Here is a 144,179-nt window from a genome sequence, read left to right as displayed (position 1 = left end):
ATTAGTGAAAATAATAGTTTGAAACTTTGAATAGATAGAGTTGAAAAATATTTTAGGGATATTTTGGGTAGATGTAGTATGTGGGTTGAGAATGTATTGAAAGTTAAGGGTATTTTGGGTTTTTTAAAGATAGAAAGTTAAAAAGGAGGGGTAGTTTGTTTTATAAAGGAGTATAGATATAGGGGTGGCTTAAATTGAAAAACACCCCTTTCAAAAGACCAATTCTCAACCATACATTTTCTTTCCTTTCTCCCCTTTCACTTAGACATGTGTAATAAACACGGTAGCATTTTCGTAAATATTGACTCCTTTTATTTACTTTCACATGTGTTACACATGTGAATGTAAATAAAAAGTGTCACTATTTACGAAGATGCCACCGCGTCACATGTATAAGTGAAACGGGAGAAAATGATGACATGTAGAAAAATTAAAGGATAAGATTAGCAAAGATATTCAGTGAAGTCCACATGTCATCATCTTGTTGTTTTAGGAGGAATTTTAGGCTAATCTTAGGAGACTTTATCATAAAACTATCATATTTAAATTTTATTCCTTGTTAATGAGTCAACTGAGATTTTTATAACGATGACTAAAAATCAAATACTAAATAGTTAACATCAATGTGGAGGTTTAACAAAGAAATGTAATAGGAAATATGGTAATTTGTATAGCATCTCGTAATAGGAAATCAGTGAAGAAAAAAAAACTACTCTTTTGAAATCACATATGGTGAACACCAAGTTTGTCACCTATAAAATAGGTCAATTTGTTTGGATCTATTTCCAACCCCACCCTGTTTTCAAAACTTACCTTGCAAAAGCTTAACAAAACAACTTCACAAATCAGAACATCAACCACAAAAAGAATTCTGATTAGTAGAAGTTGGAAATTAACGTTTTGGCATGAAGACAGGTTCCATAACCGAAACGAACCAATAATTTTAACCATCATGAAGTAATCCAAGAAATCACCATTCTAAAATATAAATATAAAATACTCAAGAAAGTCTTGTTTTCAAAAATTCAAGTTGAGGAAATCCATGTTATAGCTTTATTTGACTCAAAAGGGAAAGATGTAATTCTTGACAAGAAGCTACCTGTCCTGTAAGAGATTTTATCACATCTTTTGCAGCTTTACATTTAGCAGATTCGTCAGCAGCTGATACCATTGCTTCCTGAGCTTGCTTTCTTGATTTTTTTAGCTCTGCTTCTTGAACTTCACATTGATGTCTGAGGCTTTCAACCTGAATAAGATCCGCATAAAAATCTTCATCACTTATAGACAATAGCATCTCAAAACAAAACCTTATACAACATAACAGGTCACAATTTCTGGTCATTCACTTATACATATGTCGATTTGAGTATATTTGATGTCTAACGGGCCAAACGGATGATTTGAAAAATATCACCTTATCAAAAAGGCCCAACAGGTTGAAAATTTCAAAGTGTATTTATTAAAAAAAGATCAAAAACATATTTTATTCAAATATTAGATTAATAGTAAAATAATAGCTTTTTAGATCACACTTTATACATCAAAAATTATCATTATCATTATTTGGCACAGAAAACATTTGGCAAAAAAGTGTGGTCAATCAACCAGCTTTGAGCAAAACTCATATTGACCCGTTACCCAAACTGCCCAACTTGCCACCCTAATGAAACCTAAGTTTTGGGATCTACCTGATCACGTAATTTAAGAATTTCTCGATTCAATAGATCATTGGTTTTCTTTAAGCTGTCAGCAACATTTTTGGAGAAAGAAAGTCCTGACGTTGTAGGAATGGGTGTTGCCGAACGTGGAGGGCTTGATTTCCTCGAGTAAGGCGATACTGACCTGGAACTAACAACAGACTGGGTGACAATCGGTTTTGGAACCATGTAACGGAAATCGCCACCAGTAGCCAACACAACATCTTTGAGTTGTAACAGCGAAGTAGCTTGAGAAGAGCGCCCTATACTAAATGCATCACCTTTCTTCCCTTGTCTAGCAGCTTTATTGTCCAACAACTTTATTAAATCCTGATTGGATGGTAACCCCGACTTTGCTAACCTCATTTCGGATTTATCTAATCTATCTTTGTTTTCACCAGAAAGACGAGGCATCACGTTCCGTCTGTTACTAACGCCAGCTTCTGCTAACTTATTCAATTTAACAAAACAGGAATCACACACACGGTGTAGTTTATTAGGATTTGGGGCTAATGCAGCCCGTAATGCTTTTCTTGAACTGCAGGAATGGCAGTGCACAAGCCCACAGTTGTAACAGTTGTGCCTTTTTCTAGTGAACCCAAAAGCCTGTCTACAAGATGCGCACTGAGACTGCTCGGTACCTGAAACCCATTTGTGAAGACATATTGCTGATGTATAATTTGACCCACAAGATATAAATTTAACATGTCGATCTTTTAAAGCTTCAACTAAAGTTGGTGCTTTACGGTCTTCGATATCTCCATGGCCTAATCTTCCATTAGCACCTTTCCCCCATGTGTAAACCTCATTTCTTGATGTCAAAACCGCCACATGGTATGCACCACAAGAAATTTCTTCAACTGGCTCACCAGATAATTTATCTTCTACTAAACATGGTAATTTTCCATCACATTGAGGGTTTCCAAGTTGACCGTAAACAGTGCTGCCCATGGTAAAAACATGTCGTGTTGTGGTCAAGCCTACAGTCAAACTGTGCCCACAAGCGACTTTGTGAAAATTGTAATCGATAAGTGATGGGACGCATGTAGGTTTGAGTCGAGGCTCTCTGTCTCCATGACCCAGACGGTTTTTGTCCCCGTCACCCCAAGTGAATAATTTTCCTGAAGAAACACCCGAACTGGAACGTGTTACAATTACTTCCACTACAGCAGCTGTATGCCACACACCACATGCAACAGCAATCGTCCTTAAGCCTAACAAAGATTCTACCTCCCTTGGGCACGAGACATTTTCCCGATCACCGTGACCCAAAACACCAAATGTCCCATCACCAAATGTAAAGAGCTGACCTGTTGATGTTATTAAAGCTGTATGCCATGGCCCACACGTGACTGATGCAACTTTTAGTCCCTCGAGTGGGTCAACGATTCTTTTAGGTATCCAGTGACTCACATTTGTACCATGCCCAAGCAGCCCAGCATTGTGGGTCCCATCTCCCCATGTGTAGAGCTCTCCAGACATCGTGACAGCACATGTGTGGAACTCGCCACAGGCAACAAAATCTACATTGCAAACGGCTAAAGACTCAACTAGACGAGGTTGGGTCACATCTTTTTCAAACCCATGACCGAGCCGGCCTCCTGATTCCTCACCCCAGGTGAATACTTCTCCTTGTTTAGTCACAAGTGCAGCGTGTCTCACTCCACATGCTATATGATTGACATCCAAAACGACATTGGATTCTAATGGTCTCGGTAGAAGCACATCAGCTCTCGTGATAAGAGGATTAGCGGTTCGGTCGGGGCCCAATTTGACAATATTATCACAGATTACCTCACCCCATATGTACACATCACCTAAAGCATCATAATCATCTTGGGCTGACCCGTGACTGGAAGTGCTAGGTTGGCTAGAGACACTAACCCGAAAAGCATCGGAACCAAATCCCTTCACTTGCATATTCGTTTGGTCAAAAGCTGCATTTGACTTTTCAAAACTAGTAGAACTTTCTGGACGGTAATTCATGGGAGACGTGTTTGAGGTTGAGCTGATAGAAGCGTCTGGGGAGCTGAGATCTGGTGGAGCACCAACGGAGCTATCACTTGCACTGTTTGATGTTAAATCTTTATTATCCTGGTAGCAATTGGTCAACACAACATAATGAGAATAAAAATGCAATAATTTTTAATAATGCCATATAAGAATGTGATATCCAATAACAAGTGATAATGTCAATTCTACTAGTTCTCTCAAACTTATTTATCGAGCTTTTGTTTCTACAAACAAGGACAACACCTATTCTAAACAGCAAATTTCAATTTAACATGATGGCATAACCAAAATCATTTACCAATCCGTCAAGGCATCAATAAATGGAGCGGTACCCATTACCAATGCAACTTGGGCCCACGTGTGAAGTTGAGAGACTTGGGTTCGATTCTTAGGGATTTCCAAATCATGTAGTATTAAGTGAAGACATTTCACCGGCATCAAAAACCTTGGGGAGGTCATGATGGGATTCCAATGTGGTTCCAGCAACACGGTGCCCTCCTTTACCTTTTTTTTTCAAAACCTAAGTCATTTAATATTTACCAGCAATAGTGACTACTATTGTAATAAACAGTATTATTTGTTACCAGCAATGTAACATAACCATTTTCCAATAGTTTGTAAAGTTGAAACACGGAAACATAAAAAGCTTAGATTAGGGTCTTAGACTTCTCCCAACAAATATATTTTTTTTTTTTGAACAGCAAATTCTTACATCTAATTTAATTTACTCTAAATCTCCAAATAATGCTCCGAAGGAGGCTCGAACCTCCGTGTACTCCAAAGAAGACTAAGCTTCTTACCACCCCACCAAAGTGGTGGTGGCTCCCAATAAACAATTTATATATTAAAAATGAGCTGCCATAAAAAAACAAAAATTTGCATGATTTAAACTTACTTCAACGTAGAGGCCTCCTTCACTCCACCCATCAATTTTGGAACGCCCTCCGTGTCCAGAGGAAATCAGTGCTTTGAGGCCTGCTATCCACACTTCAGCCTCAACTTTATCCTTGCAAATCTAGCACACAACAAACCATTTACAGAAAGAAAATGATGAGAACCTAATTGTGTTGAAAAAGCAGAGAGTGAAATAATAACTACTCACCAAATCAAGAGATCGTTTACCGTTGTTATATATCAGAGAAAATGAAAGATAATCCTTTTCAGGACGTAGATAACGCCGAAAGACAGCCTAGCAACAAATATCAAAGCTAATCATTATGTAAAAGATTTTATGGGAAATAAAACATGCATGAATGCCGCCATGCATAGAATTTAACGAAAATTTAGTAACATTCGGGATACTTAAGGATTCATATTATGAATACTTACGGTTCTTTGTCCAGGCACGATTCTAGAAACCAAGGCTAACTTCAGGCTACGTTCACCACTGCTGGAAATCCAAATTAAAGAAGATTCATCCTGCATAGATTTAGACATAAAGTCGTTAATAATCAACTTTCTAAATTGTCCCGTCAACTAGGAACAATAAATTACTTTGCGCCTTTGTGATTTGTCATATGGTAAGCTCGATGGATAGTTTGCTTACATACAACTGTGTAATCATGAACATTTTGCTTCTGAAACTGATTATGGTGAAGATATGTTATGCAAATTTACAAGTGCCTACTTGCTGATTGTATCCGAGTTATGTAGACATGTACATCAGTACAAAAAGTATAACCGCACCCAATGCAGAACATTCTAATATCATTAGCTTTTCATGCAAGTATGTTCCAAATATGATTATTGGCACAACAGTGAGTGGTTTGTAATAATATATACTTTTAGCAGGTGATGAACACGTTTTTCTTTACCGTACTCTTTTACCCAGAAAGAGGACACTATCTCAAGTTACAAGAAGCAAAACAAGAGAAGAAAGTGAAAACAGAACATATTCATGCCCGACTTAATTTAATACAAATTTGATAACTCACATGAGAAAGTCTAAATGGACAAAACTTGGGCTTCCCCTTGCGACCATATTTAAGTAACTGAGCGCCCTTCTTCAGAGCAATTAATGCCTGCAAATGACAAGCCCATTTAACAATTCAAATGATGGTTGCGATATCACATTATCATATAAACCATCCATCGAGTACAACAAACATTAAATTTCCCAGACTTGTAATGTCATTAGAATATTTACCGCATCATCACCTACATATGATTAGACGTATCACACACACACATTAAATATTTAGTATATATCTCATATGCAAAAGTTCCCAACAAAAAAAAGTTTAAAATCTAATGGACCTACAGAATTCCGCCTCATCCCAGTCCAAAAAACCATTCATCCAAAAAGTTAGTTATTTAACTATTGACTGGTAGTTAAATTAGGAACTCAAGTTTTGTGAAGTGGCCAGACCAACATACTTTCCTAAATCTCTTTCTATACAGAGTAACTTTTGTAACCTATACATACGCACAAGTTATATGGTAAGTTATTAATGAGATATAAGTTCCCACACCTCAAATATCTATTGTCCACTGACAGTTTCATGACGACTACTTCGCATATTCAATTATAGGCCAAAGCAATATCCATGACCGCGATTCTCTTGAATCTCAAAAAAATTGTGCATTTACTAATATATATAGGTATCTCAAGATGCATTATTTGTGAGTAATCGGGTTTGAAGATCGACCCTCAGGAAAGATCCTTGGATGAGCTGAATACACTACCTGCTTCAAGTGGAAACCTTGCTTTATATTCAGGATAATGCGGATAACTGGAAGTGACTAGTCTAGTCAATTCAAGTGGAACTTTGCTTTATATTCAGGCATACTTGTCTTGCTCAAGTTAAAATTTTAGTATATGATCATCTCATATTACAGTTTCCAGGAAATTCATGGCCTCTAGATACCCAGAAAGGTGATTATATGAGTGCGGAGGGCTGCTCGACTGCTTGTGACATGTTACCAACTCAAACAATCTCGAAGCCCAGAGTGTTACTGTTCCATCCTTAAACTGTGTTCTGACAGATTGTGATAATGTCTATCCTCTTTTGAGAAAGGTTTGAGCTTGGTGGAACTTGCTGTCTCCTTCCTCATTTTCTATCTCAGATATTCATCCAAGTCTAAAAAAACGCCACCCACCCCCCTCGAAAAACAACAGCTTTTCGACAATTGGGATTGATAGTATATTACTGGAGTCGAACCTACAAACTAATTTTTTTTTAAATGACCAAACTAATCTACATATATAACACATACATATACATATATACATATATATATATTTCCTTCCACATACTGTCCTTGGTGCTCATATCATACAGTAAAAGATCTCATCTTTATCCTGATATAAATAATTATAGATACAGATATAGATATATATATATATATATATATATATATATACCTGTTCAGTGTCGCGATTGGTATTATTGTAGCTAACAAGATCTGCCATTCCATGTGAGAGATTCACCGGACCACCACCAAACTTTGAAACAACGATAATTTCCGGTCATCATCCACAGCTTTCCGGTGATACACAACCATCAACCTACACCACTCAGATCTGTTTACAATCCTCCTTACAGTTCCTTTTTTATTATTATTATTTTCTGTTTAAGTTAACTTTTAAATATTTTCAGTTGTTGTCTAAATGAAGTATCTTTCCGGTGAGAAATGACAGCGGCTCTGCCGTGTGCGGGGAGAAAAGATGCCGGAATTAAGGGGGGGTGAAGTAAAAGAGAGTCAAAGGATGGGGATGAATGGGAGAATGTGTTGAATGAAAGAATTTTCAGTTTCTTTGTTTGTGTTTGGCGGAGTAAATGAATGTTATTACAACTGTATTTAATTTAGTTTTTAACTTTTTTAAACTATATTTTTATTCTTTAACTTTAATTTTAATATATTTAACTAGTTTCCCATCACATCCGATAAACGGGTAGATTTGGGTAGATTTAAAACATATGTTTTGTAATTTCATTTAATATGTTTTGGGATTTTATGATAAATTATATAACTTTATCAAATTATAAAGATAACATATGTAATGATTATATAATAGTATGTTCAATAAGAATAAATTTATTTTAGCTGATTTTTATACAAATATAATATTGATAATATTTTTTCGGATTTAAAATAATTAAAGAACTAAACGATATAAAAAAGAGTTTCAGTGTTAACAAAGTTAATAAAGATATTTAATAAGATGTTGCATGTATAAGAAAGTTATTTAAAATGTTTGAAGTAAATCATAGATTTATAAAATAAATGCAAATAAATTGTTACAATTTATGTATCAAATATACGAAATTAGACAAATAGATATGTAAATGATGTATTCATGTAAACATATAGGGACGAGCAAAAACCGAACCGAAAACCAAAAAAACCATGAAAACCGAAAAATCCGAGCCGAGAAAAACCGAAAACCAAAAAAACCAATGACTTTTGGTTTTGGTAATCTAAAACCGAAAGTTATGGTACGATTTTGGTTTCTAATGAAAAACCGAACCATAAAAACCGAACCAAACGAAAAATATATATTGTTTACTCTATTTTATACTTATATGATTTTATTACTAACTTTTGGTAAATAAGTTAATATATTTATATTTTTAGGTTTATACAATAATATCATTTATATTGTTTTGAAGACTAGTTGAAAATTATATGGTGTAATCATAAAGTATAAACTTATAAACTTTTCAAGCTCAAGTTGCCCCAAACCATAAGTGGTTAAAAACCGACTTAAACCGAACCGAAATAGACCAAAACCGAAAAAACCAAAACCAAAAAAGTCAAAACCCAATGGTTTTAGTTTTCAAAAACCGAATTATAACAGTTCAGTTTTCGGGTTTTAGTCAAAAAACCGATCCAAACAAAACTATACTCACCCCTAAATACATATATGTTTCTATATGTATAGTCATACATTAAAATCCGGTTCGGTGTAGTTAACCGCGTAAATAAAAATTAAAAATTATAACTGAAGTGTTTTGCCTTGGTTTTTAGGTTTTTGGTGTTTTCCGAATGTTAATAAAAATACCCACTAATATATTGTTACCCAACAACTAGTGGTCACAGTAAATCAGTAATCACCGAAAACCTTTATCATAAAGAGTTTAATCCCATGTAATGATAAATCTTTAAAAATTTAAACAATCAGTGTAATAAAAATGGATAAAGATCCTATAAAATTGAAAAACAACTTTATTAATAAAGTTAGAGATATTTTAACCTTTCGATTAAAATCAAAGGTCATAATTTAAAGATGACTTTTTGATCAATAGATTAAAATTATCAATTTTATTAGTGAGTTGTTGTTTACAACTTTAAAAGATCTTATAATCCAATAAAAACTCATGTTATAATCAAAGAACTTGGCATTTTAGATTAAACAGTATTAAAAAAAGGATTATATTAAGTAAGTACGTGGCATTGTGGCATTTTATATTAAGTACGGCGATCATTCATGGGTTTTGGGGCAGTTTTCCTCGATATGTGCATCAATGAAACAAAAGAATAAAGAAAGCAAAAGTGAAAGAAAAAGTTGTCTCCTTTGGTGTGGGTAACTGGCTCAGAATTTTGGGAAGGCGAGCTACGAAGATTTTGTAGGTGAGCGACCATTGTATGAGTGATGCATGTGCAGGGCCCCATTTGTATTTAGATAAAGGTTTATTGGGTGTATGTGTAACACTTGCACATAGGATGTTCAACGAACATCAAAGTCACCAATTAACTAAGCTATATATATTTTTTATTTTTTTTTGCACAAAAAGATTTATAAATAAACAATTGATACATTTTCTGTATAAGTGTGTTTACCAAAAGAAATACTAATAAAGAATAGTAAAATAAAATTATTAAAAAAATTAGCATTTATTTAGTTTTGTTATAATATCACTGTTAAATTTTAAACCCGTATCCAATGATGGATACAATATGCCATATCCAATGACTGTTAAATTTTAAATCCGTATCCAATGATGGATACAATATGTCATATCCAATGACGGATACAATATGTATGTACCAGGGGTATGGCCCCCCAATGCTTCCTAAAGATATTCTAATAACCTTATATTTTATTACATAATTAGTTCTATTTTACAAGCCTTATATTAAGATTGCCCCCGCTTAAATATTCATGCTCTTGATTAATATAAACATATCTTGCGAAAAAGCTAAAAATTAGTTGAGGCATAAGCTTGCCAAGTGTTGTATATATAGGAGATGCTAGTTATAAATTTGTTTTGTTATCCGATGTGGGATAACTTTTTCAATACTACTTCGAATGCTACTATTACTACTAATTTGAAAGATTTTCAATTTTTTTTCCTACACTCATATACAATAGTTGCAAATGTTAAACATACATGTTCACTCATGACTTGATTTTCGGTTATGCTTCCTTTATCTATACTTCATATTAAACCAAACTGCATATTTTTTTCAACTAATCTACCTTTGAAATACCTATTATACCCTCCTACAAACAACTATCTCTTTCACTCTTTTAAGTGATTTTTCTGTACTACCTTTCCATCTATTTCCCAATGTCTGTCCCTAATCCCCACTCTCTTGTTCTTGCCGAAAGCCTAGTATAAAAGTTAGTTTCATCTTGACGTCAATCACCATCAACCTAGAAAAATGATTGGTTTCATCTCTCCCTTGCTCTGTCTGTTTAACTACACCACCACCATCACCACCATCCACAAATCACCATTCCTTACGAGCTCTCCAATCGGTTAGGTGAATAAAAAAAATGTATAACTTGAAGTTACCCATATCAAATGAAAAATTGTAGACTACATCAGCCAAGGGTTAGTCTAATTTATTTTATTTTGACCCAACTAAAAAGAACTGTAAAGCACAAATAACATTTATATTTCTCACGTAAACCATTTTCTCTCTATATAATTAAGAGAGGATAGTTTTAGACTTATTTGACATTAATTTTTGATTTCCACATCATACTTTTTCTTATTTGTCACATTCTCCTTTTTTTTTTACAAGATTTTTAATGATTTAATTAATATAATAATTGATTTAGGAATTATACCGTGTTGATTTTTGATTTTTGTCCTATATTTATGGATAGTTGTGTTTAATCTAATTAAACGTTTTAACTTTTTAGGTTTAATTAACTACATTTATCAATTTTTATTTTATAATTAGAATAGTTTCCTTTTAAAACTCCTTGATTATTCCATCTAAACACATTTTTTAGAATAGCTCTGTTTTTAAAATTAACATTTTTTCTCTTCAGTTTACAAACGATAACGACAAAGGAATTAATTGGTGGATACAAAATATTAAAGATAAATTGATTATTTTAGATAACATTTTCTTATGACACATTGTTCATGTAACTTGAACGGGTCTTTATTTATTTGTTTGGTTTTATTTGATTTTTCATTCTGTCGATCTAACAATGGTGTATTTGGTAGTTTGAGGGTGCAACCATTTATATGATCCAGAGTTGGTTAATATTAGACATGGACATGTGAAATGCAATGATAGTGATGTCAAAATAAGAAAGGATATATATGAGCTTATGTCGCACTCTCATTTAGTTAACAAATAAGCTTTTTGCTTATATGTCAATGTCAGATAAACAATTTTTATTTAAGTGTTATTTGTATGTAACACTTATTTTATCTTACTTGGCATTTTTTAGGATAATTTTTTTTTCTAAGTGTCATTTTTAGTTTTTTGTCACATAGGATTTTAAACGAGCTGTCAGTTTTCTATTTAAATTATAATATTTATATTGTCATGTATGATCCCAATCATCAAATCTAATTATAATCCTAATCATTAAAATTTATTTTTCTTTTTTTTGTATGAGTACAAAAATGTTTATATATATTATACTATGTTTGTTTTTAAATGAATTCAATGATAATTAATTTTTTATAAAATGAGATTGTTTATCATATTATGTTTATTTTTTTTTTGAAAAGTATCTATTTTTTATGATTTATAAATATTTATGTTTATTAGTTATGCTTTAACATATTTGACGTATATCATAAATTCATAAATCATAACTTTATTGTTTGAATCAGTTGTAATCTGATAGTTTTTTTATATTATCATAAATTATTATGAATAATAATATAACTATCAATTATTGTATTTTTTTATGTTTTCAGTTAGCCTCATACAACGTGCGAGTTTAATCTAATATATATACATATATATAAATGGTAGAATATTAAACCAACTGGGTTGGATCAGTGGTTGGAGCTCATGCCTCTGGAAACAGAGGTCATGGGTTCGATCCTCATGCCCAGCAAGGTTGGAGGTCCTTTTCTACCTATGGTAGAACCTAGAAGCAGCCTCTCTACCTTTGGTAGGGGTAAGGCTGTCTACATATCAACCTCCCCTATACACCGTCGAAGACGGTACTGGGACCCAAAACCCGTGGAAGACGGCATTGGGAGTTACTTTACTTTATAAATGGTAGAATATTATATGAAACGGAAAGCACGTAACAACAACAAACAAATACGTGGTGATTAACCAGCGAATTATGTTTAGAAGTTAATTCGACTCGGCCTATTTTGACATACTAAAATTTGGTTTGATCAACTGGTTATCCAACCTTCCTTAGTACTTGGTAGTACTTGGCCCCAGTGATAGTTTTTCCTAGATTTGTCACTGTCCGTGTCCAATAAGATTTATGACGTTATCAATTATTTGTCCAACCGCCTTCTTCCATCTGTTCGTCAAATAGAAAAGAGATAATTCCTCTATAAAAAAATAAAGTTTGGTCTAGCAAGAGTCATAGGGGAAGAGACGATCATCAGGAGAAAAAGAGGTTCTAGCAAGGTGTTATAAATTCTGTCCAAATCTTTAAAGTTAAGAGGTATATATTCTGAACTAATCCGAATGACGATTGTATTAACTGGTTTACTATCGATAATTAACGATACAGTAAAACGTTAGTGATATTAGACTTACTAATTTATGTAATTGTTGATCCAATCTTAGCCAGAGTCAAAATTGTCAAGAATGGGTCAGTGAAACTGGTATGGTACGATGCGGGTAATGAAGTTGATTACATGTTACATCCTTGAGTATTGTTTTTGTAAAGCATATTACATACAACTAAACAATTTCCAAAAGTCAATAGTATGAATGTATGATCAATGTTGACCCCGATTGTCACTTAATCTTTACTTTATGAATATACTTGTATATAGCTGCAAGATATGGTTTTTAATCAAAAGATGGGTCGGTCTAATGAGTCTTGGTTGTATGTAACTTACTGATATTTTTGTGCACCTGCAAAATAGATTTTTATACTAAAGAAAGGTTTTGACAAGTCTTGCGATATATTTGTAACACACCAGATTGGCTTGGCTGATGACTACGAAAAGGAATAATCATAATAAATATTAAAAGAAAACTAGCACGGTACCCGCGCTATGCGCGGTGGTCGTGGCGGCGACGGTGTGATGGTTGGACGACTGTTGGTGGTGGAGTGGCGGTGAGTTGTGTATATAGTTGATGTAAAAGGTTAATGGACATATTTTAAATGATAAATGACTGGCAGTGTAATTTAATCATTAATGTTAAGAAGATAGTGTATATGAAAGTATTTTAAGGGGTGTTAAGTGAAAATATTACATATTTTCAACATTACCAAAAATAAAAAGGATATTCTTTTTATAATATAGTATATATACTTGGAAACTGAGATAGAGGATATCAGAAAATAATAAGTAGGTCAGTTAGAACTGTTAACGAAACAAGTAAATGTTTTAAAGGGTTTTCTTTTATTGATCGATCGATAAACATCGATAATTACAATTGAGGATTAATCCTCTATTTATACATGAAATATATGAGCTTACATGAGAAACAAAATCAATTGTGATCTGCTGGTTGTCTTGATGCCTAAGTTGTCTTGCTGCATAAGTCGAGATCTCCTAAATAAGGAAATGATGATCTTCTATTCTGATCCTTTATTCCAACACCCCCCTCAAGTTGAATAGTGAGTTTTCCAATATTCAACTTGCGTTTGTTTTTAATTTTTGGTTTTGGTTTTGAGTTTGACTTGAGCTACCGCCTTCAGACTTGGTAGCCTTTGCGTTGATTTGGTTGTTGAGCTACCGCCTTCCGACATAGCAGCCTTTGATTTGAGCTACCGCCTTCAGACATGGCAGCCCTTTTGGGTCTAGCTACCGCCTTCAGACATGAAAGTCTCACGGTTTATTTTGTGAGACTCCGCCATCAGACTTGGTAATTTTTTATTTGATCTATTGCCTTCTTTAGACATGGTAGATTTTGGTTTGAACTACCGCCTTTTTCAGACATGGTAGTTTTTGATTTGAGCTACCGCCTTTTCAGACATGGTAGATTTTGATTTTTGCTACCGCCTTCTTTAGACATGGTAGTCTTGGTTTGAGATACCGTCTTCAACAGACTTGGTATCTTTTGGTTTGAGCTGCCGCCTTTACTTCTTTATATACCTATATTCTCTCTCTAAAAAAATACAGGTATATTTCTTACTTTTCTAATACTCCCCCTCAAGTTGGAGTGTTTGTTTTTCTTGCGGATTCAAATCAGAACCAGGCTTTTTTTTTCTTGCGAGTTCAAATTCTTGAACCCGACTTTTTTCTTTCTCACGGGTTTTGATAATTTAACAAAATAAGACATTTCATACGCCATCATGTCAGTTGCTCCATCATCAAAAATCCATGACCCATCTAAAGTTTTGTCATTTGATTGGGCTGTATTCACTGCTCCTTTAATTCTAGTTGGGCTTACACCCATTCTAACCGACCCACTCATTCTATTTAATCCATTTGATTCATAAATAAGTCCATCCCCCCATTTTTTTATTCCCAGCCGATCGGTCAACAAAAGCACTCCCTCATTTGTTATTCTTATCACACATACATATATTTTTAAAATGATAGTGTGCGTGTGTGAGAGAAGTAGGTTTACTGCCTACTCTCTTTCTACCTTCAACCACCGAAAAGCTGCTTTCTCCTCCTTCCGGCCGCCGCAACCCCACCAAAAACTTTTTCCGATCGACGGCTATCACTGTTACTTTTTTTTTTGGGTGGTGGCAAACGACGGTTTAGAATTAAGGTTTTCAATCAATCGATTAAGTTGTCTTGCTGCATAAGTCGAGATATCCTAAATAAGGAAATGATGATCTTCTATTCTAATCCTTTATTCCAACAAGATCGATATGCTAAATTTAGTTACATAATTCGATGTAGATTTTTTTGAGGACCGTTGTGGAGTTTGAACATTGCTAGTTTAAGACACCTGTCCTACGGATGTCCGTACTTCTTTTTTAGCGTTACTCTAATATGATTCTTTGATACATCTTTGCTATTTCTGCGACTCCTCTATTTGATCGTCTTTCACTTGAGCTAAAATGTTATTTTGGAATTCATAAATTTCGGAACCTTGACATGAGATAAAACCATTGTTGAATTATTCTACTCTGATATGTGTCATTTGAGCTTATGCATTGTGAAAATACGTTGGAGACAAGAGTTAGGAATAACGAGTTAACTACCTGTGGATTAGTCCACAACGTCTCCACCTTTGTTATATGATATGTGATATGTGATTATGCTCGTGGGAGAGCCTTTATGATTATTTGTGGAGGCATATGGATGCATCCTAGGCTATTATGATATGATATGATTATTGTACAGATGTGTGATGTAGTGTTATACATACCTTTCGGGTTAAATACATTTAGAGGTGCACATCTAGTGTATTAACTTTGATTTGTGATTTTATTTATTTGGGCACTGGGATTGTGTTATTGGATATTTGATATGTAGGGATACTCGGTATAAAACAACCCAAAAGCCTTTTCTTTGCTTAAGCCTTAAATTATTTTTATTCTGGTGTAAAGGGTGGTATGTAAAAGAGACTTTTGGTATTAAAAATAAATTGATTTTACCTTCCTCTTAATTCATTATTATTATTTATTGTTATTAACATCGGCGCACTGAGCAATTGGCTCAGCCACATTTTCTTTTTCCACGCGACAGGTAATCAGGGACGATATGAGACGAGTGAGGGTGACCCAAGACCTTGGAGCTTATTAGATTTTATGCTTTATTCTTTATTAGCATCTTTAGACTTTTATTATTATTCGAGGAATCTACGTTTGACGATAAGAATCTCCAGTTGCAATCTAGAACGTATTTTTATTTATCATAATTGGAGACTTTTTAATGAATTATTGTTCTTTTAGCATTTTGTGTAATCTCATATTCCATATTTTGGATTCGGTGTTACAGATATATTACCTTATTTTTAGATAAGTATATTCTTAATATTTCAATTATAGTATGACAATGTTTCATATAAAGATAACAGTTTAACATGTTTTATTTTTCTTATCTGTGTCATGATAATTATTTTAAAAGACTTAAAAAAAGGATAATAGTACAATTAACCCGTAAGCACATTTCCAACGCTTGCATATAATTTTTGGAATATATATATTTGTTAGTATTCGAGACATCTCATTTACATCAAATTGAGTAAAAATCTTTTAAAATAAAACGAATAAATAATTATCTGTTAGATAGATATTTTCAAAAAGTACAAATTTTAAAGAATTGTTAATTAATAATGAAGTTCAAATTAGGTTGAAACTCCTAATCTCAAGTAAACATAAATTCCTAATAATAAGCACCATTATTTTAACCAAATGGGAATTTGGTATGGGAAGTATTGTATATAATTCTTCACATAATATGATGACGATTAACAGGAAGTTAAGCATATAATGCATAACATAAAAGATTTATCAATATAATAGCCTAAAATTAAAAATTCCTCTTATTAAAAATAATCTAAAAACTCTTCTAACCATAAAATGATAACATACAGAAAAATCAAGCTAGGGATAAAAGAAAGAGATTTATCATCTTATGCTTTTGAAAAAAAAAATTTAAGCTAATTTTTAAAGCATCTATCATTTTCCACATCAAAAAGTAGGATACGGTTATCAAATTTACAAATGATGATAGATATACTTTGAGAGTTCCAGGCTTCCAGCATAAAGAAATTCTTTCCGGACGCATGTGATGTGGCCCAACTACCACATGGGCTTTATTTCAAAATTCCACATCAAAATGGCTGGGTAAACATTCGGCTTAATACATTTTGAGTTTTGATCTTCATGTTTCAAAGACTCATCTAGTCGGCCCACCACATTGGATTTATCGCTACGAATATTTTTTGTTTTTTATAATTTTTTTCCTTTTTTTAAAGCCCAAGTTAGAAATTGTTTTTTGGTTTGATACACTTTTTTTAATTACCATATAGTTTTTTTCTGAAATTAATTTTCCGATTAAACCTTTAGCAATGTTAAAGATAATAATTACTTATTGTGTTATGGATTTTGTAGTATTTTCCATCTTCGATATGATCAATATAGTGGTTTAGAAAAATATTGAGTGATTTGGTGTTGTTTAAAATAACATCCCAACTCGGAAAAAATGTTCAAATCTAGGATGATGACAATCATGCCTTCATGTTTAATACAGTAATACATTATACATGCCCAGCTAATAATAATTTTTGGTACATCATTTCATGTCTTTCTTATATCTTATCATGTTTAACTAATAAAAATTACGCACCTCTCAAGCCTTACCACCCCTCACTATTTCCCACTAATCATACTCTCTCTATTCTATCCCTCTTCCCAATCCCTAGACAAACACACTCTCCCTTCCATGCCAATAATTGCCGCTTGGCATAGTCCTAGGCGGCGGCGTTGTCGCTAGGCATGGGGCATGTGTAGCTCATGCCGTGTCTTATTGCCATCAACCTTAGTCTTAGTCCGTTCCAAACATGCAAGGTCATCTTAACCTTTTTATCACTACACATATTAGCTTTTATCTCTCAAAGACATACTTAAAAACTCTCCTCTTAATATGATGTTTTTTCACCTCATCCTTTACATATGACATATTAAAATATACATATACATATACATTATATACATATAAACGAGATTGGGCTCACACGAGCTCGTCTTGCTTCTTCTTGAAATGAATGAGCCATTAAGAAAAGAGGGTCGACAAGCTTTATGCCAATAGAGGAAGAAGTGAAATTCACAAAGAGGTCAAAGCTCCTCTTATTGGAACAACCTTATGCCACAAGTGAACCAACACCTTTAATAAATATGGGAAACTTTATGTAATTAAAATGATGTGAACATATGTTCATAATCATCTTTATATACTCTCAAAACAAATTACTTGAATAGTAGATAGCTCAGGAAGGTTCAGAGTATAATAAATTTTAGCCTAAAGTAAAAAGGAAATTCATAGAGCATTTATATCGGCAAAAAGATTCATAATAGAAAATGAAAGGAAAAAAAATCACAAAATGATGGAATGAGTTGAAAGTTTAAAAAAGTAAGGAATACACACACATATATATGGTAAAGTTATTTTGAAAACCTTTTTTTTTTTGCGAGAACCTTTGAGAACTTTTCAAATCAAGCCCAACCGATGATTGTTCTTTACATGAAAACTGTTTTTTGATAGTTTTCTGAACAACTTATGTGTAATTTTGAAGTTTATAATTGTGTGGAGCATGAATTATCATCCGTTATACAATTATGTGGAAATATGGATTCTCGATCACATGTGCACGAATATTGTTATGATCACATATATGCAAGTCGATCACATGTAATCATAGCAATATTCGTGCACATGTGATCAAGAATCCAAATCTTCACATCATTGTATAACAGATGATAATCCATGCCTCCACACAATTATAAACTTCAAAATTAACATAAGTAATTCGGAAAAGAATTAGAAAACAATTTTCATGTAAAGAATAATCATTGGTTAGGGCTTAATTTGAAAAGTTCTCAAAGGTTCTCACAAAAAAAAGGGTTCGCAAAATAACTTTTCACTATATATATATTTATCTATATACATAATAAAACAATAGTTATCCTGACTTTTTAAAGCCATCCACCTCAAATTAAAATTATCTCTAAACATGCCACATAGGATTTATCCTACGTGGCGCCTCCATATTTTTTTTTCACACTAATAGATTTTCATTAAATAATATAATATAATTATACATATATTTTAAATATGACATATAAAAAAGCATATATATATAAAATTTATATTTATATAAATCAAACATATATAAAATATCACGACTAACATTGCATGACATTTTTTAAACTTTTTTATTTTAACTATAAACACTTCATAATTCATGACTCATAATCCATGATATTTTATTACCTTTTTTTTTTTTCATTTTCTATTTACTATATACACTTCATAACCAAACTATATATATTACGTTCAACACGTACACCTCAAATTACATAGCCCTTTATAATAATCTATCTATACATATATTATGTTTCACAGTTTTCTTCATTGTTAATTTATCATAATCATGAAGTATTTTTCAATTGGTTTTTAATTTTTAAAGTTATTCTTAATAATCTTTTGATACATATATTATTCGTCATAGTTTTCTTCGTTGTTGATTTATCATAATCATGAAGTATTGTTCAATTGGTTTTTAATTTATAAAGTTATTCTTCTGCTGTATACCAATTAATCTATCTATCTATATATATATATATATATATATATATATATATATATATATATATATTAAAACAATAAAAATCCTAGCCTTTTAAACCCTTCTTTCAACCTAAAGCTAGCTTTAAACATTGACACATAGGATTGTATGCTACGTGACATCTCTATACTTTTTTTACAATGCTTATGTTATAACCTCTATTTATTTTCAAACCAATGTAATTTATTTTGTTAAATATAACATAAAATATTAAATCAAAACTATATACACAAAATTAAAAAAAAAAAATCAAAACCCATATTAAGATATAAGAAGACGTCCAATACATCTATTAATTTGGCAATGATATTTGACATAAATAATATTATTTATTAAAATATATACAACTTTGAAGACTATATCAAAATTTAAAATTTATTTAAAAATATTATTAGGTTATACACGACCAAACAATTTTGTTGTTTCTCCTTCGTTCTCTTGGCCGAAACCTTAACCAAAATTGGTTATTCTAGCCACAAAAAATGTCTATTTTATAATGATAATAGTAGTTATTTTGAGTTTACGAATGAATTTCTTGATTGTTGGAGATAAAATACTTTATTTCCTAATTGTGTTTAGGATTATTTTTTCCCGTCACTACATAAGGTATTTTCTCCATCTTTTCAGCATAACTGAAAGCAAAAACTATACTGATTTTCTCTTATTTCTCTTATTATTTTTTTACTTATTCGTATTGTATTTATGTGTATTTTATATGACTATATGTTTGTCATGTTTAGTTTTTTTACTTTGTATATATTATTTCGTTTGATGAATATATAGATATCATGCCATTATCGATTTACGTTTGATTTGTTAATGATATCAAAATATCTTATGTTAAATGTTGGTGTGTAATCACTATAGTAGGTTTAGTGACTGTGATATCGATATGTCAGAAAAGATAAAAGATGACCAGAGTAATCCGGGAATTAATCATTAACTATAACATAATCAAATTCAACATAATAAGCCTATAGAATAGCTATTTATTAATGCATAAAATAAACTTTTTAACTAACCGCGCATCGCGCGGGGTAAAATATCTAGTATATAATATATATATATATATATATATATATATATATATATATATATATATATATATAGGGTAGGGTTAATGTGAGAACCACAAATATTGAAAGAACCGTGAGAACCACTAGTTTCCCCCCCTCTTTCTTCTTTTTTGTGTGGTTTTTTATTTTTTTAATTTTAATTTTTAATTTTTTGAAACCTTTTTTTTTTATTTTCTTTAACAAAAACCTATTCCAAAAAAAATTAAAAAAAATAAAAATTTTTTGTAAAAAATCATATGGGTTACGTGTTAAGAAAACGAATGGATACGGTACGGGCGTTACCCTACATCCGTTCTAAAGGGGTTGTCACCGGGCGTATATGGGAATGGTATGGATTTGATGGACGACGATCCAAGAGATGATGACTGTTGTTACAGTACGGGTGTATCCCTTAATTCTAAGGGCAAAACCCTTTTGATTTTTCAATGGTTTTCACTGTTCTCACCATATATGTTGGTTCTCACTTGATCCCTTCACTATATATATATATATATATAGTTTCCTTATTTTGAGAACCATTTTTTTTGTAAGAACTCTTAAATTATATATTTGTTCACATATTTTTTTGTTCATTCACACGTGAAATAATATAAAAATGTATGTTGTAAAACAAACTTTTTTAAGAAACCTTCAAAGTAGCCTTTTATGAACATGTGAATGAAACTGTTCACGTTTTTTGTTCATATGTAACAAACGACTATATATAAAGTTTTGGAAAAAAATTTCTTCTACAACATATATTTTTATAACGTTTCACATGTGAATAAATGGACAAAAAAAAAGTGTGATCCAATATGAAATTTAAAAATTCTCATGGTTCTTAAAAAAAAATGGGTTTTCAAAATAAGGGTCCCATATACATATATATAGGGGCAAGTTATTTAGAATCCAACTTATTTTGAGTCCAAAAAGGGTCCAGATAACATACACATGTGTAAGTCGTGGATGCGGTGGTCGCCGTCGCCGGAAAATTATGGTAGTGGTCGAAGATGATGGTGGTGGTGCTTACACATGTGTAAGGTAAGTTGTGGTGGCGGTGGTCGCCGTCGCCGAAAAATCATGGTGGTGGTCGGAGATGATGGTGGTGGTGGTAGGAGGTGGTTGGGTTTTGAGAAGATGAAAAAAAATCAATGGACCCTTTTTGGACTTAAAATAAGGTGGACTCAAAATAACTTTTCCATATATATATATATATATATATATATAGGAGAGAGATCAAATAAGAAGGTGTCTTAAGGAGAGAAGGGAGAGAAGGTCTTATGAACCAATCACAACGCGACATGTGGATTTAAAAAAAAAACGCGGTGGCATTTTTGTAAATAAATCAAACTTTTATCAGCCTGGTTTTGGGTCAGCTTGGGTCTGGGTCAGCTTGGTTGGGTCAGCTTGATCAGCCTGGGTTCTAGGTCAGCTTGGTTGGCCAGCTTGGTTTTAGGTCAGCTTGGGATCTGATCAGCCTGGGTTCTAGCCTAAGCTAACCCAAACCCAACCTGACTCATCCCAAGCTGACCCAACCGAACCCCAAACTGACCCAACCGAACCCCAAGCTGACCCAAACCCGTAATCTACATTTGTGTAGATTGTGTGTAAATTGTGTCAAGCTAACCCAACCCCAAGCTGACCAAAACCTGAACCAAGCTGACCCGCTGACCCAAAACCCATAAGCTACATTTGTGTAGATTATGTGTAAATTGTGTCAAGCTAACCCAACCCCAAGCTGACCAGACCCTAAACTAACCCAACCTGACCAGACCCCAAGCTGACCCAAACCTGACCCAAGCTGACCCAAAACTCATAATCTACATTTGTGTAGATTATGTGTAATTGGGTCAAGCTAACCCAACCCCAAGCTGACCCAACCTGACCTGACCCCAAACTGACCCAAACCTGACCGAACCCAGAACCCATAATCTATATTTGTGTAGATGTGTAGATTATGTGTAAATTGTGTCAAACTGACCCGAACCAGGCCCCAAGCTGACCCAACCATGACCAAAGATGACCCAGGCCCCAAACTGACCCAACCACAAGCTGACCCAAGCTGGCCTAAACCTGACAAGACCCCAAGCTGACCTAGACAAACTGACCCAGACCCAAGCTGACTGACCAAACCAAGCTGATCCAACTCAAGCTGACCCATCCCAAGCTGACCCAACCCACTGAGATCCCAAGCTGACCAAGCTTCACAAAACTTTCATTTATTTACAAAATTGCCACCGCACTTTTTTTTTTAATTTTGCCACATGTCGCGTTCTGATTAGCTAATAGGACCTTCTCTCCCTTCTCTCCTTAAGACACCTTCTTCCAGGATCCTCACCCTATATATATATATATATATATATATATTTATTTATTTATAGGAGAAAGTTATTTTTAGTACTAACCTAAAAAAAAATACAAGGGGACAATTTAATTAAATAAAATAAGAATTATGGAAATGTCGAGAAACGCGGGAAACCTTTTAAGTAAGGGTAATTTTGTAATTAAATACTTACATAAAATTAAATACTAATTTAATTAAATGAATCCTTAAATATCTCTATAAATAAATCATTTTTTTTTATGATTACAAAATTGATCAACCACTTTTCTACGTATGGTGTATTCGCCACTTTGAAACCTTTTTTTAAATATAACTTAGTAAAGTAAATTTCAAAAGATTTGATTGATTAAGTTATAATATTTGTGGTAATAAAAATAATGTTTACTCTTATTGTAAAATGGTATATAGAATGTTAAAAATAAAATTGACAGGTTAAAAGTAAAATTGACAGTTTGACACTTTATGTCCCCATATCAATAGTTTTAATAGTTTAAACAAACCGTTTAATAAAAATTTATTTTATAAAGTTTGTGACATGTGTAAAGTTTTAAATTTGAATCACATTACTCGTTTATTAAATCATGTAATAGTAATAGTAATATATATTATATATATATATATATATATATATATATATATATATATATATATATATATAAAAGTTGTTACCTTCATGATGTGCGGTTGTTATAAAGTCATTCACTAACTATTTGATACAAACATTTTTAACTACAAATTCTTTTTAGTTACTATTATATTTTTTTTATATATATTTTAAGGGAAAAGTGAATATAAGGTTGTTTCATACCCAAACTTAGGTATGAAACCTCTTTGGTAATAATATTTTAATATTTATTGTATAATTAATAAAACACATGGTCCACATGATATTTATGGTTTTAAAAAAATGGTATGTAAGGGGTTCCATAACTAAACTTGACTTAAGCTTAGGTATGAGACAATTTTATACTCCCTTCCCCCTTATTTTAATATATGGAAAAAAACAAAGACAAAATGTGTAATGTATTGAGCAAAAATCTATTATTTAATGCATAGAAAAAAGCTAAATGCACCTTTCCGAGCTATCTATTATTTAATGCATATCAAAAATCTACTTCTGAATTTTTATATAATAAGTATATAACTAATTAATGCATCTTAAGTACAGTTCTTAAAAATGTATTTTGCAAAACTCATAATTATCTACTACTCCTTTATAATGATTATTCACCCCTTATTTTAGGAAAGGGTTATAAAATAGTTAGATGAGAAATTACTAGATTGCCCTTAATAAACAACCCTTAAGGAAAGAATTATTAGATATTACAAAAATTACTCTTAATGAATTAATTTACACATCAAACCCTTATCTTCTAAAATATCACTATCATCATTGTATCAACTTACACGGTTAGACCACTCGACACCAATTGTCGATGTCATCGATCACCACCCGTCACCGACATCACTAAACCACTGCCGCCGTCACCGCCGCCGCATTGCGCAGGTACAATGCTAGTAAGTGGGAAAAAAAATTTAATACTTAGGAGAAACAAACAATTGGGTTGAAAATTGCCATAATTGAAGGTTACTTTAATAAGGCTAACAACAATTTGGTTGCAAATTTGCCACATTTATGGGATTTGAGATTTGATATGATATGCCTAATATTTGACAAGTAAACTTTCAAGATTTTTTATAATATCTTTGCCTAAAAAAATTGCCATGAAATTTATGAATTTGAGATTTTGTATGTCTAGAACAAAATAATGTGGTTATCATGAAATTTACGGCTTAAAACGTTCCCAATATTTTTTTTAAATGTCCGTTCGATATAGTTTTAAATTGGGGATATTTTAAAAAACTTGGTTAACATTGTTTTATTAAGTGCGGAGTATATGATATCAATACTTTTACTTATAAAAAAAATAACTTTTTTATTTGTGTAAATGTTGAAAGTTACTCTATGCAATATGACAAAAATATTTATTTATTTTTTATTTTTAAATTATTCTTTTTTTTTGAACGGCTAAAAGAGACTTTATTAATGAAAACGACCAACTAGGAAGATGCTAGATGTCGAAAAATACATTGTCTAGAGAAAGAAATAACCATACAACCACCTTCCGAATTAAAAACACGTATGTACTCAAAGTACTCCTAGAGTCATAAAAGAATGCGGCAACCATCAATCTAGACCAAAGCAAGAGGGTTAACCAACCAATCATCCCAACGGGTAACATTCTTCTTATCACGAATTTTTATCCAGAGAAAAGAAACTGAAACCAAAGAGTTAAAAACATCCTCACTTGGCACCTTAGCGTTGGAATGACGAGTATCATTCCGACTTTTCCAAATGAGCCACCACCAACTCATTAATAGGGCCTGTAACCTGTAACGAGCTTTACTTGAAATATGCAGCTCCGAGCACCACTTAAGCATTTCTTCAGGAGGCAAATCGGGGATTTGGAGGTGTATCCACGGGCTAAAAAGATTTCTAATTTCTGAAGCAAAGTGGCATAACTGAAAAATATGTTTCGTATCTTAAAATATGTTTCTAATTTCTAATTTAATTATCTCCATTAATATACTTAAAATACCTTTAATGAAATAAATTAAATCATCATTCCCTCAACTCTTAGAATAACTACACTAAGGCCTTGTTTCATATTTCTTTAATGAACTTAATAGTTAAGAACTTAATCATTCAGTCAATTTTTATGTTTTTTTTTACTTAATAAACAAAATAACCGTCAAATACTTATATGAAATTCTTAATGCATTCAGTCACTTAATACACTCAACACTTAATGACTAAAAAAAGAAACGGACCCTAACTATTATATTAATTATATTCACATCAATAGCTTACACTAAACGTCCTCACCACCATCAATTGCTGCCGCCACTATCACCACCATATTGCTGTCACCGTATTGCGCGGACACCATGTTAGTATATATATATATATATATATATATATATTTTAAAATTAAATCTATAGCTTAATTGGTAAAGTTATAATGTAATATCCAATTTGTCCAGAAAAAAGAACAATTCATTTTGACATTTTTTTTAACGACAATATATATTAAAAGGGGGACATCTTGCAAACTCTTAGATGCTGAAAGTTATACAATTACAATATTAAGGAACGACAAACTCATTCATAGATACTTTCCGAGATATGAGCTAGGAGGTCTGCATAAAGAATAAAAAACTCGTGCCAATCATAATTCATTTTGAAGTTATTTCATTTTTTTTTTATCTATAATAACTATGGGAAAATGATCCGTACTGCAGACTTTACCTAAGCTTGGATACTGTCACATTAAAAAAGTTACATATTAAACCTTTTAATTTAATAAACATACATAACCCCCCTGAATTTTACATAAACTCCCCCTGAATTTTACATAATCATCCCCTATTTTACCTAAGATAGGTACTGTATGCTTTACCTAACCTTTCCCTAATAACAATTCATATTGACTTTCTAAAGTTATTCTTTTTCTTTATCTATAATATCTTTGTTCGTTTTACGTAATAGTTTATAAAAACTTTTAACTAAACAGAAATTGATAAAAACTACACTATAACTAGAGGTGTAAATACCAGTTAATCGGTTCCGGTTATTTTTTTTAGTAACCCATTCCGGTTATTTTTTTAAAAAAAAAACCCGATTACAGTTAACCGGTACCGGTTAATAACCGGCTTGGGTTTAAAAAAACTATAACCGGTGTAATCGGTTTCGGTTAATAATAACCGGTTAACCTAATAGGTTATTTTTTTTAACCGCCCACTATCAATAATATATAAGCCAAAAGAGATTTTCTTTTTCAACATAAAACAAGTTGTTCCGTCCGGATCTACCCACAAACACCACTGATAACACCACTTCTCTTCATCATCATCTACACCTCATGGCCGCCACATATATCGATGTATATATATATATGACTGAGCGGTTAGTGGAACACACATACACACACAGGCACACAGCTACACAGTACGTAATATTTTTGATGATCTTGAAGAGGTGATTCAGTGGAGGATCTTGAAGAGGTGGTCAGTTGGTTCTTTCTCCGGTCTCCGATGTTTTTTTCTTTCTTTCCAGATGTATATGACTTCATTTTTCTTTTTATATCTCGATGTATATATATATATATATCACCTAGTAAGTGGTGAGTGGTAAGTATAAAATAGAAAATAATCCCAATTATGTATAATTAATCGATTAACCGATTAAAACTAAAAATAAAAACCGATTATCTGTTAACCGATTAGGAATCAGTTTTTGGTTTTGAAAGTGCAAATCGATTACTTACCGACGGTTTTTCCTAACCTATAATTGGTTTGTACTGTATCGGTTACTAACCGGTTACGATTATAGGTTAACTTTCGAATCGGTTCGGTTAACCGGTTTTTTTTTTTTTACATCTAACTACAATGAAAATACACATTTAAACTCAATTTATTTATAATAACCTCTTTGATCGGTCAAAAATAGGGTATTTTTGAGAGGGATCATATCGTCGTTACTCAGATCCATCTACCGAAGAATATTTCGGAATGAAAGTCATACTATGCCGAAATCGATGTGGACGCGAGTAATAGTACGTGGTCATTTTCTTAAGATGTTTTTGTCGTCTGTCTATCATCAACAGTCAACACCAACTACTAAAACCTTGCTGGATAACACTACTTAATTAGTAAAAAACAACACATCATGTGTCAATATATATTAATATATTGTACTATTATTTTCTCATTTTCCACGTCTCCTCTCCATGTTCAAGTCAACACATATCATGTCACAATTTATTATTATACAATTATTTTCTTCATTTTCCTCGTCCCATCCTTCATCAATCATATGCATGCAGAGATACTACGTCTTTTTGTGATTGTCAATTACACTACTGTTTTCTCTCTTTCACACAATATCACATATGCATTATTTTAAGTAAGAGGGTAACATCACTAAGCAAAAGTCAATCCGATCAAAGTATTAGCGGCGACGTCGTCGCTAATACTCTGACACTGACATGAGGCCCGCTAATTTCTCGTTCAAATTTACTATTACAAACATGGGGCCCCGCAGTATTAGCGGCGACGTCGCCGCTAATACCGTCTATGGTGGGGTTACACATTTTCCCTGATGTGGGTGGACACATCCCGTACTTTAAAAAAGAACTATATATTAGGGGTAGAGGTGTAGTCGGCAAAAAACATCGGCAAGTGGTTTTGGCTAGTTTTGGTAAATTGGCAAACTATAGCACATGTTTTGGCAAGTAGCATTGACAAGTTCCATCGGCTAGTTTTAGCTGATGCTAGTGAACGTTGAGAGCTTCTTTCACACTAACATTGGCAAGTTTTTTTTTTCTCTTTCCTTTTGGCAAGAATTGGTAAAAGTTGGCTAGTTTTGTTACTACACCATGATTTTTGGCAAGAATTAGTAATTGTTGGCAAAAAATTGGCAATTACATATGGCATGCTCCTATAGGCTCAAAACTTGCCAAATTGTCAAAAGTTTGGCACTACACCTCTCCCCCTTAGTCTTTAATTTAATTAGATCATTACATAAGGTTGTAGTATTATACGTATCATGTAGTTGTGTAATTTGGTAGATTAGTTTGATGTTTTTTTTTTTTTTTTTTTTTGTTTTTTTAGGTTGTATTTTTCGATTTTTTTTTTCTCACCTTTTTCACTCTTTTTGTAGTTATGAATTAAATTCTCTTTTATATACGATACCCTTTTATAGATAGCTTACCGACTACAATAGAAAATTTTCATTTTTTATTTTTATTTTTTTTATAAAAATGAGTTTATTAGAATAAGAATAAAAAAAATATTAAAAAAAGAAAAATAATAAAAAAGACAAATTGTAAAATAAATTAAAAAACGAACATTATTTAACTTCTTTCCATAAGAACATTATTTTAGGATCCCTATTATATATATATATAATCCTAATACCCATACGATGTAAGGTAGCTAAATAGATTGTATTATAAAGGAATTCGAATATATCTCATACATGATTTGTGAGTATGAAATAAATTGTGGTTAAAGTAATCGAAGCTAGGTTATAATAAACAGTAATGATAAATATAATATATGTTTAGTTAAAATTTTGGATTTACCTTAAATTTTTAAAATCACATCAAAATTGGAACTTGTAGGCATAGAGGATGATGGCAAATAGTCTTGTGATTTCAGATCGTAAACTCAAATTTTTGAAGTCTTCATGTTATTAACTTATCACAAGTAATATAAGTTATAGGAGTTGAAAAATTGAGAAAGAAAAAGAGACAATTTTATTAGTAAGAAAACAATCAATAAAATAAGGTTATAATGTATTTTGTATCTTTAAGCTAAGAGTTAAAGTTTAATTCAAAGTCTAATAAGGAATTTGAATTTATATATAATTTAAAAAGTTAATTTAATAAAATAAATAGATTAAAATGACACGTGTCGATTAAGGATTACGCCACGTGTTGTTTCAAGAACATCTCAATCCTATTTTCGTTTATTGGTAGATATTATATATATATATATATATATATATATATATGGGTGAGTTAAACAGAGTACAAGTAATCCAAAAAATACAAGGAGATCAATCTCCACCTTTGGATCAAGCATCTTCTTCCTTATTCTCTGGCGAGATTGCCGCCACCAACCACCATCTTCTTCTCCGGCGACTGTCACCACCTCCTCCGTCATTTTTCTCCGGCGAGACAACCACCACCACACCACCTCCGGTGAAATCTCTGGCAATCATCAGTTTCGTTTTTGGATGGATACGGTACGGGCGTTGCCCTTATCCGTTCTAAACTGGTTCTCACCGGACGCATATGGGAATCATATGGAATTAATGAGAGACAATCCAAGAGATGGTGCCAGTTTGATACGGTACGAGTGAAGCCCTTGTTGCTGGCGCATGGGGTGGTCGGAGATGATGGTGGTGGCGGTGGTTGTCCCGTCGGAGAAAAAGAAGGTGACACAAGAGTCGGTGTAGGAGGAAGAAAGAGGGGGAAGGCTTGATCATCTGAGCCCTTGATCAGACGGCCAGGATTGATTCCCTTGTACTTTTTGGATTGCTTGTACTCTAACTATCTTTTCGATATATTATGTATACATATATATAATTCATATTTTTATGAAGAAATGCAAAAGAAATGCAAGAATCTATCAAAAGCAACTAGTTCTAACATATTTTGCAACAAAACTTGAAATTTTATAATTCAATCAATAAAAGGTTATAAATGAAAAACATTTTTTTAAAGGTGAATTTCGCTAGAAACTTCGTGTCGCAATTCGATAACGGGAAGTCTAGTCCAACTTGTTAGTTAGTATGTATCTAATCACAAGTACGCAATAGAAGAATCAACACAAATATGCAATCAAATTAATTAACAAAGAATAAAATTGAGACGTGTACCTTATGCAAATATTCTAAATAATAATGATATTATTATTATTATGATGATTTAGGGTTTAAAGTAAAATCCCTCTACAATCGCACACTAGACACCCCGTATATTTTATGCTAGTACCCGAATTACAAACCAAACAACCATTTGTTTAAAACCCCCTAAGCTAAAACGAAAACCCTTTTTCTTATGCCTAAAAATTGAAAAACCAAAGCCCTTTAGAGAAGGGGTTTCGACCGAGAGAGAGAGGGAGAGAAATTTGCAAAACCCTTTAAATTAGCCCTCTATTTTTATGCTAGTATGTAAGGGTTTTTACCTTGGTGAACAAGCAATACTAAGGGTTCTAGAACCCCTAGAATTTTCGGCCCCCTATGGATGGAATTAGAAAACAACTCTAATTCCTAATTTCAATCCAACACCTTCTCTTTAATTAACTAAATATAATTAACCCTTTAATTAGTTTAATTAATCATTTGTGAGTATATTTAATTAATATATTACTTTAATATACTAATTAATAATATAGAGTTACCGTGTCATTTCGTGTGACCCCGTAGACTTAAATTATTTTCGGATATACGTTTTATAATTAACATGATCACACTCCAACAGCTCCTACTTGAGCAAGCTATTTATAAAAGTAATCATTGGTTAGTGTCTAGCAACACGCCAATGCTCCCAGAAATATTTAAGAATAATTTCTTAAATTTGACAATTTGAAATGATTTAATCTTTAATATACCTTTGTTCAGATACCCTTGTTAATTATGAATATGGATCAATGTCATTTCATAAATTAACGATTATGTTTCTCATTTTTGTAATTAATCAAGATTACCAAATTAGTCATGACATCCTCTTGAGTTCATTTGGGTGTGGCCACACAAACATCTTAAATTAATTAATGAGGGCGCTAAATGGTATCATGCTTCAGTTGCAAATTGAAGGAACAAATCCTGTATTGACTACAAGTGTTTGGCCATGTCGTTTCTTAACATTTCTGAAAATAGCCCTTTATTACTACCTTATTCAGGACAGTTAGGAACTATATCTAAAAATTCAATCCACACAAGCATAACTCACTTGTATCTCAAGTATAAGGATAAATAAAGTAACCATTTCACAAATCTCATTTAATGAAGTCGATCCATAAAATGATAATCCGTTATGTGGAGTAAGTCTAATATTCCTTTTGAATATCATGTGAGTTTGGTACGAAATCCACCATCTCCAAAATATTCCCTTAAATATTTTCACCAATTTCTCACAATTGTCTTACTTTAATTATATTCCCATATAATTAATCGACAATAGACATTTCAGAATATTTTAAATATTCATGGATCTAAACATGAAAATATAGGACACAATTATTATAAAATGAAACCACTTATACCGAGTATAAAATTTCATTTATTGAAAATAACAATTGTTTTAACATCCAATTATCCAAATACCAATCACGGATTTACATGACATAACTAGTAATATCTAAGTCCAATGCCCTCGGCATGCTTAGTGAGTTTTCCTTTTGACAATGCCTTTACAAACGGATCCGCTAAGTTATAATCTGTGTGAACTTTGAGTAATTTGATTTCACGCTATTCATTTTACTTACGAACATAGTGATATCTTTTTAGGTAATGTCTGGTACCTTTTTGAACCCCAGGTTCATTGGCAATGATAATTGCTCCCGATTTATCACAAAATAAATCCATTGGAGTGTTATTTGATGGCATTACATCAAGCCCAGAAATAAACAATCTGATCCAGACAGCTTCCATGTCGTCTTCTCTGAGACAGAAATATACTCAGTCTGTTACATACATAGCAACTGTGATTTGCTATTAGCTCATAGCATTCCACCGTGTCTTCATTTAAAATGAAGACGTATCCTGACTGATATTTTTGAATCATCTTTATCTGAAATCCAACATCACAATATCTATTACCATTGAATATTTGATCGGGATTTCAACCATACACCAAGAATAATCCTTTAGTAGCCCACATATACTTAAGAATATTTTCACAGCAGTTCACTGATCCACTCCGGGATTTTGCTGATATCGGCTAACAAAATTTTGAGCGAACACAACTTCAGGTCTAGTGCATCTTACCGCATACATGATAGATCCCACCGCCGAAACATAAGGAATTATTTTCATATGTTCCACCTCTTTAGGTGTAGAAGCACCGTTCTTGCTAGATAAATTAAGTCCCTCTTGCATAGGCAAGTTCCCGCGCTTAGAATTCTCCATCTTGAATCTCTTCAAGATCTTATCTATATAAGCACTTTGACTTAATCCAATCAGCCGGTTACTTCTATCTCTATAGATCTTGATTCCAAGTATAAATGCCGCTTCACCCAAGTCTTTCAACATTGGAATGTGATTTCCTATTATCAATATGTCATCTACACACAAGACAAGGAAAGTGACATTACTCCCACTAGCTTTGTGATATACACATGGCTCATCAGGATTTTGAGCAAAATCAAACCTTTTGATTTCCTCATCAAATCTCTTATTCCAACTTCTTGATGCTTGCTTCAATCCATAAATGAACCTTTGAAGTTTGCATACTTTGTTGGGATGTTCTGGATTGACAAAACCTTCCAGTTGTACCATATAGACTTCCTCGTCTAAAATACCATTCAAGAAAGCGGTTTTGACATCCATTTGCCATATCTCATAGTAATATTACGCTGCTATGGCTAAGATGATCCTAATAGCTCTAATGTCTGCAACGGGAGAAAAGGTTTCTTCATAATCAAATCCAAAAAGTTGAGTATAACCTTTCGCCACAAGATGAGCTTTATAGGTGTGTACATTTCCATCCATGTCGGTTTTCTTCTTGAAGATCCATTTACACCCAACGTTTCTACCATTTGGTGGAAGATCAACCAAGCTCCAGACTTGATTATCTTTCATGGATTTCATTTTCACATTCGCAGCTTCAAGCTATTTGTCAGATTCCGGATCTGATAATGCTGCATTGAAATCAGGAGGTTCATTCAAATCTTCTACTACGTGTTCTTCAGATTCAATCATAAGATTTAATCTTTCACAAGCACGTATTGTCCTTGAGGACCTACGAAGTGGAATCGCTTCATCTTCAACTTGATATTCATCTAGAGATTCATCTCTTTGAACATTCCCCCCCAAGTTGAAGATTCCTAGTGCTTTCAGAAGTTGACACATCTTTTTGATGCTCATCAAGTTCGACAATCCTCCCACTGTCCTTTTGAGATATGAGTTGCTATTCAAAAAACTCAGCAAATCTATATACCTTGACAGTGTTTTCCTTAGGAAAGTAGAAGTAGTAACCCATAGTTTCCTTTGGGTATCCTACAAAATGCACTTAACAGATCTAGATTCAAGTTTGTCAGGGGTATCTCGTTTCATGAGTGCCTCACATCCCCAAACCTTCAACTAAGACAATTTGGGAACACTCCCATGCCACAATTCATGCGGTGTCTTGTCAACCTTCTTTGTTGGAACCATATTCAGAATGCGAACAACAGTCTCAAAGGCATAATCCCAAAACGAAAAAGGAAGAGTTGTATGATTCATCATTGATTGAACCATTTCCAACAAGGTTCGATTCCTCCTCTCCGAAACACCATTATGTTGAGGAGTATATGGAGGAGTAAGTTGTTGAACTATTCCACAAGCTTTAAGATAATCTTTAAACTCTTGACTTGAATCACAACCGTACATTTCAATTTCATAAATACCATCACAATCAATAGCATTAAAATTACGAGAAACTGAAATTCCATAATCATTAAAAACATTAATGAATCTGTTGTTTTTCAACAAAGAAACTGAAATGACATCTCTAGTAATAGAAGGTGCATAATGAAAATTGGCTAAATAATTATTAAACCACTAGGTAAAACCAAATGATATTCGCCAGTTTCTTCTGCAGCTGCCGGTAGGCTATTTCCCACGAACAGTTGTAAAGATCCCGACTTCAGTTTCGTTCTTCTTCTAAGCCCATGTAAAGAATTATAGATATGAGTACCACACCCGGTGTCGTAAACCCATGAATTCCGCTTAGAAAATGAATATAATTCAATAGTGAAGATACCTGAAATACTGGCTGAACCAGTTTGCTTCTTCTTCAACTCAGCTAGATACTTAGGGCAATTCCGTTTCCAATGTCCCACTTTATCGCAGTGATAACAAGATTGGTCCTTAACAGAATTTTCCTTTTTCGCCGGAAGGGTCCTTTTAGATTTAGGAGTAGCAACTTGGTTCCCTTTATCCTTGTTGCCCTTTCCCTTCGGTCGTTTCCCTTTGTGGACCTTTCCCCCTTGATCGTGAGAACTTGGGGTGTAGTAGACTTCTTTAGAAGCTTCTTTTCATACTCATTCACCATGGCATGAAGTTCAGCAATGGTTGTGTCCATGCTATGCATATTATGATTGCGCACAAATTCCTCAAAGTCCTTGGATAAAGACTTGAGAATTATGCCAATTATAAAAGGCTGTGGATAAGCATAATTCAACCTTTCCAATTGCTCAAAATACCTCTTCATCTTGAGGATATGAGGACTAACCGGTGCTCCTTGCTCATGATGCAAGCTATGAAGTATTTTATTCAGTTCAAATACTTCAGATTCAGCTTGTTTCCCATAGATATATTTAAGTTTAATGAGTATGTCATACAAACCAATGACCTCATTATATCTATCATACTGAGCAATGCATGCTTCCAACTCTCTAGTTGCAGCATTAATACCTGGAGCAACGAGTGTCTGCTCTTTAATGACTTGAAACCAGTCATTGAAATTTGGTCTAGAAAGGTTTTCCCTTTCTAGCATCGACCTAAAAGCCGATTGATGTATGTTTTGAGTAGGATTTGTTGCCATCTACAAAACAGACAAAAAAGTTCAATTATCGGTATTTTCGATAATTATCCATAAGAAATGTAATTTACCATTGTTAAATTCATCTAACAAATTACTTTCACTAAGGCTAGGATCCAACTTGACATACAGTCGATTCATCGGTTGATCAGCTAGAAACGACGATATTCAAAAGGTAATCGTGAAAACGATAATTGCATTCATGCAACTCCTAGAGTTATGAGACTTACAACAACACTTTAAAGGGGTATTAAGTGTTTTGTAAACATGTTTTGTCCCATCTTATGCCACGGGTCAAGGATCTCACCTCTTAACTCATTTTAAATCGCCCAATTAAGAACGTGTAGATAGTCTACCGCTGTCTCACAACGAGTGGTAATCTACCTTGAAGAGATACAATTCGCCTACGGTCTCATGCAGAGCGAAAAGCACTGGCAAGTGTTCTAATCAAAGTGGTTGACAATGACCTAACTTTAAAAGGGTAATGCATTTGATGTGAATCAAAAGTTTATGTATGAAGACTCATGCAAATCTTCAAAACATAACATTTAATAAAATCATTTTTATAGTCTTAACAACACAAGAGAGCTCTGTAGCTCCATTTGAACGCACAAAGAAGCACAGGGGCAAAGGTTTGCGATGAACGCAATTAAAAACCCGTCCTTTTAGAAGACTAACGCACTCCGGCTTATACCTCCCTTAGAGTTTGTTCAAATGGGTGAGCCGGTGTATCTCAAGGTTGTAAGACTCCAACTTTATTAATGAAATCTCTATTTCGATAGTTCTTAGTCAAGTTTATATTTTTCCAAGAAAACAATTTTTGCATCACCTTTACACAACTTATAAATAATACAAAAATTAATAAAATTACTAATTACCGAACTACTTTAATCAAGCAACAAGTTAAGGTAGGCCACTTAAACATGTCACTATGGTTCATGCATATGTTTAAATTCCGGCTCCCCCTTCCGAAGAAGAGGACCACATACATCAAGTTACCTTGATTGCGTAAGCCTTTAAACAATTTCAATTAACAAGTAATAACACATAAACATGCTGACTGGAAATTTCCAGCATCTTGACGACCAGTTTAGACCTGTTTATGGTCCGATTCAGCTTTTGGACAGAACTACAAAGTTTTAGCCCTATGTGTTGAGCAGCTACTGTCCAAATCACAACTTCTAACTCATTACTGATTAAAAGATATGAATTTGTTAGTGTACTGTCGCAAATCAGGAAAATCACACGAAAAATTCACATAGTCACACAATTATCTAATAATTAACCCTAATTATTTGATCATCATGTTTTGCAATTTATATATCTCTATATATTTAGTAAAATCACAATTAATTTTGCATGAATTCCTTGTGATTTTACTATTATTTAACAACTTTAAATAATTAAGAAACACGTAACATGCAATTTAATTTATAACACATAAATCATGTCAATTCACAAACTCAAAACTTGTCATGAGGGTTTCAATCTTCCATTGAATTAGGTTAAATTAATTAAACAAAACCCTAGATTTTATTTAATTAAAATCGATTTAATTAAAAAGATAAGAAAACTCTTTTAATTATTTAACAACTAATTAAATATAAACCAACCTTTAACCTCCCTTCAAGTTTTGATCTTTGTAATTAATAGATCACATATGTGGCTCGTGATACCACTGTTAGATTGTATGTATCTAATCACAAGTATGCAACAGAAGAATCGATACAAATATGCGATTAAATTAATTAACAAAGAATAGAATTGAGACGTGTACCTTATTCAAAGTTTCCAAATAATAATAATATTATTATTATTATGATGATTTAGGGTTTAAAGTAAAACCTCTCTACGATCGCACACTAGACACCCCATATAATGTATGCTAGTACCCGAATCACAAACCAAACAACCCTTTGTTTAAAACCCTCTAAGCTAAAACGAAAACCCTTTTTCTTATGCCTAAAAATCGAAAAACCAAAACCCTTTGGAGAAGGGGTTTCGGCCGTGAGAGAGAGAGGGAGAGAGGAGAGAAATTTGCTTTGCAACTTGTGTGTGTAAAACCCTTTGAATTAGCCCTATATTTATAGGCTAATATGTAAGGGTGTTTACCTTGGTGAACAAGCAATCCTAAGGGTTCTAGAACCCCTAGAATTTTCGGCCCCCTATGGATGGAATTAGAAAACAACTATAATTCCTAATTTCAATCCAACACCTCCTCTTTAATTAATTAAATATAATTAACTCTTTAGTTAGTTTAATTAATCATTTGTGATTATATTTAATTAATATATTACTTTAATATACTAATTAATAATATAAAGTTACCGTGTCATTTCGTGTTACCCCGTAGGCTTAAATTATTTCCGGACATACATTTTATAATTAACATGATCACACTCTAACACAACTATAGTCCATAATTGCATATTTTATATTTTTAAACTTTTTTATCAGCCTGCACGCACACCGTCTTTCACTTATCTCTTTTTGGTACAAGGCATTTCCATCTTTATTACATTCTCATATTATTATCCCTTGTCAGAGCCTCATTCCAACATCCAACCTTAGAATCAACTTGTTGGGTAATATATCGATCATATAAACTTGTTATTATCCTTTGTAAAATGACCGTGTACAATTGTAACACTTCTTTCCGTTGGCATTATTGTCGAGGACCCCCCTGTTAAATTTGTCTTTGTACTCGAAATACTTTGGAGTCAAAGATGTTCAATTCTGATCGAGGCTAGAATATATTCCTCCTTTATATATATGGCCTTAACATAGCCATTAAGTTCACTATTCTCATCTTCATTTTCAAAATCGTGATTAGTTAAGAGATTGTTGAACCTGTCTAGCTACTTGAATAATGGACCACTGATCATCTTTTCAAGAAGCATCTTTGTAGCTTCTTGAATTACTTTCACTGAACTTTTGTTAGTCTAATTAGTTAGAGAGTTTCAAATCCTATATATGGATGTAAAGGATCATTTCAAGATCTCGGTTCTGAATGACGTTAATTTATTGTATGACATCTTGACAAGTTCTTGAGAAGCTTAATTGATATTCACTTCCATAATCAACTTAAACGTACACTTGATTCTCTTAGAGACATTCACAAAAAAATCGCGATAATAGCCAACTTTCATTGCGATCGTACCAAAATAGCCAAGGTTTTTTGGATTATCACAAAATAGTCAACAAAATCGCAACAAAAAATGAAAATCGCAACAAAAAACGCGAAATCAACAAAATATGCCAAAATCGCAACAAAAAATGGAAATCGCAACAAAAAACGCGAAATCGCAACTCGCAGTTTGCAACAGTTTCACTTTGATTTTTTTTTTTAATTTTATTTTAATGATACTAGTTTATTATATTAGACATGAATACAAAACTTCAAATAAGCCTTAAACTTTCATTAATTTTAAAAACACAATACAACTAAATAAAACATAACATTTATTTAAAACATAAAACATTAAGAAGTTAAAACACACAAAACATTAACCTACAACACAAATACATAAGAAACATACTAATAATGTTTTAGTATGAAAAGCATCTGGATTATTAGGTCTCTCCTTATAGGAATCTACTTTTAATCCATGTCTAACACTATTCATCAGTTTTTCTCTCTTCTAGACACACCCCCTCCTTATAACCCCTACTTCTAACACTATTCATATATTATTTTATTATATCATTTTTATTTTTCACAAAATTAAAAAACACATTTTATTAAAATTAAAACACATTACATTACTTAAAAATAAAAGACAACACAAAATTAAAAAAGACAGTACTTGAAAACACATTACATTACTTAATTGAAATAGATTACGATTACTCTTCATCTTCATCATCTTTTATTGACATTTTTCCTAAGCCACAGTAAGCGCTTTCGTTAAGCCACCACTTGTCATGTTGCGGACATTTGACTTCATCGGTTGTTTTGCCTTCTCCGCAATTGTCGTGGTACGATTCAGCCCAAGTGCATTTAGTTGTATTGTGTTTTTAAAATTAATGAAAGTTTAGGGTTTATTTGAAGTTTTGTATTCATGTCTAATATAATAAACTAGTATCCTTAAAAAAAAAAGTCAAAGTCAAACTGTTGCGAATTGTGAGTTGCGATTTCGCGTTTTTTTTGCGATTTCCATTTTTTTGTTGCGATTTTGGCAATTTTTGTTGCGATTTCGCGTTTTTTGTTGCGATTTTGGCAACTTTTGTTGCGATTTCGCGTTTTTTGTTGCGATTTTTATTTTTTTGTTTCGATTTTGTTAGCTATTTTGCGATAATCCAAAAAACCTTAGCTATTTTGGTATGATCACAACGAAAATTGGCTATTTTCACGATTTTTTTTTTCTTTCCCAAAATTGTAGTATGTGTGAGAAGTAATTTGGGTCAAAACGGGTAATTTACTGTTAAACAAATCAATATGCTTGTGTTAGGCTAAGTCTACACACCAAATCAAAATGTGTTAGGCACCCAAAGACATTTTGAATTTTTTATACTTTCCAATTTATACTTATAAATATTGAACATTAATTAAATATGATTGTAATATTGATATTTCTCGTATCAATAATATAATATATGTATTTTGAAGAAGTCAACACAAATATTCTCGGTACATATATGTAACCAATAATATATCATTATGTAATTAATCCGTTTTTATTTCAACTAAGAAAGCTTCTTAATTTGATCTTTTCCGACAAATAATTAAGTATAAACATAGAAACGGATGAAGAAGTTTCATAATTACTTTGTAAATCATAGGAGTATATAGTAATTTTGTATTTCACGAGGCATGAAAAAAATTCAGAACTATCACCGGCATTTCTTTTTCATATATATTAAGTACGGTTTATATATTTGAGCATGAATATTGAAATATTAAATGCATTTAATGGACAGTAACAAGGAGAAATTTGCAATTATTAACTTTATGATGATATGAAATCATGATGGAGAAATGTATAAAATTTTCACATGCAAAAGTTAATTTGTGAAGTTACCTTCCACAAAACTTTGAAATATATCTGCCTACCTTTCTAAAGACCGTATGTAAAGCGTTTGCTACCTTTCATAAGTCTGTAAGAATACCGAAATTTGCTACCTACAAAATTGTAAAGTTTTTGATTGGTATGGGTTTGAAAAGTTATATAGACAAAATCACTTCTAGATAACTTGAAAGTTCTAAATTCGACTTGGTAGCAATTTTTGGTCTCCCAATATACTATCATATATATTATTATATACATGTGTTTTGATTAATTAATTAGATGCACCATATTTTATTTATCGTAAGTGTAATAATAGCATGGATAAAAACATTAATGATATCATATAGATTAATATATATCACTAATCACTATTGATTTCATGCCGTATATACAATGAAATGTACGTATGTAGGAGTTGGTTATTATAAAATAATGATCAAAGTAAAATACAAGTATATCTATTGATGTATGTAGATTCACGAAACACAAATATATATATTGATACATTATGATTTTCACTGTAATTTTCAATGAAGAAAAACATATTATTATAATTCTTTTACTTTAATATTGTTTTATCTTACTTATAACTTACTTATAACCTACATATGTAAGCTAAACACCATGAAATAATTTGACTAACACAGTCTTAAATGATAATCTCGAATTCTATACAAAATTTTGATAAAAAAAAAGTAATTAAATTTTTTATGAAAGACCTAAGTTTTTAATAAGCGATAAAGCGATTAAGTTTTTTTTTTTTTTATAGATTTCCTAATAATAATAATTTTCATATGTCAGAAACAATTATCAAAATCCTAAAAGACCCTCACGTCAATTAATAAGATACTGTCGTTAAAGGAAAACTACAAATGCGTTTATATTTCAAGGGGCTGCGGTCTTGGACTTTATGATGCCGGGTATATGTTCACCGACATATACCTAACCCGTGGTCCATAATATAAGCAAAGGGTAAAAGTCGTATCTGCTGTTTTATATGGACTTTGCTAAAGAAATAATATGCTTCTCTTTATAAAAAAAAAATCAATATATTATTGTATATATTTTTATTTTTTTGAAAGGTGAATTTCGCTGTAAACTGTGTGTCGTGATTTGACAGCGGGAGCTCTAGCATGCGTTGTCTTAACCGGGTCCGCCCTTGAGAGCTTTCTCGAAGTAGAAATGCCTATTTTAAATACCCGATGTGTGCTCGAATGCATGACGATTAATAGGGGTAAACTCTGCTCTCTCAGACTTAAACCTGAACATACCCAAGTCAAGTCATCATGAACAATTTCTAGGCATATGATTCTCAAATAATAAAACAACCAGAATCAATCTAATCTCAATTAGATGAAGAAAACTCACAATGATTACTCCCGCTATTCAATCGTAATCCATTCAACTAATAGTTGAATGTTCTATTACAATTATTATGAATCTATTAAACAATCTAGAGGGAGAAGCAACTTAGAATATAGATACAAAATATATACGAATATTGAATATGACTGAATGAATGAATTAGGGTAAATCGTCCAGCTTATATACTCGATCAACTTTGGCCATATGATAACTTTAGTCCCTGAACATATCACCGACTTAATCTTTAGTCTTTGACTTTCTTTTCTTCAGAGTAACAACTTTAGCTCTTGCAAAGTGACTTTGTTTCTCCTTTAGTCCTGCAAACAATCTCAACCAATAATAAGATATAAAGTTTAAGAATAAGACTATAAATTTAACAACTCATAAAGGGACTTAATTTTTATGTCATCCCCAAAGTTTGAAAACAAGACCTCATATAAGGGGATAACCTTTTTAACTATTGAGCTAAAGCTCAAGGGCAATACATTCGAGTTGTATTTTTTTGTAATATTTAGTTATAATATACCATCATTTTTCATTTACATATACGTGTCAATCACATAACACTATAACTAAAAACATAAGATTAATATAAAGATCTAAATATGTTAGGTCAAAAATCGACTAAGTATAATTTGTTCAAAATAGTTGAAGCTCAGTGAAGAAAGCTTGCTCAGGATTCTGAAGTCATTCAGAATATAGCTCATTGAAGCTTCACTTTAGATTCAGAATCAACCAACACTGAACACGTTCAGACGGAAGTCAAAGACTGAAGACTGGGGAAGAAGATCATCTCAGAAGCAGAGCTCAGAGAAGATCTTACCTGAAGTTGAATCTGAAGAGGCTCAGTGAAAAAGTACTTACAACACTTTTTCACTGATTACGAGGAAAGTCTTTTTGCAGCTTTAACTACCTTTACCCGGTTAATTACTATCAACCTGGGATTGGGAAAGTTTTAGCAAAAAGGTTGGGAATAAAGTATGTCAAGTCACATCAAGAAACTTACATACTTTACCTTAAACAAGCATGTTATGGATTTGTCCCACGAATCCATCCAACCATATTTAGTACGGCATATTGCCATGTCATGAGGACATGTTTGCCTATAAATATAAGACTTCTCACACTTGCAAAATTGCTTGGAACTTTGGCAATTGCAACGTGTGATATTACTCTAAGTATTCTTACGAGTAATTCCTCGTCGCATAGATCATTTGTATTTCTGGGTTGTTTTAGATACTTTCACAAGTGTAATTATCTTTGTTCCGCAACTCCTCTTGTATTTTGTTTATAAGCAATAAATAAAATACATTGAAAAGTACATCTCGACTCATTGCCATAATACTTGATTATATTTAGTAATTTATATAGTTTCAAGCAATTATATCTTATTACTCTTATCCATTATCTGGATCGTAATTCTAACTAGTCATATCTAGTTTCGATTTACTTGCCAGTCGGGTTACTTGATATAACTTGTGATTATTATTGTCTAACCTTATATCTTGTTATATCTTGATCTTGTGTACATCTTGTTAGGTGGATTTACAAAATATCTGACAATTTTTTCACTACAATAAAAGTTTTATTTATCCACACTTCGTTATAAAAAATGTGAATAAGATTATGAATTTAATCACATATAAAAATGTTTATAAAAAATTTACATTTAAAAGTGTGAATAAGTTTTTAAATTCAGAATGCATGTTTTCACATTTATAAATGTGTAAACAAGATGTTAATACTGAAAAGTGTGAACAATTGTTAAAAAACTTTCACACTTAAAAGTATGAAAGTCAATTTGTAACATATAATTTTTTTTTAATTATGATTATATTATCTTACAAAAATTTTCACACATTTTAAAAGTATAAAAAAATAAATATAAATTAATGATATATTTGTTGTAGTATGTTGTTTGTTTCCTTACATTAGAATCATGGTGAGAACAAGAATAACACATAATTCCTTATTAACTACCTTTAAAATGTCATTAAAGGCCCGTTTCTTTTTTTAGATATTAAGTGTTGAATGTATTAGGAATGTCTGTATGTATTAAGTAAAATATAAGTAATTGACGGTTATTTTTGTTTATTAAGTCAAAAAAGAAACATAAAATTTGACTGAATGATTAAGTTCTTAACTATTAAGTTTATTAAGTAAAAAAAAAACAGTGCCTAAAAAAGTATTTGTATTAATGCTTTTTAACTATTTGTCATAAAATAAGTTAATATACTCCGTAACTAATTACTTATCAAACCTAACTATTTTAATTTACTTCACGATATAAAAAATTAGTTAGGAATAATGGGTTGCGATCATTTTAAAACAAAATTTTTTGTGAAAACTATAAAATTGACCAAAATACATTGTGATCTGAATTTAATATAACGAGTTTTTTTTTTTTTTTTAAAAACACATTGTGTTAAGTTTATATCACACTTTGCTAACAATTTTCTGATTTTCACATGCTATCAAAAATACACTGTGATTTAAATTTAATACAATGTGTTTTTAGATTATAAATAAAAACACATTGTGTTTTTAAAAAACACAATTAAAACACATTGTGTTAATTAAATTCAGATCACAATGTCTATTGACAAGTTTTTAAGTTTTTACAGAAATTTTAGTTTTTAAATGAACATTTTACTAAAAATAACTCACTAATTAATCCACAATACTCCTTGAGTTTTAACTCAATGGTTGAAAGACCACATCCTTTGCATGAGTTCTTGTGTTCAAGTCTTAAGAAGATATAGGAAGTAAGTCCATTTATGAGAGCTTTGCTTGGAGATACTCAAGTTCCAATATGAGGGGACATGGTTTACCACTATTAATCGTCGTGCCTTCGGACGGATTAGTAAGGATTTTTTCCCATCGGATATCTGAAATAGGTATTTCTACTTCGAGAGCGCTCTCTAGCGCGAACTCGGACGACAGAAGATGATATATATACAATAAGAAGTAAAATTAAACGAACAAGACGTAAAGATTGCAGATAAAACAAATTTTAAACCAGAATATTTTTTTTTTCAAAGTCTTTAGCCAGAATACATTAAAACTTCCAATAACTAAAAACATAATAAAATAAGTATAATAACAGAACAAGAAATCATGTAATAATTTTAATTATTTAGACGGTGATTATAATACAAATTAAAAGCTCGTTACGAGTTGTTTCAAGCTTCTCTTTCTCTACCTACCACAATTAACTCGTAGTACACTCAATGTCATCTTTTTAGGTTGAGTCATCCACTTTGACTCTACTACATATCCAATAGAATGTACTACGTAATTTAAATTATTTACTAGAGTCCAAATTTTAATTCTCGTTTTTGTCACGTGATCACTTTTTTTTCGCAAAATGTACTTTCTGTTTTTACCTCTTGCTTTTCTTCTTTATCATCGCCATTCTTTACACGTAGATTATGTCTTATCATGCAAATGAAACGAATCAGAAGATTCAAGAAAGAGATTATCTAATATAAAAAAAAGTTATATAACGCGATCGATTAATATAATTTATTTGAAAAATAAAAACAAGTACTTTTTTCAATTGTTTGTACTATTATCGGTTTGTATTAATTTAATTCATTAGTTATATTTCATGAGTATTCTTAAAACATTTGTTCTTTTAAAAAAACCAAACACTGTATGAAAGCGCCTAATTTTCACGATTCGATCTCTACGTATACCCATTCCAATAATCCAATGCATACATTTTTATATTATTAATTTATATTATTAATCTATTTACAAATAAATAGTTATTATTTAGTGCTTTAACAATAATATGTTTGACTTTCGTACAATTACTGCTGAATTCCTGATATATTTTTTCTAAAGGTAATAATATTCTTAACATCAATTTCGATATATCTAATTATCTATTACGAATATCGGATAACTATTTACTGTATAGTTATGATAAATAACATATCAAAATTAATGATGCGAATATGATAACTGTTTTCAAAATGATGTGTGTATGCCGATAAATAATTTTGTCCTGGTACAAAATTAATATACAAACTGTACAAGTGTACAACTATGTAAGGATCTATTTTGTACATACTCGATATTTCATGGTATTTATCAAGTGCTAATTGTAAACTCTCAAGAGATCAAAATGAAACAGTATGTAGCTAGTAATAACACGGCGTTTACTAGTAAGCTTTCATTTTGTCATATTATTCTCACAATTCTCTCGAAAATCTCTCTTAATACTCTATGTATGACTGTTTGTAATTAAGTAACATGGGAGAAGGTAATATAATATATAAACATAGAATTATTATGATGTATAAATATAAATATGAATAAAGTTAGAATTATTTACATTATAAATTGATAATTCCAAAAGGAAGAAACAAAAGTGGTGGCTAATTAATATTTAATTCTACATTTCCAGTGGAAAAAAGAGGGCTGCTGGTAAATTTGTAAAATTCGTCTCAAATAAGAAGATGTGTTATAGTGATGGCTTCTCGACAATTTTTAAACCCTTTCAAAAAAACAAAAAATATTAAATGCAAAATTACGCGAACTTTGAATGATTCTATATTATTGGGACGTGACGGTTTGTCATGCATGTTGTCTTGAGTTTACATGTAGAATAGTAGATTATTTATCGTAGTTGGTAGAATCAATTTCAACTAAAATTTATTTAAATGTCTAAATAATTCAAATCGATTAAAAAAATGAAAATGATTAGCTATATAAAGGGGTTGAGAAGTATGTTTGAAAACACAAAAACCAGATCCCACTTCAATTAGAAATGGGGACAAAGGGAAAGATGTCTTCTATGGCAACACTCTTCATCACTCTTGCTATGGTTATAATTTCTCTAAGCTTGCCCTCAACGACCACAGCTACCTACCGTTACTCATCTCCACCACCTCCACCACCAAAGAAATCTCCACCACCACCACCTAAGCATCATTACGTTTACAAGTCTCCCCCACCACCAGTTTATAAGTCACCACCTCCACCTGTTTACAAGTCCCCACCACCCCCATACCACAAGTCACCACCACCCCCAGTTTACAAATCACCACCCCCACCATACCACAAGTCACCACCACCCCCAGTATACAAATCTCCACCACCACCGTACCATAAACCAGTCTACAAGTCACCACCACCCCCAGTTTACAAATCACCACCACCACCATACCACAAATCACCACCACCCCCGGTCTACAAATCACCACCACCACCATACCACAAATCACCACCACCCCCTGTCTACAAGTCCCCACCACCACCATACCACAAGCCAGTCTACAAGTCACCACCACCTCCTGTTTACAAATCCCCACCACCCCCATACCACAAGTCACCACCACCCCCTGTCTACAAATCCCCACCACCACCATACCACAAACCAGTCCACAAGTCACCACCACCACCAGTTTACAAATCACCACCACCACCATACCACAAGTCACCACCACCCCCAGTATACAAATCCCCACCACCCCCATACTACAAGTCACCACCACCCCCGGTCCACAAGTCCCCACCTACACATTATATTTACAGTTCACCACCTCCCCCTCACCATTAAACACGACATATATGTTTAAGGTACGTAAATTATTTTATGCAATTATGCATGCATTATATCACCTTATTTCAACGATCATATATATATATATATATATATATATATATATATATATTATTTCTAGTTGTCATTCACTAATTTTGTTTTATGTTATACATTTTTTTTCATACATGCAGGATTAAAGAAATACATGTCGATGAGATAATATTTTGGACCCTACCCAGATTAAGAATAAACATCTAGAACAAAAACAGTTAAAGTTGGCCGAAAAAGGGCTTGTATTTGAATTTATCTTAAATGTCAGTTGTTTTCGATTTTGTGTTTGATAATAAAGAAATAAATTTGTTCTTCTTCCTCGTTTATTAATTTGTTTTGTTTATGTGTACGAGTATCTTATAATAAAAACAATTATAGCGCATCAAAAATATATTGTAGAGTGTATGTACGTAGTTAGCTAGTGGTATGAAATATAATTTTGTATAATTCGTTAACTTCTAAATAGTAGCAATGGGAAAATCGGGAATGATGCCCTTAAAGTACGTATAAAAGAAAGAAAAAAATAATAAATCCCGACCTATTCGTCGAACAAGACCTTAGCCCTCAGGTTTAGTGGTCGATTTTTTTTTTAATTAGCATTACGGCTTCTCCAAAGATTGATTTGAATAACCACGTCAAGCTGAACAGTTTTGGAAGAGTCTAATGGCCACTTGAATTTGATCGTTCAGGTTGAATTAAAAAAAAAAATACTTATATTCTAAAATTGTGTGAATCTTTCTCAATAAGAAAGTGACTGCTTGGTATATTGTCTGATGGTCCTTGAATGCACAACTTGTATTAAGATTAACTAGGAAGAAAGTAAAGGCAAGAATGTAAATAACAAGAACAATAACAAGTTCAAATGCAAAAGATCTAAGCAAGTCTAATCATATGTATCATTAATTAAACGATGAATACATGGTCGATATTACAAATTGACTTACAAGAATACAAATGAACAAAGTAATTGCTAAGTCTAGACACACTACAAACTTAAACAATTACAAGATAAGTGACACACACTTTTTATGGTGACAAACACAATTGATGTTGATGAGAAACTGTTGAGTCTTGGATTCGCTGATCAGACTTGCTCGCTGACGTGTGTCGTCAGCAAGTGTTCAGCGAGTCCAGTGAAACTTCAGCGGATTGTATGCTGCCCAAATTGTTGGTCGAGGCGGGAAGATTTCAAACCAGATGAAGACAAGAGTCACATGGTGGTTCTTCCAACTGTAAAATACCTTGTATAGCAAAGGTACTAGTTGGGATTAAAGCAAGAGTTTTCTCTCTCATACCCGTTTTGGTAAAGAAGACAAGGGCTCTTGCATGGAAGTACAAGGAGCCAATGGGACGTTGACAACCACCATCTATCACCATCAAAGGAAGGCTGTGTTGCTCTAATTCCTCCTCTATATAAAGCAACACAGCAGCATTGTATCAAGTGTGTTTGTCACCTTTAAAGTGTGTGTCACTTGTAATTGTTTAAGTTTGTAGTGTGTCTAGACTTAACAATTACTTTGTTCATTTGTATTCTTGTAAGTCAAGTTTGTAATATCGACCATGTATTCATCGTTTAATCAATGATACATATGATTATATTTGCATAGATTTATTACATTTGAACTAGTCATTGTTCTTGTTGTTTATCTTCTTATTTACTTTCTTGTCTAGCTTAACTATAACATAAGTTGTGCATTCGTGGACTGTCAGAAACCCAGTGGAAGCTTTTTCAATCTCTGCCAGTCTGAAGAAGAGTTGATCATTCTGAAAGTTTTGGAAGAATATGCCGGCAGGGGACTCCAATACTCTCCCTTCTTCAAATACACTTTTGGGAGGCAATATGAGATTTAAAGACGCATCTTCAGAGATAGGAGGAAGGTCAGCAGACAAGGGTCGATAAAATGCTTTTCTTTTTCTTTGTATCCTCTTACCTGCTGAGGAGATAGGAGGAAGGTCAGCAGACAACGGATTTTAGAAGTCTTTACTAGCAGTCATTTGCTGCTGGACTAGATAGGGACTTTCAGCACCCTATTACTTTTGTTTTGCTTTTTTTCAAACCAACAGGGATAAACGGATTTTATTTGTCTTTACCAACAGCCGTTTGCTGCTGGACTAGATATGGACTTCCAGCACCCTATTACTTTTATTTTGCTTTTTCCCAAAGCAATAGGGATCAACGGATTTTATAAGTCTTTACCAACAGCCGTTTGCTGCTGGACTAAATAGGGACTTTCAGCACCCTATTACTTTTATTTTGCTTTTTCCCAAAGCAACAGGGATCAACGGATTTTAGATGTCTTTACCAGCAGCCGTTTGCTGCTGGACTAGATGAAGACTTTACGACTCTTCATTGCCTTATTGTTCAGCAAGTAGACAGACTTAAACTTGCTGAGAGAGGTTTTAACCAACTGGTCAATTATAACTTATAAGAGAAATATAAGCTAAGTTGCAGATTCATCGTTCAGCATACCCAGCCTACTGACGAGATCCTTGAATCTCTTTTCATTTAAGGGTTTAGTGAAAATGTCAGCGAGTTGAACAGGATTATGTGTGATGGAAATTGCACTCGTGTTATCACACATAATGGGGACCTTAGAGTAGTCTAAGTCATAGTCAGCGAGTTGGTTTTCCATCCAGAGGACTTGTGCACAACAACTCGCTGCAGATACATAATCAGCTTCAGCAGTGGAAATGGACACTGTATGCTGTTTCTTACTAGACCAACTAGTCAGCCTCCCCCCAACAGTTGACATCCACCACTGGTGCTTTTCCTGTCTAACATGCATCCAGCATAGTCAGAGTCTGAGTATGCAACTAGGTCAAAGTTAGACTCTTTGGGATACGATAGACCTAAGGAAGAAGTCCCTTTAAGGTATTTGAAGATTCGCTTAACAGCGAGAAGATGAGACTCCCTGGGAGAAGCTTGATATCTTGCACAAAGGCAAGTGGCAAACATGATATCCGGACGACTCGCTGTGAGATACATCAGCGAGCCAATCATTCCCTTATAGTGAGTGGGGTTCACATGCTTACCATCAGGATCAACATGAAGATTATTTGGAGGGGACATATGAGTAGGCTTGGTAGTGATATTGGACATATCAAACTTAGCCAACATGTCTCTAATATATTTTTCTTGATTTATAAAAATGTCATCAGGGAGTTGGCGAATTTTCAAACCAAGAAAGAAGGTTAGCTCACCCATCATGCTCATCTCAAAGTGAGAGGACATCAGCGAGCTAAACTTTCTGCAAAGCTTCTTGCTAGAGGATCCAAAGATGATGTCATTCACATATATTTGAACATATAGGACATGAGCACCCTTTCTAAAGATGAAGAGGGTGTTGTCAATGGATCCTCTCTGAAAGTTATTAGAGAGAAGAAACCCAAAGAGTGTGTCATACCAAGCTCCGGGAGCTTGTTTAAGGCCATATAATGCCTTGTATAGATGATAAACATGGTGAGGCTTGGCTGGATCTTCAAAACCAGGTGGCTGCTCAACATAAACTTCCTCTTCGAGTTTTCTATTGAGGAAAGCACTCTTTACATCCATTTGATATACTGTGAAGTTTTTGTAAGCAGCATGTGCCAAGAATAAGCGTATAACTTCTAATCGGGCCACTGGAGCAAATGTTTCATCATAATCGACACCTTCTTCCTGAAGGTAACCTTGTGCAACCAGCCTAGCCTTGTTACGAATAACAACACCATCTTCATCCATTTTATTTCTGTAAACCCATTTGGTTCCGATGGGTTCTTTGCAAGGAGGTAGAGGAACTAAAAACCAGACATGCTGTCGCTGGAATTGAGTGAGTTCCTCTTGCATGGAAGCAACCCATGAAGGGTCAACCATTGCTTCTCAAATGTTCTTGGGAGTGATCATAGACAAGAAGTTAACATACAAACATGTGTTTCTTGTCACTGATCGAGTGATAATACCCCGCAGAGGGTCACCAATTACTTGGTGAGCTGGATGACTAGATGTCCATTTAAGTGACAGAACACTTGATGAACCTAGCTGAGTGTCAGCTGAAGATTGAGTAATGGTAGCAGCAAGAGTATTATAGGAGGAGAGATCAATGGTAAGAATGGGTTCAGAAGTTTGATTAGTAGAGCCATTCGACTGAACTGAGTTATCATTGACGTGAGAGTCATTAGCAAGCTCCATATCTTCAGCATTTGCTGAAGCATCATGAAACTCATCTTCAGGTGAGTCATCAACTTTTATTTCATCAGCCAGTGATCTAGGTTTGGCTGATGCAGAATGGATTGATCTTAAGATAGGTTCAACTGGCTTAATCGAGTAGATATGAGCAGTGACTTGCTCTAGTTCAGAGTCAGATGAACTATCTTGTGGGATATACAGATGGTTTTCAGGCAGCGAGCAAGAAGCATCAATAAATGAGTCAGCTACCTCAGTGAAGGGATCAACAAGCTCATTAAAAATGATCTCAGTGGAGGATGATTGAATGTCCTTGAGAGCTGATGAGCTTTCATCAAAAGTGACATGAATGGATTCGTCTTTTTTCTAAAGACGAGTATTGATTACTCTGAAGGCTTTGTTTTTCTTCAATTCTATTCTATATATCATTTTTTTCAATTCCATCTCTTCTCCATCAAATATGTACTTTATTATAAAACAAACCACCTTTTCTTTTTTAATTATCTACTTTTAAAATATCTAAAATACCTTTATTTTCAATACATTCTTAAATTATACACTAAATCTACCCAATATATCCCTAAAATATTCTAAACATATTAGTCTAAACTATCTATCTCCTTTATTGATTATTTTAAATATTTTTACTTAATATATCTATTATACTCTTAATAAAATTCTTTACAAAAGATACATCCTTTAACCATAAAATAACTACATTACTATGATAACCACATCGTTACTACCACCATCACCATCCACCGCCGCATTGCGTGGGTACCCATCTCATATATCCAAAGACTATACCACATGAATTTTCAATCCCTATATGAATATATTTTAATATAATATTGTTCTAACCATTATATATTTTACATCATTAACTTTTCTGATAAGTGTTTTAGTTATTACTTTTTATTATTATTATTATTGTTATATTAATTATTGTTGTTATAGTATTTTAAAACGTTTCTTTTCAATTTTTCATGTTATTTTTCATTATTATTGTTATAGTATTTTTGGTACATTGTAAGTTTGTTATTATTGACGGATTATGATTCCCTTTATGTTTGTTTCATTCATTCAAGGACTATGGAAGATAAGACATGTAGATAAATAGACTTTTTGAATATACTAAGCATTATTATAAATTATTTTATTTGCTTAATCGCACTGTTATTAGTTTGCAAAGATTCCAAACAGTATTCTATTGCTTGCCTACACATCAAATCAAATAAACATATAAAAATAAATATAATGGAAAGAGGACATATAAAAATTTATGGACATTCCGTACATCACGCAAGGGTAGTGAGACTACTACTACTACTAATAATAATAATAATAATAATAATAATAATAATAATAAAAAATAAAAATAATAATAATAATAATAATAATAATAATAATAATAATAATAATAATAATAATAAATAACTCTGGTGATCGACAGAAACATATATTTGTGTTTCTTTCATTACTAGGAAGTGTATATTCTGCGTTGCGGGATTTCAGTTATCATGTTTGTGTTTGCTATTGATGCGGTTTCATATTCGGTAAAAAAATGTTTAATAAAAAAAATAACAATCACTAAAAATCAAAAGCAGCACCAAAAGCACTATATCATAGATATGTTTTATTACGATGTTTTTCATATCAAATTTATATGTATTTAAGAACAATACTACCGGTACGCCATAAAATATTCGATATGAAACATATAGGTTTGTTTGTATAATAAAGTAAAAAATAAAGAATATAGAAAGCGAAAAAAACTAAGGGTAAACAAACTCAAATAAATGTAAGAGTAATGCCCAAAAGTTTATGACGTGAAAATATATAAAAGTTTTTAATATATTAGTTTAGAACATCAAAGAAAAAAAAAACTCCGGAGAAAACAAGAAATACAAATAGAAAAAAATTCAAACAGTATCCAATATGCCAAATACGAATAGTGATGCGAGGTGTAAGATGAACGAATGAAATAGTGTCAGCACCCCATATATTAGTCAAGAACACAAAACAAAAGTTGTGCAAAGATATGGCAAAATCCGAATAGTGCGAGGTTTAATATGGACGAATAGAATAGTGTCAGCGCCCAATATATTAGTTGAGAATACAAAGCAAAAAAAACTGTGAAAAAACCAATAAAAACCTAAATAATAGAACCCGAACGGGATCCGATATGACAAAATACAAATAGTGATGCGGGACGAAATATAAACCAACGGAACAGTGCCACGTGGCGGTGGCACTGTTCATAACTTTGAGGGCTTAATGATATTGCAATATCGGACAAAACAAATGAAGGCAAATGAGGAGCTTTTTGGCTTTTAGTGATTCAAGATCTAGTAATCTTCGGGTATTATTGACACTTGTGCTGTGTGTGAGACTATAGAGTGTTTTCACTTTAAGACCTTATTCAATCAATCTTACGTAATCTACTTTTCGGATGCGTTACTAGCTTGTGATTATCACATGTTTAATAAGCTTATATTTCAACAAGATTTATCATGGCATATAGCAATATCTATATCTATACTATCTAGATAAGAAACCACCGTTTTTCCCCCCAATATATCATTCTTTTATTCATTAATTTAAAAATCTTCATCTAATATCTATAATACCCTTAATAAAATAATTTACAGTATCGATCCTTCAACACTTAAAATAACTATAATACCACCTTTAACATCAATTGCTTTTACATTCACCACCGTCGCCCCCATCACCGTCCCTACTTCCGTCCCCACTGCCGCCCCCACCACCACCTCCGCCATCACTACCCTCACCGCAACCGCATTGCATGGGTATAAATCTAGTATATATATATGGGGGATGCGAATATAAGGCTGTTAGATACCTAAGCTTAAATGTCGAACACTCACATATTAATTTTTTAAACCATAGAAATCATGGGGGCCCAAATATTTATTCATTAAATAATAAATAATAAAATATTAGCATGTGAAAAGTTACACACTTAAGGTTAGATGTCGGACAGCTTTATATTCTCTTTTCCATATATATATATATATGTGTGTGTGTAACATAGTATAATATAAATGTTGCATGTCGATAGAATTATTTACATTCTGAAATAAAAATCAAAGGCAAAATTACGCAAACGTCAAAATATTCTAGGCTTTGACTATGACGGTTTGATTGGTATGCATATTTTCTACAGTCTTTATGTAGATAAACTAGTTATCGTAGTCGGTAGAACCAATTTCAGTTAACATATTATAAAAATTTAATTATCTAAACAATTCACATTGATTAAAATATTTTTAAATCAGTAGCTATATATATAAAGAGATGAGAAGCATGTTCAAAAACCCAAAAATCACAGCCATTTCTATTAGAAATGGTGAGAAAGGTAAAGATGTCTTTTATGGCAACACTCGTAGTCACTTTTGTTGTGGCCATAATTTCTCTAAGCTTGCCCTCAATGACCACCGCTGCCCGAGTTTACAGTTCACCTCCACCACCTCCGGTTTATAGCTCACCGCCACCACCCCCAGTATATAGTTCACCGCCGCCACCCCCAGTATATAGTTCACCACCACCACCCCCGGTTTACAAGTCACCACCACCACCTCCAGTTTACAGTTCACCACCACCACCCCCAGTATACAAATCACCACCACCACCCCCAGTTTACAAATCACCACCACCGCCTCCAGTTATAATTTCATTAAGCTTGCCCTTAATGACATCGACTGCTAAAGTTTATAGTTCACCACCCCCACCCCCGGTTTACAGTTCACCACCCCCACCTCCAGTATACAAATCTCCACCACCACCCCCAGTTTACAGTTCACCACCACCACCCCCAGTTTACAGTTCACCTCCACCACCTCCAGTTTACCGTTCACCGCCACCACCTCCTGTTTACAAATCTCCACCACCACCCCCGGTTTACAATTCACCACCACCGCCTCCAGTTTACAGTTCACCACCCCCACCCCCAGTATACAAATCTCCACCACCACCCCCAGTTTACAGTTCACCTCCACCACCTCCAGTTTACCGTTCACCGCCACCACCCCCTGTTTACAAATCTCCTCCACCACCCCCGGTTTACAATTCACCTCCACCGCCTCCAGTTTACAGTTCACCACCACCACCCCCGGTTTACAAATCACCACCACCACCTCCGGTTTACAATTCAATGCCACCACCCCCAGTATATGGTTCGCCTCCTCCTCCTTGCCATTGCGATTAAAGACGGCATATATGTCCAAGGTACGTAAATTATTTCATGCATGCACGATATCACCTTATTTAAGAAATAACTATATACGACTATATTTTCATTTTTCTAGTTGTCTTTAATTTCACTAACTTAATTTTGTTTTATGTTATTAAACTTTTCTATACATGCAGGATTAAAGTAGTATATCTTCAATTAACGAGACAATATATTTTGGACCCTGCTCAGAATAAGAATAGGACAAAGACCGTTAAAGTTTTACGAAAAAGGCTTGTATTTGAATTTATGTGTTAAATGTCAGTTGTTTTCAATTTTGTACGTGTTTGATAATAAAGAAATAAATTTTGATAATTTGTTCTTCTTCCTCCTTTATTTGTTATGTTTATGTTTCATAGCCTATATAAAATGTTAATTTCTTACAGATATGATATGATGTAGTTATTAATTCAAATGATACAACTCGATCAAATTATATATATATGTTACAGCAATACAATTAATATAGCGTATCAATGATATGATTAGTTAGTGGCAATTTTGTTCAATATATTGTAACATCTAAATATTTTATCTTTAAATAAACTAATTTTTTTTGTTTGTTTACACGTATTGTTGAACTACACCCAGTTTTTCTTTCTCTCTTTTGTACTGTATCTGTATGTATGGAATTACTCCGTTTAATACTACTGTAGAATGGAGACTGTAGTAATTAATTAAGATATGCGCGCAAGAATATAATTATATAAGTAGAAATTAAGATCTAATAATGTGGAGCTAAGCCTACTTGGTAGCTAGAGATTTATGTTTTTTTGGTTGGAACGTTCAAATCTTGACATAAATATTTGGATCACACAACTAAAAAATTGACTTTCAGGTATTAAGAAAACCAATTAATTTAGTTAATTATATTTTTTTTTCATAAAGTTAATTAGGATTCTTGTTCATTAAGTTATTTATTTCCTTGTTTAGTAATTGTATTTGGCTATATAAAGTCTTTCATTGTATCAATAATATTAAGAACAATTCACATCAAAATTCACATCAATAATATTTAGTTTACTAATTAGTTTGCCGTAATTCTCATTTAAACTTTTTAAATGAGACATTTTTCTATTCATGTTTTTGTTGTTTGAAATTCGTTGGTAAATCTTGGAAAATTCCGACCAAAAAATTTCGTCTGTGATACCCAGTTTTCTAGTAATTTTAGTATTGGTGTAATATTAAGCTTCTAACAAAAAACTAAATATCATCTACTCATCTAGTTATTCAATTCCTTTGATGACTCAAGCTAGAAAACCGCTAGCTAGTAGCTAGAGGCTTAAAAGAAATGCGGTTTAATTATTAGTTTCAGAGATTGAGATTTTCTAAAATTGATCCAACTTAACCTATAAAGTTGGATTAATTTTAGAAGATTATAATCCTAGTTTCAGGTGTATCACCATTTTTCATTATATATGTACATCCTTGACACTGAGATTTAGTTTTGCTCGTGATAATGAAAACGGTCAAAATAATTGCTGAAATCATTAATTAAATAAAATAAAAAAGGGCCACACTCCAATAAGTTTATAGAAAATGTTAAATACATCTTTAAAGGCTAATCTTAATATTTTTAATGCCAAAAACGTAACTCCGAATTTCATGATAAGAATACAAGTATATTTTTAAACTTTTTTTTTTTAATGAAATATAGAGTATTTAGATGTATATTAAATGTTTAGAAATGGCTCTAATTATGAGTAGTATTTTTTCCCTCTTAGAAAGATATTTAAGTTTGTATTATTTCAATGTTGAAGCTCAAATTAATATTTTTTTTCATAATAATTAATCTTTATCAATGTTTTGGTAAAAATCTTTACCCCTTGAAACTCAAGTGTAAATTCATTCACATTTTGCAATAACTATTTTTTATATACAAAAACAGAAAGAAAAAGAACGATGAAAAAAAAGCAACATAAAGATAATAATAATAATAGTAGTAAAGTTAACAAATAATTATAAGTATCTTTTATATAAATATATATATATATATATATATATATATATATATATATATATAAGCATGATACTCGCGCAATGCGGTGGAGGTAGGGTGGTGATGACATTGACAATTGGTGTCGAGTGATATAAGTTGATATAAAAATAATAGTGAAAATATTATGTAAGATAATGACTTAGAATGTAAATTAACAAGATAATAAAAGTTCAAAGTGTAAATTAATTTATTATTAATTCATTATTAAGGCAAGATAAAAGTTTAAATTGTAAATTAATATTATATATGTTTTATTTTATACTACGTATCATTGCTAATTAATTATATATGGAGGTCACTTAAGTAAATATGCATCCTAAAAGTTAGGAGCTTTTCACCAAGCTACATATACAAACGTTTAGATTAGGAGCTTTTTCAATAACCTAAAAGCTAGAAGCTCTTTTAACCAAACGAAGTTTTTTATTAGGTAAGAGCTTTTGCTTAAAAGCTTGAAGCCTGAAACTTCAAAAAGCTCCTAAAAGCTCTTTGCCAAACACATTCTATGTTCAAAGTTAATAGTCATCGCCATTAGTACATGATTGCTATTACAAGACAAATTAAATCACTATGTAAAACACTATTACACAAAACTTTGTGAAACAAAATGTCTCCACTACTTTACACTTAACTCGATTTTATGAGATCGATTCCGCATTACGAAGAAAATTAAAATGCCTTTACCTCTTCCATAACCCTATTAATTATCGGTTGAGTATTATTAAAACTGCTTCCTTTCTTACCCGCATAGGCTCCAAATGATTGTATATATACACGACCTTTTTTTTATCGACCCGGAGTGAAACAAATAATGCTTAAGAATATCCCGGTCAGAAAATATCGAAAATGACGCCTACGCCATTGGGAGAGCCCATCCCAAACAGCTTGTCAAAATTGGCATCTTGCGGATATATGTCCCGAGGTTCACTACAATAAATCTGGTTTTTGGCTGTGACTAAATTCGTCACCATATATACTACTTGTCGTCGCCAAAGCCTAGGGCGGCGACACTAGTGACGACATAATTTTGTCACCATATAAGACAAAAAAATCTAGCCCAATTGAAAATTTTCTACTTCTCAACTTGTCCGTAGTTGGGACTACGTCTATCCATATGCACCCTCCAAGACGCTATGTTTATGTTTTTTTGGCACGAATGAGTTCCAGTAAAATCGCTCCACCAAAGCTGGTCTACCAAAAGCTCAAAAAGTCCCATTAAGCTTTCAAACTTCTTACCGTGAAGGTACCAAAACAATGCAATGACCATTTCAAGAGTCGTCACGTGAAGAACATAAGCCCCCGAGCTTAACATGCAGTATTCGAATCTGACAACTCTCTTATATATATCGTCCAACACCACGACCATAACATATAACAATTGTCAATTCCCCCAAGCTTAGCCTTTCTCGATCCCACCGAGCAAATTAAGTTTCTACTTTCTTTAGCAAACCAGGTGGGAAACGACAAGTATAAACGCTCATTACCTAACCAAACATCCATCCAAAACATAATTGCATGACCCGGCCAACCATAGCACCCAGATGATAGATCGTTGAATCGTTCAACACTAATAATAAGTAACATTCTCAGTACTGGTTAGAAAGCATGGTGTAGGTTAGCATTATTATTGATGCGCTCTTATACATAAACATTTTTGATTATCATTAATCCGAATATAATTAAACTTGTTATTTTTATTTATATTATTACATATGTAAATGTAGATGTGTTTAGCATATTTTACATTTTTGTTAAATGTATATGGGACTTGTAAGCTATTTGTCATAGCTAGATTCCATAATTGCCGATGACCATATTCAAATGATATATATATCAAATCCCATACATGAAGTATATATGCATGCATGCGTCGTTTTTGAAGATCGTAAATGTGTGAAATCTGTTTCCGAGTAGCGTAACACTTATAAATCGATCACCGTTAATAAGATGACTTACATACAATACTGAAAACCTACGTGAGAAACCCATTTAACCATTTTGATCAAATGAATTAAGAAGAAATTAAAAAACCCAGCCTATAATATACCGAAACCCAAACTTTTTTCAATTCTTTAGGTAGGGAGTATAAATTTTTGAGCATGCATTGTCTTTAATAACATGCATTGTCTTTAAATGATGCAGTTGCTCTTCAAATTTTAACGTAAATTTGACTAGTTTACTTGGTTATTGTTATTTTATATATTTATTTTTGACTGTACCATCACCATGTGATTCAGAAGAAATTTACCTATATAAAGGAAGAAAAGGCGCATACTCTCAATTAAAACCCCAACTTCGATATTGTCCTAAGTTTTTTTTTTTTTTTTGGTAGAACGGGAGATTAAGAAAGAACAAGATGTCCCAAATGGCCACCCTACTAGTCACTTTTGTGGTGATTAGTGTTTTTTTAAACTTGCCATCATCATCCACGGCCACCTATCGAATTCCATTTCCACTACCTTGTTCACCTAACAAACCACCACATCGAGATAAAGAATATTACCGACCACCAACACCACCATCTCCATCGATACCACCACCATCAACACCACCTCCTCCAATATATAGTCCACCACCGCCGCCAAGTTATAACTCACCACCACCAACACCACCTTCACCATATTGCGACACGCCAGCGACTCCACCTCCTAAGATACCCCCATCACCTCCACCTCCACGACCACCACCATCTCCTTCATTACCACCACCATCAACACCACCTCCACCAATATACGATCCACCGCCACCTCCAGTTTCCAACTCACCACCACCACCTCCACCAATATACAATCCACCGCCACCTCCAATTTCCAACTCACCACCACCACCACCTTCACCAAATTGTCCATTGACTCCACCTAAGATATCCCCATCACCACGGTCACCACCACCACCTTCTCCAACACCAAACTGCATGTCACCACCACCTACCCCTTTTTATAAGTCACCACCACCACGAGTTTACAAATCACCTCCACCACCAAACTATTATTATTATAGTAAATCACCACCACCAACAATTTACAAATCGCCACCACCACCTTCCCCTTATTATTATTATTATAGTAAGTCACCACCACCACCGATTTACAAATCGCCGCCACCACCACCTTCCCCTTATTATTATTATAGTAAGTCACCACCACCATCATCTCCTTATTATGTTAGGAAGTCGCCACCACCTGCCCCATATTATGTTAGTAAGTCGCCACCATCTACCCCTTATTATAGTATTAGCTCACCACCTCCACCAATATACATGTCACCGCCACCATGCACGCCGCCATCTTCATCGATCTACAAATCACCACCACTCACCCCTTATTATGTTAGTGTGTCACCACCACCACCATAACCACAATGTTAATTAAGGTAAGTAAATTTAATGAAGAATGAAACTTTCCTTAACTAAAATTAATTTCTTTATTAGTTAATCGTCACTTTTTTTTATCTATATATCTCTCCTTAAAATTTTGCAGGGCGAAACAAATACATTTGCAAGTTGGTTCAGTGACATTACATTTTGGTCCTTCAAGAGATCAGAATGAAGAATAAACATGTAGTAAAGTAGCGTATAAAGCCTCCTTGATTTAATAGGTGGTTACTTAAGTAGCCTTAGTTCCAACTTATAAGGAAATAACTTGTAATTTATGTATGTTCAATAAGTAGTTGTTATTGATCATGTTTGACGAATCATGATTATAAAATTATTCTATTAACAATCTTAAAAAGTTGAAGTTATTCTAGTATGTTTTTGAACACATTTAGTATACCCGCATAACATAGCGAAACAACATCTTCTTAGTAAGTTCTTGATTTGTCTGATGTTATCATGAGCTAGTAAAAGTGAGTTTATATTATTTTCAAGGTAATTTCAAGTTTCATCTGTATCTCTAAAAAAAAAAACTAGCACTCCTTTTTGGGTGGATATATAAGAATCCCATTTCGGTTTATTCTTTTGATGACCGTGAAATCTTATTTGTTAACTCTCTCACGTGCTTTCCAACGGAAGGTCTTTGTATCTTTTTCCACCACCAAAGGACAAAATTTGAATTTTTTTTAACACCATCTTATTTTTTGGCTCACGCACAACTGCACGAGGTGACTCTTATCTTATTTCTCTTTCTTCACCATCTTCTTTTTCCACCACGGAAGGTATTTGTGTCTTTTTCCACCACCAAAGGATAAAACTCGTGTTGGTTCACTCAATCATAAGGTGAGTGTCATCTTTTATATCAAACAAACCCCAACAAAATATGTACACACTTAATGGTTGTATTTTCTACTAGTTTCATAATTTATTAGTTGAGAAGTTAAGGTCAACAAATATAGTCAAAATTAGCATTCGGTTTCGCGTTCACTATTCTCGTAATAAACAAATGTCAAAATAATAATTGATGAATAAGTAACCAATCGTTCAATTACAAATAACACCCACTCAGAATGCTAATTAATCATAAACAATGACTAGTCAAACTTTGACAACAAAAGTTGAGATTCATAATTCCCGATTGTATAAATCTATCAACTATTTAATTATCACAAAAAGAGTTCAAAGCTTATGTCCAAGCAAACACAAATAATTTATCTACTCATCATAACTATAACATCAAATAAAACACTACTATCAAGTAGTGTTTCATAAAATAATATGAATAAATGAAAAAAATAAGTGAGTACAACCCAATCTCAAACAATAAAAATGAATAATAATAAAAATGAATTGATAGTGAAATTTTATTCTTCTTCTCCAAAGTTCCAAAACCCCAAACCTTCAACCTAAAGTATAAATCTTGAAAGACGTTAAAAAGGGTTTTTGATGGATAGATGAAAATGATGATGGATGATAGTTTTTTTTATTGTAAAGGAAAGGGTCTTTGTATAAGTGATTAAATGATTATATTGTATGAGTTGGAAATAAAAAAAAATGTAAAGGGAATGTGTAATGTGAACTGCGCTGCTCTCGGTTTTCTATCCCCAAAAAAAAATGAATATAAAAAAATAAAGTAACTCCCAATGCCGTCTTCCACGAGTTTTGGGTCCTAATACAGTCTTCAACGGTATATGGGGGAGGTTGATATATAGACACTTTTACCCCTACCAAAGGTAGAGAAGTTGTTTGCAGGTTCTATCAAAGGTAGAAAATGATCTTCAACTTTGTTGGATATGATGATTGAACTCATGACCTCTGTTTCCAGAGGGAGGAAGGGAAAAAATGTGAGGCCTCTTGGGCTTTTGTGGGCTTCTTTACTCCAGCCAATAAAATCAAAAAGGGCATCGTATAATCAACCAAAATCAAATCTTCAAAAAAATGAAATTTTAAAAGGGAGAGCCGTTGCTGCTTTTTTCCCCCCTCTCCTGCTGCCGAAAAAAACCTCCAAAAATGAGATAAGTTGCTCAATAATAAATGAGGGTGTTGGTCACTTGGTTGTTGCTTTTCTTTTGTTGTTGCCATATGTCTTTTTGTGATTGGATGAGGAAATAGATTCCATGGACTTTAGCCACTAAAAAATCTAAAGCTTGAAAGATGAATTATTAACTTACACTTATTAGTAATGTAGAAAACAGATGATGATCTCTTGGTATAAACTATAATTACTCTTAATATATTTCTCAATATAATGTCGACATGTTTCAAAGATCAAGAATTGAAGTAACAACCTTAATAAAATATACTTTGATAGCTCTATCTATATGTAAGTTGTAAACATATGCAATGAAGTTGATTCAGCTGTAAAAACAAAATTTTAACAAAAAAAAAAAGAACTCAACAAGTATGTCAACAAAAACAAAAAGTTATAAGAGCCGTGGTAGTAACAATAATTTTCAAATCATATTCGTGTAACCATCAAATATATATCAACGTGAGTTATGAATCAAAGAAATGAAGAATTATAAGGTAGAGCAAGTATAAACTAAACAAAGTTCTCACTTAGGAATCAGTAGTTAATTAATAACTATTAACAGTGCTTGAGATAGTATTATCTTTTATTTGGATCAATTCATTGCAAATGTGGATAGCTTTTCCTTTCAACTTTTTAATACTTTTATAAATGGGATGGGCCATAGTCTTTTTCAATTATAAATTTACACAGTAAAACACTAGCTTAAAAGATATCCAGAGTGGGCCTTGGCCCATCCAAGTCTAAATGTCCCTCATCCATTGAGTTTAGTACGTGGTGGAGCAATTAAGAAACCAATCCCATAGCATGGTCAAAGAAGTCAAAATAGCAGCCCTAACACTCAGGGGTAGTGCCACATGGGGCAACTCAAAATTTAGATTTTATCATGTATTTTTAAATTTTTTTATTAATTTTAAAAAGTTTTTTTATAGGTTTTTAACATTTTGACCACTTTTATGTTTATATTTTACAGATTTTTTATTTTTGCCCCATCTGGGATTTTTTTCTAGTACCGCCTCTGCTAACACTAACAACCACTCTCGAGCATCACAGTATCTGTTGCAAATCAGGTTCTTTCTTGACGAGCGTTAAATACTCATTGCAGATCAGGTCAATTTTTTGACGAGCATGGGAGCTAGACTAACGGCCTTAAATCTTCCACTTCACCAAAATGACTAGTTTAACACATTAAAAATCCAAGACTCAAGCCACTTCACTCGTATTCATCAAAAAGTCCAATATCAACCATCAAAACGACAATTTAGCTCTAAAATGTCATTTCTTCACATAAAACCTACACAAAATCTTATGAACAATACTAAATTATTGTTCTAACACGAATATTAACTTAAAATACGCATCTTTAAACAATATTGGCCATTAAAACTATAATTAAAACATGTACAATTTGGCTAATATCACCACCCACATATTATGGTTACTCTATATGTAAGTAATTGATCAACTGTGTAGATCGAGATATAGATATTTGTAGATATGTAGATATATATGGAGATAGACATAGAGAAATGGTGATGGTATAGATTTGCTAGTAACAGGAAAAGAATAGAAAATTAATCACTATTGGTCCTTTTAGAATGAAAATGACCTTATATGCCCTCATGTGAAGCATTTGAGAGAGTTAATAGATAGAAGATAACGAGCGTTAAAATGAAAGACTGATGTGATTCTTATACATCCAAAAAGGACTGCAAGTATATTTTCTGATAGATAAGAATAAAATTTGATTTTTTTTTATACAACCACAAGGATGAGTTATGTCGTTAACTCAACATACAAAAAGTATATGAAATAGAATATGTTTGAGTTAAAACTGATTACATCAATAATATAAAATTAATCTTAAAAAATAAGTTTAAATTTAATTTAGTTGACCTTTGAAAGACAAAATTAATATGTTGTATATCTAAATAAGTTATTCAATAAGTTTGAATAGTTTTATAGGGATATATATATATATATATCCATTATTTTATGACATGATATATCTCAGTAAGAACATATATGAGATTGACTATCCTTTTTGATACTTTCGGTGGCAGTCCAAAAAATCATTAAAATGTGGTAACAGTCATTCCCATATAAATCGATACTTGTACGGTACTGGTATTTTCGATGTTTGCGAAATTTTTGCAGTATTGTCTTGATATGGATCGTGGGGACCACCAAATGTTAATATCGATCCCGGTCCTATTTGAATTTCGTATCGGAATCTGGTACGGGGACTAGGACGCTACCGATATGGTATCGGGATATGGGAAATGTTCACATGCCCTACATCTTGGTCTTGATAGGAATTGACCTAACTCTTGAAGATAGAAAGTTTACTCCCAAATATCTTACATGTTAGAAAATAGGGTTTATGCAGGATTAAATTTACCTTTGAATCGCGAAACACTATCGTATTAGAGTATTCTAACCAATTATGCTATGTTTGTGTTAAAATATCTATACTATTGTCTACTTATTTAAAAAAATACCCCTTTGTTGAAAGTTACTTGGAGGTAATGTCTAAAATGTTCTTTTTTATATATACTATGTAATAGTTTTACCTAGCACCCCTTAAAATATTTTTACATATACTATCCCCCTAACCTTAAATATTTAATTACACTATCAATTTTTTTATCTCTTGAAATATCTCAACTAACCTTTTAAATCAATTATTTTTATATCAATTATCTATACTATTAGGCGTTGACTCCACCACCATCAGTTGCCATCACCGTCACACTGTTGTCATCATGACTTATGTCACATTGCACGAATACAATGATAGTATTTTTTTACTTATATAGTTGTTGTTTTATTCATCAATGTGTTTTAACTTATCTTTTACTCTAGACCATTTGAATAGATAGACAAATCAATCTTAGTCTTTAAAAATACAGTTGACTAAAATAATAGGAGACTTGAATTTGGTTTTATATGACCCACTTCCAAAGTTACAATATGTAAACTAAATTTGTCCATTTTAAAGATTGCCATGCATATTGGATTAATAATATTGACTTGCACAGATTAAATTTATATAAAGATGATACATGACAGGATTAAAGGTAGAAATTAATTAAAAAGATAATGAGTGACATGTCATCAATTGAATGTTCTAGGCATATTAATTTTGAAGTCTATATTATAGGCAAATATATATATATATATCATTACCCTTATAATTTGGGACTTTTTTTCATTTTAAAACTTGGGAAAGGGATATTGTCGAGTATTTCCATGACACTTTAAGAATTCAAGTTAGTTTAGGAGTAGAAATGGGATAAAATGTCGTTAAAAAGAAAAATGGTACGAATATATTTGAAAAGATTGTTGACAATGTGCAGATATTTTCACCTTGTTTATGTAGATTATGCTATACGGCAATATGAACTTATAACTAATAATCCATTTTCAAAGATGCAATCAACTTACGTATTTCAGTACGTTTATTAATTACTATCGATCCAATGCCGAGAGCGAAGAAGAAACATGTCATATAACTTCATTTATTTAGTACATAATTGAACAAAATACAAGCACTTTTTAAAATCTAATCCCATTTACTTAATATTGAACCCTCATTTTGATCATTATCTCTTGGGTATAACATATGTCAACTTGAAGGGCCAAACATAGTGCCAATGGAGTAATAAACTTGTTAACTATTTGTTTACCCTGCAAAAATCGAAAGACCGAGGTGTAAAATTATAAATATATGTTTCACTGAATTAACAATGTATAATATCAATAAGGTTTCACACTTTCATGCATAAACTTAGTTAATTACCTTATTACACACCATGGTAATCCATTAATAGTAAGGAGGAGGAGGTGAACTATAAAAGTAATGTGGTGGTGCATGCTTTTTCATTGGCGGTGGAGGTGGTGACTTGTAGTATACATAAGGTGTTTTTGGTGGTGGTGGTGGGGATTTGTATTCATAAGGCTTGTTTGGCGGTGGAGGTGACTTGTGTATATGAGGTTTCTTTGGTGGAGGTGGTGGTGACTTGTGCTCGTAAGGTGTCTTGGGTGGTGGAGTTGGTGGTGACTTGCATATATAAGGTTTTTCTGGCGGAGGTGGTGGTGACTTGTGCTTGTAAGGTGTCTTAGGTGGTGGTGACTTGTGCTCATATGGTATCTTAGGTGGTGACTTATGTTCATGAGGTTTCTTAGGTGGTGGTGACTTGTATACATAAGGTGTCTTCGGTGGAGGTGGTGGTGACTTGTGCTCATATGGTGTCTTAGGTGGCGGTGGCGGTGGCGGAGACTTGTGTGCATAAGGCGTCTCTGGTGGCGGGTAAGCCAGTGGAGGTGGTGGTGGTGGTGACTTGTAAACGGGCTGTGGTTCTTTGTGCATTGGAGAAGGTGGCGGCGGTGACTTGTAAACGTAATGCGGCAATGTTGGTGGTGGTGGGGATTTTTCGGGTGGTGGAGGTGGAGATGAGTATGGAAAGGTAGCCGTGGTGAATGAAGGCAAGGTTAAAGATACTATAACCGCCGCAAGGGTGATTAGAAGAGTGACCATTTCAGACCTCTTCCTTTTGGTCCCCATTTCTACTAGAAGTATTGGGCTCTAAATTGTGATTATGAGCAGACCCCTACACCTCCTTTATATAGCTAAAATTATTCAGTATTTACACTCGAAAATAATGATAAATTGATATAATAATTACTTAAAGTCGGTAGGGTAAAGTCGTAATAAAGTAATTCGAGTCACTACATTAAATATATTACTGCATATCCATGTTCGCGAATAATTCATGCCTAGCAGCCATGCATTTATGCTCATATACGTACATCACGTACGTACCATTTGCCCTCAAATCCATTCAACGCTCAAGTATTAGTATTGAACGAGAGATATATATAGTACCCGTGTGTTGCGGCGGTGAGATGGTCCGGTGATAGGTCAAGTCATAGAGTATATCGAAGTATATCGAATGACATCTCTAATGAAAAAGCATTTAATTTTTAGAAACACAAATACAATTTTTATAAATTATCTATATACGGTTTTTGAGATAGAAGATTTTGAATGAATTAGAGGATTAAAATGATTATGGATGAGAGAGGAAAAAAAATAAGTGATTGAGATTTAAGGTTATTATAGATATATTAGGTAGAGATGTTTAAATTAGTACATAAAAAATAGGGGTATTTTGGGTAGTTCAAATCTTCTTTTCTTAAATAAAAAAAAAGGAACAAAATGCTTTATAAGATAATATTAGATTTTAGATATACTCTTTTTTGTCTTTTCAAGTTAATTTGATTAAACCTAGTGCAAAATCTATATAACGCTTAAGACGTGGTTCGATCATCACAAAGAGATTATTTGTTTAAAGCCCTAAGTGAAAAAAAAAAAATTTGCTAAACAAAGTCCTAAGTGCTTTCGTTAAGGTGCATTAATTAGTTGTACACTTACCATAAAATTTAGGGAGCCGACATTTAATATGAAAATGTACAACTTTTTTATAGACGTTAATCTAAGAGCTTCATTTAGCATTTTCCTAAATTTAATTCAAAATCTATTGGTTAAATGTCTTGCTCACATTCAAACAAATAAATTAACTTTTCCCCATTGAGGCTATAGCAAATTAAATTTTTTTTTTTTTTATCTCATTGCATTATAGATTTAATAATCTTGATTATTTATATTGCATCTCCTACATCCTAAAACAACATATCATTAGATTAAATACGAGTATTTAAATCATCCAAAAACTACTACTCGTATAAATTTGGATATATCATATCTCTATAAGACTATAACATGATACCCCAACTTGTTTAAGGCCCGGGTTAAGCCTACCCGGCCCAAGCCTACTCCTAGAACATCGATTATAAAGAATTGGGAAATTTAAACAACCAAAACGGCCATCCAATTGCATCTGAAAATTCCCCCGCTTGCACACTAGTCAAAGCCTACTTTTAGTAAACCAAATTTATTGATACTATGCGAGTACGGTCGAGAGAGTAGAATAGAATAGTCGATAGCAACTAAATATTTGAAGGATGAAGATTCTCCAAAGTAGTAATTATGTTACTAAAAATACCCCAATGCCCTTTGTATTCGTGCATATTGGACACCAAGTACGGTCCACACTATTGAGCGTGGGCCGTATTGGGTAAAAATGTGGTAGCCACGATGGAGCTTGCTTGGTATTTTTTTTCAATCAAAACTATTATATTAAATGTAGAATTCAATATTGTGGGGAGTATAACTCAACGAAAATGACTTCACATCGACCTCTTCCGCTCGGATGCGATTCCACGCCACCCCCCACCTCACCCCACCCACAAAATCAAAAAACAAAATACCTCGAACATCGTGATCGTCGGATGCGACCTCGTCTAGTTGAAGTGCACCTGACTTGGTTGCGCGTTTCAAACAACTTGGAAGCTCAAGACCAGAGCTTGTTGATAAAAGAAAGGACACCCTCGCATTTATTTGCGAGGAACAAAACAAAATGTGTCATGTGCGCGTGGTCATCATTTGTGGGCCAATTAAACATATCTCGTCGACAACGAAAGTTTGTTGAGAAGGCAATGGCGAAGGTGTTGGACGAGTACAAAGACTTCGTTAAAGTGTTCGATGACGAGTAGATGGCTCGTTTTTAATAATGTAGGATCCTTTTCTTTTTTTTTTGCATTGTAATGCTTTTTCTTCTAATTTTTAGGAGTGTCATTTTTTTAAGTGTATTGTAATGGTTTCTTATATAAAAAAATGGTATTCTTAAGATTTATATAATACTATGTGTTTATCATATTAAATATATTTGTGGTTTATTTAATTAAAAGTGTAAAACTAAATATGTTGGAGTATATTAGAATGTATTGGCCGGATGTATTACGTATTGAGTATGAATTGGAGAAAATATATTGAAAAAAAGTTTTGTTGATGACTGAATGTATTGGATAGACCCATTAGGGTAATAGTAAAGATCAAGATCGAGTGATAAGTTTCAATGCATAGTTATTGTTGATTGAGTAAAAAACTAACAAAAATCTTAAGGAAACAAGTAGAGAAGATCTTTACTGGAATGATACCAAATCAATAATGTATGAGTTAGCAAAATTGAAGAATTTGTAACTCAAATTCGACTCGGTGAAAAAGAGAGTCTATGAGTTTTTTAAAGAGTCTTTTTGTAAAAATAGGTCAGCTCATTTTTATCAAACTTTAGCAAAAATAGGTTACTTCAAAAATAAATAATATATTAATAATTTATAAATTATTCCATTCCATTAAAAAAAACCACCAAACATGTAGATGAAATGGTAATTACCTATTTCATTATTTCTCTTATTTTATTATCTCGTCATTTTGATTCTCTTATCATTTCATTCAATCCAACCAAACATACTTATAATATATTGAACTCGCGCAATGCGGCGGTGTTCGTGGCGGCAACGGTGTGGTGGGTGGGGGGGGGACGCCTGTTGGTGGTAGAAAGGGCGTCGAGTGATGTTGATACTTGACGTAAAGTTAATTGATGTAAAGGCTTATTAGAGATGTTTTAAATGATAAAAGACTAATAGTGTAATATAATCATTAAAAATATTTTAAATATTTTTTCATGTAAAACTTAACATGGAGACTATTTTTTTAATAACATTATCCTTTTTATAACATGTAACATTTCATATGTGATAATCCATGACCAAGAACTTTTATTCTTTATTCTATTATTTCACGCTATAAAGTAGAGGTGCAAGAAGCGGTTAACCGATTCCGGTTATTACTTTTGATAATGGGTTTCGGTTATGTTTTGAAACAGCAATAACCGGTTATGGTTAACTTGTACCGATTAATAACCGATTTTTAGGTTTTAAAACTGAAATCTATCTAACCGGTTTCGATTAATAATAACCGGTTAACCGATATCGGCTAACCTCTTCAGGTTTATATTTAACCGCCCATTATAATATTGAGAAAGTGGTAAACAATGGAGAAAAACAATCATTTTCGACATGTCTGAGCGACAAACCCATATTCTAAAAAATCCCCATATTCCTAATAAACATCGTTTTCTAAACACGAAACAAAATTAATCATCTCAAATATCAAAAACAACCAAAAATTGATGTTGCATCTGATGAAAAAAGCATTAATCTATATATAGTGTTAACATTAGATTTAGATCCGGACTTTCTTAGATTGATGATATTTGATCAAATTTTGTACATATAAAATACGTTTTGAATAAAATATTTAATTATTGCATAAATAATCATAAAAAGTATTTGGCTATTAAAGTGATTAAGTGAAAATGCAGTTTTTGAAAAAACAGATAAAAACATGTTTTTTTTCAAAACACAATTCGAAAATGCAAAATTTAATTTTAAAATGCATTCCTAAACACCCATAAAAACATGGTACCGAAGTCGTCTAACGTTTTATATCATTTCAATAGTTACTTTTCTAGTTGTCTAGTTAAATAATTTTAGCGGAAAATCGTAACTCGGAAGATATAACTACATTTAGAAACAATGATGACAATATATTATAAGAAAGTCCAGATATGACCAATAAATTATAAATTATATATAGGAGTAAGATATTTTGAGACCATCTCTTATTTTAGGACCAATTAGGATCATTGATTTTTGTACATCATCATGATCTACTACGATATACAAGACTTTTTTGTAAAAACACTAAGACTTTCCGGTGACGGGCCCACCAGAAAATCATGTGTAAGTTAAGTTACACATGTGTAAGTTAACTTACACATGTGTTTTCTGTGGGTCCGTCGCTGGAAAGTCTTAGTGTTTTTACAAAAAAGTCTTGTATATCGTAGTAGATCATGATGGTGGTGTGTAACTTACGAAAATCAATGGTCTTTTTTTGGAATTTTTTTAGTTGGTCTCAAATTATCTTTCCCCTATATCTTTCCCCTATATATATATATATATATAAAGGTGAATTTCGCAAGAAACTTTGTATCGTGATTCGACAGCAGGAGGTCTAGCATACATTGTATTAACCGGTTCCACGTTAGAGAGCTTCTTCGAAGTAGAAATGCCTATTTCATATACCTGATGGAGGGAAACCCCCTACAAATTCGTTCGAAGGCACGACGATTAATAGGGGTAAACCCTGCCTATTCAGACTTAAAATGGGTATACCCAAGCCAAGCCCTCATAAAAGAATTTCCTATGTTTTTTCCAAGGCTTGAACAGAAGACATCTTGAAATGAGGATGATCTTTCAACCATTGAGCTAATGTTCAAGGATAACCAACCACAAAAAGAGTTATGTCAATTTATCGTGTAGTGAACTAGTGATATGTCGCTACTTACTATCAAACTAATTAATTAATTGATCAAAAGTCCAGTTTTGTAGTGACGGTAAATAAGTACATGATAATTAAAGAAACTTTGTCTTTAAACATCGAATGAATTAAAAGGATATACACATGCAAAAGGCAAGATCATGTCTATAATTAGATAAACGTGAAACTAAAGACATCATCTATTCATCTTCATCATTATGTCTTGAGAAAAGAATTTATCAAACCTAAAGTACTGTCTCGATAAGTGTCTTTCATAATTTCTTATGACAGTTTAGTGATTAAATATTTATTAGAAAAAAATAACCAACACATTTGAATTGGATTGACCATCTGTTTAATTTGACTCAGCTACAATGGACCAGTGGGAGTTTTACTCTTTAGGTTTTTAGTTTCGAGCTTTTGTTAAGTAGTCATCTGCCCCCTTAAAAAGCGACTTGGTGGAAACACCACTCGGGTTCGAATCCTTGAAAAACATATTCAACCAGCCAAGCTTTTTGGGTCTCACAACCAGACAACGTTGTAGGGCCGCTTAATTGAGAGGAAAAATTCATCTACGACACTAAAGGTTCCCGGGCATTTAACCTTTTTATCTAGAAAAATACATAATTACATTAGATGTATTCCATATATATAATATTAAGTAAGCTATATTTTTATAAGAAGAAAATGATGGACTTTATAACGGAAAAAAATGGACTAGACTTAATTATGACAATCGTGAGATGGGTTAAAAGTGACAAATGGTCAAACTTGAGGGACTTTATCTGCATATATGGTTATAACACATTTACTACAATGTGTGTGTCTCTTGAAGCTTAGAGAGAGATTTAAAAATGAGAAACACAACACCCACTTCTTTGTTTTTGTTCATTGCGTGGTGAAGCTTTAAGTGAAAATAAATTTGAAAAGAAAAGAAAGGAGAATGGAGAATGAATCTTGCATGTCATTATCCTAATTGATTATCACTACTATAAGTTGAAGATGTGTTCTTTTATTTTGATTAATTAAGGAGTAAATTTATTTGACGGTTAAAATCAATTAAATATAAATAATAAAGTAAAATAATAAACTATTGTTACAAAATATACATAAAAAGTGTATAAATTGACTAATGTCTATTTTTTTTTTTACTTAATGGATTTAATAATTAAGAACTTAATGTATTCAGTTAAATTTGATGTTATTTTTTTATTTAATAAACAAAAATAATTGTTAATTACGTATTTTTCTTAATACATACAGACATTATTTATACATTCAATCACTTAATACATTCAGTACTTAATGACTAAAAAAAGAGCAGACGATTACTAGCATTATACTCGCGTAATGTGGCGATGGTCGTTGAGCCGACGATGTTTTGGTAGGGGCAACTGTTGGTAGTGAAAGCTGTGTCAAGTAGTATGTATTATTGATGTAAAATTAATTGATTTAAAAGGTCAATGCAGATATTTTAAAAAATAAAGGATTTATACTGTAATGTAATCATTAATGTTAAGAGCGTAATGTAGATGAAATTATTCTAAGGGGTATAGTACTAGATAAAAATATTATACAACTTTCAATAATTTCAAAAATAAAAAGTTTTTTTTTTTTTATATAATATGTATTGTATAAATAATATCATTAGAAATGAGATTATAAGTATTAAAGTATGCAACAAGTATAAGTAAGATATTGAAATCATGAATTTACCAAAATAAAGAAATGAATGTGTAAGATATGTAAAAGACAATTAAAGTTAAAAAAGAAAGATTTAATCGAATTGGCTAGGCAAGTTTTAGGAGTTTTTTATTAAAAAATTTGATATTGACATGTATGATCGATTGCTTGTGATTAGGTTATTGTACAAGGATAAAAGATTTGGTTAGAGCTATTTGTTTCGTGTGGTGGTGGTCAATTTGGAAGTACAAAAACGATGTCTTCTTCAAGGCATGTCAACTAGTAGTTACGAAGTGTTCTCAATGATTGTTTCATTATCTTTTCTTTGGGTGTTCAAGCGTTGTCACTCTTTAATTTTTCGTGGTTCACTTGGATCATTAGTCCAAGTTTTTTGATGTAATTCTTCGGCATCTTGTTGAACACTTTTTTTTTCACTATTAATATAATCTGGCTGTTCTAAAAATAAAAAATAAATTTTTTTTTTACAACGTCGGGTATACATAATGTACTTAATAAGCTTTCGTTTATCCTTTTAGGTAGCCTACCATTTTATTGAGTGATGTTTAGCTTAAGGTAGAAAGTTGTATTGTTTTTGTAATTGAGATGCAAGTTGTCTCTTGTACGTAAATCTGCTGTCGATATGTCGCCATATTTTATAACAGGTCAATTTATAATAATAATTTGATTATTATGATCACAGATATATTTTGAATAGTTGATATCTATAACAAGTTTTGATGCTTATTAATAAACATGAACAATAAATTTTACGATAAAGTCATGCCAAATTTTCAATTTTTCGTGTCCGTTGTCATTTGGTATAGTTGTGCAAGTATCAACTAGTTTTATTGAATGGTTAATTCGATATACCAAAGATCTATGAAGGTTGAAATCTTTCTAATAAAAAAAAAGGAATTATGTTGTAAGATGTTTCATTTTAATTATATATAATACTCAGGGCCGGTCATGAGGATTCGGATGCTCAGGGCTCGAGGGTAGAAGATATGCTCATGTCCTAATACAACACAAATTTTTTTATGGGTTTGGAAACTAACCAAGCTAGCTAGGCGACTCATGTTCGATTTTATTTATAAAAAAATAAAAAGTTGTAATTTACAATTCAAGAGATTAAACTTTGAATTGAAATTACAACATACAAATCACCTAAAGTGATGTTTACATGCTTTTTTGATGTAAAATCTTCAGTTATTTTGTCATAATATACATTATTTTAAAACCTACTTTCAATACTTAAAAATTGCTAACCTAATGAATCACTTTTGACTCATGATATTTCATAAATAACAATGATTTCATTATGAAAAGAATATATATATATATATATATATATATATAATAAATTATATGGCTAACCAAGTTACTAACAAAGAATGAGAACTTTTATTATTAATGATGAAGTTTTTGAATTCTGATCGAACTATGGAAAGGAGAAGAAACAATCGAGTAATTAAATGAAGTTTGAAATCTCAGTGCTACATTTGTTTAAGATAAAAGTTAAAACCCTGATATTTCTCATTTGATGGGTTAACGAGTATGGTATCCGCGCAATGCGGCGGCAATAGTGGGGAAGGTGGTCTACTTTAATAAGGATTTTGGGTAGTTACGTAAAGAAAAAAAAACAAAAAAGTCCAAAGACAAATAAGGTATTTAAAGACAAAAATATTTAATAGAGGGGGGGGGGGGAATTGCTTTATTAGGGAGTAGAGATAATAAGCAAATGGACTAATAATGGGCCTAATACAAAATATATAATAAGTTGGGTTGAAACCTTGTTGCCCCTAAATCCCCAATCTATATGTTGCTCTGGGCTTAAGCTCACACTGCCCATAGCCAAGGCCGACTATGATAATACTATTATATATAATATTAATAGTAATAATAGTAATGTTTCTTTTATATAGAAAAAAGTTTTGTCCTAAAAGTTTAGGGTGTTACATTTTTAAATAAATTTTTATTTTTAGAAGAGAAACCATTGAAAAGATAAAATGAAAATGACAATAATTTGTATAACCTTCTTACGTAATATGCGAAAATTAAATTTTACAGTTTACCTTTGGGATGACTCATTGTTTTGTTAAAATGTTCAATTACATTTTCAATTCTGACATCAGCTAAAATGCAATAAAAAAATTAAGACCAAAAAAAAAAATAGTAAATAACAAAATATATAGCATTTTAAAAAGTTATGAAGAAAATATTAAATGTGATAAAGGTATAAAAAACACAAAATGTTACAAAAGATTAAAAGAAACACAAATTATATAAAGTTAGGTTGTTAAAGTAATAAAAGAGAAACAAGAGGGAATGAAAAATAAAAAGCAAAAAAAAGAGGTGCCAAAATAGAAATACTTTACAATAAAAAAAAAAACTAAGGGGGGGGGGGGGGTTGGGGGTTGAATAGAAGAGGGAATGAAAATTAAAAAAACAAAAAAAAAGAGGGGCCAAAATAGAAATACTTTACAATAAAAAAAAAAAAAAAAAACTTAAAAAAAAAAGGGAGGGGTGGGGGTTGAACAGGTGACCTTCACCCCGAAAGCCATAAAAACCAACCACTCTACCAAATTCACTTTTGCTTTCATAATTGCTAATTCTATTATTTATATTAAAAATGCAGATAAAGAAAAAAAAAATATTGTTCACATCCTATTCCTTTATTATAGTAGATAATTTACATACAGTTTTATATATGGGTAGTGATATTCGTACCATGTCTTTTGATTCATTTACCATCACTGTGTATTAGCCAATTATATGCATAAACTATTGTATTTTGTGTTAAATCCATCAAAATATTTGGTACTAATATCTTTTCCCTTTATATAGTGTTACTTGACTTTTTTCTTGTGTATATATAAACTTTCTATAGATTATATGTTGATATTGATCATTTAAATGAATTTTGATTCACCCTGTAACACTTGTTTGTTAATTTTTTTTTTCCCTTAAACTCTATTCGTTAGCCTCTTGTTAGATCTTCATATCAATAATATATTTTTAATGTTCAAAGAAAAATAATAGAATTTTGATTGGTGAAATTGCAAGAGAACAGTTATCTTGAAACAATGAAACATTCCAAAATGAAAAGGTAGACAAAATATAATGGATGGACTTTATGAGGATAAATGGTTTTTGAGACAACATATATTTGCCCATATACCAAACACCGTGGAAGATTTTTTTTTTTTTTTTTCAAAGCATAGTATTTGCAATTCGCAACATCTTGCTGAATCCCCCCTCGAGCCCAATGGAGGACTTAGCGATATCTGTTGTGGGCTATTGTCCAATATGTGAACCTTTGGTTATACCCAATACAGTAAAACAAGTCTGCTATGGGTAAGTGGGGTAACTCATCTTTCATTTGGACTGATCTGCAGGCCCATTAATGATGTTCAACTATCTCGTCTCGCTAAAGAGGTGTGCATTAGATTAGAACCGATGGAACCGGTTCTTGCTCAATGTTTGACCATGTTTTTTCGGGTTTTTTCGGTTTGGAACATTTTGGAACCGGGAAGCAACTGATTTTTTTATCCAAAAGTGGAACCGGTCCCGAACCGATCGGTTCTTGAGGAACTGGAACTTGGTTCCAATTGGTTTCAGTTACTAGATAATCCAAATCGGTTTTTTTGGAACCGGATATTTTTCCACCTTCTATGACGCTAATCTTTTATTACGAGAGAATGTTCCAGCACGTTGCGGCGGTGAGATGGTGGGGGTGATAGGTCATAGGAGGTAATAAGTCATAGAGTGTGATATTCAAATGTTTTTGCCATACGGGCTCCGCCCTCGGATTTAAAAATTCGTCGAATATATATCGAATGACATCTTTAATGAAAGGGCATGAAATTTTAAGAACAGACCCGTCCCGTGAATTTTAAGTACCCTGCACGATAACATAATTGGGGCCCTCTAAACAATAAAAAAATTCATAAATAATACTTAATAACAAAGTAATTATATGTAAATGTTCCAAATAATATTCTAAAATAGTATATTAAAAAAAATTATTTTTAAGAAACTAAAAATATATATAAGTTGTTTTAACTAATAACTTATACAATGATTTGAAATTAACAGACCTAAAAATTGAAAACTTAATTAAAGTTAACAAATGATATGAAAGTAACAGAGTTAATGGTATAATTACCTGAAAGTGAAACCAATCACAAAAAAATATTTGATCAACTTTGAATTACATATATAAATTAATATGTCGCATACGGCTATCAATTGTAAAAGTACCAATAAATATTCCTATCGTGCGGAGGCATGGAGCCGTAGAAGAAAGATGGACTAGGACTATAAATTACTAGGTCATAAACTAAATTATAATATGAAACTATACGTTGTATAATTGGTGCCCCTATATTTTGTGTGCCCTGTTATATTGAGCTGGCTGCTCATGTCAAGGGACGGGCCTGTTTAAGAACACTCGTACAATTTTTATAATTTATCGATATACAGTTTTTTAGTTAAAAGATTTTGAATGAATTAGAGTAATAAAAAGATTTATGAAGTATACAGAAAAAAAATGAGTGGTTGAGATTTTAGGAGAGAGAGAAAAATGAGTGGTTGAATTTAAGGGTAATATAGATATATTAGGTAGAGATGTTTAAATTAGTGAATAAAGAATAAGAGTATTTTTGTCGGTTCAAATTATCTTTTCTTTAAAAAAAAGGTATTTCTTTTTTATAAGATAATATAAATAAAGAGGAGGTTGGGAGTACACTTGACACCCCTAACCCCCCTTCTTGTGCCTAATATTCCCTCCTAATTAACCTAGCCCTAGATTTTTTTTAAAATTTTTTTTATTTGCTTATTAAATATAGATAATTATAGTTAAACTCTATCATAAATCTTTTTCTATCAAAACAAATATTTTTATATTTTAAAGATATATAATATACTTAAACTCTCCCAATAAATTATTATACATACAACCTAAATTTTTATTAATTATCCTCATTCATATTATTCATATTCTTCATATCTTTAATAAACAAATCAAGTTAAGTAAATTTCTCAAAAAATAAAACATACATTTTTTTTATATTACTTTAATTTAATTTTCGATATTTATTTCATATTTATTCATTATTTGATATTGAATTGTTATGTTATTGTTATTTTTTAACACTTTTAATTTATTTTGTTGTCAATTGTAAGTTGATCATGACTTCTATTTACATCCTTTTTTTTACTTAAGAATATGTGCGAGTCCCAAAATAAGATGAATAACAAGTAAACCAGACTGACAAGCAACTTTAATCTAGAATAAAACTAGTTTAGAGTGCGATCCAGATAAGGATATTAACAACAAAAAGTAAATGCAAAAAACTAAAGTGCTGAAATTATAAAAATAATATATATAATCAAGTATGTGACATTGAGACATGATGTACTTTTCAATGTAATTGATTTATTGATATAAACAAATACAAAGGTTGTTGCGGAACAAACGTAATCACAAAGGTGAAAATATTTAAACAACCTTGAAATACAAGTGATCTAAATAACTTGGAAATACTCATAAGAATTACTTAGAGTATATCTCACAAGTTGCAATGTCAAAAGTTCCAACATTTTGTAAGTTGTGAGAAGCCTTGTATTTATATCTAAAGTCCATGATGATATGAACTTGGTCGTACAATACTTGATTGTGATACATTTTAAGGAATTCAAATTGATTCCTTAAAAGTGTGTGTTAAGGTTAAGTGTGAAAGTCATTTGATGTGACATTTCACTTTTTACTCCCAACCTTTTACTCAATCTATCACTTTACCAGGTGTTATGTAAAAAATTGGATAAAGAGAGATAAAGTAAAAAGGCTTCCTCGTAATCAGTGTAAAGTGTTGTAAGTACTTTACATTGAGATGCTCCAGTCTTCGATCAGATAGAATTTTCTCTGAGATCTGCTTTTGAGATGATTCTCTTTCTTCAGTCTTCAACTTCAGAATGAATGCTTTCAGTTTGGGTTGATCTTGATCTGAAGTGAAGCTTCAGTGAACTTATTTTGAATGGCTTCAGAATTCTGTACAAGTATCTTTACTGAGATTCATCTATTTCTGAACAAATCATACTTGATCGATTTTTTGTTAAATGAAAAGAAGACAACATTGATTTATGTTGAAAATTTGAACCCGACATGTTAATCATCATCTAACACATGTTATCATCATACAATCAAATAAGAACAGTCTTAAAATAAGAACACGGTGAGAACACTTAAAAACTACATTTTGATGCATTAAAAGTCTATAAAACTAACATAGTGTATAACTAATTATCATTATTTAGTTTAACAACACATTGGTCTGTCAAAGTCGAGAAAATCATGTTTTTTGTTTGTGCATATTCATCAAAATGATGCATCCAACAAAAAACGTGAATTTTTATATTTTGACGGATCAATATGTTGTTAAACACTTAAATAATAATAATTAGTTATGCACTATGTTAGTTTTATGGACTTTTAATGCATCAGAATGATATTTTTAAGTGTTCTCACCGTTCTTATTTGAAAAGTGTTCTTAGTGGAGTGTTACCCTATATATATATATATATATATATATATATATATATATATATATATATATACATTAAAACTACCCGTCCATAGGATGGGGTTGAAGACTAGTTAATATATTAAAGGATGATTAACCAATTAACCAATCTACCATCTACCAAATAACAGGTCTTAAATTTAATCTTAAATAGATAGAAACCTTTGGATAGATTCTATCTTTGATTTAAAGTCATTAGATCATATTTAACTATTTTATCTTTTATCAATGATAGTACCAATATTTATACTTTATGTGATTTGTCAATATATACTCTTCTTAATTATTATAATATACCATAAACAATATATATAAAATATAATAATAATATATACCCTTTTTATGTTTTTTTCTCAAAAACCGAAACCGAACCGATATGGAACCGGTAAAGTAAGAACCGAAAGCTGGAACCGGTTTGGAACCGACAGTTCTTCCAAAACTAATACCAATTTGAAACCGGCGGTTATTTCAAAACCAAAACTGGTTTGGGAAAAACTGGTTTTTTCGGGGGTTTTTAAACCGGATCTCCGAAACCCGTTTTCTTTTTTGGCATGTCCATATTACAGCGGGTGTGTCAACCATTAAACTTTTTCTCATCATCATATACTAACAATTTTAAATATATAAGAAATAAATAGCTTCTTTCGGAAGCTTTTGAATTCTTTTTATAATTTTAAACTTTTTTCTCGTCACCATGTACTTTTTACAATTTTAAGTATACCAACGATGAGGCCCTCATAAACCTGATTTCTGTACTAGGGTCAAGCTTACCAAAAACAAGCCTAAATACAAGCCCAGATCGGGTCAGAATCAACAAATAAAGGTTAACTTGGTTGTTTTTCCACACGTTTTTATTTTCACAACTATTTTATTTCTCCTTTATATATATTTATTTGATTTAATTTAGTCACCAAGTTATTAACGATGGTCTTCTCGTAATTAATCCAATTTTAATAAACGTTCGTAAACATATACTTTTTAATCAACACAATTATATATTATATTGTCAATTGTTCCTTTACATTCTATCTTCATAATTATGTCTATATTATAACTATACTCTTACACACAACTGAACATCGTTCTAACATAGATCATTTTTAAACCACACGTTATAAATGAAAATAATATAATTCATCCCAGACGTGCAACGCACGGGTCTTAAGACCTCGTAACAAAGAAAACAAGTTTTGAGGTGGGGCACCAACATTCATTATTATTGGGTTGCAAACTTGCAATGATATGCAACATCCACAACGTCAAAATGTTCAAAATTTTGTATTTTGGGTTTCGTATGAAATATTTGGTTGTTAGTCCCTTCTTAGTAAGAAAGATTTGCATGTATTAAGAATGCGGGATTATCCATAAGATATTTTTTTTAGCAATACATCACTACTTATTTTTTTTATTAATCATGAAAAGACCAACGTACTTTTTTATTTGTACACGGTTGCCCATCATATTTTTTATTTATGAGGTCTACCCACATATTTTTTTTTTGTGTACACGATTGACCCAAAGTTGACCGGTTTACCTGTGATAGTCGGTAATATTGGTCAACCGTGTATAAAATAAAAGTATGTGGGTAAACCTCATCAATAAAAAAGTATAATGGGCAACCGTGTACAAATGAAAAAGTACGTTGGTCTTCCCGTGATTAATTAATCCCAACATTGGGAGGTCATCTTGGAAACTAATTTGAATTAGTGATGTAGACCCAAGTATAGAAAAGAAGCACTACTGTATTTAAAAGACCAAGATAGGAGTTCAAAGAGGGTTTCTCTAAAAATGGTCATAACTTTTGCTACAGGACTCCGTTTTCAGCGTATAACTAGTTGAGACGATCGTTGGGTCGAGGAGCACATTTCTTTAAACGGAGGCAGTTTGGGTTGGTCTTTGGGCCCGAAAACATCATTGTTCATGAGTTGTGAGTCTTTTTATATGTTTTGGGTTTATTGGACTTAATTTTTATACTAACTTTCGATCCACTTATGTTTTTAGACTTGTTTGAATTTTGTATGTCTATTTATATAGTTGTGAACATTGGGAAATGATCACTTTTCCAATATATCTAAGAATCTTTTTTCCTATTCACAAGTGTGTGTCTAATGTGAGAAATCACCAAATTATCGATGTTCATTGTGAATCAAGAATCTGTATTGTGAGTTCAAGTAAGTTTTTCCAATGAAATGAAGTTTCGAGTGGTGTAACTATACTTGAAAGACCCTTATCATAGAATCAGTTTTGTGTGAGGTTTAAAGTTCCAAATCCATAATCTAAAGGCTATCAACTAATATGTCCGAGTAATAAACAAGCATATAATATTTTGAAAACATACAAATTTAATTTTAAGGTAAGAGTATAAAAACATAACATAGTTACATGATACTAATTAAATATGTGAATTTATTATATTTAGTTCCCTTTTTTTTGTTTATTAACATGTTGACGGTTATAAATGGGTAACTAAGGTCAACCTAAACACAACTCATTCGTTAAACGTGTTAAATAGTGTTAACTCATTTTATAACTCATACCTGTTTCGCCTCAACATCAACTCTTCTTTGAGTTCGTGTTGTGTCATGTGTAATGTCTCGTATCAAAAATTGCAACCCCCTATATAGGTTACATTCCTAAATAATGTATACTTTCATGTATATATAATTATTACTCTACAATTATAATGTCATGAAACTGAATGTTATAGAAAATAGAATATGGTGACAAATGAACCTAGCTAATTTAAGAAGGTTGACTAATTTAAGACTCAATCAGACGCCTATGGTTTAGAACACGAGGAACGTCTCAAAAACAAACAACTTATTACCCAAAAAAGTCTTGCCCTAACAAGGTTGGCATCTTTATAAGTTCGTTTGATTTTGTCTAGAAAAATTTTCATCCAATTAGAACCCGCAATTTAATGAAAGGTGCAAGTGCCTGTAAATATAGGAGCCTTTCTCTTTCAGTGTTTATTGTTTGATACACATTATCCTACATGGCTTGGTACTAGTTACAAGGAGTTTTAACATACTTTTTTTGGGCAGTTGTTAAATATAAAATTTATTGTTTGTCTCCTTTTCCACTTCGCCCAAATTAAAGTGAGCCTCCAAATACTAAGGTGCACCCTGAATAGCAACACGCACATATTGTTTTTTGTTTTGACAAGTGCGCGCAAGGGTTAAAATTTGTAGTGGTGACGTTTCCTAGATTTCTTTTCATAGCGAAGTAAATATAATTATAGCGCACTAGTACAAATATTTATAAAAGGAATTCTGATTCAAACGCTTATGCAAAATGAACTGCTTTTTACACTTTAATATACTACTGTTTGTAAACTAGTGCATTAGAATCCTGTTGTATCACAGAAACTAAAATTGGGTAAATCGGTAAATGGATGAAGTTGTTTTGTATTTAGGCAAACAAGGAAACGTGAACTCATATGTATATCAAGTCACTGATTAACTGTGATCATTTTTGAACATTTTTTGGGCCCCTTCAAAAAAAAGTACTTAATTAGCAAGATTTGAATTTGAGATGTTCTATAACAATTTTGAAATTGTTAAAGGTTAGGGATACTATGAAATCTGAAGGCAGTTTATATATAAGTAGAAAATTTCACATCAAATATATTATTTTCTATATAAAAAGACTATGTTTTCCATGAGTTCACACAATTAAGTTATAGCAAAATCTATAGAATTGTAATTTGATCTCTTTATCTTTATGAATATTTGCACAGCGTGACGGGATCGATCATTTCGTTGCAATTAAATTTAGTTTTTTTTTTTTTTGAATATTGACAATTAAATTTATATCTTTTATTGTCCATTTGCCATTTTATTCGCCCACATCGTCATCATCTTTTTACGTGGCGTTCATATAAGACATTTATCAATTTTAGATAGCAAATTAAAAATAAAAGACAAGATTATAATACATGATTTCTAACTTCTAATATTCTGTATCAACCATTTAATCTAACTTAATATTTGTTTATTTTATACAAATTACAATAGATTTTTACTGAATATAAACCTAATTAAAAGACATCGATAATATAATTATTCATCTTGGTAACTTATCTCTTTGTATTTATCTTTGTATTTATTAGAGTTAATTACTTAAATGGTACCTAACGTTTGCGCGATATTATTGGTTTGATACCTTTCCTTTTGATATTACGCGGCTCATACCCAATGTTTCCAAAACTCCACTCGGACCATACTGGAACCAAACGCCGTTTGATAGCCGTAAAATTCTCACACGTGACTTGCAAGTGAGGGGTAAAAATGTATTTTTGCATTTTATAAATTACTTAAATGGTACCTTACGTGTGCACAATATTGCTGGTTTCATACCTAATGTTTAGTTATTAAATTTTTAATTTTTTTTTGTATTTATTTATTTTAGAAAGGTGAATTTCGTTTTAAGCTTCATGATGCGATTCAACAACAGTGGGTTTAGCACGCGTTGTCTTTTTTTGAACAACATTAATTAATAATTAAACAAGTAAAATGCTAATCTTGGACTACCGGTATCGAATCTTGGAAGAAGCAATTCTGTTTCGAATGAATTCTTTAGCGTGAACCCGGTTAAAACAACGTATACTATGATAGTCCATCAACAAACGAGGATTTGAAAGCTAAAAATATTTGGTACCATAGAGTCCCGACTGAGAAATGTCATGTGTCGGTCTCACTCATTCAGTTACACAAGTGGAACAAATATATCCCTCATCGGTTTAATTTGGATCGGACTGTGTAATCTTTTGTATAAGCTAGTTTCTTACTATCATTTTATTTGTTTAATTAATATATAATATAATGTCGTTGGAAAAAAAAACACAACATATGTTAGACCAATCGCGACACAAAGTTTAAAGCGGAACTCATCTTTCAAAATTTAAAAGATACAAAAACAAAAAATAATAACTAAACATTAGATATGAAACTAACAATATTGTGCAAACGTTAGATATCATTTAAGTAATTTTCAAAAGCGAAAAATACATTTTTACCCCTCACGTGCAAGTCACCCGGGGGGGGGGGGGGAATCATTAGGTATGACCCACGTAATATCAAAAGAAAATGTATTAAATTAGCAATATCTTGCAAACGTTAAGTACCATTTAAGCAATTCCTTTTATTTATTAATCTTTGTTCGATGGAATATAAATTACTTTTATATGATATAATGTAGATTATAATAAAATTTTATTTGATATTGTACTCGTTGATTATATTGTAAGATATATTTTTTTCTATATTTAATTTACACTATTATAAAACATCAATATTAAGTAATTTATAGTCCATCGTATAAAGATAAATAAATACAAGAGAAAATTACATGTTTCGTCTTTTAACTTGGCATAATTTGCACTTTTCGTCTCTAAAATGAAAAAATAACAAAAAAAAAAATCCTAAACTTGACATTTTTTTCACTTTTCGTCCCCAGGACAACGGTGTTAGTTTTCTTCGTTAAAGTTGTCAACATTCGTTAATTTTTTTTGTTCACTTTTCGTCCTTTCCTTTTTTTATTTTTGAAAATGTCGAAATTGTCCAGTGATGTAGAAATTGTAAAGGAGTAGGCAATGAATCTTAAAAGAAACTATTGAATGAGTAGAGCTAGTATCAAATAATACAAACAAAGCATGAATATCTATGCACACATGACGATATCAAACACACTATATGTCAACACTACTAATTATTAAAACTAGTATTATATTTATTATGATCATATCTAATTAGGGAAAAGTTAAATTAGGGACTCCTTATTTTAGGGACTGTTAAAGACTCCTTCTACCTCCTTCTCCGGTCACCACCACCATGATCATCTCCGACCACCACCATGATCCTCCGGCGACGGCGACCATCTCCGGCGAGACTTACACATGTGTAAGTAACTTACACATGTTTTAAGTACAATTTTTTTTAGGTAGATCACCCATTACCCTCTATGACCTATCACACTATGACCTATCACCCTCAATGACCTCCCACCCCCACCAGCTTTGATTTATGAATATCCTTAAAGGCGAAGCCCGCTCCAAATCATATGTAAGTTGTACTTACACATGTGTAAGTCTCGACGGAGATGTCGCCGGAGATGAATATGGTCGGAGATGTCGCCAGATATGATCAGTGGTGATTAGATCTGATGAAAATAGACGGTCTAGATCGAGTCCCTAACAGTCTCTAAAATAAGGAGTCCCTAATCTAACTCACACATATCTAATTAAACATATATATGTAAATTTGTTTTCTAACTTTTTCGATTATGGAACTTTACAAATCATCAAACCAATCCACATTTATGCTATAATGCTTTTGTTAAGTATATTGTGTTTTCTAAATTATAATAAATATATTTTGATAATTATAAATAAAAACAAAAATTGTAGTATTTTTTAATTTACTCTATTTTTAATTACAGTTTACACACCATTAGGCAGTTTTGAAATTATGAAAAATGAAAAAAATGGGAAGGACAAAAAGTGAACAAAAAACTAACGAATATTAGCAACCTTAACTATAAAACCTAACACCGTTATCGCGGGAACTAAAAGTGATAAAGTGTCAAGTTTGGGGTTTTTTGCTATTTTTTTACTTTAAGGATGAAAAGCGCAAAACGTGCCAAGTTCAAGGACAAAAGATGTAATTTTCACTAAATATAAAGATAAATACAAAAAGATGCTTTTATATTAGAATTAAAGTTCATCTATTCGCTTTAATATCTCTTTCTTTTTATTTTTTTTATGAATCTACTTTTTGTTTTTTTCAGCTTTTACATCTCTCTATATAATTAAGAGAGGATAATTTTTTGATTAGTTGACAATTATGAATAAATGACATGTATGATTTTTCATTATGTGTTATACCTACATTAATTTCCTAATTTTAAGCATTCTTTTTAAAATTATCTTTTTATCCTAATCATCATAAATTAATAATAAAAAAATTGAAAAAGTAAAAAGAATAAACCTTAATAACAAGTCAGCTAAACAAGTTAATATGTCGGCTAAACAAGTTAATATGTCGGCTAACAATGTTAAAATCTTCCTCTGAAATTTAAAAGTTTTGTCAAATATTGAAATTGGATAAGTCAATCTACTTTTTAGATCAAATTTTTATATTAAAAAAATTCATACTAATCACATAAATTATTGATTACATATTATGTTAAAAAATTCATTAGTTATAGTCATTCTGTTTAGAAAAATAATAATAGGAAAACAATTAATCCTTCTAACAAAATAGCCTAAAAATTTTCCTAATACTCTAAGAATTTGACATGTGGTATCCACTAATTCTCCTTCATAATCTTGCCCCTTGATTTTTCGACATGTCATTATCTAATAGTTAGGAGGATCTTTAGGCCATTTAGTTAAGAGGATTAATCATTTCCCATAATAATAACCTTCTCTTAATATAACTAGAAAAAAATAAAAAATTTTTATGGGACAATTATCTAGGGGGCATTTCTTAATTTCTTAGCAATTTGTTTTCGGCATGATTTTTAATTTAAACTAACAAAAATTTTTAGGAATATTCCCACACATCGGCTGTAATATAGGATACAACATCAATTTTATTCGATATGTTTTCCATATAGGTTTAGTCTTTCTATATACCTAAAAGAGAATATGTTTTTTTCTAGATGACATTTTTAGTTTTTTGTCACGTTGGATTTTTAATGAGGTGTCATTTTTTCATTTAAATTGTTATATCTATATTCTCATATATGATCTTAATCATCAATTTTAATCTTAATCATCAATCGTATCCTAATCATTAATATTTAATTTTCTAATTTCTATATAAGTACAAAGATTATATACATTGTATTACGTTTTTTATTTAATTCAATGATAATTATCTTTTATCAAATAAGATTGTTAGTTATATAATGTTGTTTTTTTGAAAATTATTTATTATATTATACTTAATAATTATATCATTACATTTTTATGATTTATAAATATTTATGTTTCATTAGTCATGCATGTCCGTATATCATATATTCATAAGCAATAATTTTGTTGTTTGTATGAGTCATAATCTGACAGTTTTTTATATTATCATAAATTATGAATAATAATGTAACTATCAGTTATTATATTTTTAATTTATGTTTTAATTATTCCGCACAACGTTCGGGTTTAATCTAGTATATAATAAGACGAGTATATATATTATTAAAAACCCTTTTAGTCTTCTTGTGAAGTTTACGAATAGGTAATACTATTAACTATTTGAAATGATAAATTTTGATATTATTTGATTTATCATTTAATAATTTAGCTCTTATATGTAGTATTTAATTACTCGCACTTTATATTTACGTTTTCACTGTCGATGGCATAATCTAGTAACATACATAAAATGAGACAGAGTAGTAAAGTTAAATGTATATGAAAGTTATCTTAGTTTGTGTTTTCTGTATTTTACACGTAACAACATAACTTTTTGCACGTGACTATCAAAGACGTACATTAGAAATATGAGAATTTGGCAACGCACATGTGATGCATATGAAGTTTGTTAGTTCTAAATAAAACGATAAGTGATAAATATAATTAATTTGATAGGTTGATAAATATTTTGTGATGTAAGTACTTATTTGGTGGTATAAAACTTATGCTATTATGAAGTGCTAAATATAATTCTTTCTGTATTACTTATTAAAAATATTGTTGTTAATAACATTTATCATAATTTTGTTTGAATGTATTTTACGAAAGGATATGAGAAAATGATAAATGATAGATATGAGAAAGTGATATATGATATTAGTAATAACTAAAATCGGATGCTTTCAAGTGTAAATAGAGAATTATATGTGTTTTTAAAATATTTGAAGAACTAAAATTATAAATATGTTTTCACTCTTATATGTTATCTCAAAAAAAAAAAAAAATTGTAATTGTTATATCAAGCAAATTGTTGTAATCATATTGATCACAAAAGACTTATAAGAAAATATGAATAAACTAAGATATTTTTCACATATGATCAAATTAGCATCATGTAAATTGTTACACTCAGTAAATATGTAAAATTTTGACTTCTTCACTGCCTGCAACATAAGTGTCCCGAAAGAGTATATGTTGAGGCCGCTATCAACAAATATTAATAAATTTTTACAACTTGACTCGTGTTAAGTCTTACTGTTTTTTTTTTCATTTTTTGGGAGTCTACATTACATCTCAAGCTTTGTGTAGTTTTAGGAGTAAAAATATGCATGACAGATTGTCGTTCAAAAACTAAAAAGATCTCCATATAAAAAAAAAGAGTACTTCTAAGTTTTCAAACATTTTATTAACATCATTTTTACCAGTCAAATCATGTTTATGTATTTTTTTTTTTCTTTCTTATTTGTTCACTGTACCACTTCATGTCACATGTGTATGTAAGATGTTTATCAATCTAGACACCGGTTTGATCATCGATTTTTATGTAATTTAGTAGTAGATAAAAATATAATAGTTGTAATTAAAGCAAAACAAACAAACAAAGATACTTAAGCTAAAAAATGCAATACACAAATATTTAAGACGTTACAAACAAAAAAGAAAGGAATCAAAATTTCAAAATAAACCATCTTTGGTACGGTCTTGTAAGTAAATATTTGACGAATAATCGAACTTTTTATTCATATTAACATATGATTACGCTAGAGACAAAATATTGACATCATAAATTATTAGAAAGTTCGACAACCAAAAACGCGAATGTATAGTCAATTAAGAAAGAAGGTAACTTACGTGAATTATTATGTGGCAAAAGACTTGGGCTATATAAAGAGGGAAGAAGCATGCATGGAAGCATAAGTCGATCATCAAACAATCAAAATGGCACCAACGAAGAGGAGGACACAGCCATTTATAATTATGTCTTTTGTTATTGCCATGGTTTTTCTTGTAAGCCTACCCTTATCAACCACGGCAGCCTACCTAGACGACGACATGCATAACATTTTTGGAAAAACTCCGCCACCTCCATCTATTCATGGAAAAACACCACCACCACCATCCGTTCATGCCAAGACTCCACCACCACCATCTGTTCATGGGAAAACACCACCACCACCATCCGTTCATGGCAAGACTCCACCACCGCCATCCACTCACGGTAAAACTCCACCACCACCATCCATGCTTGGTAAGACACCACCACCACCATCTACTCATGGAAAAACACCACCACCACCATCCATTCATGGTAAAACTCCACCAGCACCATCAATGCTAGGAAAGACACCACCTCCTCCATCAACTCAAGCCAAGACTCCACCACCACCATCGATTCATGGCAAGACTCCTCCACCACCATCCATGCTTGGTAAGACACCACCACCACCATCTGTTCATGCAAAAACACCACCACCACCATCCGTTCATGGAAAGACTCCACCACCACCATCGATTCATGGCAAGACTCCTCCACCACCATCCATGCTTGGTAAGACACCACCACCACCATCTGTTCATGCAAAAACACCACCACCACCATCCGTTCATGGAAAGACTCCACCACCACCATCGATTCATGGCAAGACTCCTCCACCACCATCCATACTTGGTAAGACACCACCACCACCATCTGTTCATGCAAAAACACCACCACCACCATCCGTTCATGGAAAGACTCCACCACCACCATCCATCCATGGAAAGACTCCACCACCACCATCAACTATGTACAAGGGTCCGCCACTACCATCTACTCATGGCAAGACTCCACCACCACCATCCATCCATGGAAAGACTCCACCACCACCATCCATCCATGGTAAGACTCCACCACCACCATCCACTCAAGGAAAGAGTCCACCACCACCATCCATCCAAGCTAAGGCTCCACCAAAGGCAAAGGCAAAAGCGCCAACACCATCACCAGCACCAGCACCAGCACCATCACCATCTGAGACACCGCCAAGTGCCTAAAAAGACTTATGTGCAAAAGACTTCACCTCGCCTTTATGAATAACAAGCCAACTCATTTCCTTTTCAATTAAATGCATGCTTAATATTACAAGTAAATGTATGTTCCATTTCAAGAATAATATTCATCTTCAATATCAAAAAGCAGGGCACATTGTTAGATGGTTAAATAAAGGACTAATATCACCTGAAAGATGGAAGAAGAATAAGCAAGAGTTAGCATGTTTGTTGTTTGTCATACGTTACAATTGTTATATCAATCTGTATTCATGTTCTTTGTATATGTGGCTGTTATATATATATATATATATATATATGAGTACGAAATGCTTAACTAAACACTATTATTAATTAATTAATTTGCATAAATCAGATGACTACATGAGTGAATATTCTTCCTTCATGGTGATCCATTATTAGACTATTTTCCATGTTTATATTTCTTCATAACATTGAATATAAATAGCCACCATTGTACAGTTTCAAGAACATATATATCGTCCTATAAACCAAGTATCTGTAATTATCCTCCCATCTTGCTACTATGCAAACCCACCTAAAAATGGTTTGAATTGAATTATCAGACCATTTTATTTTTCTTAATTTCCAAAGTTAATACACACGAATAATTCTCTATAAACCTCCATAAACTTTTTAATATAGTGGAGAGGATCATAGTATGTCATGTCGCCATAGACTTATCTTAGAAACCTCCATTGGAGGTTCTCATCTTAATATATATAGTTATCTAGACTACCATTCCATTATATATCATTCTTCCGTTTAGATTAATCAACATAATCATTTTTTGATTCGATATCAATTAGGTTTTTTTGTTCCTCGGTCATGGATCCTGGTGTGGAATCTCCACCTTTAGAAGAATCATTAGCTCTAGCTACTTGACAATAGCTCCGTATCAAAATACGAAGCCACCTTCGTACAGGAAAACATATAACGGAGCTTAACCTCCGGTCAACATGATTATCCCGGAGCTCCGGAGGTAACAATTACCGAGCTCCGAGGAGATATACAATGAAGATCGAATATAGATCTTTCCTATAATTAATCTATTAAAGATATATCAAAGCTCCGATATACTCGGACATAATTAGGTAACAAGATTACCACAAATCTCCTCAAGAAGGAAACAAGATATTCACAAAGGAGAAAGAAATTCACCCTAATTCTCTTACCCTCCTCTTCAAGTAATCCACCCTCTATATAAATAGAGGAGGAAGCCTCACGAATAGGCATAAGTTCTTTCTACGAGATACTAAGCCATTCACCCGAACACCTTGTTTCGATCGGAGGACCGTGCGGTTCTTTGATCAAACAAATTGGCGCCTTCTGTGGGACAATATTTTACACGTCCTACCTCTACCGCCGGGTTAGATCTCCGACAATTAACGCCCATAAAATCCAACGGTGTCGATTAAGATAAACCCTAGTATATATGACACCGGTGAAGCCTCGTCCAGGGCGAAATCTTGTGTAGGTTATCACAGACGATTCTTTGTGACCCAGAGATCAACAAGGCATGTGCTGTGATAGTTTTCATGAACAAATTAACCTCCAATCTTGTGGCATTAAGCTTCACAAAGCTTTACACCGATAGGGAATTGCCAACGAATCGGTAAACCTTGGCGACAGAAGGATCAATAAGAACACGTCTTGTGCTAATTTTCACAGACGGGGTCTCGGCGACAAGGCGGACCATGTGCATATTTTGGGATAGTCTTGCAAAGGGAAATATAACCTCAACATCCGCAAATTCGAGGACAGTTTCTAATCTTCGAAGGTAAGCTTTTATTTGTTTATTTTTAGTAGTCTAATGCAATCTTCTGCAGATATAATCTCCCATCAGACTAGGAGGCTTGATGATATACCCATACGGGGCTCTAGCTCCGTATCCGAAGCAGAATACAAAGCCACCTTTGCACATGTAAACTCATATCGGAGCTTAACCTCTGTTTAACATGGTTATCCCGTAGCTCCGAAGGTAACAAATACCGAGTTAGATATACAATAAAGATCGGATATAATCTTTCCTATAATCAATCTATTGAGTATATATCGAAGCTCCGATATACTCGGACATAATTAGGTAACAACATTACCACAAATCTCCTCAAGAAGGAAATAAGATATTCACAAAGGAGGAAGAGATTTACCCTAATTCTCTTACCCTCCTTTCCAAGTAATCCACCCTCTATATAAATAGAGGAGGAAGCCTCACGAATAGGCATAAGTTCTTTCTACGAGATACTAAGCCATTCACCCGAACACCAAAGGTGGTCGTCTTCTCTACGGAATCGTCCATCGCCAACACAAACACACCCGATCTTGTGGCGTTAAGCTTCACAAAGCTTTACACCGATAGGGAATCGCCAACGAATCGGTCAAAACCCTCACCTTGTTTTGACGGGAGGACCGTGCTATTCTTTGATCAAACACCTGCAGTCACAACTTTTTGATGAGGTCTCTCCTATAGCTATCTACGACCTATTCTTGTATCAACAACACATCATCCAAGACACCTCAGGAACACTTCATTCCATCAATACTTCTTCACCTCACCTTAATTCAACCAATCCCTGGGTTACAGAAAAACAACTTGGTGAGAACACCACCTAGGTTAGAATTCCGGCAAAAACATATTTAGCCAGCCAAGGTTTATGGGGTTTCACCTCTAGGCAGCGCGTTGCAAGGTCCCTAGTTTGAGAGAAAAAATTCCTTACATACGGGACTAAGGGCCGGTTCCCTTAGGAATTTACCCTTATTTTTATATAATATGAGGGGTCCCACTTTACCTCATCATTCCTCTTCCTATTTTTGATGAGGCTGGACAAGATGAGGGCAAGACGAGAGAGTGTGCCGTCAATAATGAAATAGATGGTCGTTCAAAAAAAAAAAAGTAAAAAAAATAATGGAAGAGGTGGATGAGCTTTGAGTCGAGGTGAAGATAGCTTGTTGGGAGCGACCTCACAGTAGTATAGCAACTTGTATCCGGCTCAATACCATAATTAGTTATTGATTGCTACTAATAATAATAAAGACACGCATGCCCCCATCCTCTCTTGGCTAGGTAGACTCCATCACTACCTTTATCATATGCTTCATAAGGCATGGGGTGTGTCTTCCGGACATCTTCGTTTCATCCTTGCGTCTTAAGCTTTCAAGTCTTCAAATAAAAAACTCAAAAACATGGCCTGAAATCCGCAAAAATCTATTCTTTCGAGATTTGGCTGCTAAACGAGGGGTTCTTTTATCATGAAATCACTCTCCTCTGTTTACATCTGTAGTGAGCACCACCACCAACTTTCACCTTGGACGACAATGCTTATAGATCGGCCCACCTATAAAGCCACAGTTACGTCATATAGCTAGTTCGGATAGAAGCTTCGATCAGTCAAAAGCTTGCCAAATTGTTTGATGTTGCATGATTACTATGTCAAATTGGCAATGGCACATTTTAGCAAAATGTTATTAGGCATTGCATGCCAATCATCGTTTACCATATATCTATAATAACTGAAAAGCATTTGAGGATTCATGAAGATCTTAATTGATATTCTCCAACCATACCGGATTTCATAAACATTGCGTTGACTAAACGACAAATCAAGTACTTTTCCTATCTCTTTAGACTCTAGTACTTTGTTTTTTATTATTCCTAGCTTAGTGGCCACCAGCCAGTACTTTCCAGGTGGAACCTGGTTCAAGTCTTGCCAAAGGTAAACTTGAAATAATCAGAGGGCTATTATTAAGTGTTTGAGATTAACGTGGACACTAGCCTGACTAGAGGATATATATATTAGTGGTACGAAATGGTACATGGGATCAGAGAGTTCCTATCCAATTATCTTTTTTTTCATATTTTCATATTTAGTTAACGGAAATATTTAGTTAACGTTGACTAAACATTGCAATCGGTCAACGGAAGCCTGATGTTAAAAACTAACGATATTATCTTTTTTGAGAAATTTTTACAAATGAAAGTCTTTTATTAGACAAAAACTAAATAGGTTCTCCAGATTAAGATATTTGAGTAAAAGGTTACCTTTTTATGGATTTTTCCTTTTTCCGTTTTATATAATGCCGTTTTTTTTCAAGCATTGTTTTTAATAAATGGATTCAGTGTGGGGTGGTTTAAGAACTATATAAAGAGTGCTTTGTGTCTATATAGATTGATCAACATGACAACACATCATATGTAACACCCCAACAAGGCGTAATCATGGAGTATCACAAGAAAAGCACAGCATGACATGGAAATTATGTAGAGTAAATCTAAATGCATAGAAAGGATTAAGTAATCCATACGAACCATTCAATAGAGCAAGTAACTAGATCACGCATAAGCATAATCCCCTGATCGGGAGAATAATGAATCACAGATCCAAGAAGTCCAAGTCCAAATCTAGCGTAATCAAGCAATCAACTATCTAATTCGTCTATGAGCTAACCTGTTCACCTGAAAAGTGTACGAGATAACAACCATTAACTATATACGAGGATTAGAATACCTAATAACGTTCCAAGGAAAACCTAAAAGGTTTCACGTTATCACAAATCAATACAAGTCAACGTTTACTTTCAATCATAGCTATAATGGCATGACTTACATAATAAATAATGCGCGATTAACCGACACGACTTACATGATAACCAATGCGTAAAATACATTCCAGGCACGACTTACATATGTTTCAAATGCGTAATATCAACATTGGATTACAACTAAGCATTCATATACAATATACACGTTAAACAATATCGTCAACAACAGCGTTATGCCACAAATGTGGACTTACTTGCTATGCCATCAACATGGACTTTACGTTATGCCACTAATAGTGGACTTACTCGTTATGCCATCAACATGGACTTTACGTTATGCCACTAATTGTGGACTTACTCGTTTACGTTATGCCACAAATCGTGGACTTACTCATTTACGTTATGCCACAAATCGTGGACTTACTCATTATCTCAATCACATGCATACAAATACAAATCGATAATACGTTAAGGGGTAAAATATTATCATGCAAAATCCTATGTCCCGCTCTTTATCAAAACGTTTTCCATCAATCAATAACACAATGCACATGCACTTTTTATGATTCTACTTTCAAGGAATCATTGATACTTATATATAGGGTCACCCGCAGCCTTCCCACCACATCTTCAATTCATTGAAGTTTGAAAGTATAACCGTCTTTCATGTATGTACAACTATCCAAACCACAACAAGTATTCATAAACGGTAGCATAATTAACCGAGCAACATGTCAATACGTTAATCAAACAATCAATCAATTGATTAATCAACAATTATACAAGCACATACACTTTTCAGCCTGAATCTCAATTGAGTAGGGAGGGTTTACGAAACTCACCTTGAGCGGATACAACAAGTTAAAGTCAAACTATAAACGTCCAACGATCACTTCGTGTGCGTCACCTATCAAGTACACATTTTACAATTACAAGTCAAACCCTAATCGAAGCTTTAGAAAGGTAATTCAACTTTAGATGACAATCGGGACTCAATTTGGTTATGTCATAACCCTCAAACGTCTTATTGGCTTAACCGAACATAAACAAGGACACTTTGACAAGACATTTTTAGAAATTGAAATGGATTCACTTCGAAAGGATAATACCATGAGAAAGTAGACTCTCTCACAATTCCAAGTATAGTTCATATGTTAGAAACGGACATACGGTTCAAAAGTTATCAACATTAAATGAAAATAAAGTCAAATGCTGAAAGGGGAAAAGTTGTGTCACACCCCTCCTAAGTTGCGGCGCAACTTTTGATCAGTGGGGAAGGCAAAATGGAATTTGTGTCACACTCTCCAAAGTTGTGGCGCAACTTTTCTGTTTCCAGGAACTAACACAAATTTTGGCACAAATTGACCCATTTCCACTTAGAATCTGTTAACCAAACTTTGACACGATCAAATTCAAGCATAAACTAGTCATAAGAACATATATTTACACAAACCCACTTCCACTTTCTCAAGATTTGATTCAAAATCCATTTTTGAGTTAAAACACCCATTTTACATCAAAATCGACCACCAAACGTTTAGATCTATAGTAGGGAAGTATTCTACAATGTAAAAGGAACATTTTGAGCTATGAAACACTTACCACTTCGTCCTACAACTTCAATTTCGGATTTAGGCTTGGAAACAAGGATGAACACTTTAAACTCGCAAATTTCTTGGATGTTTGATGTTTGTTATTATTATAGTTACAAGATTTAGTTAATTTAACACTATCAGTACAAGATTTTGGAAGAATTTAATGTGAATCTGTGATGGATCTTTTGGTGGTTGCAAGAAAGAAAGAAAGAGTAAATGAGAGAGAGGAAAGGTAAAGGTGAAAGAGATAAGGAAAAGAAAGAGATGGAGTGTGTGTGGTGTGTGTGGCTGGCCTAGGGAGTCCAATTATGGGTTCTCGCCCCGCTAAATTCGACCAATAGCTATTCATTAATCATTTAAACGATATAACAAAACCGTTTCCCCATTTACCTCAACGTGTTAAAACACGTCAAAATGTTCCATAATTCATATAAATTCACGAAATCATTCACATTTAATCACGTTTAATTACAAGTCAAATAAGGTCAAAAGTCTCGAATGTTACATCTTAACCATAACTAGAGAGCACACAACAAACAGAGTTTGAGAGTCAAAATGCGCAATTACTCTTTAAATAGAACAATACTTGTTGATAAAATAGTGAGAAATCAACTTGTACATGTGAGAGAAAGCTAGCTTTAGAAAAAGCCAAATTGTCCAAAAGCATTTCATATAACTTATCCAACAAAGGGAGCTAGCTAGAATGAATGACATTTTGGAGCACTATACAACCATGTGAAAAATACCTTTACATAAAATACTTACACTAGGGATGAGATCGGTACGGTATCAATACCGAACCGTACCAAAAACGAGAAATACCGAAACCAAAAATCCCCAAAATCAAATCCTGGTACCGTACCAAATTCAATAAAACAGTACCGGTTCCGGTAACGGGATTTTCGCTTTTGTACCATATTTGTATCGAATTTTACACTGACTTTGTTTGTTAAACTCATATAAGAAGATATGTAGCCTACATAATATAATGGTCAATTAATTAACTCTTTAATCTTCAATTACCAACAGCTCTAATTCTAAGTGACATGAAATTTGTTACTACTAGTAATACACTAAAACAGAAATATTATATATATATATATATATATATATATATATATATATGAGACATAGTTGGAGCAACAGACATATTTGCAATTTTACAGAAACTAAAATACTTGTAGCAAAACATAAAACATACTTGCAATTTTGCAGCAACTAAAATAGGATAATTTTTGTGTTTGGGATTTAGAAGAATAGCGGCATGTCACGAGATGAAGTCTAAAGAGGGGAGAATTAAGGAAGATCAAAAAGCCTATTTTTTGGGAAAAAAAAACCCTTTGAAACTAAAAAAACTCTATGGTATTCTGTTATCGGTGCATGGGCTTTTAGCCTTTCAATACAGATCCATATTTACCATACAAATAAAAACCTTAATGCTTAACTTAATCGGTACTCTTATTCGGTTTCCCCGATACCGAACCGGTTGGTACCAATCCCATTTTACCCAAAACTCAAATACCGATACCGATCCCGAATATTGTCAGTACCAATATTCGGTACCGGTACCGGTCCGGTTTCGGTTTTTTGGGATTTTTGTTCATGCCTAACTTACACCACTTATCGTGCCACCACCAACCATCTAGCCACCACACCGCGGGCCCCCATTTCATTGCGGATACCATGCTAGTGTGATATTGGATTTGGAGCTTACTAAAATCCGTTGAGTCTATTATTAAAAGCATTATATTATTTTTTTAAAAAAGCTATTGTGTGACCCAGACACAAAGTAAAATGTTTTAAAAATGAATTCGGTATTTCCAAAATAATGAAGAATCAGACTTTAGAAATGAGCCTTACTGATCAGAAATTTTGTTGAAAATATGTGTTTGGAGTAATATATGGACGATTGGTTTGTGTGGGCGCTTCAAAACCGCGACAAGACTTCATTCTGTCACTTGGATTGGGCCAAGTGATTGGGCTAGCCTTAAAAGAGCTTTTTCCCAGACTAATTATTACACTCTTTTTAATTTATTTGAGGATGATCCAACCAACCCATGCCTCGTTCCAAAGACTTTCTTATACCCATTCTTATTTATTTTCAAGGAAACCACTTTGATTGGGTAACTTCCTTTAATGTTATTTTGGCTCATAATTGTGTTTGGTTACATTATCATCATCATCATCATCATCATCATCATCATCATCATCATCATCATTATTATTATTATTATTATATACTCTAATGGTCAGTTTGATCAAATAGTAACAACCCAGTCAATGTATAAAACTTTCGAGTTTGATCAAATAAACCATTTCAAAATCATTACATAACTCATTTTGAATCTTAGGAAAGTATGAGAATTGAAGTTTACTACACGGGTGGTAGCCTAGTGGCAAAGACTTGATCTCTGAGAAGTCTCAAATTAATAGTGTGAGAAGTTAATACAAAATGTGAAAAGTTCGAACCGCCCAAATAATGTAATGCTCCTAAATAAGAGTCGAAGATATAGTAAAATATGTAAAGTGATATGTATTAAGGGTAATAAGTTTGGCTATAAAAAGAGGCAATTAGAGCCATGCATCAAAGCATAATTATTCAAAGCCCTTTTAGTGAGTAATAATGGGATCAAGAAATGGCAAGGGCCCAACACTCGCCTCTCCCATTCTTCCTCTTGTTCTATTCTTATTTTCTCTAAGCTTTTTGTCATCAACGGCGACAATCTACCCTGATAAGTCACCGCAAACATTAGAAGATAAGCCACTACTAATGCATAATTACCCGGTGCATGGCAAGATTCCACCACCATCCCCTAAAAAACCTTATGTCTACGGCTCCCCTCCTCCACCGCCACCAAAAAGGCCTTACATATACAAGTCACCTCCTCCGCCTCCACCAAAAAGGCCTTACATCTACAAGTCTCCTCCGCCACCACCAAAAAAACACAAGTCCCCTCCTCCACCTCCGCCAAAAACACCTTGCACGTCTCCTCCACCACCAAAAGCTCCTTACATTTACAAGTCCCCTCTTCCACCTCCACCAAAAGAGCCTTACATGTCTCCTCCGCCAACACCAAAAAGCCATTACATCTACAAGTCCCCTCCTCCACCACCGCCAAAAAAACACTACAGCTACAAGTCCCCTCCTCCACCACCAAAAAAACACCATACCTACAAGTCCCCTCCCCCACCTCCACCAAAATCGCCTTACATTTACACGTCTCCTCCACCACCAAAAATGCCTTACATTTACAAGTCCCCTCCTCCATCTCCACCAAAAACACCTTACGTCTACAAGTCTCCACCACCTCCTCCTCACTACTACTAAGAATGCAGCTCATTCCTTTTTCGGTTCTAATAATTCTCATTAATTGTCAAATTAAGTACAATCTCACTGAAAATGTACCATCAACATGGACAGAGAACAGCAGATTGTTGAAGGGTAAATTGAAGTCAAAAGATTGAGGAAGAATATATTAGATTATTTATTGGTGTGTTTTTTTGTTTCCTTAATGTCATGTACTCATGTAGGTGTTATATATATTATCTCTTCTGTTTGCGTTGCTTTTTATATATTTGGTTGTCATTCACGTATGTAATAAATAGCATGCCCAAATCCTATATAATTCTCCTATTCCTGAATTGTAAGCCGCCATTAATTAAGGATGAGTAAGTGTGCCAGTGTGTGTTACGATATAGCACATATGATGTTCTTTCCTCACTTTATTTTTTTTTTATTTTGTTACACTAATAATGCATGATCATTCATGATTGGCAAACTAATAAATAAATATCTACAATTAAGCTAATTTAAAAGGGGCTCACCAAAATGGAAGAACGTCATACACGGAATTACGCTTGGAAATTTTTTTTTTTTTTACACTTAATTACAACGTGCTGATGTTTATGCTAGGAACAAACCAAATTTTGAAAATAATCCTGCAAGTCTAATTCATACAAAGTACAAGCACTGAGCTTCCAATTAATTATGGCTCAAAGCCAGAGCCAAGATGAGATCCTTGAGTGGACAAGTGGAGGTCATTGCAAACTTGATCATTGTAATAATTATTTGGTGTAGTTTTGATTCGCATTAAGTGTTGAATGTTGCTTTGTACGTGATCTCTATTCTCTAATTTGGTTCTAGCACATACCCTGTTAGTCTTAATAATTAAAGAAAACTGGTTCCCACAAATTGAGTACTACATATTTCATATTTTCATTTCATGCATCTTCGATTTATATATATCGTGCATCTTTTACCTTTACTTTTACTAAATAGACGTTCATGTCTGGATTAGGATTTAACTTATCAACTCGATGAACTAAATGTCGCGTTAGACAAATATTTGAACCCATCCTAGCTCCACAAAGTAAATCCAGCTATTTGGACATTAACATAACATAAACTTAAACTATATAAAGAAACAAGGTAATGTCAAAAGCAATTTCAATCTTCAAACTCGATTTTCATTTAATTTCAACTCTTATTCCAACATATTCTTCGACCTAAAAGAGTGTATGATATGAGTTAGCCCAGTGGCCAACCGCCCCCTACAAAGTCTAATACCCTATTGGATAAATGGGTCACGGGTTCGAATCTTGGCCTTCACATGTGAGGATTTATTTCGTTGTGTGGTATTTGGTTGAGGGGTCACAGGGATACAGGTTGTGCAGCCTGCTCGTATCGGAACCAATGCGGTTTCGGGGATCGGGGTGTTCCCTCCAAGCTACACCTTTTGGATTGGATGAGTTGAACGATCACACATGACTCAATCAACCCATTTGATAATCGTACAAGTCGAAACTTTTCAAGTTCAACCATAAATATGACGCCCAGGGTTTTACGAGTTCTGAAATGCACGAATAATAGCTAGCAACCTTTCCACAATGACGGATGACCATGATGTTAATATGACAATTTTGCCCTCACGTGTATTGAAGGAGTTAACAAAAGTTACCACCGGTGCCTTTTTGGGCCATCAATGAAGCTATTTGCGTACAAAACGACCGACATGGTAGTTTTTAAAAGTTAAGGGCAATCAACTGAATTCTGGCCAACCACGATTCGTATAAATTACTCATAAAAAATTTTGTTTTATTTTTTTGGTCAAGTGGCTACACTTTCATTAGTTACAAAAATTGGTTAAAATCATATATTTCAAGAACATTTGGGTTGACGAAGACAAAGATTCCTATGAAGGGTTTGAGTTTTAATTATGATTGGATATATATGTAGCGTGTCCTCCCATAGTCCCACAGTCCCATTTCTTATCTTATCGTTGACTTAATTACCCTTAAGATACTCATCTGACTAGAATACACGTGTTTCCCAAAATAGCTTCTTTTTTTTTTAACATCACATGTTATTTAGGCAGTTCTTCCAAAGTTGCTCAGCACAAAGCTGAATCAGAATCATTAATGTAATTGGCAAGTCTGCTTTAAAGTTGATGGTGGTATCATGGAATAATCTAGAGATGCATTACGGGCAGACACTACAATCAATGAATAAAAGTTAGAATGTGACACATGAACAACAATTGCATTAGATGGAAAAGATGGTAACAATGAGTAAGAAGCAACAGATCTTGAATATTGATTTAAGTTGCTCAAAACTTGTTTCTATCCTCTAATTCTTCTATATTAGAGAATTTTCTAAGCGTACACTTCTGGTATTATATGCAAAACCACTGGCTTTATAAGCAGCCTTTGTTACACACTTTACGTGGGAGTTCTGCCAACTACTTATATTCAGTCGAACTTGTGAAAGAACATGCGAGATCCTAGATTATCACCAGTGGAGAGCATACTGATTTTCTACAAGGTATAAAAATTAAAAACTATTGACCACTCGCACAACAGATTCAAAATATTGTCTAGAACCTGTTTATTCCACATAAATAAGGACCAAAACTAGAATTTCCATGAAAGCTACTCAATTGACACTGTGTTTGGACTAATTCTACCACAAAAGAAATGCTAAAAAAGACCGATGAGGTCGAATACAGTAACAAGTAAAATAGCAAACCAAAATTGGGCAACGCAACAACAGGCAAGAGCAACTGAGCAAGACATTAAAAAAGCAAGGACACACAATGCATCTTTGCTCAAAAACACTAAAAAGGTTTGAAGTTTTCTATAACAAGGTAACGCTAGCTATTCATTCTCTCTCATTATATTCTCCCCTGTTTCTTTCCTTCATATTTTTCTAACAAGACACCTCTGTACACTCGTATTTCAGCTGGATCCATGTACTATGTTTACTTACCAAAATTCTAAAGACTAAACTGTAAGATGCTGCAATTTCCTAACCACGAAATCCCTAGCTTCCATTCGGTTTCTCCACTGTCCCCTGTGTATTGAACAATATTAGTAACATAAACCACATGTATACATGCAATTTAGCTGATAAACCCAGTGATAAGCATAGAGATGGCATTTCAACCCATCTACTTGTGATTTTGTGAATGGGTTGATCCGGGTTTCGGTCTAATTTCGATGGGTCAAAAGCAGCCAAAATTGTTTCTTTAAAATAAAATCACTTGCAATAATATAGTTTCTGTAGCGAAATTCTATCCATTTACCTACCTCACCCGACCTAACCCAATATTACCCAATACTAAAGATGCCCAAACCAACCATTGTCCTAATGGCATTTCAAAGCCAGAAGATTACGACAACAAATAGCTGACGTTGCGTCTCCATCACTGTAAAGAGACTTAAAATAAGTGGTGACGCATATGGTGATTAATTTATCGACTCTAAAAAAAATTAAGAAAAAGAAAAGAGAGCCTTCCAAGAAAAACCCTAAACAATTAAATCCCAGTATCAGCATCATATTAATGAATGTTAATGCTCAAAACTGTACCTGAATTTCCTGGAGTAATTTTTCAAGTTCGACTTTGATTTCAGAAAAAGAAGGACGAATGCCAGGATCAGTTTCCCAACATCTTTGCATCAACTCCAACAACTTCGGGTGTGTGTTAGTGGGAAGATCTGGCCGACGCCCCTGATGGAGAAAAAAAACCTTCAGGCCACTTATATTTCAAATTCAATCTGTATGTAAAATATGTTCTCTATCGGTAGTAGTCTTCCTTCGACTTCATATTTCAAGCTTGTATTTGGCATAATTAAAACTAATCAATTATTCTTCTACAGTTCTGACAATGCTTATATGTGTACTTCAGTATGATTTTAGCTTTTCCCTTGGATACTATATAGCATACACATCTAATCTACTTTAACTCTAGGTTGTATATCTGATGTTCAAAAGTCGAGAATTAAAATTAATAGACAACATAAGAGGTATTAAAAAGTGTTGGAAGGATTAGGTTAATTGTTCTTATTAATATATTTTACCTACTTATCTTGTTTTAGTTGCAGATGCTAAAGTTTATATTCCTAAAGGATCTATTTTGCCACTTGCTGTAAGTGTTGGAGGACTAAAGCTGGATAAACAAAAGAAGAGGGATGGCTGCTGGATAAAAGGAAAGAAGATTACATGGCTGCTGCTCCTATATAATGTCACCAATCCCATCACCTAGGGTTCTCAACATTCTGTCATTCTCTTTTAGCCGTTTTCTTGTTTACCGTTAGAATGTAGCGAGAGATGAGAGTTTGTTCAATTTCGTTTTCTGTAATTCTATTTATGTTAAAACTATTTTAAGTTTAATGTTTTAGGTTAAATAAGTGTTAAAAAACCTTTATTTTCTTGCCAATATAATGAGTATTTACATATATTTCTCTCTTATTATTAAACAATCTTGTGTTATGATTGAGTTTTATATAAAGTTTAAGTAATTTCTTCAAAAAGGGGGTGAACTGCACGGAAATTGTTCATAAATCTAAAACAAACAGTAAGGGATCCACACTTCAAGAAAAATTTTATAAGTATGAACCCTCACATGTTAAAGAGTAAAAGAATGGAATCCGGAATATATACTTTGAAAGTATGGATCATAAACTGAAAATGGACTTGTATGCAACAAGCAGAAGTCATGATTAAAGCTGGGTCTTTGAAAGTATATCATATCCAGACTATTTTAAAAAGGTAGTGCACTAGTGCATGTGACCTAAAACAAAACTACACTTTTCCTTGACTAAGTGTCAAGCGGCTGTTAGTGCATGCAAGATAATTGCTATCATGTTTCCTTCTACACTCAGCCTAGGAATATCATATCATGTTTTAAAAGGCATGATTAGCTAGCTCTATTTAAACATATATTAACTTCAATTTGACATCACAGTTTCACTTACAGACCTGGATCATACCAGTGCTGTTAAGAGATATAACTTAATGATTATGCTATCATAGTCAATGACATTATGTAGTATAATAGAACTCACTATAGTGCCTATCTCATTAACGTTTTCATCTCTAAGATTTAACGCCATCAAAAATATTCCGATTTTGTAAACTACAACAAAAACTAAATATAGAGAAGTATGAACCTGTCTTACTCCCAAGGCTGCTTGCAATGGAGTCATGTTGTCATAAGGAATCTACAGAAGAAGCAAACATTAGCTCATCTACAGCTCACTACGGTATAAAGTAGGAACTGGACCCTACTTTCAGTTACTTCTGAATGACACTTCAATCCACAAATATGAAATAACAAACCTTGGCTGTCACAAGCTCCCACAGAACAATCGCGAAACTGAAAACATCAGCTTTCTGATCATACGGTTGATGATTTATAACCTATGAACAAGAATAGAGAAAAGGAGTCACAAACGAATCTTACTTGATAGAAGCCATTCATCATGGTTAAACTAAATATTGGCAAAAAGATTAGGTCAGATAACGGTTTAAAGATGGGTAACTTTAGTAAGTAGCCAGGTTGATTTTAAACCAGAGTTGGTTTGATCCAGAAACTTTTGCCTAAAGTTCTGTTTACTTTTAAAATGATTATGGTTAAAATACACTCAGGTACTTTCAACCCATTTGACCCGTTAGAGATCAAATATAACGTGAATCAACCCATTCATGAGTAAACGAGAGTAAATGGACAAACTCTAGTAAAACTTGATATATGCACGATTTGAAGTAGCGATGCTAAGATATGATCATTTTAGGGCTCCATGATTTATCCAAGATTCCAAGAACAACCCAAAAAGAGGACTAATTAATTTTACTAATTACATCTTCCTGAAAGATAAAAATTTCTCTAACCCATGGTACTACAAGGCCCATAACAAGCAGATCAGCCCATCGATAGAATATCCAGCAATAATTTCATCCCAGATGGCAAGAGACTGAATACAAACCTCAGGAGCCATCCATCTGTATGTTCCAGTTTCTGCTGTCATTACTCCCTCTTGATTCTGGAAACGAGCAACCCCAAAATCAGCGACCTTTACAACCTAAAGAGATGAGTAATAAAATGAAATTAGAAGCTTGTAAAAGACGAATTTAAGATCCAAGTCAACTAAGCATAAAAAAAGAGTTCTTATATCACATATACACACAAAGAGAAATGCAAATCAGAATTTCTAGAGTTGATTGTAGATTTCCTATGAATCAGAATCATTCAAATATATTCAGTTACTTCCAACGTTTCTATTATCTGTGTTACATACATGCAAACATCTATACTTCTATACTTCTATACTATATTATAAAAAAATAGCACTTTATTTTTGGAAATGTTGAAAAATATGTAATATTTTCACTTAGCATCCCTTAAAATATTTTTACCTACACTATCCCCTTAACATTAATGATTAAATAACACTATCAATCATTTATCTTTTAAAACATCTCCATTAACCTTTTACATCAATTACTTTTACATCAGTTATCAACACCACTCGACTTCTCATCTACCACCAACAGTCGCCCCGCCACCACATCGTCGCCCCCGCCGCCGCCGCCGCATTGCGCGGGTAACGTGCTAGTATGTGTGTGTGTGTGTGTGTGCGCGCGTGTGTTTCCATATAGGCCGAGGCCACCTTAAGCACTGGAACTGCCACTTTTTTGAATTTTAATTTAAAGCAATAATCTGTTGTCATTTGTAAGGTTGGAACAAAGAGTTAGATGTCAAACGTTCAAAACCACTTTGGTGCGATCATCAGTTGTGAGGGAACAGTGGTTTCTTCTCTACAAGAGAGTTTTGCCCAGTTTGGCCAGCGAACAGTCCATGATTACCAAAAAAGCCAAATCTACCAACACTATGGATGACCCAAATTGACAGAATCCAGGGTAACTCAGGCATGATCGACACGTATTATGCGACTCGATTAGTGTTAGCTGTGTTCGTAATAGTGAATATAATATATATGGGGGATGGGAATAATATAAGGATGTTAGGTACCTAACCTTAAGTGTGGAACACTCACATATTGTTTTTTTAATCCATAAAATTCATGGGGGCCAAAGCATTTATTCATTAATCAAGAAATATTAAAAAAATTGTATGTGAGGGGTTCCACACCTAAGCTTAGGTGTCGGACAGCCTTATATTCACTTTTCCCAATATATATATATATATATATATATAGTGGTGTGATTCTTCTACTATTATTTAATGAGATTTCCTTTCTTGGTCCCAAAATACCACATACATTCGTAACTCAGTTTCAATCATATGCAACATTACAGTCCTTATAGTTACAACTCAGATCAGGATTGTCTAAGTTATTGTAGATATCAATTTGGATATAATTTAGGAGCTTAAGTCATTAATAGTGAGAAACACAAGTTCAAGAATGCAAAAATTTTCAGACATACAGAATGAGAGTTTAGAAACAAAAACTAATATTGAGGGAGCCTTTCTCAGAGATTCCATGGAATTTGAAGAAATCAGGAAATAGAGAGCCAAGAACCACAAAGCATGGGTAAAATGAGAAAGAAAGGCAGGATGGGCCAAGGTGGGAAACCCCACAAAAGTACCGAGACCATAGATACAGACGATCCATGTCTTAAGACCAAGTATATGTGCATAAAGTAAAATCAAGAGTTTAACATATTATTGACGAAGACCTTTAATATAATAACTACCCAAATAAAGAAGTGCCTTACATTGTCATTGTCCATAAGCAAGTTTGCAGTCTTCAAATCCCTGTGGATAATATTGCTCTTATGCAAGTACTCCATTCCTCTACAAACATCTATTGCAAACTGCACCAACTGAGGAAGCGACAAGGTGTGATGGTTCTTATGTAGGTATTCATAAAGGCTGCCTCCAGGCATGTATTCTGCAAGCAGAAAAAAAAAGGCACGCATACTCAAACATGAATGTTGGTCAAGGAGAAAACCTGCATAGTTTTTGATAGATGCATAGGATATGGACCACAATATAGTGCCATAAGAGAAAAATTAGAATGATATATATAACAATTTGCTGTTAAAATTCATGACTAACGACTCATAGACATACAAGAGTCATAAATTATGTGAACCTTCAACTATGAACAGAAAAACAATGTTTGGTGTGCAACGCATTATTCAGCGCAAGGGAAGACGGCTGTTAACAAGGGTGGAAGTCATCAAGAGGTATTGAATCTATAAAGTTAAAAATGTCAAAAGTCATCATGCGGACACTAATGAAAAAGAAGATTAGAAGAGCATATATATCAATCATCAAGAGCAGTGGCATATAGCCATCATAAGCTGAACATAGGAAGCACAAGACCTATTAATATTTATTTCTTTCATCTTTAGTAGTATAATCCGAACCTAAATTCTATAGACCAACCTTGGTGGAGCATTCAACAGGATAACTTAGTAGCAACTACCTAATCGCAAACCAAGAACTTCCAGAAAATCAGAACCTGTAATAATGCACAGATGAGGTTGCTTTGTGCTAGCACCAATAAAACGAACAACATTTCTATGCTGGACCTCCCTGAAATCACAATAAACAATTATTACAGAAAGAAAAAAAAATTAGTCTTGTACAATGCAGTAGTTTACTGTTTATCTTCACAATTATCACACCTGAAGGTGGCATCATGTAATGAAAACACAGAACACAATAATTCAAGCACAAGTAGAACTTCAAAATGACCAAGTACAAAGCTTCAATTATAATAATAAAATTTGTAGCATCTAGTTTTTCATGAGAAAGAATGTCTACCTAGCAAGAAGATAATTAAAATAAAGTCAAATTAGGTTACAGCTAAAACTCCCGATATGCAAACTATCAGCACACCAAGGCTAGAAACCAGGCCTGAAAACAACCATAAGTCCAAGGAAGGTGACCCTCCAAGCTCATCAGATTTGCAAGAGTTAGGAGAAAAACATTCACAAGCAGAATTTTATATATGAATATTTTCATAGTTCAACCTCATGACTTTCTGCGTCAAAGCGATAACCTTAGAAGTTGCTTGCCCATAAATGAAAAATTAAAAAGAGTAAAGGATACAATGACTTATATCATTGCATAATAAGAGATCCCTACACAAGAAATTAGAGTCTGATTGCTTTTTTAATTATGTATGAAAAAAACTACTCTTTATAGGTCTTTTTACAAACCCAAACACTTTCAACAATTAGCAGTAAACTGATCTTTAATCCAATCAAATGAACTGATTCTTCATACATTTGAATTAACCACTTGCTTAATATGGAAGGATGCCATGTGTCCATGTCAGTACTCAATGATGTTCTGTAAAACTATTACAGGATAAAATAAAGAAGTTACCTGAGAATAGCTACTTCATGACGAAACTCGTCCTCCAATGCTTCATTCAGGGTTTCGGATCTAAGAACTTTAACAGCAACTTCCTGACCCACATACACACCCCGGTGCCTTGCGAAGAATAAAAATTAACACAGATCAACCAAAAGATATTAAAAGAGAAAAGCCATCACATATAACACAGCCATGACATAAAATCCACTTACAAATCTCCACAAGATCCTGATGCGACCTTTTCCCCTAACTTCAGTAACCTAATATCTATCTCTGTATCTACAAAATTAACTTGAGCAGTTAATGCTCTCCCTATGCCTGATTTCAAACGTGACGGACCCGACCATGATCCCTGCAAGGTATGTGATAATGTAGTTTCAGGACACACTGATATATAACAGTGTCATACAAATCTACCAAAGAAAAAAAGATGCAAGCATCAAAGGTTCCAATATACAATAAAGACAGAAGCAAACAGGCGGTGGCTGGAGGTGGTTGTAACGGCAGTGGCTGATGATGGTTGTAGACGGCGCTGGTCGGAGATGGTTGCAGACGGCTGTGGCTGGTGGTGGTTGTAGACGGGGGTGGTTGGTGGTCATTGTAGGTGGTGGTGATTGGAGAGGTTTGGGGGTAAAGGGGTAATTATCTATAAAAGGAGGGGTATATTAGGTATTTCAAATCATCTTTTGAGATTTTCAAAAAAGGGGGTCCTGCTTTAAAATGTATTATAGATTACGAGCACAGTACCCGCGCGTTGCGTCGGAATTTTATAACTACTTTTGTGGATGAACACATTGGTTATATAATGTGTCAAAAATATAGATTATGAGATTCCTGAGTCTTAATTTAATTACAATCAAAGATCGGTTTATTTTTGTAGGTTTAATTTTTTTGTAAGGGTAATTTCGATAGTTAGGAATAGGATGTGTAAAATATAAAGTAAATGTGGAGGGTAGTATTGGAATGAAAAAGATGCTTAAACTTAATTTCAATACTCTTTATAAGGGTTTATAGATAAATAGGTGGCCCTAGATATGGTTTACACACTCATAGACCAAATAATAATTAAAAAACAAAAACAAAATGATATGATCCCACATCGGCCAAGTATGTGATTGGTTGGTGATTTATAAGCCTAGGTGTCCCCTCCTCCTTTGAGCTAGCTTTTGGGAGTGAGTTCTACACCTAGCTTGTGGCATGATACGAGCCCATTATGGGATGGGTTCGTATCAATTGGTATCAAAGCCAGCCCTACCTTTCGAGGTTCCAACGCTCGGAGTGGTGGCTTGGACCCAAGGAGAAGGATGTCAACCGTGACCAACATAGCCGTGACCAACGAGGACGTTGGCTCTTCAAAGGGTGGGGTATTGATATGATTGGTTGGTGGTTTATAAGCCTAGGTGTCCCCTCCTTTGAGCTAGCTTTTGGGAGTGAGTTCTACACCTAGCTTGTGGCATGATACGAGCCTATTATGGGATGGGTTCGTATCACAAAACCTTCGCAACCAGATACCAAAACCCATATGATTGGAATGATAGTAAACATAAGTAGTATTAGATATGAGGTACCTCGCTCCTAGCAATTGCACTCTCCATTGCCGCATGTAAAGCCTGTGTTTCCTGACCAAAACATAGCAACATTCAAACGTAACCACGAATGTGTATCATTAAGACATGTCTAATATACATAGTCAGCAGACGAATAGAAGCGTGTATTTTCTATATACCCATGTATTTGGGTTCCTCGTGCTAATGGAAAAATACAACTGATCATATAAAAGAACATAGATCATAATAGGTATTGTAACAACACAAAAGAACCAGATGTACCTGAAGAGGCCATCCATCAACCACAAACACATCTAAAGAGTAGCCATCAGTTGTTGAAAATACATGTGCTTCACGTATGTTGAGTCCTATGTCAGAAAGTAATGCTGAGAGCTGGGGCAAAAGATGATGTGTTAAAACTTTGACTAGAGAAATAACTTGAAAAGGATCAGAGATACTCAGTGGCGTGTCTACATCTCAAGACCATCAAAAATGTTTGGGTGTCATGCCCATATTTTACTATTTTAGAACATCAGATAACACAACATCAGACTACTGAACACTATGATGCAGAAAACATTAGCCAAATGTCATCTAACAACAGGTTACAAGGCAACGTGTAGACGTGTATTCCCTTATTCTCGACTTAAAATCATGTCTAATAATACTATTTATCACTCGAGTAGCTATACGCCTATACACGATCCATCCAATGCAAATAAGAGAAGGTGCAATCAAACAAAAAACACAAATAATATCAACAGTAGAAATGGTCATGGTGTCGTAATAAAATAATATCAACTACAGAGTCAGTTTTAGCATAGAGAACCTGAAGTTACATGTATTTGTCATGGTTTCTTATATAGAAGGGAATCAAAGATCTTAAATTGTGGCTGTTTCTGATAATAAAAATTAGATTATCAATTGGTCGAGCCAGACGGCAAAAACATATTAAAAATCAAGGTAATCAGAAAACATGATCAACAATTACATTGATTTGAGATATCTAAACGCAGTAATAAGAACAGAAATGATGAATGGTGTCCTCCTTCACCAAAATACCTGACTAAGAAGCTTAGGTTTGTCAACAGCTGAAAATATCACTTCATGAATAGGCACATGATCTTCATGCCTGAAAAACAGTCACCACATGTTATCCAACATTCATAACAACGGTCTTCAGAAAGCAAGCAAAAGTGTGAAACAACAGCAGTATGTAGAAATTGAACATGCAAGAGTAGATTACAAACCAGAAACCACATGCTATTCATAAGGTCCTACATAACTAGGTTCATCTAGTGCTTAGACATGTTTTGTTCTAACGGCTAGAATTTGAACTCTTGCAGATCAGAGAGAGCCAACATATAGTGAAATACAGCCAGGTGGCTGCCAAGGATATGGTATCTTGCTACAATTTATGACAAACTATGTCTTCCAATCCAACATACGATGGCAAGGTTTATATAGACTTGGAGAGATGTATAATTAAAGATTATGAAAACATTGCAAGTGTTTGGAAAATCAAAAAAACGTGTCAATAGTAGATTTAATTGATCAAATCCTCGTTTTAAACTAACTTTATAATATCACCCATTAACATGCAAAGATACAGAAGAGAGAAGACCTCAGTAATTAGCAGATTAACCAAAAGTTGAGATAAGGTGCCATTAGAGGTGCATTGTGTATTTCACTATCAGATAGAATACTAAGTGAAACTAAAGCCCCATTTCAAAAGAAATTGGGCAATTAATATCAGACAAGTAAGCTAGCCTCCCTGAATCCTATATACAGAAGCTAGATACGAACACATATACAAAGTGGAAAAAAACAAATAAAACATCTATTAATAGCCTAGGATGTTATTAAAAAAATTGGTAACTCATGAATCACAATAATAACTAAGAAGGAAATGGTTTCCTGAGAATTATGGAAAAAGAAATCTCATTATATGGTAAACCAGTAATTCTTTTAATGTTATGAAAAAGAAAATGTATACACCAGTCCCCAGATCTTTATAATACCTTCTGAAGGAATCTCCTTCTAGATGCACTTTGTCCTTGTCAAGAGAATTTCTTCTAACCTCCAAGTTTAGGTCCCCAAGTTTAGAACAAGGTTCAAAATCAGTTTCACAAATCCTGTCACGTTAGAAGAACAAGTAGGGTAAGTAACAAATAATAGAAGAGTGCACCTTTGAACAGAAAGAGAACAGGGCAATCGGACACTGTTGTATGTGAGAATATACTGATGTATATCATCACAAAACTGAAAGAAAACCAAGGCTAGAATTGCATCCTAACAATGCATTGAAATAGCTTCTCTTTATTAATTATATACCCTCCGTGTGACAAACTAGGCCCCACAGATGATTCCTGTTGGTCTTCATCACCATCTGCTCGAGTCCAAAAGTTCTGTAATGCTCAAGTACAGGACCAGCCACATGCATAAAAAACATAATATAATTGTTACGATTATGAAACGGCGCACAAAAAGAGACGTCAATCATAATGCACAATATAAAATTAAGAGGAACTGAAATTCAGATTAACTATAATCAAGTATTAAATGGAAGTTGAAAAGCACAGCAGAAATGCAACTCTATCACTAACTTAGCTAGATAGTGTTTCCTTCTGGTCTTTTTCTTCATAACGTCGAATTTAAAGTCATACAAATACAGGATAGAAAACATGGTTCGCATTGCAGTGACCCAGCATAGCCTTCAGTAAAACTCTGCCTAATTTAAAAGAACTGCCTATCCATTCTATTAGCAAATTAAAAGTTAGTGAGAAGTAAGGCCATGGATATCACATCGATCATGCAATGCATTTAAGGGTCAATCATCACTTGCTAAAAACAATTATTGGACACTAGAAAATATATAGGCATGTTAGTTTATAGTTGAATGTGAAAGTTTAAACACAATCTAATTGTGTAATTTTGAATTTGGAGTAGAACATTTACCCAAAAACTTTGGAGTAAAACACGATGGGGTACTCTTATAATAACCGATGATCTTAAAAAAATAATATTTTCAATATCAACTATCAAGATTTTGATTGTCATACAACTGTTTGGAAGATTATTCAGCCCCCGGAAGTTTCTTTAAAGCTTGTCAGCTATGTAAATTGGCTTTTAAAAAGGCTTCTGTCTAGTAAAAGTAGGCTCCAATTTAAACAATGTATATCTAGCAAAATAAAACCAGGACAAACGACACCCAGCAATGCCCATTAACTCGATGAATCATCAACTGCGTCTATAGGAACTAAAATAGCTATACAAATTCAGCGAAGATAAATGAGGCAGATATATAGTTCTAACACTCAGGTTAGCAATAAAATAGTAGCCTGAAAAGTTAAACTAAAACCATTACCTCCAAAAGGCGGACATGAAAAACAGGTCGATTCTCAGGATCCTTGGCCAAGACAAGTAGCTTTTGATGCAGCAATACATCTTCAACTCTGTCCCAGTTGATATCCAAGGCATAACTGTATTACCATGAAGAAATTAGAGAATCACCGATATAAACAATAACTATATTTTAGGTAACATTAGCAACTAACACCGCAGAGTTCACACATACATACAACACCGATGAAATCGCTCTGTTTTCACTTCTGCTACCAAAATCTGTTTGTAAATCAACTTAAATTCAAGTTCAAAATATAAATTCCTTATCAAAAATGAAAGTTAAAAGACGAACAAATAATTAAAAAATATATCTAGCATAGATATAAAGAATCCAATTCCATATGATCAAAAAATATGTGCTGGTTCCTAAACATAAATATTAAATGTATATGCGTATGTGAATGTTTACTAAAAATATACATTTTAATATCCAAACAGCATTATTGCGAGTTCACTGCACCTTCTTTTACATATAGTTTCACAAATCAGTTGCTTAAAAAGGCCACTAAAACAGGAATTATCAGCATATATATATATATAATACAAGTAAGTGGAACAAAAAGGCATTAAATTACAAAACATGCACGCAAGCACTCAATTAAAGTAATATAAATGATTAGTCACACCAAATTCTATTCTATTCCTTATAATTGCAATTTTAAGCTACCTAAACATAAATTCCACTCACATTAATTAAATAAATAACAAATAAATTAAAACTTATAACAATAAACAAAATGCGCCATAGCAAACATATACACAGGCTCAAAATTCGATTAAAAAAAAAAAACTATTAAGTACGTATCTCTCTATATATATAGTTTATTATAACATATGTGTGTGTATATGTATATGTATATGTATATGTATACCTAGAAGGTAATCGATTGAAGTGAGCTTCTAACTGCTCACGGAAATCAGGATAAGCTAAAACGTCGTCGTTTCCGATCGAAAGTAAGCGATTATAAACATCATTAACTACTTCGTTGCCGGAAAAACCACCTGCAAAAGTCCGCGGCGGTGAAGAGCTTTCACCTACTCCTTCAACTAAATCCATCACTTTTTTTTACTTCAATGTAACAAACATACTTACTTACACCAATCTATATCTATATATATATATATATTTATATCTATCTATCTATATATATATACATCAAGTAATAAGTATTATATGTGTGTAAGAAAGAAGCAGAGAAAATTTGTGTGTGAGAGAGAGAGTGTGAAAGGAAAGGAAGTTTTTTGGTTGTGGCGGTGAGGGATCTTTGACGGTTATTTGACGGAATCTAAACACAGAGAGGGGTAATTTGGTAAATATGAAGAAAGTGAAAGGGTAATTTGGTAAAATAATTTATAATTATTAATGTACTATTTTGAATTTTTGATTATTTGTATGTAGTTTTAGACTCTGTGTGTCTATTTAAAGGATAAAAAAGGTTTGGAAATTGGAGTGAGTGTGTGTATGTGTTTGAAGTGTGTGTGAGAGAAGGTGGAAAAAGGTGTGGAATGGATAGGGTTCAGAAGTTTGTTGAGGATGTGAAATGACGAAATAGGTTATGAGAGTGATATAATGGTGGGGTTAATGTAAGGGGTAGTTTGGTAATTGTGGTAAGTGAAAAGAACTTTTGGGGCAATAGGAATTTGTTAATAGCCGAGAAATTATCATATGTTTTATTGGGGCAAAGGTATCGCCAAATCAGTGTCAGCATTTTACATGATGAATGATAGGGTGACACTATAGGAGTGGGAGCGGATGATCATATCTGCAATTGGATAGAAAAGCATTTTTAGAAGTGAAGATAAAAGTTCTCATAAAATTATCACATATGAATTTTGTTACTATTTTTTTTTTCCTTAGTCTTATTCTAATTTTTTTCTTTATATAATCCTCTTACAACGAAAAGAAAACTTGTGACTGGATTGAATAACGAGTTAAAAGGATATATCTTATCCAAATTAAATAACTTGTGTTTGTAAAGCTTGGATTTATATGACTTGTAAGAATATTTGGTTACTTTAGGCTGAAAGGAGTTGAGCGTCCTTGAATACATTTTTTCTCCAAGCCGTACATGGATTGTCAGCTAGACCTCCTCTTCATGCCGACTTTGAATGATATTCCATGGGATCATCTAATATTATACACACCCTACACACATATTAATATATTGTATACACACCAATCACTTGTAAACTATCATATGATGCGACATCTTTTCATGAATTCTCACTCTCCCCTTTTAAGTGGGCTTCCTCCCATGTGATACCCACCTCTACATGAAGTCTCACTTCCCCATATTGAATGAGCTTCCTCCTATATGATATAATGTGACATAACACAAGTCTCTTTTTTATGGAAAAATTCTTTTTTTTTTTTTAATACAAGGCTATAAATTTATCTTAAAAATATTTAAAAAGATATGATAGCTTGAAATTATACATTTAGTTTCTACAATATTTGAAAAGTTTGTATATTATAGTTTACTTAATAAAATAATATCTGTCTTGACATCATTTGTTAACGTTGTGCCAAACTACCATCTTTTGATAAATGTGTATAATAATAAATTAACATGTGGGTAGAAAACCATTAAATAATGGTTATATGTTTTTTTTTTCCACGTAAACAATTGTTAGTTAAACATTTGTTGGTGTATTTAATAATGTTGTACCAAATTAAATTAAAAATAAGGGCAAAGATTAATACAAAACTAAATTCCATTTATATACAATTGCAATGAAGCTAGTTCAATAGATGGATGCATTTTTAGTTTTTTCTATAGGTCTTGGGTTCGACTTTTAGAAGTGACAAATTTGAGTTTTTTTTTTTCTTGAATCACCTGTAAAAGCTTATGGTCAACATCCTATAGTATGTATAGGGCTTCACCATTATACGGTGAGGTGTTCCCTGATGTCGAATATGTTTAAAAAAATTTTTTTTTTTGACATTTTCATGAAATTCGAGCTTTGAATGTTGACTACTTTGATCATTTTGATTGTATTTTCTAAGTTTATCAATATTATCTAGAATAAGAAGTGAAAAAAAAATAAGTATTCATATTAGGCTATTAGCACTTGGGAAATCAGAATTAGGAACACAATTGTGATTATCTATATTATATTAATAAAAAAAACTATCATCCCTTTTTTAACTCTCTACCTTTAAAATAATCAACATACCCGTAATTTTCAACACATTCCTAAATCACACACTAAACCTTCCCAATATATGCCTAAATTATTTTACACTCATATTTATTCAAATTATCTATCTCTATTATTAATTAATTTAAATATTTCTATCTAATATCTCTATAATATTCTTAATAAAGTTATTTACAAAACATACATCCTTAATCATAAAATAACTACACTACCATTTACGTCAATTACTTTTAGATTAATAACCACATCGTTACCACTACCGCCACTAGCACCACCTGTTGCCGCCACCGCCGCCACATTACGCAGGTACCCGTCTCGTATATACTTAAAGGGGTGATCTTTGGGAACAAGTAGTGGTCTATTGCTCCATTGTAAAATGATTTCGTCTTTTAATTATACAAAAAGTATGGTAAATTTAGTTTTCACCCGTATTTATGAAACTCTACCAATTTCATAAAGAATCTGACTTGACTTAATAGTTAACCCATGTGTGTTTATGTAGATCATGCTGTAACCAATTTATTTCGGATAAAGAACCCATATTTTTCCGACCTATCCATCAAAGTCGATTTAATTCGAGTTAGTGATTATAAATTATTTTTTTTTAAATATGTTTACAAAAAAAATTACGTATATATTCTTATAGATATAAGATAAACCAATCATATTGATTTATTTATTCTTTTTTAATTTATTTATTATTATTTTATTTTTTTGTCATCATGACATATCAAATGTGTAGTTTATTTCAACATATTTGTAAATATTTCTCAGTAATAACTTTTGTGTATAAAAGAAATGAGTAAAAAGGAGTCTAACATTGCCTAAATTGCAAAAAGAAACTTTTCATTAGTACTAACTAGACTTATACTCACGCAATATGGTGACGGTGGGGGTAGTGATGGCAGAGGTGGTGGTGGTGACGATGGTGGGGGCGGCAGTGGGGATAGATGGGGGTGACGATGGTAGTGAATGTAAAAGTAATTGATATTAAAGGGGGTATTGTAATTATTTTAAGTGTTGAAAAATTTATACTGTAAATTATTTCATTAAGGGTATTATAAGTATATTAAATGACGATGTTTAAATTAGTGATTAAAGGTTAAGGTTTTTTTGTTTTTCAAAGACAAAAAGTTTAAGGGGGAAAAAAGTACTTTATTTTATTAGACGAGATGGGTACTCGCTCAATGCGGCGGCGGTGGCGGCAACGGGTGGTGATGGTGGCGGTGGTGGTAATGATGTGATTATTAATCTAAAAGTAATTGATGTAAATAGTAATGTATTTATTTTATGGTTAAAAGATGTATCTTTTGCAAATAATTTTATTAAGAGTATCATAAAGATATTAGGTGAAAATATTTAAATTAATGAATAACGGAGGTAGATAGTTTGGATAAAAATAGTTTGAAAATATTTTAGGGATAAATTGGGTAGATTTAGTGTGTGAATTAAAAATGTGTTAAAAATTAAAGGTATTTTACATATTTTAAAGCTAGAGAGTTGAAAAGATGAGAGAGTGATTTGTTTTATAATAAAGTATAGATAATATAGATTTAGTAATTTATTTAACTCATTTCTTTTTTACAAAATGAAGACATTGGAACTTAGCTAGTAAATAGTTTAAACCTATCTACATTTTTATGTTCCGGTTATACAAACGAGCTTTTAAAGTTCTCTCTTTTTAACCATTGCGTTGGTGAAATCTTGTTAACCATCGCCGTTATTTAATGCGACAATGTTAATTCAAATCTATCAACTTTCTTGAACGAGGAAATCATTTGAAAACAATCTAAAAATCTTCCTAAAAGCTTTTTATCCCACGAGATTGAAGATAGCTCCAAGCATAATAGTATGTGAACTTGTGAAGTGAATGATCAAACTAAGAGGTAGTGAACTCAAGTATATAACGGAATAAGAGATACATTATGTTCATGTGATGTTAACTAATGCTGCAATGGATGATAGTTGTTGCACAATTGGACCTTTCAGAAACCGCGTTCATTGGGTACTCCAAAAATCAAAAGATGTTAGAGTCAATAGTTCTATACCAAAGAAAAAAAAGAGAGGCCTGGGCTATCCAAAACTCGACTCAAGGACCATTATCAAGAAGCCTTTTGACTAGTTGAAAATAACCCTTTTTCTCTTACTAATTCTGGAATGTTTTGAAAATCAGACCAGGCTCTGTAATTTCCATTGAGACCATGGGTTACCGGTTTTTGTAAGAAGTCTGGTTTTTAATATTACTTGGTAAAAGTTCATCAAGTTTTGGGGGACCTCGGTCTCAAATTAGAGACCTCTGGGTTAGGCTAAGGCGCCTTGGCATCAATTTGAGTTTGGAAAAAAGGGTATCCTTACATTGGAAGAACCATGAGCAGAAATGAAAGAATGACTGAAAAACAGGGCATACCCAGGCTTGTTTCAAAACAAGAGACCCAAACTATCTTGCATTTTCCAATTTAAAAAATAAATCTACAAAACAACTTTAAAAAATTTGGCCAAATTGGGTCAGTGGACGCCTGAAGTGCTAGACTAATAATCAGATAAGGCACTTTTTCTTTCAGTTGCTAAAACTAATCAGCCTTGCACTAAATAAAATTATGAGGCCTAAACTTCATTGATATTATAGATATAAATATATAATGTAGGGGAAACAGACTGTTCTTATAAATCTCCCTATCAACAACAGCAAGCCAGCCAATTCTGATCTAAGAGATTTAACTTGAAAAAAAGAATATGTTGCTAGTCATTTTAAAAACAAAGTTTGCATTTGACTGTCAGAAGTCAAACCTAAGTATCACCGTCCCAAGTTTCAGAAGAAGCTTTCAGAGCTATATTCTTGTAACAAATATTTAAACATAATGCATCAACACATCCCATTTTTATCTACAAGATATACCTTCCTAGATCCCACATTACAAAATGGGCAAATTCTGCATATAATAATTTCTCTTTTTGACCCAAAATGCGCCTAGATAAAGCCAGGGTGCACCTGCGTTAGCTCTTAAGTGTACTTATTAGTTGAAATCCATGAAGGTAGGTCTGGGTGGACGGTTAGTGGTTAAATCAGGCTGCTGTTGTGGTTGCTGAGTGTTCTGGTTCGCAAAGTGATGAAATGATGGTGGATGGGATGAATATTGAGGCGGCAATGGTCGGTTGTAGTTCATTCCGTTAAGTGGTGGCATTTGACCAGTCTCGATTTTGAGCCGCTGCACTTCTGATCTCAGGGTTTCATTCAAAGCTGTGTCACAAGTGGACAATTCACGTTAATCTCTAACATGTAAACGAAAAATAGGCTCAAAAAAAGAGTCACATTGTTAGGAAGTGATGTATTTTCAACGAAGAAAACCTAATAAGTCCGTTTACTAAATTACGAGAATGTGAATGAAAGAATATAATACATTGTAATCGTATTTTATACACAACTATTTACTTAAAAAAATTAATTCTGGGGACAAAAATATTTTGGCTAACCTAACCCGGGCAACAAAAGAATGGATTACCAATTACAAATCCCGTCGGATCTGCCCATGTTGCCATCGTTATGAAATAGCAAATCAGCAATCACCAAGACTACTAGTTCTCTTACACTGAAAAATTACTACACCCCCATCCCACGAAAAAAAAACTACAAAATTTAAAAAGGCAATCAAACTTTCTTGTTATGAAGAACTATGCAAATTCTCAAGAAAGTGATAAAAGTCCATATCGATTTTAAAATCAAACTCTAGCCCATATGGCCACGAAAGTGCCAACTGTACTCCCTCACATGAATAATACAACCTGTTTTCTTTCTTTTCCATAGTTTCAATTTGAATTTGTGTGCTCTTGCATACAAGTAGTCATACAAAAAAAAGACAAGAATGATTCCGGTGACCATAAATTATCTAATTTTCGCATCCAAAAGAGCTACAATGATCATAATTTTATAACTTACCATCTCTGAGTTTTGCTTGTTGTTCCATTGCTTGTAACCGCAGCTTGAGCTCCTTATTTTCAGAAGTAAGACCAGTTGTATCCCGCTACATTACAATTGGCAATAGTTGAATTAGAAGTTCCTCGTACCATTAATTTTTTTTATTCCTTCTCAAAATAAATGGATAATTTCATTATTCTTTTAATTTGTTTATTCTTATTATTTATGGACTAAAACATACCTATATTAGAAGACCAAAATTTATAGTCATTTCTCTACTTACCACTAAATCCATTTTATTATGAGCTGGCTGATTTGGTTATGTTTTATACTTTTATCTCTAGTGGGTCAAACGAATTAGACCAATATATTAAACTAACAATAAAACGGGGCAAATTGTGCAAATAGGTTCAATGGGTTGACACGGTCGCCCAAAGCGTTTTCTTAAGCATACAACCTCCTAAAACACCATACTCGAAAAATTATATTATTATAATGAAATCAAACATCAGAGATTATTATTATTTCCAATAATTTTTTTTAACTTAAAAATAAAGAGATGGTGTTTGAGAATAAACAATAAAGAGATGGTGTTTGAGAATAAACATCATAACTCATTTTAATCTGTCCAAAAATTGACATCTTTCAACCAAGGCTTATTATAATCCTTTAACTGAACCCTCCCATCTTGCCACCACTGCCATTAATACTCCATCTACTTTATAGTTTAGGACATCGGTTTTTCTTTTTGTATTCTCTTCTCAAGATGATTTTTTTTTTAAATTTAAAAATAAAGAGATGGTGTTTTAGAATAAACAGCATAACTCATTTTAATCTGTCCAAAAATTGACATCTTTCAACCAGGGCTTATTATAATCCTTTAACGGAACCTTCCCATCTTGCCACCAATGCCATTAATACTCCATCTACTTTATAGTTTAGAACATCAGTTTTTCTTTTTGTATTGCCTTCTCAAGATGATTTTCTTTACATAACTTCAACAGAAGGTCCCGTGGGTTAGTTAATTTCACTTTGATTTATTAATTTAACCAATGACATAAGTCAAGCATCTAAGGACACTCGTCTAGAAAGTTTTAGCCTCTGCGTGATCGAAATCTATTGAAATTTAGACCTTTGTTCTCACAAAAACAAGGTATAAGAATTTCAGAACTCAATACTCCCATTAACCTAATACAAAATCAGATACATAGACAAGAAGAAGGAAGTTCAGATGGAATCATTTAAGTAATGCAACTGTGTAGGATTTCCATGTCCGGTCATAAATAACATATGCGCATATATGTGTTACTAATATTTTGGTCCAAGACTTTATGTCAATCAATTATTCTCCGTTTTACTTTTACACTGGGACAAGAGCAAGCTATTACCACGTTAAAACAGAATATTTCGATTTGCTCCTAAGTACATACAAATCCAAATCCAGCTCTGAATCATGGACGTAATTTTCACGATTTTAAAAGTAGCAACTTACAAACAACAAGAACCAGAACGAAAAATTTTAGATTTTTAATGTTTGTGGGTTTCCACACTCAAATTTAATTTCCAGAGCTTGAAAAAACTATAATCAAACAGAAGTGAAAGGAATTTTTATTTATAAATGAATTAACTATAAAACATAATAAAACGTCATCAATCTTACTCTTTTAGTCGATAATTTAATTTGTGTATATAATACTTTTTCAAACCCAATAACCGAACCACTTCCCATTTCAGAATGTCCCAAAGCCCATTAGATTTTTGCAAAGTATAGACACCTGTTTTATCTTTGTACTCTCAAAATCATTACACACATTTACTATCTCCAATTGTGACCCTTCTCTTGCCTTTGTAAAGGACACCTTAGACATTAATCAATCGAATTTACTTACCCATGTACCAAGTCAAACATATTCATTAACTTTTTAACAAGAGAGAAGAACTAATTTAATGTGCAACATACCTGGAGCATTGTCACTTGGGTCGACAGAGTGGTTGCCTCATTTTGAAGAGTCTGAACTTTCCTCTCCAACTCACCGGTGTACCTTATTTTCCTCTCCTTAGAACGTGCAGCCGACTGTCTATTTGCAAGAATCCTAGAAATAACCATAAAGAACTATGAAGAGCTTGATACTAACATGATTATAGGCGGACACAAGTTCTCTAAACAAAATATACACAAATAACAATAATCAGTTTTTATCTTAGAATCCCAATCACAAACACCCTAGTCACTAGTGAATTTTTCTATCTATCATCAAATCTAATTTTGAGCCTCTACATATTTCAATCAAAACATACTAAAATTACGTTTTCACAATAATCCGATAATCAGTCTCAAAACACACATCCAAACACCTTCCTAACCATAAAACTACCTACAACTCAGCAGATAAAATCACATAAGTTCATAAACACATATAAAAAACTGTAAAAAATCAACAGTACCCTATACCTTCTTCCATCGGGGAGGTGGAACATAGAGAGCCTTACCCCTACCCAAAGGTAAAGATTGTTTCATAAATATTACTTTTCTACTAAACATTTTTTTCGTGATTATTTGCGTTTTACAAACACAATAATTATATGATCTTTCCTAAAAGCAATCTAAAACAACCTCTACAAAAACCAACAAAAATTCCAAAAAATAAGAAAAAAAACAACTTGGAAAAAATAAATAAAAAATAGAAAAAGAAAAAACCTTTTAGCTCTTTTGGGATCAAGCAAAGCAAGTTCAGCCAACTTATCAGGACCAACAGCTTTCTTACTATAACTATTACTATTACTATCCAAAGCCATCATCATCTCATCAAACGACGTCGTTCCATCCATAGAATTACTATATCTATGTCTATATCCACTTTTTTCACCATCAAAAAAATCACCATCAACAGACAAACTTCTAACATGACCCACCACTACCCCTTTATTCACTTCTGAACTCTCTCCTGATGAATCGCCGGTGGTGGTGGGCATAGGTGGCCCGCCGCCGTCAGATGATAAAGAAGGTAATTCGATATTAGCGAAATTGAAATCTGCAACAACATCGTCTAACAGAATGTCAACTGGGTCTTCTGGGAATCGGAAAAAAGTCTCGGATTGGGCTCGCCGGTGGTGCGGTGTGCGAACTGGGGTGGTGGGTATTTGTGAGATTATGTCTGTTGGGGGGGTGGTGGCGGCGGTGGTGTAGTAGGTGGTGGTGGGTTGTGGTTTTCCGGGGAAGGTTTTTCGGGTTTCCATTTTTGGAGGAAAGGGAGGTGAGGTGAAGTGCAAGTTTTGAGAAAACTTTTTTGTTTTGGAGGAAAAAGGGGGCGCGTGTTTTTCGATGTTGGTGTGTGGGCGCTTTTGTCATTTCACTATTTTGATCATAATTTCAACATGGATTTTTACTCCAAAATCTTCTACGATTTTTAGGTGGTTAGGAAAATCTTTACACAAGAAATTCCATTTGAATAGTTAATGAAATGATCTCTTTTAAACCCACTTATAATAATTCTTGAATAATGATATTTGATTTTAATCAAAAAAAAATTAAGATACTGATCTATTAAGTTTTTCAAACTTAAAGGAATCCTAATTCTATTTACTTAGAATAAAGGTAATGATCATTGACGACAACCGTGTCGATCATCTCGTCATCATCTATTATTGGTACAACGTCACTAGGGTATTTTGGGGCGAACGAGAATAGGAGAGGAGTCGTTTTATTTTATATTTTATACTTTTTATTTTCAATAATAAGATAGACAAAATTGAATTTAACACCTAGCTTCTACTTCAAATCCCTATAAAAGTATAAACACACATCTAAAACCACATTCATTTTTGTCAAACCATTTTACAACCAACACTTGATATTCACATAAATCTTCAATAATTAATTTTTAGGGATAAGTGCACAAAAATATATGTAACTAAGATCGAAAAGTTACAATATGCATGAAATATCAGGATCTCTATTGTATGCATGAACTTAGATTATGTGGTATGAGGCATTCTATGGGTAGGGGGTCTTTGACCACATGACTCCATGTCATCATACTAGGCATTCTCAAAAATAGGGGTGTGGGGCATCTTGGATTAGTGGGGTCTTTGGCCATGTGGCATCAAGTAGTAGTAATAATAATAATAATAATAATAATTATTATTATTATTATTTTCACCTATTATTATTTTATAAACTACATATTAAACACATAAAAAAGTACATAAATATAAAATACTAATTAAGTTCCATTACTTAAATATAAAAGACTAAGCATCATCATCGCTAACGTATTCATTAAGGTCGGGCACGGGTTCATCTTGTTACGAACGGGTCGTCCATACGTGATCCGCTAAATCTGTCACGAGCATGTTGTGGGTTTCTCTATTTTTGATCGCATGCGAGTTCTCGATCCGTTGCTCCATGGGAGTTTCTTGTGTCCAGTACTCCGGGTCCAAAGAAGGGTCTTCTGGGTCGTAGTCATGATAAAAAGCTTTGTCCTTATCCTGCAAAATCATGTTATGCAGAATGATACAAATATAGATCTTGGATTGCATCCGTTCTTTGTCCCAATACCGTGCAAGATTACTAACAACCTTCCACCTCTTCTTCATAACACCAAACGCTATTTCAATGTCCTTTCTTGTCGATTCATGTTTCTTCTTAAATAACTTCTTTTTTTTGTCAATCGGGTTGGTTAAAGTCTTAACGAAAATTGCATACTTTGGGTAGATGTCATCGCCCAAATAGTATCCGGTCTTGTAGAAGTTGTCATTTACATAAAAAGAGGCTACAAAATATAAATAAAGGAACCAATTATAGAAAGTGTAAAAACATAGTGTAAAACACAAATAAAGGAACGAATTTAATCAATATAAAACAAACCTGTAGGAGCCAAACCAGATATAAGCTCCTCAAGAACGGGCGAGGCTTCAAAAACATTAATGTCGTTGTTGGACCCCTGTATTCCAAAGTATGCATTCCAAATACACAAATTATAAGACGCAACTGCCTGAAGCATCAACGACGGTTTCCCAATATCACCTCGAGTATGAGTGCCACGCCATGCGTTAAGATACATATCCCATGTCCAATGCATGCAATCAATGCTACCAATCATGCCCGGGAAACCATGGCATTGTTCATGGACATCGTACATCCGTTGGAGATCACTCCATGTCAGTCTACGTAAGTAAGTACTACCGTATAGTTCCCTTATGTCTATTTATATACAATTATAACTACATTATAAACTATATATAAACTAAAACTATCTTAAAACCAGTGGCGGACCCAGAACCAGAAGTGACCCGTAGCACAATTTTTTTTCCACTAAACTTGTATAGGCATAAAGTAACGATAACAACTAAACTAAAACTATCTTAAAACTATATATAAAGTATATCTATGTTATAAAGTAAAATTAAATTATAAGCCGTTTTGAGTAAAAAACTGTATCAGTACAAAAGTGTCCTAGTGTGTCACGTGAGGTCCTTTCTGATATGCCAAAGTTCTCGTCAAATGCGTCAACACTAGTGCCATATGCCAATTGACGGAGCTCCGATGTACACTTTAACTTGGTTGAGAAACCAAGCTTCCTCGACCCATCTTATCTTTGTTAGAAAAATGGATACTTGGCTTCCAAATCATCACATATTTGGAGAAATAACCGCTTACTCATACGATAACGCCTCCTAAACATCTTTGCATTGTAAATCGGTTCGTCAACAAAATAGTTATGCATGAGTCGAGCTTCATCTTCTTGATGCCTTCGCACAATAGTAACCCGTCTCTTAAACCGCGGTCTTACGACTTCATCTTCTTCATCATCTTTATCACCATCAACGTAATCCAACATAGCATTAACGGCCAACGTGGCCGCCTTCGAGATGGCCGAGTCTAGCTCGGATGAACCGCTCGAACTGTCGGATGAGCTATCGGTTGAGCTCTCGCTTGACGACAATGGGTAGTTGAGATCCATGGATATCTAAAGAATAAAATGTGCTTATTTTTCTAAGAGATATGTGTTAGAGTGTTGAAGAAAATGGCGAAAATGGTGGGTTTATATAGGAAAAAAGGAAATAATGGTTTAAAAAAAATATAGGGAAAAGTTAGTCAAAGGAGCCGTTGAGGCATGGGGAAGAGGAAAGCTCAAAAAACAATTGCAATTTTCGGGCGTTTGTTTTTATCCCTGGACCACTTTTTGTCCGGCTGAAACGCCTCTCAGGGCCATTTACACGGCGTTCAGGCTGCGTTTCGGAGCCAGAACACCCCCCCCCCCCCCCCCACCACCACAAAAAAAAAAAAAAAAAAAACGCTTCACACCGTGTAGTCTAAGTGTTTTAAGTCTAACTTGATAAGCTAAAAAATACGAGTAATTAAAGCAACCAAAAAATAAAACCAAACGAAAAACCAAAAATCAAATCCGATCATTATAGTCAAAATTAAACTAAACCGGGCTTTGTACACCTAATAAAAAGGTTTATGAATTATGATCATGATGAAAAATTAAGAAATACACTTGTCACTTCCAATTTAATTTTTAACGTTATTTATAAGAAACCTTTCTACTAAAATAATTATTCATCTTTCTGAAATAGCCTAAAGTTAAAGTTTTTAATATTAAAGTTCAGATATGAAAGTCATTGTGACATGTCATTTGAATTTACTTTAATCTCTATCTCTATATACGTTATTGTCTAGAAAATCAAACAACCAACAAAAGTTCTCCATCCGATATCAAACAAGATACACCGATAATGACATTTATGCTGCAATCACCATCACATCAGACCATCACTACATTTTCTTCGACTAAAATGTGAACCAACAATCAAAAGGATAAAATTGTTAGAAACATGTTAGTGTGACCGTCACTGATTATATATCATTCTTGATATGATAATCTATGATAACTGAAATCTCTATATCTAGTAAATATATAATGAGTTTATTTACTCTTAAAGACGTAGTATAGGGTTTCTCATTAGGTGATTGTAACTAAAAGGACTAATGGTGCACATATTAAACACCAAAGGGGTTTAAAGTGTAAGAACTCTCCTTATGTATAGAGAATCATTAACCCTAAGTTAAGGTTAATCCATACACACATAATACCATAATTTTTGTGTGTCTCGCCTCTCTAAATTCGTACATCAAGTTACAGCTGAATTACTCATCTTATTATTACTCAATCACCTTGTTATAGAAACCCGAAATCAATAGCAATCATGTTTTATGCTTTTACAGGTTCCACAAGACGATCTGAAATACTGTGATGTGAGCGGTTCAAATTGGTTTGATCTTTCCCAATCATCCTGGCTCTAAGAAGTGGGGGAGACCTCGTAGTTTTATAATGTTTTTATCACTCGAATCGAATCATGTTTATTCTAATAAAAAAGTTGTACAATGTGTTACACTATGATGTTTTAACGCGTCAAAGTTTTACCTTTACCTCTCTCAGACTTCTCATAATCTCATTTATATACAAGGAGTAATAGATTCACAAAGTTTTATAGATTTTACAACAATACTTTTTTTAACACACAAATAAGATATGTACATTAGTTGTGGACTTGTTTGTGGATATATAGATTTAGACATCATGCGATGCGGCTCTGATGAGTGGTGACTTCGACAATGGAGATGGAGGTGGCAGTGGTGGCGGAGACAGGTGGTGATGGTGACAGTGACGGTATAGTTATTAATTTAAAATTAATTGATGTAAAGTGATAATGTATTAATTTTAATGGTTCTTAAAGAATATATGTTGTAAATAATTTCATTAAGAGTATTATAGGTATATTATGTAAGGATATTTAAATTAGTAAATAAATAAAATAGGTAGTTTGAGTTAATCAAGTTCTTTTTGAAAAAATTAGAGAGAGTATATTGTTTGTCAGGTAGTATATATAGGGGTACCCGCACATGTTGGTGGGGGTGATAGCGAATGTTGGTGGGGGCAGCAATAGTGGTGGTAGTGGTGGCAGTAGCATTAGCTGTGTCATTATTAATGTAAAAACAGTTGATGTAAAAAATGGATAGTGTAGTTATTTTAAGGGTTGAGGGATTTATATTGTAAATAATTTTATTAAGGATGTTATAGACATATTAGGTTGAAATATTTATATAAGTGAATAAAAGAGATAAGTAGTTTGGATAAATAGGGGTTAAAAAGTATTTTGGGTATATGGAATGTCTAGGTTGAGATTGCGTTCAATGTTAAGAGTTTTTGAATTTTTTTAAGATTGAAAATTTAAAAGGTAAGAGATAGTTTGTTTTATAAATCAATAAAAATATAGAGAGAGATAGATAGAGTTATGTTGTGCATATTAAATTGAACTTGCCTAGACACCCACCCCATCTTCAAAAAAATTTTAAAAATATAGAGGTTTGTTGAGTATATTATCCATGTACTTTTCATTCGTCTATATATTCAAACCCTTTTAACTAGTAGACCATTAAAACATGTTTCAAATTTTTTTATGTTGTCATTTTTAAGTCATTATAAAAGCATGTGATATGGTGCGACGTCGGTATACACAATCGACACATCTACCTCTAACGAACCAGAGAACCAACGAAGCAAGACAAACGACTTCCATGGACCAACGAAGAAGAAATCACTTTAATTGAAGGGTGTAAAAAGCTTTTTTTTAGTTACTAAAACCTTATTACCGAGTACAGTAAGTCTATAAAGGTTGAATAAGTTAGCCGGGCCGGTAAGTGAATTTGTGTAACACCCCAAATATTTTAAGGTAAAAGAAATTAACCCCTTTTTCATAGTTTTGACATTAAATTAATTTCTTAGTATTTTATTTTTGGATATGAGTTTAATTTAGTTGGAATTTTAACGGATAGCGGGTAAAATACCCACTTTTGGAGTGTTGGGTCGTGTCAGCTTCAGGGAGTGCCATCCCTCCCTCTTTTCTTTGAGTCATACTCCACTCACCTTTCTCTTCTCTTCTCAAACCTCTTGTTCATCACCACCAACTTAATCTAAAAATTCATTCATGCATCTCTCATCATCTAGAAATTATCAAGAACAATAGCAATCACCATCTTTAACTTTCAATCAAGAAATTTTAAAAGCTAGAATTTGAGTGGTGAAGGGTGGTGGCCGAAATTTGGAGAAAAAAAGGGGAAGGATTTGTGAATTCTAAAAACCCTAAGTAATTGTCTTCTATTGTTGAGGTAATGAATTTCCCCAATTTAGATTTATCAATTCTCTTGAAATTAGGGTTCATGAACGAACCAATTTTTGGGGGTTTTTGCTAGAAATTGGATTATGGTTAGTTTTCCCTAATTCCTTAGTTAACCTAGTTGTCATTGAGTTGTATGATGCATTTGATTATGAAATTTATAAAGTTATGTGATAATTTGAGTTTTTGAGAAAATATGAGTTTTTTGCTAGTTAATGAAATATGGATGAAAATGGTAGGTTGAACTACCTATGGCTAATCTTAAGGTTGGAAGTAACTCAATGACAAATGGGTTGGGTTTTGGGTTTAGAAAAGGCTAGTGATTGAGAATGGCTAGGTTGAATTAGTCAAGTTGTGAACGTAAGCTTATGCATTTTATGATATGATTATAGGTTGAAGCTTGCTTGTGCTTGTTGTTTAGCGTTATTTCTCTTTGTTGCGGAGGAGATGAGTATATTTGCATACCCTTATGTTTACGTTGGGTCAATTACCATGAGATGTGAATGTTCCAAGCATGGTAATTGATTTGACGTGAAGCCCATGTGGGGCATTGTTTATGAGGCCTAAGAACCTCCGGGGCCTAAGAATCTCAATAGTTGATGTGATATGAGGCCTAAGAACCTCCGGGGCCTAGGAATCCAATAGATATGATTGTTTAGCTTATATGGATCCATATATGTGTTGATAGTGTGCAAGGTGAATATGTAAATGTGACATAACGATGCCATAGGTTACATGTAAAAGTCCTTGTACTTTGCCCTCCTTCGTATCCGTAAATGTATGCAAGTATATTCACTAAGCCTTTGCTTATATTTTAGTTGTTTACTCTTTTATAGGTAGTTCCGGAAGAAGGAACTAGTGTGGATGAGTTAAGAGACTTGATAGAGCGTGAAGTTGACTTTTGCAAGGAATTGAAGGTATTAGGTCATTCTTGGATGAATGGCTACTTTGGTATTAGAGGCTTAGAAGTCCCTCTCCTTTTGGCTCTTGATACATTCTGTTTTGTTGGTCTTGCCTTTGTTAGAATTATGCAAATGGTCAAGTGAAAGTCTTTTGGAAAGGTTGTAAATTTGAGTTTTGGGCGAAAATTTTGTCAAATTGGGTAAATGACCCATTTGATGGTCTCCATGGGATTTGGAACAAGATATGTTGTACACGTGTTTGAAATGTGTCTATAATATTGTTAGTATCTTTGAAATGTGTTTTATGAAGTTCATGTTGAAATGATGAAGGTTGCAAGTTTGCTCAAGTGTTGAAATGGTTTTGGGTTACTGATCAGGTGGCTCACTGCGGCGCAGTGGGGGTGGTTTTGCCCACTGCGGCGCAGTGGAATCCCACGTAAAGAATTTCTTTGCAGTGGGGCATTATCTCTTTCAAGGCCGAGGTTCTCCACTTCGGCGTAGTGGGGTGTAAAAAAAAAAAAAAATTCTTGGTGTTTTTCGGTTTATCGAGTCTAGTCCTTTCAATTTGGGAAGTTGAATACGTTAGCCGGGCCGGTAAGTGAATTTGGACGTCCATGTGTAAGATCAAATTTTCAAAAATGGGGACCATATAACAAAAAAAAATATATATACATATATTTTAGGCCAAAGTACCTTTTTTGTCCCTGTGGTTTTTGAAATAAACACTTTTCATCCTCACACGTGAACTTTGGGCTAAAATCATCCATGTGGTTTGCATTTCGTCTTTGGATCCGTTAACCTTGCACGTGAGAGTCATTTATGTCTTTTCACCAATTTACATGGTTTGTCTTAATGGTTAACTGCAAAATTCGTCCTTATGATTTGTCGTTTTTGCATTTTTCATCCTTGTATTTCAGCAAACTTGCAAACAAAAATTTAATCAAAAACCAAAACAAACTCAAATCAAAAACCTATACATACCTACATATGAAGATCTAATTTAATACCAGCCGACACGACTAATTTAATTTTATTTATTTATTTATATAAAAATGTTATAAAACTTACTATAATTTTACGAAAATAGTCAAAATATAATTACAATTCACTCAAAAATAAGATAGTTATTATATAGCAAAATATAAGAAAGTTCACAAATTACAAAAAAATAACATTAAAGTATTATAAAAATTTTTAAAAAATTCAAAAAATAAAAAATGAGAATACCGAAAATACCGAAACGGTAATACCGAAAAATACCATAAATAGTTGTACTGGAGTACCCTCCAATACCGGTATTACGGATAATACTACTGGTATTTAAAACATTGTATGTATGTGTTTGTATTTGAAAGTGATTGACTAGATTCTCAAATGTAGGTGTATAGATTTTTTGTTTTGTTTGGATTAAATCATTACCGGCAATTTTTTTTTGTTTTATTTTGTTTGAAAAGTTCCCCTGGATTTGTTAATGACGAGGATGAAAAATGCAAAAACAACAAACCATAAGGACGATTTTGCACTTAATTATTTAAATAGGCAAAAATGCCCCTTACGTGACTTGCATATGAGGGGGTTAACGGAAAAGTTATAACGGCAGAGACGAAATGCAAACCACGGGGATGATTTTAACCAAAAGTTAACGGTGAGGATGAAAAGTGCTTATTTAAAAAACCGCAGGGACGGAAAAAGTATTTTGGCCTATCTTTTACTATAATTACAATAAGTGTACAAAAAGAGGTAGTAATTGCTTATAGGATTCACTAAACACGAAATATTCTTTATCATAAAAGTAGTTGCAACTTACCATTTTTTTTTAATTTTTCATTAAATATCAATCTCTTTTAAAAAAAGGCATTTAATTATATTTTCAATATTTATAAATCCTTAAAATAATAATTTTATAATAAAATATTTAAATTATATTTATATATAACTAAGAAATTTTTAAGAATGGGAGACCTGTCTTAAAGCCGGGGCCCTGTGCGCTGACTAATATAGAACTTGACTATGTAGCACCGAAACGGAAACGGAAAAGGGACACGGGAACGATATGAGGACGGGGAACGGCAAAATTAAAAAATTTAGGATACGAGTACGGCAAAAATACGACAATAAATAAATAAACAAAAATAAAAAAATATTGTTTTCATATAGAGAGAGACTTGAGATTTGAAAGATTATGTATAATTATAAATGTATAATTTAATAATATATGCTTAATGGAGACCAGTGATCACGAATTAAATATATATTAATCAATTTTGGAATAGAAAAAGCCTGATGGTTCAATTGTATAATTTAGTTAGTTTGTGTTTAGGGGTATTCATAGTCGCAAGATGACAGTCGTTTTTGGAATAAAAAAACTCATTGAAACCTTAATATTAATTAGATACGGTATGGAAACTTCACAAAAACGTTTCGGTATATATGGAAACTTCAAGGAAACATTTTGTACGCGTTTCGTACGAGTTTCTGTTCCTATGGAGTTTCCGAAACGAGTACACCTACGACCTGTTTGAAGTTTCGGGGCATCATAGGTACTTGACAAGATTCTCCACTGTAAGTTAACAATTTTAAATAATGCAATGGTTTTATAAGTTAGCAATTTACATAATTTAGTTACGATCTTTACTAATTTAATGAAAATAAATTGTACTGGACACATTGGCAGGATTAATATCATGTGCATGGGTTTTAAAAAATTAAGCTACTAATTTATTATAGCATCGGAGTCTAAAGAACTGTGTTTTTTGTTGAATGAAACACGAGTATAAAAACAATCGATCTATCACGCTCATTTTCAAAAGTCAAATAAGTGTCATATGAAATTTGTATATGAAATTTGAAAAGAAACATAAAAAAGTAGTTTTGATTTCAACGGCTCACCTTACCACCAATTAATATGGTTAACTATAATTGACACAAATAATCAATAGAAAAATGATAAGTCTTTTAAAAAGATTTTATTAAATAATCCTCTCATTATATTTGATAAAATAAAAAAATAAGATAAATAATTATCTATACTTTTATACTGTATATATAAATAAACTACTCACTCTAAAATTTTAACACTCTATCTTTAAAATCTTTAATTTACCTTTTTAATCTATACTAGCATCAAACACTTTATCCATGAAATTTCAAAAATACCCTTAAAAAAATCGTACGCGTGTCCCTTCCCTTCTCTGAAGTTGCTCACATAGTATACTAAAAACACACACATGCGTTTCCGAATTTTATAATCAATCAACATAAAAAACGCTCACTCTATAACAACAAAGGCGGTTTGCACTTTCAGCCGGACTAAAAAACACTTGAAATACATTCATATACTTAACAAATATTTTTTTCCTATGGTCAGCTGCATCGCACGGGTAGCTGGTAATAGTTATACACGACATACATCCATACAATACATTAGGAGGAATGTTACACCCTTAACAACGCAAGACATTATGAGCGTCCTCACTCAGCGTCTCATTATCACCACCCAAGGACGAAACTTATATGGGGTCAAGGACCCAATTAGACTAAATTAGACTTTCTATTACAACTATTGATAAAGAAAAATTTTAAAATAGAAGACATTAATACTACTTATCACCTTAATTAACTTTGTTGCATTTAGCAATGACACATGTTCTAACCCAAAAGTAAACATATTTTCATATATGATTTTACATATCTATATAAATATTAAAACAATAGGAAACCTAGCATTCTAAAGCCTTCTTTCAATTTAAAACTAATTTTAAACATTGACACATAAGATTTTGTCTAATGTGTCATCTCCATATTTTTTTATTATATGACATTCCTAAAAGTGATACATTTATATTTATATGTTTTTGTTTATGGGATTGTGTAACATATTTGTTCCATAAATTTTTTTAATTATTATTCTTTTCATCTCATTTAAATGTTAAGTTCGACTTGCAAAGTAAATTTTAGTTATGTTATATAATATATGATGCGAAATATATTTTCATTGATATAAATTTCACCAAACATTATATAACACAATAATAAAAATATTTACAGTTAAAGTTTTGGACATAAAAAACTCAAAAATCAAACGTGAACATTTAATATGGGGTAAAATCAGTAATAATAATAGTTTATATAGGATGTATTATTTATTTATTTTTATAGAAGTACCATATTAAAAAGTTAATTTAGTTTGCCGATATATAATGTAAACTTCATTTTATTAATAATTAATTTGTAGATATATAATGTAAAATTCATGAATATCTTTAGGCGTCACCTATTAGTATTGGTATGTTATACGATAATATCATCTTTTTATGGTTTTTAATTTAATACTCGTGAATATTTTTACTAATTAAGTTTGTGATAGTACGTCAATTTGAAATTACTGCACATCGTGCAGGTCAAAAACCTAGTGTTATATATAATTTTTCTATAGAACAATTTTACAATCCGACAAAGCACGAGTTACATAGTTCTTTGAACACACAATCACTATTGTACGTTGTTCTTGATAAGTTTGTTGAGTTAGTATGTCACTATGTTATGTGGAATCTGACATGACATCTGGCTTTTTTGAACTCTTTGATATTTATAGTCTAACTAACAATTTAGCTGCTTATTTTTCTTTGTATTTAAAAAAAAAATCAAATACATTATAAAAGTATTATCTATGGACAAAAAATTAATAGTTTTGTCGTAATTTCTATTTTACAATATGTAAATGTATTGTTATCTAAGAACACCAAACAAATGAACTCATAAGGGTAAACTACATTGTCATATTTAATGACATTTCCACAAAACTCGTTGATATCACATATATACATTTTTTTTCAGTTTAATTAACCAAGAAACGTTCGTTTACAAAAATCAATATATAGTAAAATGTGGTTCAATTCGACACATATTAGTCAAAGATAACTAACCTATGTAATCTTTTTTGTTGAATCAACCAAAATTTGAAAATAAACAACAACAGTTTAATGAGGTTGTTATCGTTAGCCTCTATTTTCGAAAACTAATCTTATATGAATATTTGTGACACAAAACTCTAAATAATTGATCTATATTTGTCAAAGAAGCATGTCCAAAATAAACTTTGGTCCCCTCATGGCGTCCTTGTCAAAGCCATGTGTAGGCTTTGTTATCACGATATTCCTACTTCCTTAACAAGATACCCAACTATCATGTTCATTTCGTATATAAACGGATATATATTTAATGGGCACATGATATGAAAAGTGGATTTTGATGTTCATTCTAAGAATTTTGGACTGTATATACCAAAAATAGTATACTCCTTTTTTTTGAAAAAAATTAAAGCATTAATTTGTTATCAGTTAATTACCAAATTAGTTACTAGTAGGAAAAGCGAAAAGGTGTATATTAATGATGCATTGAGGCCCATAGCCCAACCCATAACAGTTCCGGCCTCCATAGTTGCGAGCCGATTAAAGACTTGGGCTGAGCTTATTCGATGGTGACTTGGAATACAAGTTATGGTGTGAGTTACTCGTGAATATCAGGATCTATTCAGTACCCAGAAATCTGAAGGGGCAAACTCACTTGTTATTAAAATTTGTGTTTAATTTGTTTTCTTTTTATGTGTTTATTTTGTTACCCATTTTAATCGTCTTCATGTCTTTTGATACAGTAATTAAGCAACTGCTTGGCATCTAATTTTAAAATAATGAAATGAAATAATGTAGCTAAAACAGTGTCAACCTATGTTTTAAGTTTTAACTCAAATAAACAATTTGAATATAAGTTAAGATTGATCCCTAAATGGAAGGATTAGTTTATGTTTTTTACATAGAAAGGAAACTACATTGAAGCTTCACTTCCTCTTCGAGAGTTTAGTTTCTCACGTCTTTGTAGCTGACATGTTATGTTTTATATAAAAAAAACATTGTTTTAACTCATTATTATCTTGGCAGGTCCTCCAAAACTTCAATGCAGCAAGAAAACAAGGTTTTCGAATGCAAATTCTGATTTCATCTACAAATCCGTCGACATACCTTTTCTTGTTTTTGATGGACTCACTACCCTTTGTAAATAACGTGTTATATATATATAGACATAGTTCTTTATTTACGAGTTACTAATGTCTACTAAAATTTTATTTGTCAACTCGAACCGGATATAACAACATTTCTGACAACTGGAACCGGATTTTACAACATTCATGACTCCATATACGAGCATATACATATTTACTTCCTTTTTTTTTAATGACATATACATATTTAGGTTGTATATTTAAGGATATTAAGATCGATAGTAATTTACTTTGTTTTCTATCGACATAATTAAGTCTAAAATTTGTGAGCAGAGAAAAAAGATGCAGAACTCTTTAGAGAATCATTATGTGGTAATGTTAGTTATAATGATAATGATGATGACGACGACGACGCTAATACATGGTGTTAAGAATGGGATACAAGAAGTTGGAGTAGGGGTGATCCTTGATTTGGATTCCAATGTCGGGAAGAGTAGTCGGGTTTGCATTATGTTGGCTCTTGAAGAGTTGTATGGAACACATCAAAACAACTTCACAACTATCATTCAACCACACTTCCGCGATTCAAAACACGACGACTACCAAGCTGCTTCAGCTGGTTAGCACCTTATTTTCTGTCTTTTTGAGTTTGTCATTGACAATATAGGGCATTGTGAATAGAGTAAACCTTGATCCAATTTCTATTTTGGCGACCGACTTATTTTTCCTCCGGTTACAAACTTTGATTGAAGGTAATTAACTATGCAACTTTAATCACCAGAGAGTTTTAAAATTGTAATTTAGAAAAACCAAGTAATAACTATACCGATCCCGTCTTACATGAGCTATTGGGGAGGTGAAATATAGACAGTGTTACTCCTACCTTTAAGGTAGAGAGACTGCTTAATTTAAGAATACCTCCGTCCATTTAATTCATAACTAAGGATCAAACCCCACCTTGTCTCCAAAAGCAAGGGGTTTTCCGCTTGATCCAACACAACTATATATATAGTCTTAGTTATCATGACATCAATCTTCTCCATGTTGATATTCTAACTCCAGATTTCTATAACATAAGTCATATCAATGCAACTTTCATTTTGAAATGAAGTTTTAATTTAATAAATGCCTACATATATAATCAAGCTAGCAAAATCTCCTTACACTTTTAATTTATTTTGTGCATATAACAAGTTGATTACTTGATTACCTAAAATAGGAGTATGTTATAGTATGTTCTTACCAGAAGTTCTGAACAATTATTCTGATTTGATATGCAGCCATAGACCTTATAAAAAATAGCCAAGTCATGGCACTTCTTGGACCCCAACAATCGTCACAAGCAGATTTTGTTCTTGAGATTGCAACTAGATTCAAAGTTCCAGTAATATCTCCAGCGACAAGTCCTGATTTCTCTTCAAAACAAAACCCTTACTTCATCCGTATAGCAGATTCTTCCTCAACACAAGCTGAACCCATTGCAGCCTTAATCAAGTCATTGGGTTGGACCCAAGTTGTATTTATTTATGAAGATTCTGATTATGGAAGAGGATCAATTCCGTATTTATTCAATGCCATGGAGAATGTTGGTACACAAGTCAAGTGTTCTATCCGTTTCTCCACTTCATTTACGAACAATCAAATTTTACAAAAACTTTACAAGTTAAAATCCATGCACCTCCGAGTTTTTGTGGTACACATGTTACCCCCTCTCGCCTCACGCTTTTTTGAGAAAGCAGGCGAAGTTGGAATGATGGATCAAGGATATGCGTGGATCATCACTGATGTGCTCACCAGTCTATTACATCATTTGGGTCCTCGAGATTTAGATTATATGCAAGGCGTGATAGGTGTAAAGCCTTATATGCCACGATCCAACCTACTAAATAACTTTGAAAGAAAATGGAGAATGAGGTTTCAAAAAGAATACCCAGATGAAATGGATAGATTTGAACTTGATGTGTTTGGGGTATGGTTATATGACTTTGTTTTTGCTCTAGCAACCACGTTAAAGAGAGTAGAAGCTGAATCATGTCATATTGGAACCTTGGAAATGAGATCTAGAATCCTTCCAATGATCCAAAATGTAAGGCTTAAAGGGTTGAGTGGTGATTTCCGTGTGGTTAATGGACAATTACAAACGCCGGTAGTTTACCAAATAGTGAATGTGATTGAGAATGAGGAGAAACGAATTGGATTTTGGAATAAAAGAAATGGATTATCGATGCGACTAAAAAAATCAGAGAGATTAGATTACATGACTACTAACAAAGATGATCTTGGAGCCATCACTTGGCCTGGTGATACACAAGAAATTCCTAAAGGTTTTGACCCAGACAAGAAGCTACGAGTAGGAGTTCCAGCTTTTGGCGCGTTTCGTGACTTAATCTATGCCTACATAGATCCTATAACCAATAGGACTAATGCACATGGATTTTTCATAGATGTTTTCGGTGCAATCATAAAAGCAATGCCAAATGCTGTACATTACGAGTTCTTCGCTTTTGAAAATCCTGATAGTCAAGATTCTGCTGGAAGTTACGATGACCTTGTTCAGCAGGTTGCTCTTGGGGTAATTACTTAACTATGGTGTGTATATATGTTTTACCTACTTATAATTAGTACTTGGGGTGAGCAAAAACTGAACCGAAAACCGAAAAAACCATGAAAACTGCAAAATCCCAACCGAAAAAACTCAAAACCATTGGTTTTGGTTTCCAAAAAACCGAAAGTTATGTTCGGCATTGGTTTCTAATGAAAAACCGAACCATAAAAACCGAACCGAACCAAAAATATATATTATTTATTGTATTTTATATTTATATCATTTTATTATTTATTTTTGGCAAATATGTTAATATATTAGGAGTATACAATAATATCATTTATATGTTTTAAGTGAAAATACACAACAAGATTGATTTGCTTTAATAAATGTATAATTAAACCACGCGTAAAAAATATAAAAAATTATATATAAAATTTGTTTGAAGTTTGCACAACTTACTTTTATGGATTTGTTGTTATTGTTGTAGTGTTATTTTTACAAATCTTGTTTTGAAAACTTGTTGAAATTAATTATGATGCAAGTATAGGATATAAACTTATAAACTTTTCAAGCTCAATTTGACCCAAATCACAAGTGGTTAAAAACCGAAAAACCGAACCGAAATAGACCCAAACCGAAAAAACCGAAACCCAATGGTTTTAGTTTTCAAAAACCGAATTATAACAGTTCGGTTTTAGTCAAAAACCAACCAAAACCGAACCGTACTCACCCTGATTAGTACCACTATATATATATATCAATTGATCATTAATCAACATGTACCGCCACCATTCCCTTAGGACGTCCTCCATGTGAAGCCTTCGAGCAAGGGTTCAGTTCTTGCAAGCCTCATACACCTTACCTCTGGAGACAGGTACAGTGTTTTATCCTAATGCCTTGCAAAGGTTGGAGGTCCTTTTTCTATATTAGATGGAACCCGAAAACAACCTCTCAATACTTTTTTGATAGGGGTAAGGTTTTGTACATCTTAACCCCACCACCCCACCCACCCCCCATACAATGACGAGGTATTGAGACCCAAAACCAATAGAAGACGGTGTTGGGTGCTTACTTACTTACATATTGTAGGTGTTTCACCAGTGCGGTAGCAATGTGGGTTGTAACCTATACCACTAAGATATACATATACAAGATCTTTTATCTTTCACTATGCAAATATATTTGAAAATTTCACATCATTATATATAAATTGACAGACATATGATATGGTGGCCGGAGATGTTACCATCCTAGGAAACAGAGCAGACATTGTTGATTTCACTTTGCCCTATTCCGAGTATGGAGTTGGCATGCTTGTTCCAGTTAAGGTTGACAATAGAAAGAATGCATGGATTTTCATGGAGCCTCTGGAAACAAAGCTATGGATAACAATAGGGGCGTTTTTCATTTACACTGGGTTTGTTGTTTGGGTTCTAGAGCATCGCATAAACCAAGAATTCCGTGGCCCTCCTCGTCAACAAGTAGGAATGATTTTTTGGTTTTCCTTCTCTACCCTTGTTTTTGCACATAGTAAGTCCTTTTTTTTATTGCGCCCACTAGAAGATACTCTGTTTCTCGTCGTTTGTCAATCTCTGCATATATATTCAATCACTTGCATATGCACAAAATTGAACCAGATTGCAAATTTGCTTCTTAATTATATCTTGCAGGGGAGAAGATGATAAACAACTTGTCAAGATTTGTGATGATAGTGTGGGTATTTGCTGTTCTCGTGTTGTCCTCCAACTACACTGCAAGCTTAGCATCAATGCTAACTATACAAAAACTTGAACCAGCTTTTAAGAGTATAAGTGAACTAATAGCAAGAGGAGACTACATAGGATGCCAAAATGGTTCTTTTGTGGGAGATATGCTCGTCAAAGATATGGGTGTTCGTAATGATAAGTTGAAGAAATATACACAATTCCACGAGTACGCAAAAGCCCTTTCAGACGGGAGTAGAAATAATGGAGTTTCTGCTATTGTTGATGAGATCCCTTATCTTAAGATGTTGCAGGCAAAACATTGTAACAAGTACTATATGGTTGGTCCAATCTACAATTCACTGGGTTTTGGCTTAGTAAGTAGTCCCCTTTCATTCATTACTTCTACATAATCTTGAAATATGGTTAAACTTTTACCTTTATATATATGCAAACATAAAAGGTCTTAAGAGCAGTCACACGTACAACGACTTGGAGATTGAGGACGAATGATACATATGTCAGAATTAATCTCATTTTTTTTAAACATGTCTAATTAACTCATTATTGACATATGGGCTACATTTTTTTCTCTTTCCTTATTTTCACCTTCAATCTTGCTATGTGTCTTGATCTTATTATTAGGCATGTTTAGGCTGGATTTTAGTCGTACGTATCATTTTTGTAAATTGAGATCTGAATCAGACACAAGGACTTATGGTAAGTCATGCTTGAAATGGATATGGTCTTCATTACAACTAACAAACTAACTTTTAAATTTTCCTGGAAATGTGGGCATCATAATAACTTATGTTATGAGCAGGCATTTCCAAAAGGATCACCACATGTAGCGGAGTTCTCAAGAGCAATCTGTTCGGTCGTAGAAGGTCAAATGACAAACATCTCAAACAAATGGTTTGGAAACAAAGGCGACTGTCCCCAGCAAAACGAGGCAGTTCAACCTTTTAACAAACTAACTTTGGCTAGTTTTAAAGGTCTTTTTCTGATCGCTGGTTTGTCTTCAACCTTTGCGTTTATGGTATTTTCTTGTTCGTTCTTGTATGACAACCGAGAGATATTAGCGTCCCAGGATTCGATGCAGGAGAAGTTGGTCAAGATCATACGACGCTTTGATGCGGCGAAAGACAAGAAAGCATATGAAATACAAACGGATACAAACAAAATGTTTGATAGTCTTGTATATGTTGAGGAGACTATGCCAAAAGCTCCTGTACAAGGTTTAACATTTGCCGAACATCAAGGCTATAGCTAGCTATCATTTCTCACTAGCTAGCTAGTAGTATAAAGTGTAAGAAAAAGTCCCATATTGAGTAGACTGAACTTTCATATTGAGTTTTATAAACTAACTTATTTAAGTTGTTAGATCACACCAAGGTTATTTTAATGGGTCTTAAGTCAGTTGTGTTAAATGTTTGTTTTCGGTAAGTAGTACTAAATCGACGATACCTCTTAAATACATAACCATTCGCGTGTGACCACCACCATCGCAACCCTCTTTTAATTTGGCGTGTTAGGCCTCACAGAGTGTAGAGACATAGGACAGGTACCTCCAAGGGATTAAGGGAACACTAATCGTCAAGATAGCTAACTCAAGAGAGGGGAGAAGAATTATGACAATCATGTTTGTCTCACCTATTTTCTCTCTTGTGATTTTCATTTTCTTCATTGAAAAAAAAGGTGTGAAATGGGGGAAGGAAA

At 32.9% G+C, this 144,179-nt stretch overlaps 9 protein-coding genes across 9 annotated transcripts in view; 4 read left to right on the top strand and 5 right to left on the bottom strand.

Annotated features, from left to right (window-relative positions):
* The window catches only part of LOC122611209 (PH, RCC1 and FYVE domains-containing protein 1-like), an 11,490-nt gene extending 4,026 nt beyond the window's left edge, over positions 1-7,464 (bottom strand). Inside the window, exons 1-7 of the mRNA XM_043784190.1 lie at positions 7,075-7,464; positions 5,645-5,731; positions 5,040-5,129; positions 4,813-4,899; positions 4,606-4,725; positions 1,689-3,791; positions 1,100-1,246 (exon numbers count right to left, since the gene is read on the bottom strand). Of these exons, the coding sequence (XP_043640125.1) occupies positions 1,100-1,246; positions 1,689-3,791; positions 4,606-4,725; positions 4,813-4,899; positions 5,040-5,129; positions 5,645-5,731; positions 7,075-7,122 (2,682 nt within the window). The 5' untranslated portion in view covers positions 7,123-7,464. The remainder of the gene's footprint in view (positions 1-1,099; positions 1,247-1,688; positions 3,792-4,605; positions 4,726-4,812; positions 4,900-5,039; positions 5,130-5,644; positions 5,732-7,074) is intronic.
* A 38,660-nt stretch (positions 7,465-46,124) lies between these two features.
* LOC122610558 (extensin-2-like) lies at positions 46,125-55,392 on the top strand. The gene is made up of 2 exons (XM_043783536.1): positions 46,125-46,961; positions 54,938-55,392. The coding sequence occupies exons 1-2, from the start codon at positions 46,172-46,174 to the stop codon at positions 55,390-55,392; spliced, it is 1,245 nt and encodes a 414-aa protein (XP_043639471.1). The 5' UTR covers positions 46,125-46,171.
* Positions 55,393-59,998: 4,606 nt separating this feature from the next.
* On the bottom strand, positions 59,999-60,328 carry LOC122610556 (glycine-rich protein 23-like). The gene has a single exon (XM_043783535.1). It carries the CDS (start codon positions 60,326-60,328, stop codon positions 59,999-60,001), a length of 330 nt encoding a protein of 109 aa, XP_043639470.1.
* Positions 60,329-66,303: 5,975 nt separating this feature from the next.
* LOC122580226 (extensin-3-like) lies at positions 66,304-67,413 on the bottom strand. Its single transcript, XM_043752501.1, has 2 exons — positions 66,617-67,413; positions 66,304-66,504 (listed from the first exon to the last, which is right to left on the bottom strand). The coding sequence occupies exon 1, from the start codon at positions 67,379-67,381 to the stop codon at positions 66,641-66,643; it is 741 nt and encodes a 246-aa protein (XP_043608436.1). The 5' UTR covers positions 67,382-67,413; the 3' UTR covers positions 66,304-66,504; positions 66,617-66,640.
* Positions 67,414-90,220: 22,807 nt separating this feature from the next.
* LOC122610555 (extensin-2-like) lies at positions 90,221-91,315 on the top strand. The gene has a single exon (XM_043783534.1). The coding sequence runs from the start codon at positions 90,221-90,223 to the stop codon at positions 91,313-91,315; it is 1,095 nt and encodes a 364-aa protein (XP_043639469.1).
* An 8,775-nt stretch (positions 91,316-100,090) lies between these two features.
* LOC122610554 (extensin-3-like) lies at positions 100,091-100,795 on the top strand. Its single transcript, XM_043783533.1, has one exon. The coding sequence runs from the start codon at positions 100,091-100,093 to the stop codon at positions 100,793-100,795; it is 705 nt and encodes a 234-aa protein (XP_043639468.1).
* A 2,720-nt stretch (positions 100,796-103,515) lies between these two features.
* On the bottom strand, positions 103,516-116,285 carry LOC122611103 (serine/threonine-protein kinase STY46-like). Its single transcript, XM_043784072.1, has 16 exons — positions 115,924-116,285; positions 115,014-115,128; positions 113,981-114,054; positions 113,668-113,781; positions 112,709-112,778; positions 111,929-112,039; positions 111,668-111,718; positions 110,312-110,451; positions 110,109-110,216; positions 109,237-109,310; positions 108,485-108,660; positions 106,732-106,827; positions 106,085-106,165; positions 105,916-105,966; positions 104,333-104,473; positions 103,516-103,816 (listed from the first exon to the last, which is right to left on the bottom strand). The coding sequence occupies exons 1-16, from the start codon at positions 116,106-116,108 to the stop codon at positions 103,787-103,789; spliced, it is 1,617 nt and encodes a 538-aa protein (XP_043640007.1). The 5' UTR covers positions 116,109-116,285; the 3' UTR covers positions 103,516-103,786.
* Positions 116,286-120,932: 4,647 nt separating this feature from the next.
* Positions 120,933-125,410, bottom strand: LOC122579110 (transcription factor VIP1). The gene is made up of 4 exons (XM_043751216.1): positions 124,825-125,410; positions 124,087-124,219; positions 122,148-122,232; positions 120,933-121,451 (listed from the first exon to the last, which is right to left on the bottom strand). Exons 1-4 carry the CDS (start codon positions 125,361-125,363, stop codon positions 121,228-121,230), a joined length of 981 nt encoding a protein of 326 aa, XP_043607151.1. The 5' UTR covers positions 125,364-125,410; the 3' UTR covers positions 120,933-121,227.
* Positions 125,411-138,608: 13,198 nt separating this feature from the next.
* Positions 138,609-143,733, top strand: LOC122610553 (glutamate receptor 2.8-like). The gene is made up of 5 exons (XM_043783532.1): positions 138,609-138,828; positions 139,490-140,781; positions 141,975-142,287; positions 142,428-142,837; positions 143,284-143,733. Exons 1-5 carry the CDS (start codon positions 138,609-138,611, stop codon positions 143,731-143,733), a joined length of 2,685 nt encoding a protein of 894 aa, XP_043639467.1.
* Positions 143,734-144,179: the final 446 nt, after the last annotated feature.

Source organism: Erigeron canadensis, chromosome 8 (genome assembly GCF_010389155.1).
Source record: "Erigeron canadensis isolate Cc75 chromosome 8, C_canadensis_v1, whole genome shotgun sequence".
NCBI classification, from domain to species: Eukaryota; Viridiplantae; Streptophyta; class Magnoliopsida; order Asterales; family Asteraceae; genus Erigeron; species Erigeron canadensis.
Note: the sequence above shows the minus strand (reverse complement) of the source record. Positions and strands in the feature narration are given on the sequence as shown.

Excerpts from the sequence above, each read along its gene's own strand:
- LOC122610558 (XM_043783536.1), top strand. The coding sequence starts at position 46,172 with ATGGGGACAAAGGGAAAGATGTCTTCTATGGCAACACTCTTCATCACT. Across the intron at positions 46,962-54,937 it reads ACCACCTCCCCCTCACCATT|CCCCACCTCCAGTATACAAA; the intron begins AAACACGACATA and ends ACAGTTCACCAC.
- LOC122610556 (XM_043783535.1), bottom strand. The coding sequence starts at position 60,328 with ATGCAGTTTGGTGTTGGAGAAGGTGGTGGTGGTGACCGTGGTGATGGG.
- LOC122580226 (XM_043752501.1), bottom strand. The coding sequence starts at position 67,381 with ATGGGGACCAAAAGGAAGAGGTCTGAAATGGTCACTCTTCTAATCACC.
- LOC122610555 (XM_043783534.1), top strand. The coding sequence starts at position 90,221 with ATGGCACCAACGAAGAGGAGGACACAGCCATTTATAATTATGTCTTTT.
- LOC122610554 (XM_043783533.1), top strand. The coding sequence starts at position 100,091 with ATGGGATCAAGAAATGGCAAGGGCCCAACACTCGCCTCTCCCATTCTT.
- LOC122611103 (XM_043784072.1), bottom strand. The coding sequence starts at position 116,108 with ATGGATTTAGTTGAAGGAGTAGGTGAAAGCTCTTCACCGCCGCGGACT. Across the intron at positions 114,055-115,013 it reads TTCATGTCCGCCTTTTGGAG|AACTTTTGGACTCGAGCAGA; the intron begins GTAATGGTTTTA and ends TGAGCATTACAG. Across the intron at positions 110,217-110,311 it reads TCAGGATCTTGTGGAGATTT|GCACCGGGGTGTGTATGTGG; the intron begins GTAAGTGGATTT and ends ATTCTTCGCAAG.
- LOC122579110 (XM_043751216.1), bottom strand. The coding sequence starts at position 125,363 with ATGGAAACCCGAAAAACCTTCCCCGGAAAACCACAACCCACCACCACC. Across the intron at positions 122,233-124,086 it reads CCCAAGTGACAATGCTCCAG|CGGGATACAACTGGTCTTAC; the intron begins GTATGTTGCACA and ends ATTGTAATGTAG. Across the intron at positions 121,452-122,147 it reads ACAAGCAAAACTCAGAGATG|CTTTGAATGAAACCCTGAGA; the intron begins GTAAGTTATAAA and ends CTTGTGACACAG.
- LOC122610553 (XM_043783532.1), top strand. The coding sequence starts at position 138,609 with ATGACGACGACGACGCTAATACATGGTGTTAAGAATGGGATACAAGAA. Across the intron at positions 140,782-141,974 it reads TTCAGCAGGTTGCTCTTGGG|ACATATGATATGGTGGCCGG; the intron begins GTAATTACTTAA and ends ATAAATTGACAG. Across the intron at positions 142,288-142,427 it reads TACCCTTGTTTTTGCACATA|GGGAGAAGATGATAAACAAC; the intron begins GTAAGTCCTTTT and ends TATATCTTGCAG.